This window comes from Salmo salar, chromosome ssa22 (assembly GCF_905237065.1).
Source record: "Salmo salar chromosome ssa22, Ssal_v3.1, whole genome shotgun sequence".
NCBI classification, from domain to species: Eukaryota; Metazoa; Chordata; class Actinopteri; order Salmoniformes; family Salmonidae; genus Salmo; species Salmo salar.
The window spans coordinates 52,855,395-52,996,741 of NC_059463.1; the positions used below are offsets into that span (position 1 = coordinate 52,855,395).

A 141,347-nucleotide genomic window follows, 5' to 3' on the forward strand; every position below is an offset into this window, starting at 1 on the left:
GAGCCTGCTCTCAGTCCCTGGACTGTATCCTGTCCCCAGTCAACAAGTCTCCTCTGGTGTTAAGGCCAAACCTTCAGAGGGAGAGGCGGAGGATACAGTCACATTACAGTATCAGTTTGCATCTCAAATGGCACCCTGTTCCCTATGTAGACCACAAAAGTAGTGCACTACATAAGGTCTAGGTGCCATTTGCCCTGGTCAAAAGTAGTGCACTACATAAGAAATAGCGTGCCATTTGCCCTGGTCAAAAGTAGTGCATTACATAAGGAATTAGGTGCCATTTGCCCTGGTCAAAAGTAGTCCACTACATAGGGAATAGGGTGGAATTTGGGACACATATTCAGTCATGTAAGGTGGTTTTCAGAGAAGCTGAACTACTAATGAACAGATGAAGGAAGTGAGCGTGAATTACTATTCCCACGTTACTATTAAAATGTGACTATTCCCAATCTAGTATTTCCAAATTAGTATTCCACCTTTACTATTAAAACTTGACTATTCCCAATCTACTATTCCCAATTTAATATTAACACTTTTTATTTATTTCATATTTTTCAGGGGGTAGATCAGCTTTAATAATGCAGATAGATTGTAGCTTCCATCAATGTAATTGTCTGCATCATTTTCAATCCCCCTTATTTATTTTTGTAATGATATATACATACGGTATATAAAACTAAGCTACAGTGCATTACACAGTGTAGTGGATAAGCTATCCCAATCACAAGCCCTGGCCTGCACTGCTCTTGCTGACGTAGACCCTTTTGTGCTGCCTAACCAAGGCTTCCTCTGAAAAAAAATATATTTGTTTAAAAAAAAAATACTATATCTGTGTGTGTGGACTACGGTAGACCTGCTGATGTCCTGTTCAGTTGGAGAGGGAGAACACAAAGGTGATTGTATGTGTCGAATGATGAGGAATATTTTTTTATTTAATCCATTTTAGAATAAGGTTGTAATGTAACAAAATGTGGAAAACGTGAAGGGGTCTGAATAAATTCCGAATGCACTGTGTATAGATATTTTCCTTTATTATTTTACCCTAACCTTCTCACCCCTCCCCTAATTTGAGTAAACTAATAGACAACAAGATTTAGGCTTCTACTTCCAGCTTATACATACTACATACATTTTACAGACACAGTGTATTTTACAAAAATTTACTTTTGTTTGTTTTTAATCCCATCGTGCAGCTACCCTCAACCCCTCCCATCTATATTTAAAGACCATTCAGTTTTTATTTCTATTTGCCATGCATTTGCTGTTTCACAAAAGTTCTGAACATATATGCATTTTACGGACACAGTATATTTTACATTAGTTGTCTTGTTGTTTTAAGTCCCACGCGTCAGCTCCACTCAACCCATCCCATCTATATCTGAACACCATCCAGTTTTTTCAACTGTGTTGTGATGTTTCACAAAAGTTCTGAAGCTTTCTATTCTCATACAGTAGTTTCTACAGATTGTAAATTAAGGATGAACATTTTTGCTAAAAGTATTATTATATTATTGATCGATTGACTACGACTTTTCAAATCACCCAGCAGTGCTAGTTGCAGAGTTAGCTCAAGGTAAATGTTGCAATTCTTCAGCCATTCCCGAACCTGCGACCAAAAACAAGCTTCATACAGCAAAACAAATTATCGAATGATTCTGTCTCTACGCAGGCAAAATCTACAGAGCTGGGTTGGTTGTATCCCCCATATATATAACATTCTATTGGTTGCAAGAATTTTGTATGAAAAAAATTTGAACTTTTGAATCCGCCTTCATTTTGTGTATCAGTTCATAAACCATGTGCCCTGGAACCGGTACATCGAAAATCTCTTCCTAACTATTTTGCAATCTATGTGGCAAAGCTTTACATTTTTGGGTCCTTAAAGGAAATTGTGATAAATAACAAAGTATACCAGTTACATTTAACCAATTTTGCAGGGCCGACAGACAAGTTCCTTAATTTCCCCCCCTTCCACTTTGCACTCCTCCATTTTTGCGATAATGCTGCAATTAGTTGGTTGTAATTTTGGGTAGAGCAGACATTTCCATATATTTGTGTCAGCTGCATGCATGACATAACTCCACCAATCCTTTTTATGAAATAATTTACAAAGATCACACCTTTTATTTTATTTTTATCAATTAGTATATTTGAGTTTAACCATAATATTTGTTGTATTATTTGTTCAGTCTTTTCTGGTGGATTAAACTGAAATTGCAACGTGGCTTGTTTTAAAAATAGGGATATTTTGGAGATGGTTTCATTTTCAAATAGCCGAAAGTGAGAGGTTGTAATCTGAATCAAGGGAAAAAGCCATTCTTGAACATGGTGTGAGACATTCTTACTAATCTGCTAGAGAACCAGTTCAGATTTAAGCATATCATTTGTATGACTGAAGCCTTTAATGAGAGGTCTAATGCTTTAATATTTAATCATATCTACCCTCAGAATTCATATTCATTATATAAATAGGCCCGTTTAATTTTGTCTGGCTTGCTGTTCCAAATAAATGGAATATTGTTTGCTCATATATATATATTTTTAAAGTCGCTAGGTGTTGGCAAGGCCATTAGCAAATAGGTAAACTGAGATATGACTAAAGAGTTAATAAGGGGGATTTTTCCACAAATAGACAGGTATTTTAGTTTCCATGTTAGCAAGATCTTATCAAGTTTTGCTAACTTTGTATTAAAATGTATTGAGATCATGTATTACTTTCGGGATATGAATACTGAGTATGTCCACATCCCTGTCAGACCATTTTATTGGTGAACTACAGAGTAATGTAAAAAAAAAAAAATAATTGGGGCTGATCCAATACGTAACATAGTACACTAATCATAACTTGGTTGTAATCCAGAGAGGTTAGAAAAATTATCTAGATCCTCTATGATGCTGTGGAGGGATACAAATTGTGGATTTAAAAGAAATCAGTGATGAACAATGACACTTTTGTTTTTATGCCCTGGATTTCTTATCCCTTGATACTACTGTTGGATCGGATATTAATAGCTAACAGTTTGATGGACATAATAAATAGATATGCCAATACTGGACAACCTTTTTTTATTGCTCTTGAAAGTTTTATACTTTCTGAGAAGTAGCCATTATTTGCTATTTTACACCTATGGTTACTTTACATACCTTTAACCCATTGTATAATTGAAATATTCCTGGCATTTATAAATAAATTCCAGTCGTACTTTATTAAAAGCCTTTTCAAAGTAATCTGTATGAAGACCAGGACTGGTATCCCAGATTTTTGCCAGTGTTCTATTGTTTCCAGTACTTACTTGTCCATTGTCCATGTAAAAAAAACCTGTCTGATTAGTATGAATAATATCCAACAATACCTTTTTAATTTTATGCGGTATGCAGTTTGTTAGAATTTTTGCATGACAACTATGAAGTGTAAAGAGCCTTCTTTAACCTCTTAAGAATTAGCTCCTTTTTAAAAAAAAAATGTTCGCCTAAAATGACATACCCAAATCTAAATGCCTGTAGCTCAGGCCCTGAAGCAAGGATGTGCATATTTTTGGTACCATTTGAAAGGAAACACTTTGAAGTTTATGGAAATGTGAATGGAATGTAGTAGAATATAACACAATAGATCTGGTAAAAGATAATACAAAGAAAAAACCAACCGTTCTTTTGTATTTTTTTGTACCATCATCTTTGAACTACAAGAGAAAGGCCATAATGTATTATTCCAGCCCAGGTGCAATTTAGATTTTGGCCACTAGATGACATCAGTGTATGTGCAAAGTTTTAGACTAATCCAATGAACCATTGATTTATGTTCAAGATTTTGTATCAAGACTGCCCAAATAAGCCTAATTTGTTTATTAAGGTCAGTCAATGTGGAAAATGTCAAGAATTTGAATGTTTCTTTCTTGTGCAGTCGCAAAAACCATCAAGGGCTCTGATGAAACTGGCTCTGATGAGGACTGCCGCAGGAAAGGAAGACCCAGAGTTACCTCTGCTGCAGAGGATAAGTCCATTAGAGTTAACTTCACCTCAGATTGCAGCCCAAATAAATGCTTCACAGAGTTCAAGTAACAAACACATCTCAACAACAACTGTTCAGAGGAGACTGCGTGAATCAGGCCTTCATAGACGAATTGCTGCAAACAAACCACTACTAAAGGACACCAATAATAAGAAGAGATTTGCTTGGCCCAAAAAACACTAGCAATGGACAATCGACCGGTGGAAATCTGTCCTTTGACAGAGTCCAAATTTGAGGTCTTTGGTTCCAACCGCCCTGTGTTTGTGAGACGCAGAGTAGGTGAACGAATGATCTCCGTATGTGTGGTTCCCACCATGAAGCGTGGAGGAGGAGGAGGAGGAGGAGATGTGATGGTGTGGGGGTGCTTTGCTATTGACTGTCTGTAATTTATTTAGAATTCAAGGCATACTTAACCAGCATGGCTACCACAGCATTCTGCAGCGATACGCCATCCCATCTGGTTTGGGCTTGGTGGGACAATTATTTGTTTTTCAACAGGACGATGACCCAACACACCTCCAGGCTGTGTAACGGCTATTTTACCAAGAAGGAGAGTGATGGAGTGCTGCATCAGATGACCTTGCCTCCACAATCACCCAACCTCAACCCAAATGAGATGATTTGGGATGGGTTGGACTGCAGAGTGAAGGAAAAGCAGTCACCAATTGCTCAGCATATGTGGGATCTCCTTCAAGACTGTTGGAAAAGCATTCCAGGTGAAGCTGGTTGAGACTTTTGAACGGTTGTGTATATTTACTGACTAGTTCAAGCATGCCCAGTTTATCATTTATTGACTTTAGCAAGTCAGTTTCTACACTTCACCATTTCCGGTGATGAAAAACATAAATCGTCTGTGTCCGTCGAGGAGTCTCATTTTCTTTTGTGGATTGGTTCTCCATGCTTACTCTCCGACATGTTTGGGTATTGATTGTATTGGTGATATTGGTCGATACATTTCTCTAACCTTACAATTTGTTTTGTGTTGTATTCCAGATTGAAGGTTATTGCCCATGAGTATGTGGAGTGAAGTTTCAATATTTAGTCAGATTTACAGATAATGAATATTATGTTTTTATTTTGAGGCATTCTGCACAGCTGTCTTCAGTCCGCCATTTCCTGTCTCCTACTATTAACATGTTATTCACACGTTATTATTCACACGTTACTATTCACATTTTACTATTCACATTTTACTATTCACACGTTACTATTCACATTTTACTATTCACACTTTATTATTCACACGTTACTATTCACATTTTACTATTCACACTTTATTATTCACACGTTATTATTCACACGTTACTATTCACATTTTACTATTCACATTTTACTATTCACATTTTACTATTCACACGTTACTATTCACATTTTACTATTCACACTTTATTATTCACACGTTACTATTCACATTTTACTATTCACACTTTATTATTCACACGTTATTATTCACACGTTACTATTCACATTTTACTATTCACACGTTACTATTCACATTTACTATTCACACTTTATTATTCACAATTACTATTCACATGTTACTATTCACACATTATTATTCACACGTTATTATTCACATTTTACTATTCACATTTTACTATTCACACGTTACTATTCACACGTTACTATTCACACGTTACTAGTCACATTTTACTATTCACACGTTACTATTCACACGTTACTATTCACACTTTACTATTCACACATTACTATTCACATTTTATTGTTCTATGTTACAAAGTCACACACTCACACACACTCCCCTCTGAGGCTGGTGGAGAACAGAAGGTTCCTGGTGTTTCTCTGAGATCCCCGGAGAAGAGAGTGAATCACGGCAGCCAGGAGACAGTTGTCCAGCTCGTTAACCCTTCCCACGTCCTCACCATCCTATCAAACATGCACAACAAGACTTAAAGATGGAATCCGCAGTAGGGGAAACAGCGCCACTGTCCGCCCGACACAGCCGTTGTTATTGTTTTGCTGACGAAGAGGAAGGTGAGGAGCGTTGCCCAACGTGGTTAAAAATGGCAGTACATATTCTGCTGTTCTATCACACGGGCAATGATGTCATAGAGGAAACTGTGTTTATTGTTTGCAGTAACTTCTTTGTTGCTGTAAAATCCCAAACAGCTGTGGCAGTTTCAACAGCATTCCAGCTTTAACCCCCACATGCTCAATCTCCTACCATTGGTGAGCAGGAGACCAGTGTTGGATTTCTGGAGGGCTATGGCTTTGTTTGTAACCCTTGCTTATTGGGCAGCACACTTATATTCTAATATATTTTCTCTATAAGATATTGTTTTAATTCAAACGATGAGCTTTACAAGATGCATTTCCTCAATTACAATAAAATAGTGATAAACATGAAATACATTTACCTCTAATTTACATCTACATCAAATGTACATCTACATGTAATTTACATCTACATCTAATTTACATCTACATCTAATTTACGTCTACATCTAATGTACATCTACATCTAATTTACATCTACATGTAATTTACATCTACATCTAATTTACATCTACATCTAATTTACATCTACATCTAATTTACATCTACATCTAATTTACATCTACATCTAATTTACGTCTACATCTAATTTACATCTACATCTAATTTACATCTACATCTAATTTACATCTACATCTAATTTACATCTACATCTAATTTACATCTACATCTAATTTAGATCTACATCTAATTTACATCTACATCAAATTTACATCTACATGTAATTAACATCTACATCTAGTTTAAATCTACATCTAATTGACATCTACATCTAATTTACGTCTACATCTAATTTACATCTACATCTAATTTACATCTACATCTAACTTACATCTACATTTACATTATCATTTACATCAACATTTACATACATCTGGCATTTGAGTAATTTAGCAGACGATCTTATCCAGAGCGACGTACAGTTAGTGCATTCATCTTCAGATAGCTAGGGTGAGACAACCACATATCACAGTCGTTGTAAGTACATTTGTATGAATATAATGTATTTAGATAAAAGGCACGTTCACTGAAAAGCATAGGCTTGCTGCACTCAAGCCCTACATTTTCAGAGCAACCCAGATTCCCTGCCTCAGCCTGAGGCTCTCAGCTAGGCTATAGCTAGTCTGTCACAATGAGCACTCAGAGTGGGACCTTGAAATATAGATTACTACAGAGCAGAGCCTTATTACACATACAGTATCTGAACCCACTACCACTCACATTACCATTGGTCCTTGATGTTAGCCCAGACCGAAGCACAGATCAGTGAGGTGACAGGCTCTTTGATTGGTTCTATCGTACACTTCTATTGACTATTATCTCTAGCAGTGGTTTAAAGTACTTAAGTAAAAAATACTTTGAAGAACTACTTAAAAGTAGTTTTTTGGAGTATTTGTACTTTACTTTACTATTTATATTTTGGGCAACTTTTACTTTTACTTCAGTACATTCCTAAAGAAAATAACGTACTTTTTACTCCCTACATTTTCTCTGACACCCAAAAGTTCTCGTTACATTTTGAATGATTAACAGGACTGGAATTCAATTCACACAAGAGAACATGCCTGGTCATCCCTACTGCCTCTGATCTGGTGGACTTACTAAACAGAGAACATCCCTGGTCATCCCTACTGCCTCTGATCTGGCAGACTTACTAAACAGAGAACATCCCTGGTCATCCCTACTGCCTCTGATCTGGTGGACTTACTAAACAGAGAACATCCCTGGTCATCCCTACTGCCTCTGATCTGTCAGACTTACTAAACAGAGAACATCCCTGGTCATCCCGTATACTGCCTCTGATCTGTCAGACTTACTAAACAGAGAACATCCCTGGTCATCCCTACTGAGTCTGATCTGGCAGACTTACTAAACACAAATGCATCTTTTGTAAATTATTAAATTAAGTGTTGGGGTGTGGCCCTGGCTATCCATACATTTTTAAAACAAAAAAGATATGTATAGGGGTAAGGTGACTAGGCATCAGGTTATAAGATAAACAGAGTAGCAGCAGCTTCTATGTGAGTGGGTGTTTAGAGTCACTATAAATGTATGTGAGTGGGTGTGTGTAGAGTCAGTATAAATGTATGTGAGTGGGTGTGTGTAGAGTCAGTATGAATGTATGTGAGTGGGTGTGTGTAGAGTCACTATAAATGTATGTGCATGTTATGTGTGAGTGAACAGATGATGGAGTGTGTGTGTTGGAGTGACAGTGTGTGTTTGTGTGTGTTGGAGTGACAGTGTGTGTTTGTGTGTGTTGGAGTGACAGTGTGTGTTTGTGTGTGTTGGAGTGACAGTGTGTGTTTGTGTGAGTTGGAGTGACAGTGTGTGTGAGTTGGAGTGACAGCGTGTGTTGAAATGACAGTGTGTGTGAGTGTGTTGGAGTGACAGTGTGTGTGTGTGTGTGTGTGTGTGTGTGTGTGTGTGTGTTTGTTGGAGTGACAGTGTGTGTGAGTGTGTGTGAGTGTGTAGGGCCCTGTGAGTGTGCACAGAGACAGTGCAAAAATACAAATGAAAGGTGAATAAAGATACAAGGTAAACTATGATAGTCTGTGTAGCTATTTATCAGTTGTATTGCTTTTTTTAATTTAACTAGGCAAGCCAGTTAAGAACAACTTCTTGTTTACAGTGACGGCCTACACCAGCCAAACCCAGACGACGCTGCCCTATGGGACTCCCAATCACAGCCAGATGTGATACAGCCTGGATTCAAACCAGGAACTGTAGTGACGCCTCTTGCACTGAGATGCACTGCTTAGACCGCTGCGCCACTCGGGAGCTTAGGATAGAAGCTGTTCAGGAGCCTGTTGGTGTCAGACTGGACGCACCGGTACCGCTTGTCGTTGGCTGGCTGGAGTCTTTAATGATTTCCCAGGCCTTCCTTCCACACCGCCTGGTATAGAGGTTTCTGGATGGCAGGGAGCTCAGCCCCAGTGACGTACTGGGCTGTCCGCACTACCATCTGTAGCGCCATGTGATCGAGGGCGGTGATATTGCCATACCAGGCAGTGATGTAGCCACAGGTTTGGGTTGCGACGGGAGGGACGGATGGATGGGATAATGGGCTGGCTGGCTCACTCGCTCACACTCATAGCAGGCAGGGGCAGAACTATGGCACGGCTCTTCTCCGACCTTGCTGGGGGGTCTATACTGTGCTGGAAAGATGGTGAGGCGGAATAGTCCGCGCGTGGGTGCTTGTTCTCCGGTACAATGGCAGCTTGCGACTTACCACTTTCCACTGTTTTATGCTACAGCTGAGGTGCATCATTCTCCCTGCCATCCATCCACACACACACACACACACACACACACACACACACACACACACACACACACACACACACACACACACACACACACACACACACACACACACACACACACACACACACACTGATGAGTGGTGTCAGGTGGACATAGCTGGCAACACGCAGGTTCAAAAAAAAATTGTTAAGAAGGTGGTGCTGCTGAGTACGGTGGAAGGGAGAGGCCGAAGTGACCCCCTTAGGACTCAGAGATTTTTGCATTTTTTAACACCTGTAACTGCCATTTCCTGCATTTCCGTATTGGGGTGTGGTGCCTGGTTTTAATTTGATTTAATAAAATAAATATATATATATATTATTATTACATAGTGCTGCAGCCAGTCCACAAGGTGCCGCAGCCAGTCCACAAGGTGGCGCAGCCAGTCCACAAGGTGGCGCAGCCAGTCCACAAGGGGGCGCAGCCAGTCCACAAGGTGGCGCAGCCAGTCCACAAGGTGCCGCAGCTAGTCCACAAGGTGGCGCAGCCAGTCCACAAGGTGGCGCAGCCAGTCCACAAGGTGCCGCATTGACACTCCTGCATTCTTTGGGGAGAACCCTGCTGGTATATTGTTATTTATAAGATTCATTTTAGGAAAACTGCCATTTTATCTAAACCTCTCTTCTAGCTTGAAATGAAAACATAAAATGTCAGAACTTGTTTTAAGGTAACAGTCCCGAACACTGGAGCTGTATTTTCAAGTACTTTCAGTACTCAGCCCCCTGGTGCTGGAGTTCCTTACAAGCCAACCTAAAAGTCCTGGACCTTGTGTCCCTGGAGGAGTTCAAAGGTCAAATAGATGAACAGATTGAGTCATGTAGCTGTTTCTAGCTGTCATCCGATGTCACTAGTCGGCGTTGCCTTATGTAAGGAAGCATTTTATGTTTTGATACTGTAATGGCCCTGTAATTTTACATACTGGACCTAATGTTTCCCGACTTGTGTCGTGTACATGTTCTTTACTGCATGTTATACTGACGTGTCTTCTGGTTGATGTAATGTTTCTGTTTGTCTGAAACTGATGTGTTGATGCTGCTGTCTTGGTCCAGGTCTCTCTTGAAAATGTGATTTTTATCTCAATGAGAATACACTGGTTAAATAAAAGTTAAATAAAAACATACTCCGAACATACCAGAACATACCAAAACATACTAGAACATATCAGAACATACTAGAAAAAATCAACATACAATGCCATTTTGTTATCTGTGCGTTGAACCATGCAGATCATTCTATTTAACTAAGATAACAGGAACAAAAGCCAACTGTCTCTCAGTACTATACAGTACATACTGTCTACAATTACAAAAAGCATATCCTTTCATCCTTTGAATGTACCATTTACTCTAAATAAGGATACCTCTGCATACATTCTCTAAAAAATGTTTTCTTCTATATCAACAGTTTTTACAAACATTTGAAGTATTCTTGGGATTTGTATAGTGTGTGTGTATATATATATATATATATATATCCCCTCTTTCCAAGCCAAGTCAAACCAGAGTGTGTTATCACCCTCTAGTGTCCACTAGACATTTAGCAGGTTCTGGCATTTTGACAGAAATACAAGGACCAAACCCAGTCCATTCTCAAACTAAATTCATTTAATTAGTCTTTCACTTTTGTTGCTATTTACAATGGTAAAACAAATAAATCAAATCATGATTTCCCCCCCCCCAAACATTTTTTTTTTTGTCTGAACAACACCAATATTCTTTAATGCATTTATTACAAGATTGTCCAGCAATTTCTAAATCACAAAGTAGACTCTACATGCTCATAGGCCCAGTAGACAACAAGGACGTATATTAATTGTGTGTACAGGGCCGTATTCTCATTGTGTGTACAGGGCCGTATTCTCATTGTGTGTACAGGGCCGTATTCTCATTGTGTGTACAGGGCAGTATATTCAGTGTGTGTACAGCACTGTATATTCCACCATAGTCTCACTGCTCAACTTCTCATATCCATTCACTTCAGGGGTGATAGGGCCAGGAGTTTATCCGGACCACGTAGCCTGACCAGAGAAAACTCCAGGCCATACTTATAGGTTTTAAACTGGGTCGTGAAACACTCTACAAATGATGTACCTTAACCGTCAGTAAAGCTTCAGTAAACCTTCGGTAAAGCTTCGGTAAAGCTTCAGTAGCTCCAAAGTTAATTATCATCCTCTTCCTACCAATTAATTCTCTCTCTTTTTGAATTAAGCCATAAGGCACTTTTATGTAAATACGAACTGTAATAAATTATTATTTACAATCATCTTTCCCATCAAGGTTTCAAATTATTGAGGACATCTAAGGGGCTGCAGGGGGATATGTGAAGTACCTGAACAATATGGTACTCAACCACAAATATAAACTTGGTTTGTTTGTATCTAATATCTCCTACCATGAGCTGAAGCTGTTGATATTGTCGTTTGAAGTTGTTTTCTTCAAGATCATTCAGGTGATGGATTGTTATTGTGAATTCCTCTAGAGGACACAGTCCTTGAATTAGTTATAACACAATCAATTCAACTGATTCCAATGTTATGGCCATAGCAGTGCGCAGTCAGAAGGTGCCGCAGCCAGTGTTCATTAGTTACCAAATGGAAGAAAACAGAAGGGACAATCTGAACTTTGTAAGAAACACTTGCTTTGGTTTTCCGTTACAAAACGTTTTACCATGGTGTGTCCTAATGAATAAGACCCTAAGGACTTCAAAAAGACAACAGACTAGCGTGTTCTGATCAATCGTTTCTAAATGGGAGCTGGTGTTGTCAGATCGTTTTCATTCTAACGCTGTACAGTGACTCAAATTAAAACGCTAAACAATAATATATAAACATAGCTTCTCTTTGCCCTTTTCGATCTTACAGTACAGTAGTTATGACAAGAAGCAGTCCGAGTCATAGGCATCGGCTTTGAAATAAGGGTGTGTGTGTGTGTGTGTGTGTGTGTGTGTGTGTGTGTTGATCTATTAACCTATCAGAAAAGATCAGTGAATATTGATGCCTGTCAGCAGTAAAAGTCCATTTGAGTGTTAGTGTTCAGTCTATCAATATGTATTGATCAATCTGATAGGTATTGACCTAGTCAGAAGTCTGTGTGCAGTATTACAGTCAGTAAAAACCACCAATGCAAGGCATGGTACATATAGATTCTCGTCGGTCGGTCGGTCGGTCAGTCGGCAGTAGCAGTCCAGAATATTGATCCAGTCATTCTAAAAGTAGAATACAGTAGAATACAGTAGAATAGCATTGGCTTAAGCGAGTTTTCACCATTGATAAATCCATGATGGGAAGTGTGCACACTTCAGAAGAAGGGTGAAGAATCGGGACATAGCCTCAATGTGCACAACAGTGTTGTGACAGTCAGTCTGCACACGTTTGTTCCACTGCAGAGTTAGTGAGTGCCATAGGGTTGAATGGGTGTTTGTTGTTATTCTAGTCCTTGTTTGTTGATGTTGTTCAGGAGCTTCCGTCGCTCCAGTGTGTGGCCCACTCCTTCTTCTGGAGGATCCCTGCCTTCTGCTGGCTCTGCTGGAACTGGGGCCGGTCTTGACGGGGGATCTTCACTGCATGGTACTGAGGCACTTTGTCTTCATACTGGACCCGACGGAAGAAACCACACTTTGGCAGAGAGAGAGAGAGAGAGAGAGAGAGACTAGGTTGATGTTGCTATGCAACCCAAGGAAGATTTTTGGTTGCTGATTATGAAACATTGTGCATGTGCCACAAAAGCCAAAAACATCCAGGTGATTTGCATAAAGTTTGAATAAAGCAGGTGACACACAACAAGCAAAGTAAACACACCACACAGCATAATACCCATATGCTGTCAACACACTCTTGCACCGCCATTTTGTGAGAAACAAGAAACAAGTTCTTTCTGGCATTCTAACCTAATCTAATCAGGAGACATATGACCAGATGAAATGAGATTATTCATGAATAGAACAGGAAGGACAATCTCATCAGGAAGAGAACATGTAAACAACCTCCTACAACGCCACGATGAACTTGTTTCAGGTATACAGAGGTTTACAGATCACAACTCAGGCAAAGTCACAGCACTGACAGGCCGGTGCAGAGCAGGCCAAGGTACAGAGCAGGCCAGGGTGCATGGCTTTACCACTTGGAGAGAGGAGAGGGCAGGAACCTATTGGTCTGACGCCTGCTTCTCAACCTCAGAGGGCTGAGCATGCATGTGGGCGTGGTAGTACTCTGTTTCGTACTGCGGGCGGCGCTCTGTACGCTTGAAGAACCCACACTGGGGAGGAGGAGGAGGAGGAGGAGGAGGAGGAGAGGGAGTTACAACAGAGATGTGGAGGGAGGAAGAGAGAGAACACAGTTTGAAAAAAGTAAAGAAGAGGAGAGGTGGACTAGAGAAGAGAGAGATGGACTAGAGAAGAGAGAGAAGGAGAGATGGACTAGAGAAGAGAGAGAAGGAGAGATGGACTAGAAAAGAGAGAGGACTACAGAAAAGAGGGGAAAGATGGACTAGAGAAGAGAGGGGAGGATAGATGAACTAGAGAAGAGAGAGGAGAACTAGAGAAGAGAAGAGAGGGGAGGAGAGATGGACTAGAGAAGAGAGAGGACTACAGAAAAGAGGGGAGAGATGGACTAGAGAAGAGAGGGGAGGATAGATGGACTAGAGAAGAGAGAGAAGAACTAGAGAAGAGAGGGGAGGGGAGGAGAGATGGACTAGAGAAGAGAGACAAGGACTAGAGAAGAGAAGAGAGGGGAGGAGAGATGGACTAGAGCAGAGAGGGGAGGAGAGATGGACTAGAGAAGAGAGAAGGGCTACAGAAGAGAGGGGAGGAGAGATGGGCTAGAGAAGAGAGGGGAGGAGAGATGGGCTAGAGAAGAGAGGGGAGGAGAGGAGAGATGGGCTAGAGAAGAGAGGGGAGGAGAGATGGACTAGAGAAGAGAGGGAAGGAGAGATGGACTAGAGAAGAGAGGGTAGGAGAGATAGACTAGAGAAGAGAGAGGAGGGCTACAGAAGAGAGGGGAGGAGAGATGGGCTAGAGAAGAGAGAGGAGGAGAGATGGGCTAGAGAAGAGAGGGGAGGAGAGGAGAGATGGGCTAGAGAAGAGAGGGGAGGAGAGATGGACTAGAGAAGAGAGGGTAGGAGAGATAGACTAGAGAAGAGAGGGGAGGAGAGATAGACTAGAGAAGAGAGGGGAGGAGAGATAGACTAGAGAAGAGAGAGGAGGGCTACAGAAGAGAGGGGAGGAGAGATGGGCTAGAGAAGAGAGGGGAGGAGAGGAGAGATGGGCTAGAGAAGAGAGGGGAGGAGAGATGGACTAGAGAAGAGAGAGAAGGAGAGATGGACTAGAGGAGAGTGCAGACTTGTCACAAAGAGATGGCATAGATGGCAATATCAAAGACATTGAATGATAAGATAATAATGGAAATAGATGTAAGTTGGCTGATGTACATTTTTTGTATGTGTAAAACAACACATTTCACCACACCTATCCGGTGGATGTGAGAATAAAAATAAAAAGTAACCCGTTTTCTTTCTTCCAGAGTATGCAGGCAAGCAGAGCCAGCAGCAGGATGCCAGCCAGGATAATAGAGATACACCACATGACCAACAGGATGTGGACACCTGCTCGTCAAACATCTCATTCCATAATCAGGGCTTTAATATGGATGTTGGTCTCCCAGTGTGGTCGCTCCAGTGTGTGTCTGCTATAACAGCCTCCACTCTTCTGGGAGTGATGTCAGGCAATGAGGACTGGTTCGCAGTCGGTGTTCCAGTTCATCCCAGAGGTGTTCATTGAGGTCAGGGCTCTATAGAGGCCAGTCAAGTTCTTCCACACCGATCTCGAAAATCCATTTCTGTATGGACATCACTTTGTGCATGGGGGCATTTTCATGCTGCAACAGGAAAGGGCCTTCCACAAACTGTTGCTGCAAAGTTCGGAGCACAGAATCGTCTAGAATGTTATTGTATAATGAAGCGTTAATATTTCCCTTCACTGGAACTAAGGGGCCAAGCATGAACCATGAAAAACAGCCCCAGACCATTACTCCTCCTCCACCAAACTTTACAGTTGGCACTATGCATTCGGGCAGGTGGCGTTCTCCTGCCATGCATCAAACCCAGATGCATCCGTCGGACTGCCAGATAGTAAAACGTGATTCATCACTCCAGAGAACATGTTTCCACTGCTTCAGAGTCCAATGGCGGCGAGCTTTACACCACTCCAGCCGACGCTTGGCATTGCACATGGTGATCTTGGGCTTGTGTGCGGCTGCTCGGCCATGGAAACTCATTTCATGAAGCCCCTGACGAACAGTTCTTGTTCTGACGTTGGTTCCAGAGGCAGTTTGGAACTCAGTAGTGAGTGTTGCAACCGAGGACAGACGATTTTTACTCGCTATGCGCTTCAGCACTCGATGGTCCTCTTCTGTGAGCTTGTGTGGCATACCACTTCGCGGCTGAGACGTTGTTGCTCCTAGACGGTTCCACTTCACAATAACAGCACTTACAGTTGACCGGAGCAGCTCTAGCAGGGCAGACATTGTATGAACTGACTTGTTGGAAAGGTGGCATCCTTTGACGGTGCCACGTTGACGCTGCTGATGTTTGTCTATGGAGATTGCATGGCTGTGTGCTCTATTCTTTTTTTTACATCTGAAATAGCTGAATCCATGAATTTGAAGGGGTGTCCACATACTGGTGTATTTGTATTGTATGTAGGTACATTAACTCATGTACCATAGGTACGGTAAGTCATGTGATGTGTGTTGTATCTTCTACGGAATGCAGACCAGCAGAGCCAGCACCAGGATAATAGAGATATGTAGGAACAGTAATAGAGGTGTTTATTCTGTGTTATACTAGGTGTTGGTACCTTCCAGAGGATGCAGACCAGGATAATAGAGATATGTAGGAACAGTAATAGAGGTGTTTATTCTGTGTTATACTAGGTGTTGGTACCTTCCAGAGGATGCAGACCAGCAGAGCCAGCACCAGGATACCAGCCAGGATGGCTATGAGAATCCACCACCAGGGGATCCAGTACTGGGCAGTCAGACCAACCTCTGGGTAAATCATCACTGGGACCTACAGGGAAAACACAGTAATATAAAGCAATGAGTGTTTTATTGTGAAGTGTCTTGTCTTTACTGTGTATGTGTCACTAGTAGTTAGAACACAGAGTCTTTTCCTGGTCAGGTCATGTGATCAGGAAAAACTCATGCTCTAGGTATTCATGTTAATAGTTAAGAGTGTGTGTGTCTGTCAGTGTGTGTGTGTCTCAGTGTGTCTCAGTGTGTGTCTCTCAGTGTGTGTGTGTGTGTGTGTGTGTCTCAGTGTGTGTGTGTCTCAGTGTGTGTGTGTCTCAGTGTGTGTGTGTGTGTGTGTCTCATGTGTGTGTGTGTGTGTGTGTGTGTGTGTGTCTCAGTGTGTGTGTGTGTGTGTGTCTCAGTGTGTGTGTCTCTCAGTGTGTGTGCGTCTCAGTGTGTGTTTGTTACCTGTGCAGCAGCATCCCTCAGCACCAGGTGTTTGATGCTGGATTTGACTGTGATGTTGGCTCTAACCAGGAGCTCCAGAACACTGACTGATTGGAACTCCTGCCAGAGAGAGAGATGAGAAGAGAGGGATGAAAAAGAGGAGAGGAAAGAAGAAAAAAAGAGGGGGAGAGAGATAGAGAGGGGGAGAGAGAGAGGGAGAGAGAGAGAAAAGAGGAGAGGAGAGAGAGAGAGAGAGAGAGAGAGAGAGAGAGAGAGAGAGAGAAAAAACAGAGGAGGAGAGAGAGAGGGAGAGAGGGAGAGAGAGAGAAAAGAGGAGAGGAGAGAGAGAGAGCGAAAAGAGGAGGAGAGAGAGAGAGAAAAGAGGAAGAGGAGAGAGAGAAAAGAGGAGGAGGAGAGAGAGAGGAGAGAAGAAAGGATAGAGAAGATTAACACTAGTCATTTACTAGGTGAAGGAGATTAGTGTGGCTCTGACCAGTAACTCCAGGTCTGAAAGAAACTCCTGACAGCAATAAATGATGTATTCAAAGGTTACAGAAATCCCTTTTAACATCAGTAGTTGTCTTGACACAACGTGCTTTATAGCAGGCCAGCCTGGACCCCAAAGAGCAGGCAGAAGCAGAGAAGACTTCATCAACACAGACATTTACTAAGGAGAGGAGACTACACTGGCCAAACATGATCAATGACATTATCAATTATATATTTATATGAGATGGTCAATAATAGGTTAGCCTGGCAAGAGACCGAGATCACTTTGTGCTTTAGCCAACTCCTATGAATCATTCCTCATTGTTTTATTTACAATGAATGACAAGGAGCACGGATAATGGCGGCTTTATATGCTGATTTATACATTGCCAAAATACAATGCAAAGTGTACCTTGTGTTGCCTTGTAGTTACAGTCTGTGATCGGCTCTCACGCCTTCATTATGCCCTTTCACAGTTACTGTTTCAGCAATACAAATGATACTATTTAACATACACTTTGCATTAAGTGGTACTTCAGGAAAACGTGCCAAGCAGAGACATGAAAGGTTGGAGCTGTGACAGAGTAATGGCCACAGTGTTGAGAGGTGTTGTTGTTGAGAGGTGTTGTTGAGGGGTGGTGTTGTTGAGGGGTAGTGTTGTTGAGGGGTAGTGTTGTTGAGGGGTGGTGTTGTTGAAGGGTAGTGTTGTTGAAGGGTAGTGTTGTTGAGGGGTAGTGTTGTTGAAGGGTAGTGTTGTTGAGGGGTAGTGTTGTTGGGGTGAGGGGTGGTGTTGTTGAAGGGTAGTGTTGTTGAGGGGTAGTGTTGTTGAGGGGTAGTGTTGTTGAGGGGTGGTGTTGTTGAGGGGTAGTGTTGTTGAAGGGTAGTGTTGTTGAGGGGTGGTGTTGTTGAAGGGTAGTGTTGTTGAGGGGTAGTGTTGTTGAGGGGTGGTGTTGTTGAGGGGTAGTGTGGGTAGTGTTGTTGAAGGGTAGTGTTGTTGAAGGGTAGTGTTGTTGAGGGGTGGTGTTGTTGAAGGGTAGTGTTGTTGAGGGGTGGTGTTGTTGAGGGGTAGTGTGGGTAGTGTTGTTGAAGGGTAGTGTTGTTGAAGGGTAGTGTTGTTGAGGGGTGGTGTTGTTGAAGGGTAGTGTTGTTGAAGGGTAGTGTTGTTGAGGGGTGGTGTTGTTGAAGGGTAGTGTTGTTGAGGGGTAGTGTTGTTGAGGGGTGGTGTTGTTGAGGGGTAGTGTGGGTAGTGTTGTTGAAGGGTAGTGTTGTTGAAGGGTAGTGTTGTTGAGGGGTAGTGTTGTTGAAGGGTAGTGTTGTTGAGGGGTAGTGTTGTTGAGGGGTAGTGTGGGTGGTGTTGTTGAAGGGTAGTGTTGTTGAAGGGTAGTGTTGTTGAGGGGTAGTGTTGTTGAAGGGTAGTGTTGTTGAAGGGTAGTGTTGTTGAAGGGTAGTGTGGTTGAGGGGTAGTGTTGTTGAAGGGTAGTGTTGTTGAGGGGTAGTGTTGTTGAGGGGTAGTGTTGTTGAGGGGTAGTGTTATGTTTGTTCTTTGATTAATGCCGAAACCAAGCTCAGCATTACTACTTTTAATAACCAGATGCTTCATCTAGCAAAGTGCATCACTTGTGTAGCCATACAAGGCCATACAATTCTATCAACCACCACAAGTTCTGCATAGTGCATTGCATTATGGGAACAGTAGTCTATGTTAAAAACACATAATACAATACGTGAGAACAGGTTTTATCTATCTATAAGCTAAAAGCTCAAAAAGCACTTGTTTTTTCCTACTAGCACTGACTTTGCTGAGGGAAAATGTTCTTGCTACGTCTGTGATATGTTGTTGTCTCACCAATTATTTTAAGATAAAAATGCTATCTGTAAGCTATTTGAAGAAGAAAAAAGGTATCTATAAGCTAAAAAAAGGCACTTGTTTTTTCCTACTAACACTGACTTTGATGATAAATACTTTTTGGAGGGAAAATGTACTTGCTATGATTGGGATATGTAGTCTCAGCTAGCTATGTTAAAATGAACACACTACTACTGTAAGTCACTCTGGATAACAGTGTCTGCTAAATTACTCAAATAGAAATGTAATGTGATGTGTTTGTTTTACCTTCAGGAAGGGGCCGTTACACCACATGTCGTGTAGGGTGAATTGCATCATGGGAACAGTAGTCTTTGATATTACCACATAACAGCATAATGTGATAGGTGATGTGGTGTTTTACCTCCAGAAAAGTGCTGTTCCAAAGGCGTCCCTGGATCTTGAGGACAGCAGAGTCAGAGAAGCTGTGGAGAGGACACTGGAACAGCACACAGCGCGCTGAACCCAGCAGACAGTCCTACACACAAACAGAGGGTTGGGAAGACCATCGATGAGAATAGCAGGGTTGGTATTCAATCAAACTCACAGTATGGATGCGCTGAGGTGCAGGGCTCTAGGGGCATGTTTGTAGCACGTGAGCTATGTGATGTTTTTTATAGTGCTGACCTGATTACAACCAGTGTTATGGAGCAGTGAACTACATGTAGTTCAACCAGTAATTTAACTACATTTTACAGTAGCTTGATGGTAGTTCAACTAAATTCAACTCTTGGTAGTGTTTCCGGTAGTTAATTACTTTTTTAGCCATGTAGTGGTGTAGCTAACTACTGGAACTACACACTACTCCCTCACTCTCACTTTCTGTCCCTCCTTCACTCTCACTTTCTGTCCCTCCCTCACTCTCTCTCTCTCACCAGTTTGAGTGACTTGCGTCTCTCTGAGGCAGCCACAGCAGGCGTAGTCCTACCCAGACTGCCCTTGGTCATCACATGGCCCTCTTCTTCTGGGTTGGAACGCCCCTTCCTCCTGGCCTGCTCACAGGGACATGAAGCAGAGGACAACACACATTACATCACGTATATCAAATATATATATATCTTTTTTTACATCTCATGAAACCACAACAATACTTCGTTTTAGGCAAACAATATAATTATGCTTTAGCTCATGGGTGTGAGGTGGTGTACCCCTTTTTGTCCAATGAGGTTATTTCTGGACAACATTCTTCTCCATTTATGGAAGCCCTTATGGCTCAAGACCACTAAAATCCTACCTTCAGGCCTGCAGCCTGTGGCTGGTCGTCAGAAGGAGAACTGTGGGAGAACTTGCGTGGGTTGAGGGAGGTGTGGGGGGTACAGGGTGTTTCTGGATGGCCATGGAAGTGGAGAGCAGTGGGGTACAGGAGCCACTTCCCATTGGACAGCTCGTGAGGCCACATGACGTTGAGGAAGGCGGAGCCTAGCGTCTGCAGGGACGGCCCGGTGTTGGTCACCTGATCAAAACATGAAGGGTTGAATAGTTAACTGAATGAAAAAAAAACACACCAAAAACACACCAAAATATTCATATATTGCGCTCTTCACAACACTGCATAGCTTTTCATCTTATATCTTCCAATGTCCACAGCCATAGAAATATATCCCTGTGGTACATTATCAATCAATCAATCAAATGTATTTATAAAGCCCTTTTTACATCAGCAGATGTCACAAAGTGCTATGGTCTTGTCATGCCCTGACCTTAGAGAGCCTTTTTTATTCTCTATTTGGTTAGGTCAGGGTGTGACTTGGGTGGGCATACCTATGTTTCTATTTCTTTGTTGGCCTCTGTTGGTTCCCAATCAGAGGCAGCTGTTTATCGTTGTCTCTGATTGGGGATCATAATTAGGCAGCCGGTTTCCCACCTGTGTTTGTGGGTAATTATTATTTTCTGTGAGTGTTTGTGTGTGCCACAGTTGCGTCACGTTTGATTTCTGTTTACCTGTTTTTTTTTGTGGAAGGTTTCACTTCCATTAAAGATGTGGAATTACATGCACGCTGCGCCTTGGCTCATTTATGACAGGGAGTTTGAAGACAGTGACTGTGACAGGTCTAAGGTCTACACCTATTGTATTCGGCGCATGTGACAAATAACATTTTATTTGATTAGATTTTTAGAAACATGGTGGCTAGGAAAAACTCCCTAGAAAGGCAGAAACCTAGGAAGAGACCTAGAGAGGAACCAGGCTCTGAGGGGTGGCCAATCCTCTTCTGGCTGTGCCGGGTGGAGATTATAACAGTACATGGCCAAGATGTTCAAATGTTCATAGATGACCAGCAGGGTCAAATAATAATAATCATAGTGGTTGTAGAGGGTGCAACAGGTCAGCACCTCAGGAGTAAATGTCAGTTGGCTTTTCATAGCCAAGCATTCAGATAGAGACAGAAGGTGCGGTAGAGAGAGAGTAGAAAACAGCAGGTCTGGGACAAGGTAGCACATCTGGTGAACAGGTCAGGGTTCCATAGCCTCAGGCAGAACAGTTGAAAGTGGAGCAGCAGCACGACCAGGTGGACTGGGGACAGCAAGGAGTCATCAGTCCAGGTAGTCCTGAGGCATGGTCCTAGGGCTCAGGTCCCCCGGGAGGGGAGGAGAGGGAGAGAATTAGAGGGAGCATACTTAAATTCACACAGGACACCGGATAAGACAGTAGAATTACACCAGATGTAACAGACTGACCCTAGCCCCCTACACATAAACTAGATACTGGAGGCTGAGACATGAGGAGACACTGTGGCATCGTCCGACGATATCCCCGAACAGGGCCAACAAGGCAGGATATAACCCCACCCACTTTGCCAAAGCACAGCCCCCACACCACTAGAGGGATATACGCAGACCAACAACTTACTACCCTGAGGGAAGGCTGAGTATAGCCCACGAAGATCTCCTCCACCACATAAACCCAAGGGGGGAGGGGGGTCACAAGCCCGGACAGGAAGATCACTTCAGTGATTCAACTCACTCACTTGACGTACCCCTTCTAGGGACGGCATGGAAGAGCACCAGTAAGCCAGTGACTCAGCCCCTGTAATAGGGTTAGAGGCAGAGAATCCCAGTGGAGAGAGGGGAATTGGCCAGGCAGAGACAGCAAGGGCAGTTTGTTGCTCCAGTGCCTTTCCGTTCACCTTCACACTCCTGGGCCAGACTACACTCAATAATAGGACCTACAGAAGAGATGAGTCTACAATAAAGACTTAAAGGTCAAGACCGAGTCTGCGTCTCTCACATGGATAGGCAAACCATTACATAAACATTTAGCTCTATTGGAGAAAAGCCCTGCCTCCGGCTGTTTATTTAGAACTTCTAGGGACAATGCTTGTATAATGAAATACCTTTTTAAGGCTGTATAGCTTCTTGCATTCCAAAAAGTTCATGCTTGTGTGTGTGTGTGCAACCACACAACCTCTGGGCAGACAGGCTAAAGGCGCTTGCTTGCCCAATTCATGGAACCGTTGATCTACTTCAGAAAAACTGTCTAGAGTGATTTACTGTTGTTTTGACACCTCACTAGAAGCGTAGAATAACTAGCTGTTGCTACAGAACGAGACGACCAATATACAGTTAGTCTGCACCTTTTACCCTAGTTTCATCTCGAATTCTCCACACATGTACACATACCAAGATCACGTGTTTTCTATATGCTTGCATAAGATAGTTAGACTATATAAGGCTTCTGTACTCTTTGTGTCATCGAGCTCTCAGCCTTACACCTCAGAGTGCATGACTGACCAGATTTTGCAGTGTTACAAAAATGGAAAAAAGCTGTCCTTGAAATATTCTTGATATGTTTGTCAAAAGAGAGATCAGAGTCCAGAGTAACGCCGAGGTCCTTCACAGTTTTATTTGAGACGACTGTACAACCATCAAGATTAACTGTCAGATCCAACAGAAGATCTCTTTTTTTCTTGGGACCTAGAACTAGCACCTCTGTATAGTCCGAGTTTAAATGTAAAACATTTGCTGCCATCCACTTACTTATGTCTGAAACACAGGCTTCCAGGGTGGGCAATTTTGGGGCTTCACCATGTTTCATCAAAATGTACAGCTGTGTATTGTCCGCATAGCAGTGAAAGTTAACATTATGATTCCGAATGACATCACCAAGAGGTAAAATATATAGTGAAGACAATAGTGGTCCTAAAACGGAACATTGAGGAACACTGAAACTTACAGAGACAAACTGATATCGTTCTGACAGATAAGATCTAAACCAGGCAAGAAGATGTCCGTGTAGACCAATTAGGGGTTCTAATCTCTCCAAAAGAATGTGGTGATCGATGGTGTTAATAGCAGCACTAAGGTCTAGGAGCACAAGGACAGATGCAGAGCTTCGGTCTGACGCCATTTGAAGGTAATTTACCACATTTACGAGTGCAGATTCAATGCTATGATGGGGTCTAAAACCACACTGAAGCGTTTCGTATACATTATTTGTCATCAGGAAGGCAGTGACTTTCTGCGCAACAGCTTTTTTTTATGGAGGAATGGGAGATTCGATATAGACTGATAGTTTTTTATATTTTCTGGGTCAAGGTTTGGCTTTTTCAAGAGAGGCTTTATTACTGCCACTTTTAGTGAGTTTGGTACACATCCGGTGGATAGGGAGATGTTTATTATGTTCAACATAGGAGGGCCAAGCACAGGAAGCAGCTCTTTCAGTAGTTTAGTTGGAATAGGGTCCAGGATGCAGCTTAAAGGTTTTGAGGCTATGACTATGTTCATGAATGTGTAAAGAGATATAGGATTAAAAAACTTGAGTGTCTCCATTGATCCTACTGTAGGTCCTGGCGGTGTTGTGCAGACTCAGAACAACCAAGCTTTGGAGAAATATGCACATTCAAAGAGGAGTCCGTAATTTGCTTTCTAATGATCATGACCTTTTCAGCGAAGAAGTTCATGAATTCATCACTGATGAAGTGAAAGCCATCCTCTTTTGGGGAATGCTGTTTTTTAGTTAGCTTTGCGACAGTATCAAAAATACATTTAGGATTGTTCTTATTCTCCTCAATTAGGTTGGGAAAATAGAATGATCGAGCAGCAGTGAGCGCCATTTCCATTCCAATTTTCTGGAAGCTTGCTTCAGGGTTCGGGTATTTTCTGTATACCAGGGAGCTAGTTTCTTATGACAAATGTTTTTTGTTTTTAGGGGTGCGACTGCATCTACAGTATTATGCAAGGTTACATTTAGTTCCTCAGTTAGGTGGTTAACCAATTTTTGTACACCGACATCCTTGGGTAGGTGGAGGGAGTCTGGAAGGGCATCTAGGAATCTTTGGGTTGTCTGAGATCCTTGGTTGGGGTATGAGCAGATTATTTATTGTGATTGCAAACGTAATAAAATGGTGGTCCAATAGTCCAGGATTATGAGGCCTGTAAACAGTAGCTATAAAAAGTGATTGAGTAGGCTGACTAGAAGCTCAAAAGACGAAAACGCTGTCTTTTTGTTTTTGTAAATATACATTTTCTATCGTAAATGTTAGCAACACCTCCACCTTTGCGGGATGCGTGGGGGATATGGTCACTAGTGTAACTAGGAGGAGAGGCCTCATTTAACACAGTAAATTCATCAGGCTTAACCCATGTTTCAATCAGGCCAATCACATCAAGATTATGATCAGTGATTAGTTAATTGACTATAACTGCCTTGGAAGTGAAGGATCTAACATTAAGTAGCCCTGTTTGGAGATGTGAGCTATCACAATCTCTTTCAATACTGACAGGAATGAAGGAGGTCTTTATTCCAGTGAGATTGTTAAAGTGAACACCGCCATTATCATACTACATCGACTTTTGATTCCTCTCCTCTTCTCTCACCGTAAACTCAAACTCCACAGCACTCCCCACGTCGTCCAGGGTCTCCATGGCACTCTCCCCCTTCACAGCCCCACTGAAGAACAGCTGGTGTGGTTTGGCCAGCCTGAAACAACACAGAGACAGACAGGCGGATAGGGTCAGTGGACAGCTGGACAGAGCCTGAGAGCCTTATGGTACTACAGTTTACTGTTTGTATGTACCTCAGAACTCCCCGAAAACAGTAGCAACTGTCACTATCCTGGGTTAAATATCAATGAATGTGTATTGACCTACTGACTCACTGTACCGAATGACGCCTCCGGGGGCAACATTTTTTGACACACCAATGACATGAGGGTGTGACTTACACACTGACAGCCAGAGGGAGCTCTATGATGATTTTAGCCACGGCTGTGACTGGGGCCAGGTCTCGCTGTTCACTGATACTGAGGAGACAACACACACACATCATATTGCAATCTGGAAAAACGATCTATCTTCATTTTTGACTATATCAATTTGAATACATATATTGAAAGTAGCAATTCCCTTCCATGTGCAATGACAGTTGTATTACTCTAGTACCAAGCAAAGTCATCCACCTTGTGATTTGCCATGATATGAAAATAAACAATGTTTTTTTTTAGAGTATGAGAAAACTAAGATATATTAAATAGACCAACTATGAAAATGAGTTGCCCAGCCAGGACTTACGTAGCCAACAGGAGGTTGACAGTGAGTTCCGTGGTCTCTATGGTGATAGCAGACGTGCTGAGGATGATGTAGAATTTCAGTATAGCATCTCTCTTCAGGGGGTTTCCCAGCTCGCACTCTGCCTGAGAGCCGTTCTGATTGGCCTGGCACACCACCTACACACAGGAAACAGGAAACACAGGATTATTATACTGCTGATGTAGCAAAGCAAAGTTGCCATAAGGATTTCCTGACCACATCACCAACATATTTTTTTCTGGTTCTAAGCATAACATGTCAGCCTTGTCCAGAATCGATTCCTAGACCCTACCTCCTAGACACTGGTGGAGATCTGAGAGGAATGGAAACGTTTAGTGTGAATACCTGTCGTCCCCTGAAGCCAGAGTAGGAAAGGATGTCCGGCAGGGTTAAGATCAGGGTTGGGGTTAAGTCCAATTTACTTTGAAATTCCAATTCAATTCTTGAATTCACTCATGAAGTGAATAATTTATGTTGAATTCAATTTGATTTTGTTTTTAATCATTTCAACCTGTATTCCTATATTTCCAGTACAGCTAGGCTGTCTGAACAGTGAAATGATTGGGATTTGTGGAATTGTTGAGGATAATATTGAACTGAGAATTGCATTCTTGGAATTTACCTAAAATTGGAATTCCAAGGAATTAAAATATCTCTGAATTCAAAGACTGAACTGGAATTTGAATACAAAATAAATGGATTTTACACAGAGAGAGAATGGAATTAAAATGGAAGTTGTGAAATTGACCGCAACCCTGGTTAGGATTAAGGCTAGAGTTAGGTGTGAATACCTGATGTCCCAGAAGCCAGAGTAGGACAGGTAGTGTGAAATGCTTTTCTTGCAAACTCCAAACCCAACAATGCAGTAATGAAAATCAATGTAGTACTAAAAATAACATAAAGCAAAATAAGAAATAAGAAGAACATGAGAAAGTAAGAAGCGATATACAGTGTTAGTGCCAATACCATATTTACAATGTGCAGGGATACTAGAGTGATAGAAGTAGATACACTACATGGCCAACAGTATGTGGACACCCCTTCAAATCAGTGGATTTGTCCATTTCAGCCACACCCGTTGCTGACAGGTATATACAGTCGTGCAATGTACAGGCCGAGCACACAGTCATGCAATCTCCTTAGACAAACATTGGCAGTAGAATGGCCTGTACTGAAGAGCTCAGTGACTTTCAACATGGCACCGTCATAGGATGCCACCTTTCCAACAAGTCAGTTTGTCAGATTTCTACCCTGCTAGAGCTGCTCCGGTCAACTGTAAGTGCTGTTATTGTGAAATGGAAACGTCTAGGAGCAACAACGAAGTGGTAGGCCACACAAGCTCACAGAATGGGACCACCAAGTGGTGAAGTGCAAAAAAATAGTCTGTCCTCAGTCTGTCCTATAGTCCTGTGAGTGTGATTAGGAATAAATACAAGGGTCAACCAGTCTGTGTAGCCATTCTGTTAGCTATTTAGCAGCCTTATGGCTTGGGGATAGAAGCTGTCCTGGAGCCTGTTGGTGTCAGACTTGATTCACCGGTACCGCTTGCCATGCGCAAGCAGAGACAACAGTCTATGGCTTGGGTGGCTGGAGTCTTTAACGATTTTACGGGCCTTCCTTTCACACCACCTGATATAGAGGTCCTGGGTGGCAGGGAGCTCATCCATGCAATTGAGGGCGGTGCTGTTGCCATACCAAGCAGTGATGCAGCCAGTCAAGATGCTCTCAATGGTGCAGCTGTAGAACTTTTTTCAGAATTTGAGGGCCCATGCCAAACCTTTTCAACCTCCTGAGGGGGAAGAGATGCTGTCAGGCCTTCTTCGCGATTGTGAGCATGTGAACCAAGTCCTTAGTGATGTGAACACCGAGGAACTTGAAGCTCTCGACGTGCTCCACTGCATCCCTGTCGATGTGGATGGGCTCGTTTCCTGTAGTCCACAATCAGCTCCTTGGTCTTGCTGATGTTGAGGGAGAGGTTGTTGTCCCGGCACCACACTGCCAGGTCTCTGACCTCCTCCTTGTAGGCTGTATCATTGTCACCAGTGATCAGACCTACCACCATCGTCTCGTCAGCAAACTTGGTGCCCAGCCACCCTCATATCATGATGGTGTTGGAGTCGTGCGTGGCCACTCAGTCATGGGTGAACAGGGAGTACAGGAGGGGACTAAGCACACACCCCTGGGGGACCCCTGTATTGAGTGTTAGCGTGGCGGAGGTGATGTTGCCTACCCTCGCCACCTGGGGGCTGACCTGTCAGGAAGTCCAGGATCCAGTCGCAGAGGGAGGTGTTCAGTCCCAGGGTCCTAAGCTTGGTGATGAGCTTGTAGGGGACAATGGTGTTGAATACTGAGCTGTAGTCAATGAAGAGCATTCCAACATATTCCTCTTATCTAGGTGGGTGAGGGCAGTGTGGAGCGCAATTGAGATTCCATTGTCTATGGATCTGTTCGGGCGGTATGCAAATTGGAGTGGGTTTGCGGGTGTATGGAATGATGGAGGTGATGTGTACCATAACCAGCCTCTCAAAGCACTTTGATTAAAGATATGAGTGCTGCAGGGTGGTAGTCATTGTGGCATGAAGCCTTAGAGTTCTTGTGAACAGGAATGATTGTAGTCACCTTTCCTGCAGTCGAATTATCAAATCACCCTCTGGTGGCCTCATGGGTGGAATGTTCTTAATATTTTTCATAATTAATCAACTTGTTTTTTAAATACCGCAGAAATTCTGGTGTTTCTATGTCAAATGGTTTTGTTATATTTCAGTCTTCTGTGATGTACAGTCAAGTGTAATATTGAGACACAAACTCAAAATGTAATACATTTCATCCCTATATCTGACAGGTCTTCTTTTCTTTAAGCCCATAACCATGTGTGTGAGGTGTATACGTTTGTTTCAAAGTAGATTTGTTTAAGACTACCCAGAAACACTCTGTGTGACTCTGATTTAGCCCATTGTAGTCAAATGTTTAAGATGTGGGGATACAGACTGGGTCAAGGGGAGGTAGAAAATGACTGTGAATATGTGTGTGTGTGTGTGTGTGTGTGTGTGTGTGTGTGTGTGTGTGTGTGTGTGTGTGTGTGTGTGTGTGTGTGTGTGTGTGTGTGTACCTGTTGTCCCCTGAAGCCAGAGTAGGACAGGGTGTCTGGCAGGGTCACCAGTAGCTGGGCAGCATGGGCATCATCTCCATCCTCCTCTGGGGACAGAGGGTCAGAGGGCATGTTGGTGACGGTCACCTCCAACACCACCGACCTCTGGTCAGACAGAGAAAACACTGCCACCTCTTCATCATCCCTGCAATGAAGGGATTCAAAAGGAAATAGAAAAGAGGAATAGAGAAATTGGTTAGACATAGGATCTCTGGTCAGACAGAGAGAACACCGCCAGCTCCTCGTCATCTCCGGGATGAGAGGGGCATGAGGCGGCAGGTAGCCTAGTGGTTAGAGCATTGGGCCAGTAACCAAAAGGTTGCTGGATCGAAACCCTGAGCTGACAAGGTAAAATATCTATTGTTCTGCCCCTGAACAAGGCAATTAACCCACTGTTCCCCAGTAGGCTGTCATTGTAAATAAGAATGTGTTCTTAAATGACCTGCCTAGTTAAATAAATGATAAATAAAAAATGAGGAAATAGAAAAGAAGTGGTTAGATATGAAGTGTGGCACACCAGGGGGTTTGATCTAAATGTTTACACAGATCAGACACAAGTGTGATACCTCAGTTTCAAGGGTGTTTATTTAAAGAAAAAGAACCAGGTCTCCTCCATGAGACGTCTTCTGGGCTCCGGGGAATGCTGTCTCCTCTGGGGTAGAACACAGAGCCCTTTGGTTCTACCGGACTGTAAGGGTGTCTATCCGGTAGCAACCTCTCCCATGTGCTGCCCTGCTGGTAGCTTTATGGGCCCTGTATGGCTGGTGAGCAATCAGCCCCTTGACTACTCACCAGCCACAATCAGCCCCAATTAGTCCTGGCCGGGGGACCCGTCAAGACCTGGAATGTTCAGTAGAGGAAGCCACCGCCCGTGATGTAGACTCCGTCTGTCACCAGGCCTCAACGAGTCTCCCCCTGGTGGCTTGTCCGCGGTACGCCACACATGCCCCCTTAGCCCTGTCGGGAGGGGGGGGGCGGTCGTCAATGCGATGTATGTCTCCCTTCTCGATAAGGCATTCCTGTTCCCATGCTTTGCTGCTGAGCTGTACACAACAGAAAAAGAGAAGTGAGACTATCATTTGATGATGGGACACTTGGCAGGGGAACTTCCCCTGCCATCCAGACCAGGGAAGTATTGTAAGTCGCTCTGGATAAGAGCGTCTGCTAAATGACTTAAATGTAAATGTAAAGTATGGTCTGTGACCAGGGTGAAGTGGGTGCCAAACAGGCACTTCACTGCTAGACACTCTTTCTCGACAATCGAGTACTTATTTTCTCTGGGTATCAGCTTCCAACTTATTTTCATGATGGGGTGTTCCTCCACATTGTGTACCTGGGACAGGACAGCCCCTAGTCCCATGTCGCAGGCATCCGTCTGCACCAGCATCGGTACCTGGAAATCGGGCATCATCAGAATCGGATGGGAGCACAGGGCTTTCTTCAGGTGCTTGAATGCCGCTTCGGCCTCATCCAACCACCACTGTTTTCGGGAGGCCGGCCCTGGTCAGATTGGTAATGGGGGAGACTATAGCCGCAAAGTTGGGGATAAACCGACTATAATATCCCGCCAGCCCCAGGAAGGACATGACCTGTGTCTATCCCACCAGTCACAAACCACCTGGACCTTCCTCTCCTGGGGCTTGACATTCCCCTGTCCAATCAGTTAACCCAGGTACTCCACCTCCTCAAACACCAACTTGCGTTTCTTGGGATTCGCTGTCATCCCGGCTTGCTTGAGCGCGTCCAGTACCCAATTTTGACTGTGGATGATGATATCATCCAAATAGGTCACTGTGTACTTTTGGTGGGGTCGGAAGACTCGGTCCATCATGCCCTGGAACGTGGGTGGGGCTCCATGGAGATCGAACGGGAGGACCCACTATTGGTATAAGCTGTCCGGCGTCGAGAATGCTGTCTTCTCCCGGGAGGAGGCTGCCAAGGGTACCTGCCAATATCCCTTGCTCAGGTCCAGGGTGCTGATGTGCCGGGCCTTTCCCAATCGGTCGATGAGCTCATCCACCCTCGACATGGGGTGGGCGCCAAACAACCTGATGTCGTTCACCCCCCTGAAGTCATTGCAGAAACGCAGACTACCGTCCGGTTTGGGCACCAGCACGATGGGGCTGCCCCACGTGCTGTGGGACTCCTTGATGACTCCCATCCTCAGCATAGCCTCCACCTCCTGCTTCACGGCATTCCTTCTGGCCTCGGGATCTGGTATGGCCTCTTTCGTACCATTTCTCCGGGCCAGGTGCAGACGTGGTGTTCAATGAGGGTCGTTCGGCCCGGTTTCTCAGAAAACACAGCGGTGTTCCGATCGATGAAATCCCGGAGGGTTTGTTTCTGGGCCGGTATAAGGTCCTTATTGCTCAGGACCACCACTAGTCAATGTCCCAGGTTTTGACCACAACATGGCCAAAGCTGTCCTCATGTGCCACCTGACGTGCCAGGTTCACGTGGTAAATCTGTTGGGGTTTCAGTCTCCCTGGCTGCTGTACACAGTAATTTACGGGTCCCAGCTTCTCTGTCACCTCGTATGGCCCGTGCCACGTTGCCAGGAACTTACTAACTGTGGTGGGGATTAAAACTAGCACCTTGTTACACACCTGGAACACTCGGGGCTGGATCTCCCAAGTGCGCTGGGCCTTCACCATATGTTTCCTTACCACTGGCCACATGGCTGCCATCCAGTCCCTCATCATCTCTACGTGTTCCACCACGTTGCGTAAGGGGTTCCGCTGGGCTTCCCACACATCCTTGGCAAGATCCAGTTGGCCGCAAGGTCGCAAGGAGTTCAAAAAGGGGAAAACCCAGGGGAACTTCTCGGATCGAGAACATTAGGTGGGGTAGTACAGTGATTAAAATGCAAATCAAAATGCAAATCAATTTATAACATTTTTGACATGCGTTTTTCTGGATTTTTTTGTTGTTATTCTGTCTCACACTGTTCAAATGAACCTACCATTAAAATTATAGACTGATCATTTCTTTGTCAGTGGGCAAATTTACAAAATCAGCAGGGGATCAAATACTTTTTTCCCTCACTGTAGGTGCTCCCAGTTCTTCCTGTCCCGCTAAATGACCATGCGCAGCATTTGTTTGAGTGTCTTATTGAAGCGTTTGACTAACCCATCCGTCTGCAGGTGAAAGACAGAGATCCAGATCTGCTTTATCTGTAGGAGAGCACACAATTCTTTCATTAGTTGGGACATGAACTCGATACCATCGTTAGTCAGGATCTCGTTTGTGATGCCCACCCAGCTGAAAAGGAGGAACAGCTCCCAGGCGATTCCCTTGGGGAATTCCGCCCATAGAGGAATAGCCTCGGAATATCGGGTGGCATAATCTACTATTACCAGGATGTACTGGTGTCCTCGGGATGTTTTTACCAGGGGACCCATTATGTCCATGGTGATGCGTTCAAACGGCACTCCGATGATCGGTAGGGGAACCAGCGGGTTCTGGAAGTGTGCTTTTGGGGCCGTGATTTGACACTCCGGGTAGCAATAGTCTTCCACGGCCTGCCTCATTCCGGGCCAGTGGAACAGGGCGGTGATCCGTTCCCGGGCTTTCTCCATTCACAGGTGTGCCCCCCAAAAATGGGTGTGGGCCAGCTGAAGAATGGATCCGACGTACCGGCGAGGCTGCAACAGCACCTCTCAAAGTTCCCCCTGTTCATGCGACACCTGATAAAAAAGGTTATTTGGAAATGGGGGTATTGCCAGTCACTCACCCCCAGAAGAAGCTGGCCATCCACTGCCCACTGGGAGGTCCCGAACTATCCCTTCAGGGGGCTCAGAACAGGTGTCGCGGCAGGTCCCTCAAAATCGAGGAGGGGGTGCGTTGGGCTCCTCCTCCGGTTGTTCACCAGGTGAGGTTGGTTCCGGCACCCCCTCGGACACCGGGTCCGTAGAAACGGGGTTGGCAACCGCTTGCCGCTCACTCTCATCAGTCGCCGGCTTGTACTCTTTTTCCCAGCTCGTGTCTCCACAGTGCAGTGAACAGGTGACCATCTCACCCCACGAGGAGGGGTACCGGCAACTCAGGTACAGCACCACCACAATCAGGAAGCTCCCTTGTGGCGGGTTGACTCTCCACCGTTTTTCTCTCCGCGGGCCTGCTGTCCTTTAGCCCGGCTGACTGTCGGATTGGGGAGTACGGTGGTGGGGTTGTTGTTCCGTCCCCTCTGACGGCTCCCCAGGCTCGGCCCTCATCCCCTTCAGTAGGGCCTCGGTATTCTGGTGCATCCGGACAGGAATGGGGCCAGCAGACTCGTCCACTTCGCCTTGGGCCATCCTTCCCGGAGTGCTGTCCATTCGAATGTGCAGAAGTAGGTCTCGATGTCATCATCCTCCATTAGCTTGATTAAAAACTGATTGGAATGTGATTCGGTCTGCGTTTCTCCTCACAGCTATAATATCCCGCCCCAGGAAGGCCTGTGTCTATGACCGGGGAACGGGCCAGTCACGAACCGCTTGGACCTTCCTCTCCTGGGGGTTCTCCTTGCAGCTTCCTGACTTCCTCAAGCAGGCTGACATTCTGTAGATCCTGTTCTTCCAGAGTTTGTTCCTGAATGTCCTGTTGCGCTTTTTGGGCCCGAGAGAACTGAGCTATCAACTCGTCCATGCTGATACTGCGTAAACGTCAACCCTGGTCTGACCACTTTGTCAGATTGCTCGCATTCTCCACCACTCTCCACCAATGTCTTCTCCCCTTCGGAAGGGGAGGAGACATTCGGCCCATCATTTGCAAAGAGAGAGGGTGAAGCTCCTCATTGCAGTTCCGTTCCTCGTTCTAGAATCTCTTCATCTCTTCTCTTAACATGCATGGACCCAGAACTATCGAGCAGCTGACCAATTATGCAAAACTTTAGTTCTGGGTTAACTGAGATTACTCTGACACTAATCTAGTAGACCTGATTCTTATAATAATTAGCTAGTGGATAAGCTGAATCGGGTTAGTTACAACTGGGGTTGGAGTGAAAAACCTACAGGAGGGTATTCAAATGAAAGTTTATTGGTTGCATACACAGATTTGCAGATGTTATTGCAGGTGCAGCTAAATACTTGTGTTTCTAGCTCCAACAGTGCAGTAATAATAGCAATACAAAACAATACACACATAATCCAAAAAGTTATAAGAAAGAAATAAAAAATATCAGAACGAGCAATGTCAGAGTCCGGAATAGACATACAGTACCAGTCAAAAGTTTGGACACAACTACTCATTCAAGGGTTTTTCTTTATTTTTACTATTTTCTACATTGTAGATGAATAGTGAAGACATTGAGATTCTTCAAAGTAGCCACCCTTTGATGACAGCTTGACACACGCTTGGCATTCTCTTAACCAGCTTCATCTGGAATACTTTTCCAACAGTCTTGAAGGAGTTCCCATTTATGCTGAGAACTTGTTGGCTGCTTTCCTTCACTCTGCGGTCCAACTCATCCCAAACCGTCTCAATTGGGTTGAGGTTGAGTGATTGTGGAGGCCAGGTCATCTGATGCAGCACTCCATCACTCTCTTCTTGGTCAAATAGCCCTTACACAGCCTGGAGGTGCGTTGGGTCATTGTCCTGTTGTAAAAACAAATGATAGTCCCACTAAGCGCAAAGCAGGTGGGATGGCGTATCGCTTCAGAATGCTGTGATAGCCATGCTTGTTAAGTGTGCCTTGAATTCTAAATAAATCACAGACAGTCAATAGCAAAGCACCCCCACACCATCACACCTCCTACTCCATGCTTCTAGGTGGGAACCACACATGCAGAGATTGTCCGTTCACCTACTCTGCATCTCACAAATTTGTACTCAAGGACAGATTTCCACCGGTCGAATGTCCATTCTGCGTGTTTCTTGGCCCAAGCAAGTCTCTTCTTCGTATTGGTGTCCTTTAGTATTGGTTTCTTTGCAGCAATTCGACCATGAAGGCCTGAGTCACGCAGTCTCCTCTAAACAGTTGATGTGTAGATGTGTCTGTTACTTGAACTGAGGCAGGTAACTCTAATGAACTTTTCCACTGCTGCAGAATTAACTCTGGGTCTTCCTTTCCTGTGGTGGTTCTCATGCGAGCCAGTTTCATCATAGCACTTGATGTTTTTTGCGACTGCACTTGAAGAAACTTTCGAAGTTCTTGAGATTTTCCATATTGACTGACCTTCATGTCGTTTCTCTTTGCTTATTTGAGCTGTTCTTGCCATAATATGGACTTGGTCTTTAATCAAATAGGGCTATTTTCTGTATACCAGTCCTATCTTGTCACAACATAACTGATTGGCTCAAACGCATTAAGAAGGAAAGAAATTCCACAAACACCTTTTAATTGAAATGCATTCCAGGTGACTACCTCAAGAAGATGGTTGAGAGAATGCCAAGAGTGTGCAAAGCTGTCTAGCTGTGAAGAATCTCAAATATAAAATATATGTTTTTAACATTTTTGTCATTACTACATGATTCCATATGTGTTATTTCATAGTTTTGATGTCTTCGCTATTATTCTACAATGTAGAAAATAGCAAAAATAAAGAAAAACCCTGGAATGAGTAGGTGTGTCCAAACCTTTGACTGGTACTGTATAATGGTGTGTATAGAAGTTATTTTCAGATGTAGGTAATAATACAAGAAACTTTCTGGGCAAATAATATATAATTTTTTATATACATTTTAAAGAATACCATACCATTAAAAAAAATTAAATACTGCAAAGTTGTCTAGTAGCTAGAAACAGGGCGACCGTGTCTGTGGGCGCCATCTTGTCATCAAAGCTCTCCAGGGACAGTGTTGGGCAGCTCTGATATAGAGGAATGGTCAAATACAATGTAGAATGTCACAGCTATTAGAATTGCTCAACTCCTGTTCTCTGGGAGATGAGGAAATACAAAGAAGAAGTCATACTAACCTTGGCAGAGGGGTGAAGAGGTCAGAGGTGGGCGGTCGGGTTCCAAACTGGTAGGTCAACTTCAGGTTGCTCTGACAGATCTTATCATCGCCACAGCCTTCCCTCAGGAAATTCACCTGCAACGGAGGAGACAGACATGTACACATTTCAAATCATAGAATTTACCTTAAATCTTTTTAAATGTCCAAATGATTTCACTTTTGGAAACTGGTTCCCCCCACTATGAAATAACAAAACCCTGTAGTATACCTGTATCACACAGGGATGTATTAATTAGGCATGTAACACGACCATCTCTCTTCAGGAAAATGCAGATCAGTATGTTCCCTGGTTCTGTTGTTATGGTACTGACCTCAGAGTGCAGGGTGTTGGAGGTGGAAACACTCAGTACAGGAGGTAAAGGTACTGACCTCAGAGTGCAGGGTGTTGGAGGTGGAAACACTCAGTACAGGAGGTAAAAGTACTGACCTCAGAGTGCAGGGTGTTGGAGGTGGAAACACTCAGTACAGGAGGTAAAGGTACCTACCTCAGAGTACAGGGTGTTGGAGGTGGAAACACTCAGTACAGGAGGTAAAGGTACTGACCTCAGAATGCAGGGTGTTGGAGGTGGAAACACTCAGTACAGGAGGTAAAGGTACTGACCTCAGAGTGCAGGGTGTTGGAGGTGGAAACACTCAGTACAGGAGGTAGCGTGTCTCGTTCCTCTGGGTTAGTGTCTGAGGAGAACATGGGGGGTCTGATGGTGTGGGTGATGGCCAGAGAGATGGGACGCAGCTTATCACGGATATTCTCCTGTATGGGAAAGAATTCAATGATTACTCAAAGGGATTATGATATTGGAGTTGGAAGGAAATAATATTTGTTTTCATTCAACTTTTAAGACAATAATTAAATTGTTCAATTATGCAAGTTTAGCTAAATAAAGCACAACTTAAATACTTTTTCAACCCAGAGTTGTAACACTATGCAACTGCATGTAGGGGGTGATAGAGAGCACTGACAGAACTGAACACTTCGCTTTGCCCTTGTTGATGTTGCGTAGTGGAAAGAAAAGGTCATTGATATGTTCTGTAGTTGTAATCTCTAACGCCTCTCGTTTGTATTCAGATGAAGTTATTGTGTCATATAGTACTGTACGTTTAGTTGGAAGGTGGCGCTCTGACAGGCGGGATGGCGTTGACCTTTCAGCTCCACCTCGTCAGTGTGTGTGTACTCCACCGCCTGTGCACTTCGACCCAGGAAGCTAACACGATGGGGCAGGCCGAGCTTTCTGCGCTCGGTGTCAGCCTCGATGAGTAGGACCAGGGCTAGTGGGAGGGAGGGAGGGAAGGAAGAGAGGGAGTGAGGGAGTGAGGAAGGGAAGGAAGAGAGGGAATGAGGGAGTGAGGAAGGAAGGAAGGAAGGAAGGAAGGAAGGAAGGAAGGAAGGAAGGAAGGAAGGAAGGAAGGAAGGAAGGAAGGAAGGAAGGAAGGAAGGAAGGAAGGAAGGAAGGAAGGAAGGAAGGAAGGAAGGAAGGAAGGAAGGAAGGAAGGAAGGAAGGAAGGAAGGAAGGAAGGAAGGAAGGAAGGAAGGAAGGAAGGAAGGAAGGAAGGAAGGGTCAGAGAAAAGCCAGCCCACTACAACACACCAGAGATAAGCTACTGCACATTTTACCACACTATTTTACACAGCTAACCATATAACCACACTTTTACACAGCTAGACATATTACCACACTATTTTACACAGCTGGATATATTACCACATTATTTTACACAGCTAGACATATTACCACACTATTTTACACAACTAGACATATTACCACATTATTTTACACAGCTAGACATATTACCACATTATTTTACACAGCTAGACATACTACCACATTATTTTACACAGCTAGACATACTACCACATTATTTTACACAGCTAGACATATTACCACATTATTTTGCATAGCTATACATATTACCACATTATTTTACACAGCTAGACATATTACCACATTATTTTACATAGCTATACATATTACCACATTATTTTACACAGCTAGACATATTACCACATTATTTTACACAGCTAGACATATTACCACACTATTTTACACAGCTATACATATTACCACATAATTTTACACAGCTAGACATATTACCACACTATTTCACACAGCTAGACATATTACCACAGTATTTTACACAGTTGGCCATATTACCACACTATTTTACACAGCTAGACATATTACCACACTATTTTACACAGCTGGACATTTTACCAGACAGAAAAACCAATTGGTTCTAAACAGAGAGGTGTTCAGTACAGTAACTCACTGATGTCTGGTGAGTAGGTCTCTGGATAAGCAGTATAGGTGAAGCAGGCTTTAACCTCCACACTGACAACAGAGAATAAAATTAGCGAACAACAATCTGTCAACAGCAGAAGCACACTACCAAACGTGGTAGTGAAGGTTGAAATTAATATTATTTGCGACCTACCAAACTCCATCTCTCCCCTTGCAGTTGTGTTGCTCCAAGTCAATATACTGCTGAGGTTCGATGGATACATCCCGGGTCACGTGAATGACCGGGCGAGACCTGTACAGAACCATCTTATCACTGAGAGAGCCTACTGCCAGGTCAGGGTACAGGTTCCCATCGATGTCCAGACCTCCTGAGATGGAGTAGCCGAACCTCTTCACCCCCTCGTCCACTCCATCCAGGATCTGTGAGGGGCAACATGAAGGTCACATGTGTTAACTTGTATAATCAAGTGCAACTTTAAACCTGTAATTATTATTCAGATAGTCCTACACACCTGCAATTAGGGTGTGATGTTATCAGTCAGTAAACTTCATTGAACTTGAACCACATCGTTGTTATTGAGACTTAACGATATGACCACTATGAAGTTTGCAACACCAGAGTCGAGGCTTTGATTCTGATATGATGAGACACCATTTACTACTAAAGTTTCCCATTTGTAGCCCTTTCCTACAGTCAAATGACTAAATCACCATCTATTGGCCTCATGGGTGGAATGTTATTCATATTTTCCAGAATTTCAGAATTAATAAAACGTTTTAAAAAAAAACATCTGGTGTTTCTATGTCAGTCTTCTGTGATGTATAGTCAAGTCTAATATTGGGATATAAACTCAAAATTTAGTACATTTCATCTCTATAAGCCCATAACCATGTGTCTGAGGTGTATACGTTTGTTTCAAAGAAGATTTGTTCAAGACTACCAAGAAACACTCTGTTACCCTGATTTATCCCAGTGTAGTAGAAGGGTAATAATATACACATGGCAATCATAAACACTGAAATATATGGATATTGCTATTATACAAATGGTCATTTCACAGTATCATAATAAATATAGTGTATCATATGTACAGTGGGGGGAAAAAGTATTTGATCCCCTGCTGATTTTGTACGTTTGCCCACTTACAAAGAAATGATCAGTCTATAATTTTAATAGTAGGTTTATTTGAACAGTGAGCGACAGAATAACAACAACAAAATCCAGAAAAACGCATGTCAAAAATGTTATAAAATGATTTGCATTTTAATGAGGGAAATAAGTATTTGACCCCTCTGCAAAACATGACTTAGTACTTGGTGGCAAAACCCTTGTTGGCAATCACAGAGGTCAGACGTTTCTTGTAGTTGGCCACCAGGTTTGCACACATCTCAGGAGGGATTTTGTCCCACTCCTCTTTGCAGATCTTCTCCAAGTCATTAAGGTGTCGAGGCTGACGTTTGGCAACTCGAACCTTCAGCTCCCTCCACAGATTTTCTATGGGATTAAGGTCTGGAGACTGGCTAGGCCACTCCAGGACCTTAATGTGCTTCTTCTTGAGCCACTCCTTTGTTGCCTTGGCCATGTATTTGGGTCATTGTCATGCTGGAATACCCATCCACGACCCATTTTCAATGTCCTGGCTGAGGGAAGGAGGTTTTCACTCAAGATTTGATGGTACATGGCCCTGTCCATCGTCCCTTTGATGCGGTGAATTTGTCCTGTCCCCTTAGCAGAAAAACACCCCCAAAGCATAATGTTTCCACCTCCATGTTTGACGGTGGAGATGGTGTTCTTGGGGTCATAGGCAGCATTCCTCCTCCTCCAAACACAGTGAGTTGAGTTGATGTCAAAGAGCTCCATTTTGGTCTCATCTGACCACAACACTTTCACCAGTTGTCCTCTCAGTCATTCAGATGTTCATTGGCAAACTTCAGATGGGCCTGTATATGTATTCTTGAGCAGGGGGACCTTGCGGGCGCTGCGGGATTTCATTCCTTCACGGTGTAGTGTGTTACCAATTGTTTTCTTGGTGACTATGGTCCCAGCTGCCTTGAGATCATTGACAAGATCCTCCCGTGTAGTTCTGGGCTGATTCCTCACCGTTCTCATGATCATTGCAACTCCACAAGATGAGATCTTGCATGGAGCCCCAGGTCGAGGGATATTGACAGTTCTTTTGTGTTTCTTCCATTTGCGAATAATCGCACCAAATGTTGTCACCTTCTCACCAAGCTGCATGACGATGGTCTTGTAGCCCATTCCAGCCTTGTGTAGGTCTACAATCTTGTCCCTGACATCCTTGGAGAGCTCTTTGGTCTTGGCCATGGTGGAGAGTTTGGAATCTGATTGATTGATTGCTTCTGTGGACAGGTGTCTTTTTTACAGGTAACAAGCTGCGGTTAGGAGCACTCCCTTTAAGAGTGTGCTCCTAATCTCAGCTCGTTACCTGTATAAAAGACACCTGGGATCCAGAAATCTTTCTGATTGAGAGGGGGTCAAATACTTATTTCCCTCATTAAAATGCTAATCAATTTATAACATTTCTGACATGCATTTTTCTACCATTTTCCTACCATTAAAATTATAGGCTGATCCTTTCTTTGTCAGTGGGCAAACGTACAAAATCAGCAGGGGATCAAATACTTTTTTCCCCCACGGTACACTGACTATAAAACACATTAACATTCCATGACATAGACTGAGCAGGTGAATCCAGGTGAAAGCTATGATCCCTTATTGATATCACTTGTTAAATCCACTTCAATCAGTTTAGATGAAGGGGAGGAGATAGGTCATATTAGGATTTCTAGTCCTTGAGACACTTGAGACATGGATTGTGTATGTGTGCCATTCTGAGGGTGAATGGGCAAGACAAAAGATATAAGTGCATTTTAACGGGGTATGGTAGTAGGTGCCAGGTGCCAGGATTGCGTCAAGAACTGCAATGCTGCTGGGTTTTTCACGCTCAACAGTTTCCCATGTGTATCAGGAATGGTCCACCACCCAAAAGGCATCCAGCCAACTTAACAAATTTGGGAAGCATTGGAGTCAACATGGGCCAGCATCCCTGTGGAAAGCTTTCAACACCTTGTAGGGTCCATTCCCCAACGAATTGAGGCTGTTCTGAGGGCAAAATCAGGGGAGGTGCAACTTAATACACTCAGTGATGAGCAACAAACTTTCTAAAAGCTCTTCTTACCTGTGCAGGCTTGGTGTCGATGCCTGAGGACAAGCCTCGGTAGATGAACACTTTTCCATCTCCATCGAACGGAGCCCCCACAGCAATGTCTGGATGGAGAGAGACAGAAACACATTGCATATAAACTCTACTAAGCCTCATTAAGGCATTGACTTTTGTAGGGTCAGGAGTAGGGAACTTTCAATAAATTCCAGAAATCCTGGATGGAGAATTCCAGATTCCCTGCTTATTCTCTCCTGATTACGGGAATTCGCGAAAACCAGGGAATTTATTGAAAGTTCCCGGAATTTTGTAACACTAGTCAAGAGGGTTTCTTGCTCAGGTGACCTGGACTTTTACTTCCTTTTTTATATTCACCTGCTGGAGCTCAACCTGGAGCAAGGCATCTTGGGATACCAGCTAATATCAGTGGTGTGTGTGTGTGTGTGTGTGTGTGTGTGTGTGTGTGTGTGTGTGTGTGTGTGTGTGTGTGTGTGTGTGTGTGTGTGTGTGTGTGTGTGTGTGTGTGTGTGTGTGTGTGTGTGTGTGTGTGTGTGTGTGTGTGTGTGTGTGTGTGTTTGTTGGAGTGACAGTGTGTGTGAGTGTGTAGGGCCCTGTGAGTGTGCACAGAGACAGTGCAAAAATACAAATGAAAGGTGAATAAAGATACAAGGTAAACTCTGATAGTCTGTGTAGCTATTTATCAGTTGTATTGCGTTCGTGTAAGTGTAACAAACAGTAGTACTGGTAACTGCAGTGTGTAGGATTTTGTTTTCTCTTTCATAAAATTATCAGGAAAACTCGTGACCCTAAGGACAATAGTGCTGCGTGCCAAATGGCACCCTATTCCCTATGTAGTGCACTGCTTTTGACAAGAGCGCTGGTAAAAGTAGTGCACTACATATGGAATAGGGTGCCATTTGGGACGCGACCCAGTGACTCAAGCCCTTCAAATCAGTGAATTGTAAAGTGAATGTTGTTTAAATAAACTTTTGATTTGATTTGATCCAGTCCTTCCTCACCGTCATATCCGTCCCTGTCCAAGTCTCCCACATTGTTGACGGTCAATCCAAACATGGAGTCATAGGTTCCATTGAGCCTGATTGGCTGAGCATACTCCCAGTTACCGAATGGGTTGAGGAAGATGTACACAGCACCTCCGATCTCTGCTTTTCGGTCAAAGTAGTTAGGAGCTCCCACTATCAGGTCTGTCCAGCTGGGGGGAGAGAACAGGGAAGGAGGGAGAAAAGGGAGGGAGGTTCAGAAAGAGCTCTACAGAATCTTGGATGGAAACAAGAAGATGATGGTTACAAATATAAACATATAATTATTTATAAATTATATAAATATAAACATATAATTATTTATATATTATATAAACATAAACATATAATTATGAATATATTATATAAATATAAACATATCATTATTTATATATTATATAAATATAAACATATAATTATTTATATAATATATAAATATAAACATATCATTATTTATATAATATATAAATATAAACATATCATTATTTATATATTATATAAATATAAACATATCATTATTTTTATATTATATAAATATAAAAATATAAACATATCATTATTTATATATTATATAAATATAAACATATCGTTATTTATATAATATATAAATATAAACATATCATTATTTATATATTATATAAATATAAACATATCATTATTTTTATATTATATAAATATAAAAATATAAACATATCATTATTTATATATTATATAAATATAAACATATCATTATTTATATATTATATAAATATAAACATCTGTAACTGAAATAAATGTTTTCCAAGGTTCTATAGAAATCCTGGTCAGAGTATTCCCAGTTATAGGATTTTCCATCCTTTCCTACCTAATTCCGGAAAACTTCCAACTGGGATTTCTGAAAACATGGGAACTGGGAATTTTCTGGAAATGTGGAACCTTACTCAGCCATCACTGTTGAGTCATGGCCACAGAGTACCTGTCTATACCTTCCCATAAACTACTATCAATAGTATCAGCAGCAGACAAATGCATTAGTTCTCACCCATCACTGTTGAGATCAGCCGTAGCCACAGAGTACCCAAAGGAAGAAGCCAGCTCCTCTCCCCACAGGATGTGCTGCGGCACCAGGCGGTACATGTTATCTTTACGCAACAGCACCACCGCTCCCGTGTGATTGGCTCTCGGAGCCCCTGCCACGAAGGTCAGCTCACCACGACTCATTATGCCTTTAGCAGAGTCCACTGAGAAGCCTGGAGCAAGGCATCATGGGATAACAGTTAGTAGCAGTAGTGTGTGTGTGTGTGTGTGTGTGTGTGTGTGTGTGTGTGTGTGTGTGTGTGTGTGTGTGTGTGTGTGTGTGTGTGTGTGTGTGTGTGTGTGTGTGTGTGTGTGTGTGTGTGTGTGTGTGTGTGTGTGTGTGTGTGTGGGGAGGTGGGCATGATTGTCTTCTACAGAGGTAAAGACTAGGTCTGTGTGTGTGGCAAGAAGTGAAACAGAAGATTCCTAGTGTTACTATAGTGCAGCAGCGGTTCCTGCTCAGGAAGCATGTAAACATGTAAACATGTAAGCATGTAAACATGTAAACAGAGCATTCATCTTACTTTAATGGGATTTACTCCCTCAGGATGTGGTGTGTGTAGGGATGTGAGGGGTGTGTCTGCAGTGGTATAGTGAAATAGTGAAAGAGGAGGGAATTGAACGTGCATGTGATGTGACATGAGCATGTTTCAGCGAGCAGTGTGGAAAAATATCAGATACAAATCAAATAATTTAATTCACAATGACAAAAAAAAATATGCTTTATTCCAACATGCGGGGTGTCAGAGGAGGGATTGGCAGGGAGCCTGGTTTTAGTCCAGGGTCAACATTCAGGCAGAAGCATCTCATTGACAAACACAGAGACAGACAAATACTATTTTCTTTCTTAAAGAGTGACAGACAAATACTATGCTAAAGCATCCTCTAGACAAACATCCAGAGAGACAAACAGAGACGGACACGGAGAAGTTCAGGGCGACAGGTGTGGAATGACCAAAAGGTTGGCAGAATACTGTAGGAGACTGGTTGTCAGACTTACACTGAATACATTAGTCTGGTCAAATAATTCACCAGCTTGAGAATCATAACTAGTTAATAAATTAACCTTGAGAGAACAGGTAGGTAGCCTAGTGGTTAAGAGTGTTAAGCCAGTAATTGAAAGGTTGCAGGTTCAAATCCCAAAGCTGATTAGGTGAAAAGTCTGTTGATGTGCTCTTGAGCAAGGCACTTACTAGTTGCTCTGGATAAGAGTGTCTGCTAAATGACTAAAATGTAGACTATGACCTCATTAGCTGTTTGGTAGCTTTTTCTGTTTTGATGCATTTTGTAGAAGCTCCAAGGCAACAGGTGTGGAATTCTGCTGTCTGACTCACTGTAGAACAAGTAACTAATAGAGCTGTGTCCCTTTAAGATGAATGCTACAGTTGGACATGTGACCCAGTAACACTGTAGGCCTTTAAGAGATTAAGAGAAAATGTCTGTAACTATAACAAACTAGGCCTTTAAGAGAGGTACCTAATTTGTCTTTTCACGAAAAAAGTCATCGCAACTCCAGTAAAATGTATTTGTGTCCCTTTAAGAGGAATGCTACAGTTAGAGTTGATATCTACCCAAAATAACGGAGGCCTTTACTATTACAAAGAAGTCTGATCCTCTCTGTCTTTTACATAAAGAAGTCTGATCCTCTCTTTCTTTTACATAAAGAAGTCTGATCCTCTCTTTCTTTTACATAAAGAAGTCTGATCCTCTCTTTCTTTTACATAAAGAAGTCTGATCCTCTTTCTTTTACATAAAGAAGTCAGATCCTCTCTGTCTTTTACACAAAGAAGTCAGATCCTCAGATCCTCTCTGTCTTTTACACAAAGAAGTCTGATCCTCTCTGTCTTTTACACAAAGAAGTCTGATCCTCTCTGTCTTTTACACAAAGAAGTCCGATCCGCTCCGTAAAGCCATAAAGGGAAGGGAGGCTTTATCCTGCAACCTTTTTTAAACCGAATGAGGCCCAGCAGGTTTTGGGAATGGGGCCCACCAGGTTTCGGGAATGGGGCCCACCAGGTTTCGGGAATGGGGCCCACCAGGTTTCGGGAACGGGGCCCCTGCAAACAGTTGTGTTGTGCAGCTGTCTACATTGCGGGCCCTCGTGGGTGTAAGACTTATGTGAGGTATAAATGGATCTAAATATATTGTAGCTACTTTACTGATCTCTGATCAGTAGTTCTCAGTGGGACTTTCTGTCAACGGAAAATCGTGTGAAGACAAATTGGAAAATTTAAACATTTCATTTTTTATTGGCAGTATTTATTTTGGCAGTTACTGTGGAAAAACTGGGCCTGACTCATCAGTGGACTACGCTGGGTTCTCTATCCAGCAGTAATCAGATTTAATGGATACGATCTCAGAAGAAACAGCATGTACAACTGCTGCTGCCTGGGTAGTGACTTGTTCACTCAGTCGAAAGACTGGATTTAATTATAAGCTATTTACATTATAATAAGCTATTTACATTTTAAGACATTAGGGACAAGTTTCCCGGACACATATCAAGCCTGGTCTTGGACTAAGAGATCATTTTATTGGAAAATCTCCATTAGACATAATACAATAATACAATGCATACAGGGCTGGTTTCCAGGAAGTCCTGGACTATAAAGGATCATACTGTTATTATACTATACAGTACATTGGACATCTTTATCAGTAAAGATGAGTAGAATCCCGTGTGAAGTCAGTCAGAGAGGAAGATGACAACAGACTGTGGTGAAATTCCTTAACATTTAATTCTGCATTTAATTTGGATTTAATTTAATTCTGCATTTTTATTTGGATTTAACTTAAATCTGCCATTTAACTAAACTAAAACATAACCAGTAATAGCACTATTGTCTGTCTGTGGCCTTTTAGTAAGCGTGCAAAACATATGGTATGTGTATTTAGTCATTATGTAATTTGGTTAGAGGGTCAATGGAGGCATGCAGCGAGTTATAAGTGAGGGGTCAAAGGTTATAATGGCCATTAAGGATGTGGAGGACGAGGGATAAGGCAGGATATTCCTCCCAAATGGAACCCTATTCTCTATATAGGGCACTACTTTTGACAAGTTTCTATAGGGCCCACAGTGCACTACTTTAGACCAGAGCCTAAAGGGCCCACAGTCCACAATACTGTATATAGGGAATAAGGAGCTCTTTGGGAGGCAATCAAGTTGTTGTATAGAGGAGGATGAGAATAGAGAGGTTTACAGATGTAGAATAGATCCACATGGTTGATGGAAACAATCAATCGGATGGACAAAACGTTATTGGTTATAGTCAATTAGCTGGATCTAAAATGGGAATGAGCAAGTATCTCTTATCAATAAGAGAGATGTCACTCAGCTCCAAGCAACGGACTGCTCTAAACACTCAGCTCCAAGCAACGGACTGCTCTAAACACTCAGCTCCAAGCAACGGACTGCTCTAAACACTCAGCTCCAAGCAACGGACTGCTCTAAACACTCAGCTCCAAGCAACGGACTGCTCTAAACACTCAGCTCCAAGGAAAAGACTGCTCTAAACACTCAGCTCCAAGCAACGGACTGCTCTAAACACTCAGCTCCAAGCAACGGACTGCTCTAAACACTCAGCTCCAAGCAACGGACTGCTCTAAACACTCAGCTCCAAGCAACGGACTGCTCTAAACACTCAGCTCCAAGCAACGGACTGCTCTAAACACTCAGCTCCAAGGAAAGGACTGCTCTAAACACTCAGCTCCAAGCAACGGACTGCTCTAAACACTCAACTCCAAGCAAAGGACTGCTCTAAACTGTGCACTAGAATGCAGATTCTAAACACTCTATTCCCCATGGAGCCTACGCTGTGGGAGCAGTATCATTCAACCTTCTGCAAATCCCTCTCTGAGATACAGTATACTGTACATGTTAGTATTGTCTTTCTACACAGGGCTCCATGGACGATTATCACGGTGATCTCAGAATATTTTGTTCACTGTGAGATTTGTTTATAAATTCTGCTTTACTTACTTATTTCACTTCAAACCCCTTTATTTTACTTAGCAAAGTTACCTGTATCTACAAAACATAGGTAAGTATGTAGATCTAGATGTACTGTATATAAAAACCACCACTAAGGTACCCTGGACAGCTCCAAACCACCACATCATAAACTACAGACTGACAGGCTGTACAGACTGTACAGACCACCCCACCATACAGACTGACAGGCTGTACAGACCACCCCACCATACAGACTGACAGACTGACAGACCACCCCACCATACAGACTGACAGACTGACAGGCTGTGCAGACCACCCCACCATACAGACTGACAGACTGACAGACCACCCCACCATACAGACTGACAGACTGACAGGCTGTGCAGACCACCCCACCATACAGACTGACAGACTGACAGACCACCCCACCATACAGACTGACAGACTGACAGGCTGTGCAGACCACCCCACCATACAGACTGACAGACTGACAGACCACCCCACCATACAGACTGACAGACTGACAGACCACCCCACCATACAGACTGACAGACTGACAGGCTGTGCAGACCACCCCACCATACAGACTGACAGACTGACAGGCTGTACAGACCACCCCACCATACAGACTGACAGACTGACAGGCTGTGCAGACCACCCCACCATACAGACTGACAGACTGACAGGCTGTGCAGACCACCCCACCATACAGACTGACAGACTGACAGGCTGTGCAGACCACCCCACCATACAGACTGACAGACTGACAGGCTGTGCAGACCACCCCACCATACAGACTGACAGACTGACAGGCTGTGCAGACCACCCCACCATACAGACTGACAGACTGACAGGCTGTGCAGACCACCCCACCATACAGACTGACAGACTGACAGGCTGTACAGACCACCCCACCATACAGACTGACAGACTGACAGGCTGTACAGACCACCCCACCATACAGACAGACAGACTGACAGGCTGTGCAGACCACCCCACCATACAGACTGACAGACTGACAGGCTGTGCAGACCACCCCACCATACAGACTGACAGACTGACAGGCTGTACAGACCACCCCACCATACAGACTGACAGACTGACAGGCTGTGCAGACCACCCCACCATACAGACTGACAGACTGACAGGCTGTGCAGACCACCCCACCATACAGACTGACAGACTGACAGGCTGTACAGACCACCCCACCATACAGACTGACAGACTGACAGGCTGTACAGACCACCCCACCATACAGACTGACAGACTGACAGGCTGTACAGACCACCCCACCATACAGACTGACAGACTGACAGGCTGTGCAGACCACCCCACCATACAGACTGACAGACTGACAGGCTGTGCAGACCACCCCACCATACAGACTGACAGACTGACAGGCTGTGCAGACCACCCCACCATACAGACTGACAGACTGACAGGCTGTGCAGACTGCCCCACCATACAGACTGACAGGCTGTACAGACCACTACACCAAACAGACTGACAGACAGACTGATACAACACAGAGAGACATGCAGACCAGACAGGAGTTCTATGTTGGAATCTACGTACATTCTAAACATGTTCTAGAGAAGAGCTAGCAACAAGCATACACCAACACACGGGGGTAAGGGCAGGTGGGAGGACAGAAGGGTTGGGGTTAATTCCATTCCAATTCTAATCAACTCAGGAAGTACACTGAAATTCCAATTCTCTTCAATGCTTTTCAATGTGGACAATTTGGAATTGGAATTTTGTTTACATTCTGAATTGACTGACATTGAAATTGAATTGACCACAACCCTGGAGACTTGATACAGGAAGTTGTATCAACATGAATCACCTCACTCCAAGCTACAAACCTAAGTAGCTATTCTGAGCTACGTCCTCAAACATGGGCCGGTTGGAGTGTGGCTCCAGAGTTTTGTACACCAGCGCATCTTCATCGGGACTAGCCATGAACAAGAGCCCTGCGGCCCGAGAGAGATGAAGAGAGAGAGGAAGGGGAGGGGTGGAGGGAGTGGAGGAGGGGAGGTGGTGAAGGGGAACAGGGTGACAAGGAGAGAGAGAGGGAGTGCAGGTGAGAAAGGACTGTGCTGTGATTGTGTGTTTTCTTCTTCCTGGTACCAGTGGTTTGTGGGTAAACCACTGGTACCTAACAGAAGGACGACAAGACTGACTCACGCTGTACCCAGAATGCACTGCCAGAACTGTCTGTGGGGGAAACACAAACCCACTGACTCCAAGAACAGACAGACTTAGCCTGGTCACAGATCAGTTTGTAATGTTTAGCCAAATTATCTATGTTGTTTTAGACAACTCCTTTGACTATGATATAAGCTGATCCCAGATCTGTTTGTGTCTTTAGACAACTCCTTTGACTATGATATTGGCTGGTCCCAGATATGCTTGTGTCTTTAGTCAACTCCTTCAGACAACTCCTTTGACTATGATATAAGCTGATCCCAGATCTGTTTGTGTCTTTAGACAACTCATTAGACTATGTTATATAGCCTTGTCCCAGATCTGTTTATGCTGTTTAGCCAACTGCTCTGACTATGAAATAGCCTGGTCCCAGATCTGTTTGAGCTTTTTAGCCAACCGCATGGCCTATGAAATAGACTGGCCCCAGATTTGTTTGAGATTTTTAGCCAACTGCATGGCCTATGAAATAGACTGGCCCCAGATTTGTTTGAGATTTTTAACCAACTGCATGGCCTATGAAATAGACTGGCCCCAGACCTCTTTGTATTTTTTTTGCCAGAAATTTGCTACTAAAGTACACGTTTTATATATATGGTATAGTATATTTTATTATACTGTAATTACATTATTACAGGCAGATACACCAACAGGCCATGTCGACTGTGAGATAATAATATTCCTCTTAAGTAGCCTATTATTATACTGTAATATTTCTGACCCCACCAGTTATGAAAGGTCTTTATCTGTTGGTATCCACAGGGCACAGAGTCTCTCTGCGTGTCATTTATATCATGATTGGTCCATTCCTACAGTAGCTACTTGATGATTGGTCCATTCCTACAGTAGCTACTTCATGATTGGTCCATTCCTACAGTAGCTACTTCATGATTGGTCCATTCCTACAGTAGCTACTTCATGATTGGTTCATTCCTACAGTAGCTACTTCATGATTGGTCCATCCCTACAGTAGCTACTTCATGATTGGTTCATTCCTACAGTAGCTACTTCATGATTGGTCCATTCCTACAGTAGCTACTTCATGACTGGTCCATTCCTACAGTAGCTACTTCATGATTGGTCCATTCCTACAGTAGCTACTTCATGATTGGTCCATTCCTACAGTAGCTACTTCATGATTGGTCCATTCCTACAGTAGCTACTTCATGATTGGTCCATTCCTACAGTAGCTACTTCATGTGGGAAAGTATTCAGAATATTGAGGTGGAGCTGTCTGGATTCAGCTCTGGGGAATCACACTCATACACAAAGCAGGGTCAGGGATGGCCCATACAGACAGGAGAGAAACAGAGAAACAGTACAAGGGTGTGTCTGAAATGCCACCTTTTCTCTATGTAGTCCACTACTGGTCTGTACCGCACTGGTCTGGGCCTGTCTGCCTTTCTAGAGCCATGTTGGTAGCTACTCTGAGTCCTCTAGGTCTGCGATAGGTATTTATTTTGGGTAGAGTGTGTCGTCAGTTGTCATCCTTCCCTTGCCTTCTCTCCTGTCCTGTCCTATGCTGTGCTCAGTGATCTCTGGTGAGACAGTGCAGCAGGCAGACAGCTGTGTGAGAGGAGCAGGAGAGGGCTGGGCAGGGACGGTCCTACCCAGGTAACTATGGTAGGGAACAGGGATCAGCTGAGCATTCATTTGTTTCTCATCCGCCACTTCATAGGGCCCGTCGTCATAGAAACCCAGATCCAGTAAAGTCTGGTTTAGTAGCTGGACACGCATCTCTCCTGGAAGGAACAGAGTTAGAGACCGACAGACAGACAGACAGACAGACAGACAGACAGACAGACAGACAGACAGACAGACAGACAGACAGACAGACAGACAGACAGACAGACAGACAGACAGACAGACAGACAGACAGACAGACAGACAGACAGAAGCTTTCTCTCACTCTCTCTCTCTTTCTCCCTTTCTCTCTTTCTCACACACACACACACACACACACACACACACACACACACACACACACACACACACACACACACACACACACACACACACACACACTAGCACACACTCTCTCTCTCTCTATTGCCAAACACACACACTTTCATTTTCAAACACATACAAAACAGATATGTACAGGATAAAGTAAACCATCTCTAGGGTTCCATAGTAAAAATGTCAAGTACAATATCATGTAAATCGTGACTCCACCTAAGGCCTGTTTAATATATGAAAAAATGATCCATAATTCCAGCCATGTTGATCCCTGACATTAAATAATGACAGTTCCATCCATCAGCCCATTAACTACCTGCTGGGAATCAATCACTTGGATCGATCAGTATGACTGCTGGGGCCAGTCAGTAGGCTTATCAGTAGGCAATGATTTGGCCACTGAAATACATGTAATTTTTTGAAAACAGAATTGATGGCTTTTGGGTAGTTTTTTTCAGTACGCTTCTGCATCTAAGACAACTGTAAGGGAAAAACTGACTAAAAAGCTCCAATAATATATTTTCAGTCTAACTCCATCATTTTAGAAAGTGCCAAAAACTAGTTTTACGATACAATAAGTAAAGTAAAGGCATACTGTATAGTAGCGGAATCAACACAATAAGACGTGTATGAAAACATCTGACAACAAGCTTTGACTTAACTACCATTTGAAACACCTCAGCTGTCAGTCATCACTATTTAAGCTGTATTTAAACAGGTGTGTCTCAATGAGATAAAAACATTTTTTTTAAAGTTATGTCACTGTACCTTTCCAGTTATACGTTCCAGGAGCTCCGAACATGATAAATTGGTTGTCAGGTGTGAAGGCGGCAGACAGACCCTGCTGACAGAAGCCAAACTGTTCGTGTCCCTGGGATCGCCCCTCACAGAACTTCCACTCCCCTCCATCTAGGTCATCCCTCTCGGTCAGGTCCTCACTGAGCACGTAGCAACGCCCGATGGGATCCCGCGTCTCCAATGGCAGGCCCACGCGCTGACGCAGCTCGTACAGATGGGCACACGTCTGAAAAAAAGGGGCAGGAGAGGTATAGAGTAGTAGGTTCATTGAAGAGGTCCTACAGGTTTGGACAGAGGCGGCAGAGAAGCTAAGTAACTGGAATAGATGGTCTACTACACTACAGACATGCTAAACACAACTCGTACAGGTGGGCACAAGTTTGCTTCATTGAAGAGGCTCAACAGGTCTGGTTCATTGATGAGGTCCCACAGGTCTGGTTCATTGATGAGGTCCCACAGGTCTGGTTCATTGAAGACCTCCCACAGGTCTGATTCATTGAAGACCTCCCACAGGTCTGATTCATTGAATTGGTCCCACAGGTCTGATTCATTGAAGAGGTCCCACAGGTCTGATTCATTGAAGAGGTCCCACAGGTCTGGTTCATTGAATTGGTCCCACAGGTCTGGTTCATTGAATTGGTCCCACAGGTGTGGTTCATTGATGAGGTCCCACAGGTCTGATTCATTGAAGAGGTCCCACAGGTCTGATTCATTGAATTGGTCCCACAGGTCTGATTCATTGAATTGGTCCCACAGGTCTGGTTCATTGATGAGGTCCCACAGGTCTGGTTCATTGAAGAGGTCCCACAGGTCTGATTCATTGAATTAGTCCCACAGGTCTGATTCATTGAATTGGTCCCACAGGTCTGGTTCATTGATGAGTTCCCACAGGTCTGGTTCATTGAAGAGGTCCCACAGGTCTGATTCATTGAATTGGTCCCACAGGTCTGATTCATTGAATTGGTCCCACAGGTGTGGTTCATTGATGAGGTCCCACAGGTGTGGTTCATTGATGAGGTCCCACAGGTCTGATTCATTGAATTGGTCCCACAGGTCTGATTCATTGATGAGGTCCCACAGGTGTGGTTCATTGATGAGGTCCCACAGGTGTGGTTCATTGATGAGGTCCCACAGGTCTGGTTCATTGAATTGGTCCCACAGGTCTGATTCATTGAATTGGTCCCACAGGTCTGGTTCATTGAATTGGTCCCACAGGTCTGATTCATTGATGAGGTCCCACAGGTGTGGTTCATTGATGAGGTCCCACAGGTCTGGTTCATTGATGAGGTCCCACAGGTCTGGTTCATTGAAGACCTCCTACAGGTCTGGTTCATTGAAGACCTCCCACAGGTCTGGATCACTGAAGAGGTCCAACAGGTCTGGATCATTTAAAATATATATATATATTTAACTAGGCAAGTCAGTTAAGAACCAATTCTTATTTACAATGACAGCCTAGGAACAGTGGGTTAACTGCCTTGTTCAGGGGCAGAATGACAGATTTTTACCTTGTCAGTTTGGGGATTCAATCTAGCAACCTTTCGGTTACTGGCCCAACGCCCTAACCACTAGGCTACCTGTCGCCTCTTCATTGAAGAGGTCCCACAGCTCTGGTTCATTGAAGAGGTCTCACAGCTCTGGTTCATTGAAGAGGTCTCACAGCTCTGGTTCATTGAAGAGGTCCCACAGGTCTGAACAGAGGCAGGAGCAGTAGTAGTACCATCTCAGCATAACTGAGACAACTACAATAGATGGCTGGCTATTGTACAAACATGAATTCTTCCTAACTCAGTGTTTCCCAAACTCGGTCTTGGCTACCCCAGGGGTTTTTGGTTTTTGCCCTGGCACTACACAGCTGATTCAAATAATCAAAGCTTGACGATGAGTTGATTATTTGAATCAGTTGTGTAATGCAAGAGCAAATAAAACATGCACCTCTTGGGGTCTCTAGGACCAAGTTTGGAAAACGCTGTCCTAACCACTCAAACTGACCAGGGAAACCTCTGGACCCGAGCTACAGGCTCTAACTAGGGCCTGGAGTTGGTCAGGGAAACCTCTGGACCTGAGCTTCAGGCTCTAACTAGGGCCTGAAGTTGGTCAGGGAAACCTCTGGACCCGAGCTACAGGCTCTAACTAGGGCCTGGAGTTGGTCAGGGAAACCTCTGGACCCGAGCTTCAGGCTCTAACTAGGGCCTGGAGTTGGTCAGGGAAACCTCTGGACCCGAGCTACAGGCTCTAACTAGGGCCTGAAGTTGGTCAGGGAAACCTCTGGACCCGAGCTACAGGCTCTAACTAGGGCCTGAAGTTGGTCAGGGAAACCTCTGGACCCGAGCTACAGGCTCTAACTAGGGCCTGGAGTTGGTCAGGGAAACCTCTGGACCCGAGCTTCAGGCTCTAACTAGGGCCTGGAGTTGGTCAACCTCTGTGTAGTTGTGTATTGTGTACTAACCACCACCTTTCCTCCAATCCCCTGGCTCTTGACTGTTACTCCAAGCCACTGGTTGTCCTTGCTTTCCCAGTCGAGGTTTACGTCTCCATCGATGTCCACGCGCTCGCAGTCATACTCCTCGCCTGTGATTGGACAGCGGTACAGAGCGCCAGGGCGCTTCCTCTGCATCATGCCCAGTCCTCTGGCACGCGGCGCCCCCACCAGGATCCTGTTAGCAAGACACACAAACACACATGAATTTCTATGAAAATGGACAATAAAAGTATTGTAGCGTAGAAAATTGAATTATATTGTTTCATACTGTATGTGATTGTTTCAGGGAGTACCCATTTAAAAGGGTAATCAGTAGCTGCTGCATCCATTTTTGGACTTATAAATTAATTAATTGTTACATTTTCAATGCTTAGCAGGACAGAAAATGGTCCAATTCACATTGTTATCAAGAGAACAACCCTGGTCATCTCTCTGCCTCTGATCTGGCAGACTCACTAAACACAAATACTTCATTTGTAAATTATGTCTGAGAGTTGGTGTGTACCCCTGGCTATCCGTGAATTAAAAAAACAAGAAAAATGTTGCCATCTGGTTTGCATTATGTAAGTATTTTAAAATTATTCATACTTTTACTTTTACTTTTGATACTTAAGGATATTTTTAAACCAAATACTTTTATAATTTTACTCAAGTACTATTTTACTTGTTGACTTTCACTTTTACTTTTGTTATTTTCTATTAAGTTATCTTTCCTTTTATTGAAATATGACAGTTGCTTACTTTTTCCACCACTGTCTTTTAGGCCAGGAAAGCTTCCCCTACACACGACTTTTACTAGGAGCATAGTCTCTCATGACAGACTGATCGAAACACAAATGATTAAGTAGCTGGCCAGCACACTCAAGATTTGGTTCTGGGTTCTGGTGATACTGGTAACATACCTACAAGCTCATTAGTCACCCCCTGACCAGTAAACACTGTGGGCACCATACTGTAGTTATGGACTTTTATTGGTTCCTGGAGTTGTTTCTGGTCAGGTCACATGGTCAGAAAACAGGAAACCCTTTTGACCCTAGTGTCTAATGTTTTGGTTTGAAAAATGCATCTGGACACGGTACCAGCTTTTTTATTTCACCTGGCTGCCAATTTGAGGAGCCGCCTGAAGAGTGAGAGGAATGGCAGCTAGAGGAATCCAGCAGCGCTGAGGCAGAGGGCTCGTAGTGAGGACGACTGGCTACTATTCTGAACTCTGTGTGATCTTTCTGGTGCCCAGAGCTGCTGAGGCATCAGCCAAATGGATGTTACACAGACTGGACGAGGAGAAGTCCAGAGGCTATAAGACTCAGGCTGGTTCCCAGACTTGACCTCTACAAGATCATCAACAGACTACATCACCATCATCTACCATCCTCTGTCCAGCTCTCTCCACTCAAGCCATGAACTGACCCTCTCCATCTTCAGAGGATACAGATTTCAAAGACTTGGTCTTTATTGGTTGACCTGTCATGATATATTGCTTGTTAGTTTTTGAAGGGCTTTGAGATTCTATGAAACGTGATATAGAAATGTAATAAATAATTATTATTGTTACGTATGACCTGCTCTCCTGACCTAGTTAGTTTAGATGTTGTATATTTGACATGTTGTCAACAACAACCTCAGTTACTTTCAGTGAGGTCTATTCTTTGACACACAAAGCATCAATTGGAAAGTTACTGGAAGGTTGTATCTATCACTGATACTACTATGTGTTATCATGATTCCCTCCCCCTCCTATCTTTTGTAACGGTTGCATTTTCAGTGGCTCTGGCTTCTGCCTTATACGGGCTGGCTGGTCCAGGGGGCTGGCTGGTCCAGGGGGCTATTTAAAAACGCACCGTTGAACAACATTCCAACCAACCAATTCTCCCCCCCCCCGCCATCAGCCATCGCATGGCACAGGCCCGGAAGCTAGACACAGAGAGAGAGTGGGGGGAGCGGGAGAGAGAGAACAAGAGAGAAAGAGAGGAAGAATGAGAATCAAGAGAGGGAATTAGAAAGAGTAAGAGCAAAAGAGGGACAGAAGGAGAAAGAGAGAATAGAGAGAGAGAGAAAGAGAAAGAGTGCATGAGAGAGAGAGAGAGCGAGAGAGAGAAAAGGGGCATGTTCAGAATGAGACAATTCTTTGAAATGGCTATAAATATGGTCTAGCTGAGGGAAATGCTACTTAAGTAGCTAGATGTACCCAGGCTTTTCCAAAATTAGCTAGCTTCACATTCCAGCTCAGGATTCATCCGTACTACGGAGGTGGATATTGCTCGTCCGCCTGCCGTTAACTCTAGCAGGCTTGTAACTGAGCGTGCATGTCACACGTGGCTGGTCGAACGCCGAACTCTTCATTCAGACAACGTAGAACCATTAACCCAATGGAGAGTCAGAGACAGATTTACATTTGTACCGAAAGCAACATAAATTAAAAGCTTTCTTGCACATTTAGCAGGCTATGGCTGTCACGACTTCCGACGAAGTCGGCTCCTCTCCTTGTTCGGGCGGCGTTCGGCGATTGACGTCACCGGGCTTTCTAGCCATCGCCGCTCCATTTCTCAAATGTCCATTTGTTTTGTCTTGTTCCATTACACACCTGGTTTTCATTCCATAATCACACTGCATGTATTTAGTCCTCTGTTCCCCTCCATGTCTTTGTGTGTAATTGTTTATTGTTATGTGGATATTGTCAGGTGCCATACTTTTGTTATGTTCCGTGTTTTTGGCCTGTTTACTACATTCTGATCTCATGCACCTGACTTCGCCTCCGTACACACCCCTAACAATGGTGTGAAAGAGGCTTTTTGAAGTCGTCTTTCTTGTATTACCTATTGTTAATGGCGTCTTTGATGTGATTATCAATGCACGCAGTACCTTTTCCCCCACTCCTATGATCAAATAATTGTATAAAGTCAAACAAAAGTTTCACTGTGCATGAACTTTCAAATGCATCCTCATTACTAAATGTGTTATGTGATAAGTATTTTAATATGAGTATATTTTTACACATAAAAAACCCAACATTTTATTAATAAACTATTTGGTAAATATTGAACTGGTCACCTTCCTCAAATGAAGGGGATGATGACGCAATCTTTGCGAGACGGAGGGAATCTGATTTGATTGGTCCTCAACTCGTGACTGAGATGTTTTCATTCAGGATACGAGTTGGACTCAGAGCTGTCCAAAGTTGCCTTGCTAACTCTTCAAACCTGATTGGTAGTATAGGGCTTAGACAGCGGCCTGAAGGGGTTGAGCATGGTGAATTAGTAGCCTGTCAGTCGTCACTACCACACTAAAGCTGACGGCAGGTGTAGTGCTGTTGGATTAAGATACTGTATTTACAAGTGTAGAAATCACACACTGTGTGAACGAATGGCTAAGACAGTCATTCCTAGCCTGGAGTGACTCCGAACCACTCCTGAACTCTGTCTGTGCTTGAGCCAACTTCTCCGGTGTTCATTGTTATGTCATGACAGCAAATGAGGGGTAGTTAGCTAATACAGTACTAACAGTTCATTCAACCTGGCGACCAGGCTACAGTCACTCCTTGCCCTGAGACATGGCTGTATAGACTCCTATGGTGTTTAGAGAAGTCTACAGTCATGTCTCAGAGCAAAGATACTTTATTAAAGCCATGTGTAAAGAGGGAACAGGCTAGAGGGCTCCAGGCAGGGTAACAGTTGGTGTATCTAACCTGACTACAGGGTAAGAGTTGGTGTATCTAAACTGACTACAGGGTAAGAGTTGGTGTATCTAACCTGACTACAGTGTAACAGTTGGTGTATCTAACCTGACTACAGGGTAACAGTTGGTGTATATAACCTGACTACAGCTACAGGGTAACAGTAGGTGTATCTAACCTGACTACAGGGTAACAGTTGGTGTATCTAACCTGACTACAGGGTAAGAGTTGGTGTATCTAACCTGACTACAGTGTAACAGTTGGTGTATCTAACCTGACTACAGCTACAGGGTAACAGTTGGTGTATCTAACCTGACTACAGGGTAACAGTTGGTGTATCTAACCTGACTGCAGCTACAGGGTAACAGTTGGTGTATCTAACCTGACTGCAGGGTAACAGTTGGTGTATCTAACATGACTCCAGCTACAGGGTAACAGTTGGTGTATCTAACCTGACTGCAGGGTAACAGTTGGTGTATCTAACCTGACTACAGCTACAGGGTAACAGTTGGTGTATCTAACCTGACTACAGCTACAGGGTAACAGTTGGTGTATCTAACCTGACTACAGGGTAACAGTTGGTGTATCTAACCTGACTACAGGGTAACAGTTGGTGTATCTAACCTGACTACACGGTAACAGTTGGTGTATCTAACCTGACTGCAGCTACAGGGTAACAGTTGTTGTATGTAACCTGACTGCAGGGTAACAGTTGGTGTATATAACCTGACTGCAGCTACAAGGTAACAGTTGGTGTATCTAACCTGACTACAGGGTAACAGTTGGTGTATCTAACCTGACTACAGCTACAGGGTAACAGTTGGTGTATCTAACCTGACTACAGCTACAGGGTAACAGTTGGTGTATCTAACCTGACTACAGGGTAACAGTTGGTGTATCTAACCTGACTGCAGGGTAACAGTTGGTGTATATAACCTGACTACAGGGTAACAGTTGGTGTATATAACCTGACTACAGCTACAGGGTAACAGTAGGTGTATCTAACCTGACTGCAGGGTAACAGTTGGTGTATCTAACCTGACTACAGGGTAACAGTTGGTGTATCTAACCTGACTGCAGGGTAACAGTTGGTGTATCTAACCTGACTACAGGGTAACAGTTGGTGTATCTAACCTGACTACAAGGTAACAGTTGGTGTATCTAACCTGACTACAGGGTAACAGTTGGTGTATCTAACCTGACTACAGCTACAGGGTAACAGTTGGTGTACCTAACCTGACTACAGGGTAACAGTTGGTGTATCTAACCTGGCTACAGGGTAACAGTTGGTGTATCTAACCTGACTACAGGGTAACAGTTGGTGTATCTAACCTGACTACAGGGTAACAGTTGGTGTATCTAACCTGACTACAGCTACAGAGAACAGTTGGTGTATCTAACCTGACTACAGGGTAACAGTTGGTGTATCTAACCTGACTGCAGGGTAACAGTTGGTGTATCTAACCTGACTGCAGCTACAGGGTAACAGTTGGTGTATCTAACCTGACTGCAGGGTAACAGTTCTTGTATATAACCTGACTGCAGCTACAGGGTAACAGTTGGTGTATCTAACCTGACTGCAGGGTAACAGTTGGTGTATCTAACCTGACTGCAGCTACAGGGTAACAGTTGGTGTATCTAACCTGACCGCAGGTTAACAGTTGGTGTATCTAACCTGACTACAGGGTAACAGTTGGTGTATCTAACCTGACTACAACTACAGGGTAACAGTTGGTGTATCTAACCTGACTGCAGCTACAGGGTAACAGTTGGTGTATCTAACCTGACTACAGGGTAACAGTTGGTGTATCTAACCTGACTACAGGGTAACAGTTGGTATATCTAACCTGACTACAGGGTAACAGTTGGTGTATCTAACCTGACTACAGCTACAGGGTAACAGTTGGTGTATCTAATCTTACTGCAGGGTAACAGTTGGTGTATCTAACCTGACTACAGGGTAACAGTTGGTGTATCTAACCTGACTACAGGGTAACAGTTGGTGTATCTAACCTGACTACAGGGTAACAGTTGGTGTATCTAACCTGACTACAGGGTAACAGTTGGTGTATCTAACCTGACTACAGGGTAACAGTTGGTGTATCTAACCTGACTACAGGGTAACAGTTGGTGTATCTAACCTGACTACAGGGTAACAGTTGGTGTATCTAACCTGACTACAGGGTAACAGTTGGTGTATCTAACCTGACTGCAGCTACAGGGTAACAGTTGGTGTATCTAACCTGACTGCAGGGTAACAGTTGGTGTATCTAACGTGACTGCAGGGTAACAGTTGGTGTATATAACCTGACTACAGGGTTACACTTGGTGTATCTAACCTGACTGCAGCTACAGGGTAACAGTTGGTGTATCTAACCTGACTACAGCTACAGGGTAACAGTTGGTGTATCTAACCTGACTACAGGGTAACAGTTGATGTGTCTAACCTGACTACAGCTACAGGGTAACAGTTGGTGTATCTAACCTGACTACAGGGTAACAGTTGGTGTATCTAACCTGACTACAGGGTAACAGTTGGTGTGTCTAACCTGACTACAGCTACAGGGGTAACAGTTGGTGTATCTAACCTGACTACAGCTACAGGGTAACAGTTGGTGTATCTAACCTGACTCCAGCTACAGGGTAACAGTTGGTGTATCTAACCTGACTGCAGGGTAACAGTTGGTGTATCTAACCTGACTACAGGGTAACAGTTGGTGTATCTAACCTGACAGCAGCTACAGGGTAACAGTTGGTGTATCTAACCTGACTACAGGGTAACAGTTGGTGTATCTAACCTGACTGCAGCTACAGGGTAACAGTTGGTGTATCTAACCTGACGCGCTACAGGGTAACAGTTGGTGTATCTAACCTGACTACAGGGTAACAGTTGGTGTATCTAACCTGACTGCAGGGTAACAGTTGGTGTATCTAACCTGCCAGCAGCTACAGGGTAACAGTTGGTGTATCTAACCTGACTACAGGGTAACAGTTGGTGTATCTAACCTGACTGCAGCTACAGGGTAACAGTTGGTGTATCTAACCTGACTACAGGGTAACAGTTGGTGTATCTAACCTGACTGCAGGGTAACAGTTGGTGTATATAACCTGACTACAGGGTTACAGTTGGTGTATCTAACCTGACTACCGGGTAACAGTTGGTGTAGATAACCTGACTACAGCTACAGGGTAACAGTTGGTGTATCTAACCTGACTACAGCTACAGGGTAACAGTTGGTGTATCTAACCTGACTACAGGGCAACAGTTGGTGTATCTAACCTGACTACAGGGTAACAGTTGGTGTATCTAACCTGACTGCAGCTACAGGGTAACAGTTGGTGTATCTAACCTGCCAGCAGCTACAGGGTAACAGTTGGTGTATCTAACCTGACTACAGGGTAACAGTTGGTGTATCTAACCTGACTGCAGCTACAGGGTAACAGTTGGTGTATCTAACCTGACTACAGGGTAACAGTTGGTGTATCTAACCTGACTACAGGGTAACAGTTGGTGTATCTAACCTGACTGCAGGGTAACAGTTGGTGTATCTAACCTGCCAGCAGCTACAGGGTAACAGTTGGTGTATCTAACCTGACTACAGGGTAACAGTTGGTGTATCTAACCTGACTGCAGCTACAGGGTAACAGTTGGTGTATCTAACCTGACTACAGGGTAACAGTTGGTGTATCTAACCTGACTGCAGGGTAACAGTTGGTGTATATAACCTGACTACAGGGTTACAGTTGGTGTATCTAACCTGACTACCGGGTAACAGTTGGTGTAGATAACCTGACTACAGCTACAGGGTAACAGTTGGTGTATCTAACCTGACTACAGCTACAGGGTAACAGTTGGTGTATCTAACCTGACTACAGGGCAACAGTTGGTGTATCTAACCTGACTACAGGGTAACAGTTGGTGTATCTAACCTGACTACAGGGTAACAGTTGGTGTATCTAACCTGACTGCAGCTACAGGGTAACAGTTGGTGTATCTAACCTGCCAGCAGCTACAGGGTAACAGTTGGTGTATCTAACCTGACTACAGGGTAACAGTTGGTGTATCTAACCTGACTGCAGCTACAGGGTAACAGTTGGTGTATCTAACCTGACTACAGGGTAAGAGTTGGTGTATTTAAACTGACTACAGGGTAAGAGTTGGTGTATCTAACCTGACTACAGTGTAACAGTTGGTGTATCTAACCTGACTACAGGGTAACAGTTGGTGTATATAACCTGACTACAGCTACAGGGTAACAGTAGGTGTATCTAACCTGACTACAGGGTAACAGTTGGTGTATCTAACCTGACTACAGGGTAAGAGTTGGTGTATCTAACCTGACTACAGTGTAACAGTTGGTGTATCTAACCTGACTACAGCTACAGGGTAACAGTTGGTGTATCTAACCTGACTACAGGGTAACAGTTGGTGTATCTAACCTGACTGCAGCTACAGGGTAACAGTTGGTGTATCTAACCTGACTGCAGGGTAACAGTTGGTGTATCTAACCTGACTACAGCTACAGGGTAACAGTTGGTGTATCTAACCTGACTGCAGGGTAACAGTTGGTGTATCTAACCTGACTACAGCTACAGGGTAACAGTTGGTGTATCTAACCTGACTACAGCTACAGGGTAACAGTTGGTGTATCTAACCTGACTACAGGGTAACAGTTGGTGTATCTAACCTGACTACAGGGTAACAGTTGGTGTATCTAACCTGACTACACGGTAACAGTTGGTGTATCTAACCTGACTGCAGCTACAGGGTAACAGTTGTTGTATGTAACCTGACTGCAGGGTAACAGTTGGTGTATATAACCTGACTGCAGCTACAAGGTAACAGTTGGTGTATCTAACCTGACTACAGGGTAACAGTTGGTGTATCTAACCTGACTACAGCTACAGGGTAACAGTTGGTGTATCTAACCTGACTACAGCTACAGGGTAACAGTTGGTGTATCTAACCTGACTACAGGGTAACAGTTGGTGTATCTAACCTGACTGCAGGGTAACAGTTGGTGTATATAACCTGACTACAGGGTAACAGTTGGTGTATATAACCTGACTACAGCTACAGGGTAACAGTAGGTGTATCTAACCTGACTGCAGGGTAACAGTTGGTGTATCTAACCTGACTACAGGGTAACAGTTGGTGTATCTAACCTGACTGCAGGGTAACAGTTGGTGTATCTAACCTGACTACAGGGTAACAGTTGGTGTATCTAACCTGACTACAAGGTAACAGTTGGTGTATCTAACCTGACTACAGGGTAACAGTTGGTGTATCTAACCTGACTACAGCTACAGGGTAACAGTTGGTGTACCTAACCTGACTACAGGGTAACAGTTGGTGTATCTAACCTGGCTACAGGGTAACAGTTGGTGTATCTAACCTGACTACAGGGTAACAGTTGGTGTATCTAACCTGACTACAGGGTAACAGTTGGTGTATCTAACCTGACTACAGCTACAGAGAACAGTTGGTGTATCTAACCTGACTACAGGGTAACAGTTGGTGTATCTAACCTGACTGCAGGGTAACAGTTGGTGTATATAACCTGACTGCAGCTACAGGGTAACAGTTGGTGTATATAACCTGACTGCAGGGTAACAGTTGGTGTATCTAACCTGACTGCAGCTACAGGGTAACAGTTGGTGTATCTAACCTGACTGCAGGGTAACAGTTCTTGTATATAACCTGACTGCAGCTACAGGGTAACAGTTGGTGTATCTAACCTGACTGCAGGGTAACAGTTGGTGTATCTAACCTGACTGCAGCTACAGGGTAACAGTTGGTGTATCTAACCTGACCGCAGGTTAACAGTTGGTGTATCTAACCTGACTACAGGGTAACAGTTGGTGTATCTAACCTGACTGCAGCTACAGGGTAACAGTTGGTGTATCTAACCTGACTGCAGGGTAACAGTTGGTGTATCTAACGTGACTGCAGGGTAACAGTTGGTGTATATAACCTGACTACAGGGTTACACTTGGTGTATCTAACCTGACTGCAGCTACAGGGTAACAGTTGGTGTATCTAACCTGACTACAGCTACAGGGTAACAGTTGGTGTATCTAACCTGACTACAGGGTAACAGTTGATGTGTCTAACCTGACTACAGCTACAGGGTAACAGTTGGTGTATCTAACCTGACTACAGGGTAACAGTTGGTGTATCTAACCTGACTACAGGGTAACAGTTGGTGTGTCTAACCTGACTACAGCTACAGGGTAACAGTTGGTGTATCTAACCTGACTACAGCTACAGGGTAACAGTTGGTGTATCTAACCTGACTCCAGCTACAGGGTAACAGTTGGTGTATCTAACCTGACTGCAGGGTAACAGTTGGTGTATCTAACCTGACTACAGGGTAACAGTTGGTGTATCTAACCTGCCAGCAGCTACAGGGTAACAGTTGGTGTATCTAACCTGACTACAGGGTAACAGTTGGTGTATCTAACCTGACTGCAGCTACAGGGTAACAGTTGGTGTATCTAACCTGACTACAGGGTAACAGTTGGTGTATCTAACCTGACTACAGGGTAACAGTTGGTGTATCTAACCTGACTGCAGGGTAACAGTTGGTGTATCTAACCTGCCAGCAGCTACAGGGTAACAGTTGGTGTATCTAACCTGACTACAGGGTAACAGTTGGTGTATCTAACCTGACTGCAGCTACAGGGTAACAGTTGGTGTATCTAACCTGACTACAGGGTAACAGTTGGTGTATCTAACCTGACTGCAGGGTAACAGTTGGTGTATATAACCTGACTACAGGGTTACAGTTGGTGTATCTAACCTGACTACCGGGTAACAGTTGGTGTAGATAACCTGACTACAGCTACAGGGTAACAGTTGGTGTATCTAACCTGACTACAGCTACAGGGTAACAGTTGGTGTATCTAACCTGACTACAGGGCAACAGTTGGTGTATCTAACCTGACTACAGGGTAACAGTTGGTGTATCTAACCTGACTGCAGCTACAGGGTAACAGTTGGTGTATCTAACCTGCCAGCAGCTACAGGGTAACAGTTGGTGTATCTAACCTGACTACAGGGTAACAGTTGGTGTATCTAACCTGACTGCAGCTACAGGGTAACAGTTGGTGTATCTAACCTGACTACAGGGTAACAGTTGATGTATCTAACCTGACTACAGGGTAACAGTTGGTGTATCTAACCTGACTGCAGGGTAACAGTTGGTGTATCTAACCTGCCAGCAGCTACAGGGTAACAGTTGGTGTATCTAACCTGACTACAGGGTAACAGTTGGTGTATCTAACCTGACTGCAGCTACAGGGTAACAGTTGGTGTATCTAACCTGACTACAGGGTAACAGTTGGTGTATCTAACCTGACTGCAGGGTAACAGTTGGTGTATATAACCTGACTACAGGGTTACAGTTGGTGTATCTAACCTGACTACCGGGTAACAGTTGGTGTAGATAACCTGACTACAGCTACAGGGTAACAGTTGGTGTATCTAACCTGACTACAGCTACAGGGTAACAGTTGGTGTATCTAACCTGACTACAGGGCAACAGTTGGTGTATCTAACCTGACTACAGGGTAACAGTTGGTGTATCTAACCTGACTACAGGGTAACAGTTGGTGTATCTAACCTGACTGCAGCTACAGGGTAACAGTTGGTGTATCTAACCTGCCAGCAGCTACAGGGTAACAGTTGGTGTATCTAACCTGACTACAGGGTAACAGTTGGTGTATCTAACCTGACTGCAGCTACAGGGTAACAGTTGGTGTATCTAACCTGACTACAGGGTAAGAGTTGGTGTATTTAAACTGACTACAGGGTAAGAGTTGGTGTATCTAACCTGACTACAGTGTAACAGTTGGTGTATCTAACCTGACTACAGGGTAACAGTTGGTGTATATAACCTGACTACAGCTACAGGGTAACAGTAGGTGTATCTAACCTGACTACAGGGTAACAGTTGGTGTATCTAACCTGACTACAGGGTAAGAGTTGATGTATCTAACCTGACTACAGTGTAACAGTTGGTGTATCTAACCTGACTACAGCTACAGGGTAACAGTTGGTGTATCTAACCTGACTACAGGGTAACAGTTGGTGTATCTAACCTGACTGCAGCTACAGGGTAACAGTTGGTGTATCTAACCTGACTGCAGGGTAACAGTTGGTGTATCTAACCTGACTACAGCTACAGGGGTAACAGTTGGTGTATCTAACCTGACTGCAGGGTAACAGTTGGTGTATCTAACCTGACTACAGCTACAGGGTAACAGTTGGTGTATCTAACCTGACTACAGCTACAGGGTAACAGTTGGTGTATCTAACCTGACTACAGGGTAACAGTTGGTGTATCTAACCTGACTACAGGGTAACAGTTGGTGTATCTAACCTGACTACACGGTAACAGTTGGTGTATCTAACCTGACTGCAGCTACAGGGTAACAGTTGTTGTATGTAACCTGACTGCAGGGTAACAGTTGGTGTATATAACCTGACTGCAGCTACAAGGTAACAGTTGGTGTATCTAACCTGACTACAGGGTAACAGTTGGTGTATCTAACCTGACTACAGCTACAGGGTAACAGTTGGTGTATCTAACCTGACTACAGCTACAGGGTAACAGTTGGTGTATCTAACCTGACTACAGGGTAACAGTTGGTGTATCTAACCTGACTGCAGGGTAACAGTTGGTGTATATAACCTGACTACAGGGTAACAGTTGGTGTATATAACCTGACTACAGCTACAGGGTAACAGTAGGTGTATCTAACCTGACTGCAGGGTAACAGTTGGTGTATCTAACCTGACTACAGGGTAACAGTTGGTGTATCTAACCTGACTGCAGGGTAACAGTTGGTGTATCTAACCTGACTACAGGGTAACAGTTGGTGTATCTAACCTGACTACAAGGTAACAGTTGGTGTATCTAACCTGACTACAGGGTAACAGTTGGTGTATCTAACCTGACTACAGCTACAGGGTAACAGTTGGTGTACCTAACCTGACTACAGGGTAACAGTTGGTGTATCTAACCTGGCTACAGGGTAACAGTTGGTGTATCTAACCTGACTACAGGGTAACAGTTGGTGTATCTAACCTGACTACAGGGTAACAGTTGGTGTATCTAACCTGACTACAGCTACAGAGAACAGTTGGTGTATCTAACCTGACTACAGGGTAACAGTTGGTGTATCTAACCTGACTGCAGGGTAACAGTTGGTGTATATAACCTGACTGCAGCTACAGGGTAACAGTTGGTGTATATAACCTGACTGCAGGGTAACAGTTGGTGTATCTAACCTGACTGCAGCTACAGGGTAACAGTTGGTGTATCTAACCTGACTGCAGGGTAACAGTTCTTGTATATAACCTGACTGCAGCTACAGGGTAACAGTTGGTGTATCTAACCTGACTGCAGGGTAACAGTTGGTGTATCTAACCTGACTGCAGCTACAGGGTAACAGTTGGTGTATCTAACCTGACCGCAGGTTAACAGTTGGTGTATCTAACCTGACTACAGGGTAACAGTTGGTGTATCTAACCTGACTACAACTACAGGGTAACAGTTGGTGTATCTAACCTGACTGCAGCTACAGGGTAACAGTTGGTGTATCTAACCTGACTACAGGGTAACAGTTGGTGTATCTAACCTGACTACAGGGTAACAGTTGGTATATCTAACCTGACTACAGGGTAACAGTTGGTGTATCTAACCTGACTACAGCTACAGGGTAACAGTTGGTGTATCTAATCTTACTGCAGGGTAACAGTTGGTGTATCTAACCTGACTACAGGGTAACAGTTGGTGTATCTAACCTGACTACAGGGTAACAGTTGGTGTATCTAACCTGACTACAGGGTAACAGTTGGTGTATCTAACCTGACTACAGGGTAACAGTTGGTGTATCTAACCTGACTACAGGGTAACAGTTGGTGTATCTAACCTGACTGCAGCTACAGGGTAACAGTTGGTGTATCTAACCTGACTGCAGGGTAACAGTTGGTGTATCTAACGTGACTGCAGGGTAACAGTTGGTGTATATAACCTGACTACAGGGTTACACTTGGTGTATCTAACCTGACTGCAGCTACAGGGTAACAGTTGGTGTATCTAACCTGACTACAGCTACAGGGTAACAGTTGGTGTATCTAACCTGACTACAGGGTAACAGTTGATGTGTCTAACCTGACTACAGCTACAGGGTAACAGTTGGTGTATCTAACCTGACTACAGGGTAACAGTTGGTGTATCTAACCTGACTACAGGGTAACAGTTGGTGTATCTAACCTGACTACAGCTACAGGGTAACAGTTGGTGTACCTAACCTGACTACAGGGTAACAGTTGGTGTATCTAACCTGGCTACAGGGTAACAGTTGGTGTATCTAACCTGACTACAGGGTAACAGTTGGTGTATCTAACCTGACTACAGGGTAACAGTTGGTGTATCTAACCTGACTACAGCTACAGAGAACAGTTGGTGTATCTAACCTGACTACAGGGTAACAGTTGGTGTATCTAACCTGACTGCAGGGTAACAGTTGGTGTATATAACCTGACTGCAGCTACAGGGTAACAGTTGGTGTATATAACCTGACTGCAGGGTAACAGTTGGTGTATCTAACCTGACTGCAGCTACAGGGTAACAGTTGGTGTATCTAACCTGACTGCAGGGTAACAGTTCTTGTATATAACCTGACTGCAGCTACAGGGTAACAGTTGGTGTATCTAACCTGACTGCAGGGTAACAGTTGGTGTATCTAACCTGACTGCAGCTACAGGGTAACAGTTGGTGTATCTAACCTGACCGCAGGTTAACAGTTGGTGTATCTAACCTGACTACAGGGTAACAGTTGGTGTATCTAACCTGACTACAACTACAGGGTAACAGTTGGTGTATCTAACCTGACTGCAGCTACAGGGTAACAGTTGGTGTATCTAACCTGACTACAGGGTAACAGTTGGTGTATCTAACCTGACTACAGGGTAACAGTTGGTATATCTAACCTGACTACAGGGTAACAGTTGGTGTATCTAACCTGACTACAGCTACAGGGTAACAGTTGGTGTATCTAATCTTACTGCAGGGTAACAGTTGGTGTATCTAACCTGACTACAGGGTAACAGTTGGTGTATCTAACCTGACTACAGGGTAACAGTTGGTGTATCTAACCTGACTACAGGGTAACAGTTGGTGTATCTAACCTGACTACAGGGTAACAGTTGGTGTATCTAACCTGACTACAGGGTAACAGTTGGTGTATCTAACCTGACTGCAGCTACAGGGTAACAGTTGGTGTATCTAACCTGACTGCAGGGTAACAGTTGGTGTATCTAACGTGACTGCAGGGTAACAGTTGGTGTATATAACCTGACTACAGGGTTACACTTGGTGTATCTAACCTGACTGCAGCTACAGGGTAACAGTTGGTGTATCTAACCTGACTACAGCTACAGGGTAACAGTTGGTGTATCTAACCTGACTACAGGGTAACAGTTGATGTGTCTAACCTGACTACAGCTACAGGGTAACAGTTGGTGTATCTAACCTGACTACAGGGTAACAGTTGGTGTATCTAACCTGACTACAGGGTAACAGTTGGTGTGTCTAACCTGACTACAGCTACAGGGTAACAGTTGGTGTATCTAACCTGACTACAGCTACAGGGTAACAGTTGGTGTATCTAACCTGACTCCAGCTACAGGGTAACAGTTGGTGTATCTAACCTGACTGCAGGGTAACAGTTGGTGTATCTAACCTGACTACAGGGTAACAGTTGGTGTATCTAACCTGCCAGCAGCTACAGGGTAACAGTTGGTGTATCTAACCTGACTACAGGGTAACAGTTGGTGTATCTAACCTGACTGCAGCTACAGGGTAACAGTTGGTGTATCTAACCTGACTACAGGGTAACAGTTGGTGTATCTAACCTGACTACAGGGTAACAGTTGGTGTATCTAACCTGACTGCAGGGTAACAGTTGGTGTATCTAACCTGCCAGCAGCTACAGGGTAACAGTTGGTGTATCTAACCTGACTACAGGGTAACAGTTGGTGTATCTAACCTGACTGCAGCTACAGGGTAACAGTTGGTGTATCTAACCTGACTACAGGGTAACAGTTGGTGTATCTAACCTGACTGCAGGGTAACAGTTGGTGTATATAACCTGACTACAGGGTTACAGTTGGTGTATCTAACCTGACTACCGGGTAACAGTTGGTGTAGATAACCTGACTACAGCTACAGGGTAACAGTTGGTGTATCTAACCTGACTACAGCTACAGGGTAACAGTTGGTGTATCTAACCTGACTACAGGGCAACAGTTGGTGTATCTAACCTGACTACAGGGTAACAGTTGGTGTATCTAACCTGACTACAGGGTAACAGTTGGTGTATCTAACCTGACTGCAGCTACAGGGTAACAGTTGGTGTATCTAACCTGCCAGCAGCTACAGGGTAACAGTTGGTGTATCTAACCTGACTACAGGGTAACAGTTGGTGTATCTAACCTGACTGCAGCTACAGGGTAACAGTTGGTGTATCTAACCTGACTGCAGGGTAACAGTTGGTGTATCTAACCTGACTACAGGGTAACAGTTGGTGTATCTAACCTGCCAGCAGCTACAGGGTAACAGTTGGTGTATCTAACCTGACTACAGGGTAACAGTTGGTGTATCTAACCTGACTGCAGCTACAGGGTAACAGTTGGTGTATCTAACCTGACTACAGGGTAACAGTTGGTGTATCTAACCTGACTACAGGGTAACAGTTGGTGTATCTAACCTGACTGCAGGGTAACAGTTGGTGTATCTAACCTGCCAGCAGCTACAGGGTAACAGTTGGTGTATCTAACCTGACTACAGGGTAACAGTTGGTGTATCTAACCTGACTGCAGCTACAGGGTAACAGTTGGTGTATCTAACCTGACTACAGGGTAACAGTTGGTGTATCTAACCTGACTGCAGGGTAACAGTTGGTGTATATAACCTGACTACAGGGTTACAGTTGGTGTATCTAACCTGACTACCGGGTAACAGTTGGTGTAGATAACCTGACTACAGCTACAGGGTAACAGTTGGTGTATCTAACCTGACTACAGCTACAGGGTAACAGTTGGTGTATCTAACCTGACTACAGGGCAACAGTTGGTGTATCTAACCTGACTACAGGGTAACAGTTGGTGTATCTAACCTGACTGCAGCTACAGGGTAACAGTTGGTGTATCTAACCTGCCAGCAGCTACAGGGTAACAGTTGGTGTATCTAACCTGACTACAGGGTAACAGTTGGTGTATCTAACCTGACTGCAGCTACAGGGTAACAGTTGGTGTATCTAACCTGACTACAGGGTAACAGTTGATGTATCTAACCTGACTACAGGGTAACAGTTGGTGTATCTAACCTGACTGCAGGGTAACAGTTGGTGTATCTAACCTGCCAGCAGCTACAGGGTAACAGTTGGTGTATCTAACCTGACTACAGGGTAACAGTTGGTGTATCTAACCTGACTGCAGCTACAGGGTAACAGTTGGTGTATCTAACCTGACTACAGGGTAACAGTTGGTGTATCTAACCTGACTGCAGGGTAACAGTTGGTGTATATAACCTGACTACAGGGTTACAGTTGGTGTATCTAACCTGACTACCGGGTAACAGTTGGTGTAGATAACCTGACTACAGCTACAGGGTAACAGTTGGTGTATCTAACCTGACTACAGCTACAGGGTAACAGTTGGTGTATCTAACCTGACTACAGGGCAACAGTTGGTGTATCTAACCTGACTACAGGGTAACAGTTGGTGTATCTAACCTGACTACAGGGTAACAGTTGGTGTATCTAACCTGACTGCAGCTACAGGGTAACAGTTGGTGTATCTAACCTGCCAGCAGCTACAGGGTAACAGTTGGTGTATCTAACCTGACTACAGGGTAACAGTTGGTGTATCTAACCTGACTGCAGCTACAGGGTAACAGTTGGTGTATCTAACCTGACTACAGGGTAAGAGTTGGTGTATCTAAACTGACTACAGGGTAAGAGTTGGTGTATCTAACCTGACTACAGTGTAACAGTTGGTGTATCTAACCTGACTACAGGGTAACAGTTGGTGTATATAACCTGACTACAGCTACAGGGTAACAGTAGGTGTATCTAACCTGACTACAGGGTAACAGTTGGTGTATCTAACCTGACTACAGGGTAAGAGTTGGTGTATCTAACCTGACTACAGTGTAACAGTTGGTGTATCTAACCTGACTACAGCTACAGGGTAACAGTTGGTGTATCTAACCTGACTACAGGGTAACAGTTGGTGTATCTAACCTGACTGCAGCTACAGGGTAACAGTTGGTGTATCTAACCTGACTGCAGGGTAACAGTTGGTGTATCTAACCTGACTACAGCTACAGGGTAACAGTTGGTGTATCTAACCTGACTGCAGGGTAACAGTTGGTGTATCTAACCTGACTACAGCTACAGGGTAACAGTTGGTGTATCTAACCTGACTACAGCTACAGGGTAACAGTTGGTGTATCTAACCTGACTACAGGGTAACAGTTGGTGTATCTAACCTGACTACAGGGTAACAGTTGGTGTATCTAACCTGACTACACGGTAACAGTTGGTGTATCTAACCTGACTGCAGCTACAGGGTAACAGTTGTTGTATGTAACCTGACTGCAGGGTAACAGTTGGTGTATATAACCTGACTGCAGCTACAAGGTAACAGTTGGTGTATCTAACCTGACTACAGGGTAACAGTTGGTGTATCTAACCTGACTACAGCTACAGGGTAACAGTTGGTGTATCTAACCTGACTACAGCTACAGGGTAACAGTTGGTGTATCTAACCTGACTACAGGGTAACAGTTGGTGTATCTAACCTGACTGCAGGGTAACAGTTGGTGTATATAACCTGACTACAGGGTAACAGTTGGTGTATATAACCTGACTACAGCTACAGGGTAACAGTAGGTGTATCTAACCTGACTGCAGGGTAACAGTTGGTGTATCTAACCTGACTACAGGGTAACAGTTGGTGTATCTAACCTGACTGCAGGGTAACAGTTGGTGTATCTAACCTGACTACAGGGTAACAGTTGGTGTATCTAACCTGACTACAAGGTAACAGTTGGTGTATCTAACCTGACTACAGGGTAACAGTTGGTGTATCTAACCTGACTACAGCTACAGGGTAACAGTTGGTGTACCTAACCTGACTACAGGGTAACAGTTGGTGTATCTAACCTGGCTACAGGGTAACAGTTGGTGTATCTAACCTGACTACAGGGTAACAGTTGGTGTATCTAACCTGACTACAGGGTAAAAGTTGGTGTATCTAACCTGACTACAGCTACAGAGAACAGTTGGTGTATCTAACCTGACTACAGGGTAACAGTTGGTGTATCTAACCTGACTGCAGGGTAACAGTTGGTGTATATAACCTGACTGCAGCTACAGGGTAACAGTTGGTGTATATAACCTGACTGCAGGGTAACAGTTGGTGTATCTAACCTGACTGCAGCTACAGGGTAACAGTTGGTGTATCTAACCTGACTGCAGGGTAACAGTTCTTGTATATAACCTGACTGCAGCTACAGGGTAACAGTTGGTGTATCTAACCTGACTGCAGGGTAACAGTTGGTGTATCTAACCTGACTGCAGCTACAGGGTAACAGTTGGTGTATCTAACCTGACCGCAGGTTAACAGTTGGTGTATCTAACCTGACTACAGGGTAACAGTTGGTGTATCTAACCTGACTACAACTACAGGGTAACAGTTGGTGTATCTAACCTGACTGCAGCTACAGGGTAACAGTTGGTGTATCTAACCTGACTACAGGGTAACAGTTGGTGTATCTAACCTGACTACAGGGTAACAGTTGGTATATCTAACCTGACTACAGGGTAACAGTTGGTGTATCTAACCTGACTACAGCTACAGGGTAACAGTTGGTGTATCTAATCTTACTGCAGGGTAACAGTTGGTGTATCTAACCTGACTACAGGGTAACAGTTGGTGTATCTAACCTGACTACAGGGTAACAGTTGGTGTATCTAACCTGACTACAGGGTAACAGTTGGTGTATCTAACCTGACTACAGGGTAACAGTTGGTGTATCTAACCTGACTACAGGGTAACAGTTGGTGTATCTAACCTGACTACAGGGTAACAGTTGGTGTATCTAACCTGACTACAGGGTAACAGTTGGTGTATCTAACCTGACTACAGGGTAACAGTTGGTGTATCTAACCTGACTGCAGCTACAGGGTAACAGTTGGTGTATCTAACCTGACTACAGGGTAACAGTTGGTGTATATAACCTGACTACAGGGTTACACTTGGTGTATCTAACCTGACTGCAGCTACAGGGTAACAGTTGGTGTATCTAACCTGACTACAGCTACAGGGTAACAGTTGGTGTATCTAACCTGACTCCAGCTACAGGGTAACAGTTGGTGTATCTAACCTGACTGCAGGGTAACAGTTGGTGTATCTAACCTGACTACAGGGTAACAGTTGGTGTATCTAACCTGCCAGCAGCTACAGGGTAACAGTTGGTGTATCTAACCTGACTACAGGGTAACAGTTGGTGTATCTAACCTGACTGCAGCTACAGGGTAACAGTTGGTGTATCTAACCTGACTACAGGGTAACAGTTGGTGTATCTAACCTGACTACAGGGTAACAGTTGGTGTATCTAACCTGACTGCAGGGTAACAGTTGGTGTATCTAACCTGCCAGCAGCTACAGGGTAACAGTTGGTGTATCTAACCTGACTACAGGGTAACAGTTGGTGTATCTAACCTGACTGCAGCTACAGGGTAACAGTTGGTGTATCTAACCTGACTACAGGGTAACAGTTGGTGTATCTAACCTGACTGCAGGGTAACAGTTGGTGTATATAACCTGACTACAGGGTTACAGTTGGTGTATCTAACCTGACTACCGGGTAACAGTTGGTGTAGATAACCTGACTACAGCTACAGGGTAACAGTTGGTGTATCTAACCTGACTACAGCTACAGGGTAACAGTTGGTGTATCTAACCTGACTACAGGGCAACAGTTGGTGTATCTAACCTGACTACAGGGTAACAGTTGGTGTATCTAACCTGACTACAGGGTAACAGTTGGTGTATCTAACCTGACTGCAGCTACAGGGTAACAGTTGGTGTATCTAACCTGCCAGCAGCTACAGGGTAACAGTTGGTGTATCTAACCTGACTACAGGGTAACAGTTGGTGTATCTAACCTGACTGCAGCTACAGGGTAACAGTTGGTGTATCTAACCTGACTACAGGGTAACAGTTGGTGTATCTAACCTGACTACAGGGTAAGAGTTGGTGTATCTAACCTGACTGCAGGGTAACAGTTGGTGTATCTAACCTGCCAGCAGCTACAGGGTAACAGTTGGTGTATCTAACCTGACTACAGGGTAACAGTTGGTGTATCTAACCTGACTGCAGCTACAGGGTAACAGTTGGTGTATCTAACCTGACTACAGGGTAACAGTTGGTGTATCTAACCTGACTGCAGGGTAACAGTTGGTGTATATAACCTGACTACAGGGTTACAGTTGGTGTATCTAACCTGACTACCGGGTAACAGTTGGTGTAGATAACCTGACTACAGCTACAGGGTAACAGTTGGTGTATCTAACCTGACTACAGCTACAGGGTAACAGTTGGTGTATCTAACCTGACTACAGGGCAACAGTTGGTGTATCTAACCTGACTACAGGGTAACAGTTGGTGTATCTAACCTGACTACAGGGTAACAGTTGGTGTATCTAACCTGACTGCAGCTACAGGGTAACAGTTGGTGTATCTAACCTGCCAGCAGCTACAGGGTAACAGTTGGTGTATCTAACCTGACTACAGGGTAACAGTTGGTGTATCTAACCTGACTGCAGCTACAGGGTAACAGTTGGTGTATCTAACCTGACTACAGGGTAACAGTTGGTGTATCTAACCTGACTACAGGGTAACAGTTGGTGTATCTAACCTGACTGCAGGGTAACAGTTGGTGTATCTAACCTGCCAGCAGCTACAGGGTAACAGTTGGTGTATCTAACCTGACTACAGGGTAACAGTTGGTGTATCTAACCTGACTGCAGCTACAGGGTAACAGTTGGTGTATCTAACCTGACTACAGGGTAACAGTTGGTGTATCTAACCTGACTGCAGGGTAACAGTTGGTGTATATAACCTGACTACAGGGTTACAGTTGGTGTATCTAACCTGACTACCGGGTAACAGTTGGTGTAGATAACCTGACTACAGCTACAGGGTAACAGTTGGTGTATCTAACCTGACTACAGCTACAGGGTAACAGTTGGTGTATCTAACCTGACTACAGGGCAACAGTTGGTGTATCTAACCTGACTACAGGGTAACAGTTGGTGTATCTAACCTGACTACAGGGTAACAGTTGGTGTATCTAACCTGACTGCAGCTACAGGGTAACAGTTGGTGTATCTAACCTGCCAGCAGCTACAGGGTAACAGTTGGTGTATCTAACCTGACTACAGGGTAACAGTTGGTGTATCTAACCTGACTGCAGCTACAGGGTAACAGTTGGTGTATCTAACCTGACTACAGGGTAACAGTTGGTGTATCTAACCTGACTACAGGGTAACAGTTGGTGTATCTAACCTGACTGCAGGGTAACAGTTGGTGTATCTAACCTGCCAGCAGCTACAGGGTAACAGTTGGTGTATCTAACCTGACTACAGGGTAACAGTTGGTGTATCTAACCTGACTGCAGCTACAGGGTAACAGTTGGTGTATCTAACCTGACTACAGGGTAACAGTTGGTGTATCTAACCTGACTGCAGGGTAACAGTTGGTGTATATAACCTGACTACAGGGTTACAGTTGGTGTATCTAACCTGACTACCGGGTAACAGTTGGTGTAGATAACCTGACTACAGCTACAGGGTAACAGTTGGTGTATCTAACCTGACTACAGCTACAGGGTAACAGTTGGTGTATCTAACCTGACTACAGGGCAACAGTTGGTGTATCTAACCTGACTACAGGGTAACAGTTGGTGTATCTAACCTGACTACAGGGTAACAGTTGGTGTATCTAACCTGACTGCAGCTACAGGGTAACAGTTGGTGTATCTAACCTGCCAGCAGCTACAGGGTAACAGTTGGTGTATCTAACCTGACTACAGGGTAACAGTTGGTGTATCTAACCTGACTGCAGCTACAGGGTAACAGTTGGTGTATCTAACCTGGTGTTACTCTGGACCCTGATCTCTCTTTTGATGAACGTATCAAGACTGTTTCAAGGACAGCTCTTCTCCATCTACGTAACATTGCAAAAATCAGAAACCTACTGTCCAAAAATGATGCAGAAAAATTAATCCGTGCTTTTGTCACTTCTAGGTTACTCTACTGCAATGCTCTACTTTCCGGCTACCCGGATAAGAACTAAATAATCTTCAGTTAGTGCTAAACACGGCTGCTACAATCTTGACTAGAACCCCCCAAAAATATAATATTACTCCTGTGCTAGCCTCTCTACACTGGCTTCCTGTTAAGGCAAGGGCTGATTTCAAGGTTTTTCTGCTAACCTACAAAGTATTACATGGGCTTGCTCCTACCTATCTTTCCGATTTGGTCCTGCCGTACATACCTACACGTATGCTATGGTCACAAGACGCAGGCCTCCTAACTGTCCCTAGAATTTCTAAGCAAACAGCTGGAGGCAGGGCTTTCTCCTACAGAGCTCCATTTTTATGGAATGGTCTGCCTACCCATGTGAGAGACGCAGACTCAGTCTCAACCTTTAAGTCTTTATTGAAGACTCATCTCTTCTGTAGGTCCTATGATTGAGTGTTGTCTGGCCCAGGAGTGTGAAGGTAAACGGAAAGGCATACGAGCAACAAACTGCCCTTGCTGTCTCTGCCTGGCCAATTCCCCTCTCTCCACTGGGATCCTCTGCCTCTAACCCTATTACAGGGGCTGAGTCACTGGCTTACTGATGCTCTTCCATGCCGTCCCTAGGAGGGGTGCGTCACTTGAGTGGGTTGAGTCACTGACGTGATCTTCCTGTCTGGGTTGGCGCTCCCCCTTGGGCTGTGCCATGGCGGAGATCTTTGTGGGCTATACTCGGCCTTGTCTCAGGATGGTAAGTTGGTGGTTGAATGTATCCCTCTAGTGGTGTGGGGGCTGTGATTTGGCAAAGGGGGTGGGGTTATTTGGCCCTGTCCGGGGGTATCGTCGGATGGGGCCACAGTGTCTCCCGACCCGTCTTGTCTCAGCCTCCAGTATTTATGCTGCAGTAGTTTATGTGTCGGGGGGATAGGGTCAGTCTGTTATATCTTGAGTATTTCTCCTGTCTTATCCAGTGTCCTGTGTGAATTTAAGTATGCTCTCTCTAATTCTCTCTATTTCTCTCTCTCTTTCTTTCTTTCTTTCTTTCTTTCTTTCTTTCTTTCTCGGAGGACCTGGTCTGATGACTCCTTGCTGTCCCCAGTCCACCTGACCGTGCTGCTGCTCCAGTTTCAACTGTTCTGCCTGCGGCTATGGAACCCTGACGTGTTCACCGGACGTGCTACCTGTCCCAGACCTGCTGTTTTCAACTCTCTAGAGACAGCAGGAGCGGTAGAGATACTCTGAATGATCGGCTATGAAAAGCCAACTGACATTTACTCCTGAGGTCCTGACCTGTTGCACCCTCGACAACCACTTTGATTATTATTATTTGACCCTGCTGGTCATCTATGAACATTTGAACATCTTGGCCATGTTCTGTTATAATCTCCACCCAGCACAGCCAGAAGAGGACTGGCCACCCCTCATAGACTGGTTCCTCTCTAGGTTTCTTCCTAGGTTCTGGCCTTTCTAGGGAGTTTTTCCTAGCCACTGTGCTTCTACACCTGCATTGCTTGCTGTTTGGGGTTTTAGGCCGGGTTTCTGTACAGCACTTTGAGATATCAGCTGATGTAAGAAGGGCTTTATAAATCCATTTGATTTGATTTTGATTTGACTACAGCTACAGGGTAACAGTTGGTGTATCCAGGATGGGATGGGGGTAGATCTACATCCCTCTCCCCCTTCTCTCCCCCTTCTCTCCCCCTTATCTCCCCCCTTGTCACACCCTCTGTCATGACACTGTTTCGTCTACAGCCCCCTACCACTTTCGCATGTATAGCGGACATGAGTCGGTTATGGTCACGTGATGAGGTAGCCCCATCTGCGCACTTCAAAACCAATGTCTGCCCTCAGCCCAAGAGGGATTTTCTTCTTGGCCTAAGACGTTGGTTGCTCCTGTGGGAGACCCGGGATCATGTCCCTCGTGTTACACAGATACGCACCGACACATACACACACACACACGCACAAAAGCCACCCAGCCAAACCTCTAGTCTGACAGCCAGCCACCTAGCCAGCCAGCCCTCTATTTTGACTGCCAGCCCTCTAGTCTGACAGCCAGGCACCCACGCAGCCAGCCAGCCACCCAGCCAAACTTCTAGTCTGACAGCCAGCCACCTAGCCAGCCAGCCACCCAGCCAGCCAGCCCTCTAATCTGACATCCAGCCACCCACGCAGCCAGCCAGCCACCCAGCCAACCCTCTAGTCTGACAGCCAGCCACCTAGCCAGCCAGCCACCCAGCCAGCCAGCCCTCTAATCTGACATCCAGCCACCCACGCAGCCAGCCAGCCACCCAGCCAACCCTCTTGTCTGACCGTCAGCCCTCTAGTCTGACAGCCAGCCACCCAGCCAGCCACCTAGCCAGCCCTCTAATCTGACAGCCAGCCACCCACGCAGCCAGCCACCCAGCCAGCCCTCTAGTCTGACAGCCAGCCACCCAGCCAGCCAGCCACCCAGCCAGCCCTCTAATCTGACAGCCAGCCACCCACGCAGCCAGCCAGCCAGCCTTCTTGTCTGACAGTCAGCCCTCTAATCTGACAGCCAGCCACCCACGCTGCCAGCCAGACACCTAGCCAGCCCTCTAGTCTGACAGCCAGCCCTCTAGTCTGACAGCCAGCCACCTAGCCAGCCCTCTAGTCTGACAGCCAGCCACCCAGCCAGCCAACTAGCCAGCCCTCTAGAATGACAGCCAGCCACCCAGCCCTCTAGTCTGACAGCCAGCCACCCGGCCAGCCCTCTAGTCTGACAGCCAGCCACCCAGCCAGCCACCCGGCCAGCCCTCTAGTCTGACAGCCAGCCACCCAGCCAGCCACCCGGCCAGCCCTCTAGTCTGACAGCCAGCCACCCACACAGCCAGCCAGCCACCTAGCCAGCCCTCTAGTCTGACAGCCAGCCAGCCAGCCACCCACGCAGCCAGCCAGCCACCCACCCAGCCCTCTTATCTGACAGCCAGCCACCCAGCCAGCCCTCTAGTCTGACAGCCAGCCAGCCACCCAGCCAGCCACCCAGCCACCCAGCCAGCCCTCTAGTCTGACAGCCAGCCACCCAGCCAGCCACCTAGCCAGCCCTCTAGTCTGACAGCCAGCAAACCCAGCCAGCCACCTAGCCAGCCCTCTAGTCTGACAGCCAGCAAACCCAGCCAGCCACCTAGCCAGCCCTCTAGTCTGACAGCCAGCCACCCAGCCAGCCACCTAGCCAGCCCTCTAGTCTGACAGCCAGCAAACCCAGCCAGCCACCTAGCCAGCCCTCTAGTCTGACAGCCAGCAAACCCAGCCAGCCACCCAACCAGCCCTCTAGTCTGACAGTACATCTATTGCTTTTCAACATCTCCTTCACCAGTCGTACTAATGTGTTCCAAATGGCACCCTATTCCCACATAGTGCACCTTAACAGCTCCCTACAACATAGGCTTACTGTTTCCCTAATAGCCCAACACACTTCCATAGAGGTGCAGTCATGCATGCCACAGAGTGATCTTCTCACTCAATGAGTCAAAACGTACACGGCAGTGTCCCAAAATGGCACCCTATTCCCAATATAGTGCACTACTTTTGACCTTAGGGCCCTGGTCAAAAGTAGAGCACTATGTAGGGAATAGGTTGCTATTTGGGACACAGTTAATGAGAAACAGCATCTGATGTTATCAGACCTGGGTTCTAATACTATTCAAAAACATTTTAAATACTTTATCTGTGCTTGATTGAACTCGCCTGGCACAGTGGAATCAATAGAATAGTCACAACAGTTCCAAACCCTACACATCGGGCACACCAGGAAGGCTAAAGGAAAGATATTGAATACTATTTGAACCCAAGTCTGATGTATTAGCAGCCACTGTCCATAACCTAGTGAATCTGTGCTAAGCTAAGCTAAATAAAGGGGACCTGGGTAAGGGAAACAGGTTATCACTAAAAGCATGATAAAAAGATTAACCCTGTAAACAGCAGCATTCATCTAGACCTCTGGTTTTTAAGATAATACTTCAACTCTCCCACGTATTGCATGTCCTGTAGACACACGTTACACAGGCAGGTATTTGGGTCCACTGGGGCATTATAACATCTTCCATGCAGGAAAGTGGAGCTAGGTCTCTGCTGAGAGGAATATAGTGGTGCGTTGGCTTCCAACCTGTATTTGCAGCAATAGGAGCTTATACTAATTTAAAGATCCAGTACATATGAAGTAAAACATCTCATACGCTATCTATAAATCTTTACTCACAAAGACACACATCAATTCTGAAATTCACGGAGGGATTCATAGCACTTTCAACACGCAGTTACTGTAGACATATAGGTTCTGGCTATACAATGTTCACTGACAAGGTTATTTACCTTGAAGGAGATGAACTGTTGTTTCCAAGGCTTCTTCTGTTATATGCATATTGTATGTTAATCTGCATTTAACAGAAGAGGCCCTGAAAACAGCAGTGCATCTCCTTCAAGGTGAATTGACTTGATGAAGCCGACTGCAAAATGCATTGTTCGTTCCATTTGTAATGAAATGCAATCAATAAAAAAAGTATAAATCAAAATTACATCAATAAAAATTAAATCGATCAAAATTCAATCACACTTTGATCAATCAAAATTACATCAATCAAGGTTGGTCATTGTTTTTGTATTGCAGTCCACAATATACCATTATTCCAGGTAAATGTAACATCTCCTCTCGCAGTTATCTCATCTTTCCATAATCCACGGAGGGCAGATATCCACACCCATAGAGATCCTATCAAAGTTCCAGAACGGGTAAAAAAATGGCAGCCATATTGGTCAGGGAGAATTCAAAAACCAGTCTAATTAGAATGAATGGCAGTGGAAGCATAATCCTGATTTTACTGAAGGAGGAAAATAAAAGTAAGGCATGTGATATATCAGAAATTGTGTAATAGAATTACTGTCAATCTAAAATATTGACATATAATTAACTATATGGGTTTTATACACATTTTCTGTATAAATAGCCTCTAAACCACAGAAGGCTTCTGAGGGGAGAACGGCTCATAATAATGGTCGGAATGGAGCAAGTGGAATGGCATCAAAGACCTGGAGACCATGTGTTTAATGTATTTGATACCATTCCACTGATAGCGCTCCAGTTATTACCACGAGCCTGTCCTCCCAATTAAGGTGCCACCAACCTCCTGAGCTCTAAACTACATGTAACATTTTGTTTTCTTGGAAAGCTGTAATTGTTAATATATGATCCAATATCAGTACTTGTTGCATTTACAACTTGTCTAAGTCCTATCATCAACTGATTTGAGCCAGTGTATGGCTGTCGATTGACTGCATTGTTTGAATGGAATGTTGGCATATACTCCGAGTCGAGGAATTCCCCTCGACCACAAATTTGGAAAAACAAACATTCTTTCCATTGACCCCCATTGTGAAGAGCCAACTTCGTCATCGATTGTTTGTTAAACAGAAATAACAAAACATGCTGAAGAGCTGCTGTGTTGTTCAATGTATATGTAACCATGTCAAAAATCCCAAGCCACAGTGTTCCCACTTAGGGAAATAGAGCCTGTGAGAAGAGCCCTGTGGCTTCAGCGTGGGAGAGTGGAAAATGTGGGGTCCCGGTGTCCAAGTAGGCTATACATAGCTATGTTGTGGAAAACATTTCATCACAGGCAAGACATTTAACTTGTTTAGTATAGTCCGTTTGTATCTCAAATCACTACTGAGTGTACAAAACATTTGGAACACCTTACTAAAATTGAGCTGCACCGCCTCCTTTTGCTCTCAGAACACAAGGTGTCTCCACAAGGTGTTTAAAGTGTTCCACAGGGTTTCTGGCCCATGTTGACTCCAAAGCTTCCTACACTTGTGTCAAGTTGGCTGGATGTCCTTTGGGTGGTGGGCGATTCTTGATACACACCAGGAACTGTTGAGCATTAAAAACTTAGCAGCATTGCATTTCTTGACACAATCAAACTGGTGCGCCTGGAACCTATTACCGTACCCTGTTCAAAGGCACTAAAATCTTTTGTCTTGCCCATTCACCCTCTCAATGGCACACATAACAAAGCATGTCTCGATTGTCTCAAGGTTTAAAAATCCTTCTTTAACCTGTTTCCTCCTCTTCATCTGAACTGATTCGAGTGGATTTAACAAGTGACATCAATAAGGGATCGTAGCTTTCACCTGGATTCACCTGGTCAGTCTGTCCTGGAAAGAGCAGGTGTTCCTAATGTTTAGTTCACTCAGTCTAGTCTGTTTGTTTGTTTTGTTGGTCGTGGCTAGCTTAATGTTCCGGTCAGTAGCTAGCTAGCACTCACTCACGTGGCTGCTAGCGGCGTCAGGGATGCCCTACAATAATATCAAGTTTTTCTAAGTAGTGAGAACGCTCAGGAGCAGGCATTGTTGAAAAGTAATTTTTAGACATGTTGTACTTTTCTTAAATGCAGTTTTGTAATTGACTAAAACAACCAAACAACAAGAAAATGTTGTTAGCAAAAGGTAAAGTTTTTGCTGTGAACCAATGGGGTAACCCCATGTGTTGTTTTCCCCTAAGGTGGGACTTTCTATCTAAAATCAACTGGGAGTATTGACAGTAAATTTGAAAAATGTATGGAATCATTCCTCTTAAACTGGCTGGCTATCTAGCTAAAAAAAACATACAGTGCAGATAAATTCTTCAAATTTATTGTTTTACACAAAGTCTTATCACAGCACTGGCAAACCATGGTTGACCATCTCCCTGACCAACATGGCTGACCTTTATCCCATCACATGACCATTCTAGTATTCCTAAGTCCTAAGTCCTAATGTTATGTCCACACACCTCACCTCCCTCTCCCCCTGGCTTGATGGGGTATCTGGGTGTTGAGTGTGAACCTGACAGAGTCTGTTGGAATGCCCTCATGTAGCCACCAGTACCACAGACTCCTAAACACACACACACACACACACACACACACACACACACACACACACACACACACACACACACACACACACACACACACACACACACACACACACACACACACACACACACACACACACACACAGACACAGAATTCCTGGCCTGCCAACACGAGCCACAGTGTGGACCTGTATTAAACACTACTACGTGACAGAAAGAACTTCTCTCATGATCCATTCACAGTTCCATTCAGAAAGCTGCACATTTTCCCACAATGTGAATGTCCTCCTGAAGACTCGTGTTAGCTCTCTCCCTGAGATATTGCCTAGGCTTAGCTCAGTAGGCTAACATGGTCTTCAGTCACACAGACAATACCCACCAAAAAAGGGATAGATGTAAACTCGTTGAAAATGTGTAATGGTTCTGGGATTCTTCTTGAAGATAAAAGAAAGATAGCCTATTGTCTACAGAGAGACAGACAACCAACAAAGGCCCGTATTCGAAAAGCCCCAGCACAAGGTGCACCTGTGTAATGATCATGCTGTTAATCAGCTTCTTGATATGCCACACCTGTCAGGTGGATGTATTATCTTGGCAGATGAGAAATGCTCTCTAACAGGGATGTTAACAAATTTGTGCACAGAATTTGAGAGAAATAAGATTTTTGTGCATATGGAACATTTCTGAGATCTTTAATTTCAGATCATAGAACATGGGACCAACACTTTACATGTTGCATTTATATTTTAGTTCAGTTAAGATTCAGTGGTTGTAAAGATGGGGAAAGTTCTGTCCATAATAAACAGAGATGCTCTGTTTTTTTGAAAGCACACTCCAAAAAGCAAGTCCTGCAGGCTGTCAAATCTTGATTATTGTCCAGTCATGTGGTCCAGTGCTGCAAAGAAGGACCTAGTTCAGCTGCAGCTGGCCCAGAATTGAACAGCATGTCTTGCTCTTCATTGTAATCAGAGGGCTAATATTAATATTATGCATGGCAGTCTCTCTTGGCTAAGAGTTGAGGAGAGACTGATTTCATCATTTCTTCTTCGTATAAGGAAACATTAATGTGTTAAAAATTCCTAATTGTTTGTATAGTTAACTTAAACACAGCTCTGACACACACACACTTACCCCACCAGACATGCCACCAGGGGTCTTTTCACAGTTCCCAGGTCCAGAACAAACTGAAGGAAACATACAGTATTATACAGAGCCATTATTGTATGGACCTCTCTTCCATCTCATACTGCTCAAATGAACAGCAAACCTGGTTTCAAAAAACAGATAAAGCTCCTCTCTCCTATTTGACTTAGATAGTTTGTGTGTGTTGATATGTAGGCTGGGTGCCATTTTTAAATTGATGTAGTTCTGTCCTTGATCTGTTCTGGTCTATTAGTGTTCTGTATTATGTCATGTTTCATGTTTTGTGTGGACCCCAGGAAGAGTAGCTGCTGCTTTCGCAACAGCTAATGTGGATCACAATAAAATACCAAATACACGTCTCCTTTTATTGACTGATAGAACTATTAAAGATACATCTATTATTGACTGATAGGACTATTAAAGACAGTTCTATTATTGACTGATAGGACTATTAAAGAACATCTATTATTGACTGATAGGACTATTAAAGACAGTTCTATTATTGACTGATAGGACTATTAAAGATACATCTATTATTGACTGATAGGACTATTAAAGACATCTATTATTGACTGATAGGACTATTAAAGACTGTTCTATTATTGACTGATAGGACTATTAAAGACAGTTCTATTATTGACTGATAGGACTATTAAAGACTGATCTATTATTGACTGATAGGACTATTAAAGACTGTTCTATTATTGACTGATAGGACTATTAAAGACATCTATTATTGACTGATAGGACTATTAAAGATACATCTCCCTATTATTGAGACAAAACAACCCCCTTCTTGTCACTCCATTCACCCTCATATCCTAATTGTCCCCATCACACACACACACACACACACACACACACACACAGATTCACACACTCACGCACGCGCACGCACACACACACACACAGATAAAGCATCACGGCACAACTCCACGCCCCTATTCGACCTAGATATTTTGTGTATTGTATTGTATTTATATGGAGGCTATATGTGCAATTTTTAAATGTATGTAGTTCTGTCCTTGAGCTGTTCTTGTCTACTAATGTTCTGTATTATGTCATGTTTCACTCACAAACACACACACACACACTCACACACACCCCAATCACCCTGGTTCCCATGTGGTTACTGAGGAGGATGCTCACTGACCCCTACACACAGGATCCTGTCCCCCACCCCCCACCTAGACCCCTAGTTGTCCTCCATTCTCCACCTCCACCCCCAGTGATCCCATCCCTCCCTACCCATCCTGCCATGTTCACATCCCTCACCCATCCTCCCATCCCTTAGTCACCCCTCCCTCACCCATCCTCCCAACCCCCAGTCACCCCATCTCTCCCTCACCCTTCCCCAGTCACCCCTCCCTCACCCATCCTCCCATCCCCCAGTCACCCCTCCCTCACCCATCCTCCCATCCCCCAAACCCATGACACTCTCCCTCTCAATGACCTCAGCTCCTCTCTCAGTTAGTGACTGAGTAGCCATTCCTTGTGTGACTCAGACAGCTTGAAGGCTCCCCATATCATTATTTCATTATCACAGCTTCCTCCGCTGTGACTCACATCTGATCTCACACAGAAGCTGTTTTTAACAAGCTTATCCTTCCACTTTATGTGACACATACAACCATGATGACACATACTTCTAGCCTGGTCCTAGATCTGTTTGTACTGCCTTGCCAACTCCTATGGTCACGGTTACACTAAACAATGACCATAGGAGTTTTCAAGACAGCACAAACAGATCTGGGACCAGGCCATATTTCCACCAAAAGGGAGATGGAATGCCAACTGGAGCGAGAGAGACACACATCTTCTGTTGACTTTGACAGGCTATTGTTTAGACAAGCAAGTGGGGCACAGGCTGCAGACACTGTGTAATCAAATCATGAAGGAAATCAGCTTATCCACAAAGAAACTCTCGTGAGAAAAAGTTGTGCCTATATTCTGATTAATGGTAATGCATTACTTTATTTGAAGATAATCACATAAGAGATAGGTTTCTAAAGGTGACTTGAAGTGCAGATAAATCATTCATTAATTCCATGTGGGAGTTAGTTGTTACTCCTCTGCAGTCAGTGTCTCCCACAAACTCAGAATGAGACCCTGGATGCTGATACCCTGGAGGCTGATACCCTGGAGGATGGTACCCTGGAGGCTGATACCCTGGATGGTACCCTGGAGGCTGATACCCTGATACCCTGGACTAAGGATGGTACCCTGGAGGCTGATGCCGATACCCTGGATGCTGATACCCTGGAGGCTGATACCCTGGTACCCTGGAGGCTGATACCCTGGAGGCTGATACCCTGGATGATGGTACCCTGGAGGCTGATACCCTGGAGGCTGATACCCTGATCCCTGGATGCTGATACCCTGGAGGCTGGTACCCTGGAGGATGGTACCCTGGAGGATGGTACCCTGGAGGATGGTACCCTGGATGCTGATACCCTGGAGGCTGGTACCCTGGAGGATGGTACCCTGGAGGATGGTACCCTGGAGGCTGATACCCTGATACCCTGGAGGATGGTACCCTGATCCCTGGATGCTGATACCCTGGAGGCTGGTACCCTGGATGATGGTACCCTGGAGGCTGATACCCTGGAGGCTGGTACCCTGGAGGATGGTACCCTGGAGGCTGGTACCCTGGAGGATGGTACCCTGGAGGATGGTACCCTGGAGGATGGTACCCTGGAGGCTGGTACCCTGGAGGATGGTACCCTGGAGGATGGTACCCTGGAGGCTGATACCCTGGAGGCTGGTACCCTGGAGGATGGTACCCTGGAGGCTGGTACCCTGGAGGATGATACCCTGGAGGCTGGTACCCTGGAGGATGGTACCCTGGAGGATGGTACCCTGGAGGATGGTACCCTGGAGGCTGGTACCCTGGAGGTTGGTACCCTGGAGGATGGTACCCTGGAGGATGGTACCCTGGATGCTGATACCCTGGAGGCTGGTACCCTGGAGGATGGTACCCTGGAGGCTGATACCCTGGAGGCTCTGTCCATGACGAGAGGCTCTGCCCAAGCCATATACTATGACCTAAACACTCACCCTGTGTGGAAGTTGGCCTTAGCAACAGATCTGGGATTAGGTAACCCATCCTAAACTCAACCAGCGGCGTGTCCAGGGGGTGGCTCAGGGTGGCCATGGCCTTCCTGAAATCTGATTGTCTACCCCAGTGGCCCTGCAGAAATTGTGAGATCTGAAAGGTCGTCTCTGAAAATATTGATCATTTTGAGCAATACCCGTACCGACAGCAAGACTCATCAATCTCACCGGGGAAATTATCATAGCTGTAACACCCTGGCCATAGAGAGGGTTTTTTGTTCTCTATTTTTGGTTAGGCCAGGGTGTGACATGGGTGGGCGTTCTAGGTTTCTTTTTCTATGTTGGTGGTTTTCTTTGTTTCGGCCGTGTATGGCTCTCAATCAGGAACAGGTGTAGATCGTTGTTGCTGATTGAGAGTCATACATAGGCAGCCTGTTTTTCCTTTGGGGTTTGTGGGTGAATGTTTTCTGTTTAGTTTGTATCCTGACAGAACTGTGGCTGGTCGTTTTTTGGTTTTGTTTTGTATAGTGTTCATTCGGTCATTAAACCTTACAAGATGAACACATCCTCCGCTGCACCTTGGTCTCATTTCAACGACGGCCGTTACAATAGCAAGCAAAATAGTGCCCTTCTGTCTTAGTATGTGTAGCCCAAGTATCTGGTGCTGTCTGGCATGTATTATTTTTGGCCAGACAGCATCAGATAAATGGGCAACAGATACTAAGACAGAGGGGAACACTTTGCCTCGCTCAGATGCTTTCTCTGGTGAAACAGATTCAGCCTTTTTTGAATTGAAGGACAATTATGAAAAAACGGATAGACACGAATGACAAATCATTTTATATGTTTGTTTCTCTTTTTTATTGTAATTTTTTGGGGGGGAAAGACTAAAATAGAGACACCCCAAATGTCACGGTATAATTCACACTGGATGGCACTTTCAAGGGAATTTACTGCTGTATGAGAATACCCTTATATACAATCCTGACCTTGACCGCAAACACCGTAACAAGACTTCTGGAATTGATTCATGATTTATTTGAACAGGAAAATAAACCAAACCTAAGGTAAAGAATTTAATGTGGTAAAAAAAATGTTATGGCCCCCCTAAACTCGGTCTGTGCCCCATCTTGGCCATGCCATTGACCTAAACCATTAGGGCGAGGGACTATAAAACGGACCTTAGTTCAGTGTGTAGGGGAAACTGAACTCAACACACTGAACTGAAACAGAGGGCTACAACAACTGTGTAAACTGGGGACAGGAGGGTCATTCTGATTGGCTTTACAGCTATATGACTTCATAATGGTCTACAGAGCAGTCCAGTCCAGACCAGCAGGGAGTCCAAGAGATTCTTTGACAGATTTCAGAAAAGGGTGTTTTCCCAGCTGATTGTTTTTCTGTTTTCCTGATACGAGAACAACAGCTGAGACGACTGTGGTCTGACTCATCAAACCTTTAAGTACATGTCTAATGCCCACCCTGGAGAGTACTGGACCGGACAGGTCAGGGGGGGAGAGAGAGAGAGAGAGAGAGAGAGAGAGAGAGAGAGAGAGAGAGAGAGAGAGAGAGAGGGGGGGGAGAGAGAGAGAGAGAGAGAGAGAGGGGGGGACAGAGAGAGAAATAGGGGAGGAGAGAGAGAGAGAGAGAGAGAGGGGGGAGACAGAGAGAGAAATAGGGGAGGGAGAGAGAGAGAGAGAGAGAGAGAGAGAGATGGGGGCAGAGAAAGACAGTGGCAGCTGCATTACAATACCAGTTGAATAACTATCCAGTGAGTGCATGATCCATGGATTTGAGTCATAATGGAAGTTTTCATGCTTGAGATTATTCACATATAGACTCAATGTATCTCGGGTTTCACTGATCATGTCCATTAGTATCCCATCATTGCACTGTCTGCAGCCCTGGACTATGTAAACTCAGGAACACTGTATATGTTCACAATATGTAGCCACAAACAATGGACCTGCTAAAGGTTGAAATTAACAAACGTATGAGAAAACAAACATATGATCCATATGAACATATGATCCTTATGGCAGAACAGAATAGAATAGAATCTCATAGAACAGAATTGAATAGAATCTAGTAGAATCTCATAGAACAGAATAGAATCTAATAAAACGGAACGGAATATAACAAAATAGAATCTAATAGAATAGAATCAAATAGAACAGAATAGAACAGAATAGAATGTAATAGTATAGACTAGAATAGAACATTATCGAATATAATAGAACAATATAGAATCTAATAAAATAGAATAGAACAAAATAGAACAGAATAGAATGTAATAGTATAGACTAGAATAGAACATTATCGAATATAATAGAACAATATAGAATATAATAAAATAGAATAGAATCTAATAGAACAGAATTGAACAGAACATAATCTAATATAATAGAACACAACATAATATAATAGAATCTAATAGAATAGAATAGATACAAATCTAATAGAAATGACTAGAATAGAACAGAATCTCATAGAACAGAATATAATCTAATAGAACAGAACAGAACAGAATATAAAACAAAATAATCTAATAGAATAGAATAGAATCTAATAGAATATAATATAATCTAATAGAACAGAATATAATCTAATAGAATAGACCAAAATAGAACAGAATCTAATAGAATAGAAGACTATAAAATGTAATAGAATATAATAGAATCTAATAGAACAGAATATAATCTAATAGAATAGACCAAAATAGAACAGAATCTAATAGAATAGAAGACTATAAAATGTAATAGAATATAATAGAATATAATAGAACAGAATATAATATAATAGTATAGACCAAAATAGAACAGAATCTAATAGAATAGAAGACTATAAAATGTAATAGAATATAATAGAATCTAATAGAACAGAATATAATCTAATAGAATAGACCAAAATAGAACAGATAGAATAGAATTCTTATTTATTTTATTTATTTCACCTTTATTTAACCAGGTAGGCAAGTTGAGAACAAGTTCTCATTTACAATTGCGACCTGGCCAAGATAAAGCAAAGCAGTTTGACACATACAACAACACAGAGTTACACATGGAGTAAAACAAACATACACTCAATAATACAGTAGAAAAATAAGTCTATATACAATGTGAGCAAATGAGCTGAGATAAGTGAGGTAAAGGCAATATATAGGCCATGGTGACGAAGTAAATACAATATAGCAATTAAATCACTGGAATGGTAGATTTGTAGTGGAAGAAAGTGCAAAGTAGAAATAGAAATAATGGGGTGCAAAGGAGCAAAATAAATAAATAAATAAATACAGTAGGGGAAGAGGTAGTTGTTTGGGCTAAAATTATAGATGGGCTATGTACAGGTGCAGTGATCTGGGAGCTGCTCTGACAGCTGGTGCTTAAAGCTAGTGAGGGAGATAAGTGTTTCCAGTTTCAGAGATTTTTGTAGTTCGTTCAAGTCATTGGCAGCAGAGAACTGAAGGAGAGACGGCCAAAGGAGGAATTGGCTTTGGGGGTGACCAGAGAGATATACCTGCTGGAGCGCGTGCTACAGGTGGGTGCTGCTATGATGACCAGTGAGCGGAGATAAGGGGGGACTTTACCTATCATGGTCTTGTAGATGACCTGGAGCCAGTGGGTTTGGCGACGAGTGTGAAGCGAGGGCCAGCCAACGAGATCGTACAGGTCGCAGTGGTGGGTAGTATATGGGGCTTTGGTGACAAAACAGATGGCATTGTGATAGACTGCATCCAGTTTATTGAGTAGGGTATTGGAGGCTATTTTGTAAATGACATTGCCGAAGTCGAGGATCGGTAGGATGGTCAGTTTTACAAGGGTATGTTTGGCAGCATGAGTGAAGGATGCTTTGTTGCGAAATAGGAAGCCAATTCTAGATTTAACTTTGGATTGGAGATATTTGATGTGAGTCTGGAAGGAGAGTTTACAGTCTAACCAGACACATAGGTATTTGTAGTTGTCCACATATTTTAAGTCAGAACCGTCCAGAGTAGTGATGCTGGACGGGCGGGCAGGTGCAGGCAGCGATCGGTTGAAGAGCATGCATTTAGTTTTACTTGTATTTAAGAGCAGTTGGAGGCCATGGAAGGAGAGTTGTATGGCATTGAAGCTCATCTGGAGGGTTGTTAACACAGTGTCCAAAGAAGGGCCAGAAGTATACAGAATGGTGTCTTCTGCGTAGAGGTGGATCAGAGACTCACCAGCAGCAAGAGCGACATCATTGATGTATACAGAGAAAATAGTTGGCCCAAGAATTGAACCCTGTGGCACCCCCATAGAGACTACAAGAGGCCCGGACAACAGGCCATCCGATTTGACACATTGAACTCTATCAGAGAAGTAGTTGGTGAACCAGGCGAGGCAATCATTTGAGAAACCAAGGCTATTGAATAGAATATACTATAAAATGTAATAGAATATAAAAGAACCTAATAGAACAGAATATAATCTAATATAATAGAATATACTATAATAGAATAGAAGAGAGCTGAGGTGGATACTCCTGCAGAACTATGCTTTCCTTAATGTGTTGTTGACCCCTTGTAAATGTCCTAGAGGACAATAGTACCTCCTCCAGATCAACTAAGAGAACATGAATAAGACCACTGAAATGGAACAAACCAGCAGGCAGTCATCCATGCACACATCTGGCCATTGGGAATGCTTAATTGCTTCATCTGCACCCAGTCCACACAGTATATTCTCCCCCAATTAATTCCTGAATAAATATTGAGCCAAACCATTGACTGGTCCTTTATCATTCTGATCACACTGCCTGGTCCCCCTGGCTGCCGGTTCAGTTCTGCTTCAGTAAGCATTCCACTCAGACCAATCTGCTGTCTAGCCTCGAGCCACAGCAGTAGGTCATCTGTTTACATTATCTGCCCCCTGCTATCTTACCTCAGGTGTAACCAGGCCTTTATGGATTTTTCTAAACTGATTGGGAGTGCTGGGCTGCTGCCTATAGTATGCTCCCATTCAACATTCATCAAATTATACATTCCACTTTATATAATAATAATTACAATATGCATACCATTTTGCAGAAACTAATTAGAATTATGTATGCACATATTTACATGTGGGTGGCTCCAGCAGGAAATGAACCCACAATTCCTGGCAGTGTAAACACAGTACCAACACTGATCCAACTGAGCCACACAGGATTTCCTGAGATCTGAGATTATGTACTGTGTGTGTATATTTATACACTAAGTGGACAAAACACTTGGAACACCTACTCGTTCCATGACATAGACTGACCAGGTGAATCCAGGTGAAAGCTATGATCCCTTATTGATGACTCTTGATATATTCACTTCAGTCAGTGTAGCTGAAGGGGAGGAGACAGGTTAAATTAGGATTTCTAAGCCTTGAGATAATTGAGACATTGATTGGGCAAGACAAAAGACTTAAGTGCCTTTGAACGGGGTATGGTAGTAGGTGCCAGGCGCACTGGATTGAGTATGTCAAAAACTGCAACGCTGCTGGGTTTTTCATGCTCAGCAGTTTCCCGTGTGGATCAAGAATGGTCCACCACCCAAAGGACATCCAGCCATCCAAGGGAGGGAATGGAAGGGAGGGGGAGAGGAGGATGGAGGGGAGGGGAGAGGAGGATGGAGGTCAGGGGGGATGAGGAAGGGGAGGAATAGAGGGAGGAAAGGATAGAGAGAGGAGCTTCCTACGCCTTCCATGTCACAGTCGGGTGCTTGAGTCAACTAGAACTAATTCATGACCAGCTGAGCTGTTCATCATTGAAACAACAGAGACAAAACAACTCTCTTGTCCGGAGTTGAATCATACATCAATGATTAGTCCTATCCAAGCCAATAGTCCTATCCAAAGAGAGAGAGAGAGAGAGAGAGAGAGAGAGAGAGAGAGAGAGAGAGAGAGAGAGAGACTGGATCATTCTCTTGCTGTTAGAAGAAAGTCATTCTGATCCTGTAATCAGTAACACTGAAGTGTGTTCGAACTGCTAAGGAGTCACAGTGTGTGTGCTGCTCACTGCCGAATGAGCAAGCAGTTAAATTCTGTTACACACACACACACACACACACACACACACACACACACACACACACACACACACACACACACACACACACACACGTGCACACACACTCAAAGACAGAACAACGAAGCAGAATGTTTGCGCATCCATCAGATCTTAGAAGTGTTTCTCCCTGATTCTGCAGATTGTCTTTCCCTGTCTGTCTGTTCTGTCTGTAGCTCTAGCTCCCTGTCTGTCTGTTCTGTCTGTAGCCCTAGCTGCCTGTCTGTCTGTTCTGTCTGTAGCCCTAGCTGCCTGTCTGCCTGTTCTGTCTGTAGCCCTAGCTGCCTGTCTGTCTGTTCTGTCTGTAGCCCTAGCTGCCTGTCTGCCTGTTCTGTCTGTAGCCCTAGCTGCCTGTCTGCCTGTTCTGTCTGCAGCCCTAGCTGCCTGTCTGTCTGTTCTGTCTGCAGCCCTAGCTGCCTGTCTGCCTGTTCTGTTTGTAGCCCTAGCTGTCTGTCTGCCTGCACAGTAATATTGCCAAAAGCTCTCACGCCGCTCCCCACTGAGTCTTTATTCACTGGCTCCACCGTGGGAGAATGTTAAAAAGACAGAGAGGGAATGGTGTGGGAGGAAGAAACCCCAGCAACGTGCTGTGTGTGTGTGTGTGTGTGTGTGTGTGTGTGTGTGTGTGTGTGTGTGTGTGTGTGTGTGTGTGTGTGTGTGTGTGTGTGTGTGTGTGTGTGTGTGTGTGTGTGTGTGTGTGTGTGCGCAACTTTGTAATACTGTAGTACACAACACCCCTTTCTCCCCCTCGCTGATCCATCACAAACAGGTAAACACCAGTCCGTACAATAGCAATGCTCCGACATTTACGAGTCCTGCATTTGAATGGCCCCTGGGAGATTCAGCAACCAGAATTACTATTTGAGAAAGTTGAAAAAAAGGAGAAGAGGATAGACCTTGAAAAAAAAATTATGAATTGAATTAGGGAGGAAAAGGGGGCAGGTTCATTGGTAACCCTTAAGCTGCTTTTCTAAAGGAGGGGTTTATTTGTCCATTTTAATGCAAATTAGCTCTCAGAAATGGCTCAATGTGTTTGGAATGTGTGAAGGAGTTTTGTACGGTGCCCTTTCTACTAGCACGTTCATAAATGTGTGATGCAGACACAGAGAGTGACTTCTGTAGCTCCTACTGTAAGACCAGGGACTGTTCATCTGCCCCCCCCAAAAAATGTTTTTACAAAAAAATAAAAAAAATAAAGGGGTTTTAGAAAGCTGAAAACATGTTAAATGTTAAACACAACTTTATTCGGCAAAGTGAAACATGATCTATTTTTGTGTGTCTTTTCGTGCAGTTTCCTTGTATAAAAATTTACATCAGCAGCACTGGATAAAGTTAATCATGCCTTCAATCCCATGTAGGATTTGTTGAGTTTCAGAGCACATTGCTTTTGAATAATATTCAGAAAAAGAGCAATTCAACTGCATGGCAGCATGATGATGTACAGTTTTATGTAACTAGTCAAGTCCTCGGCTCCAGATAAACTGGGATAGGGTCTAAAATAGGCAGCCTTCACACTAAGAATGGAAGTGGCCTCTCAACACGAAGCTCAGTGCAACCTGACCCGCTGTAGTCCCTGTGGTGGAAACCAAGGACGCTTCAGTTCTACTGACATCAACAGTCACCCAGTCTACCAGTAGGGAAGACACCTTAAAAACCATCAGGGACACATACAGTCACCCAGTCTACCAGTAGGGAAGACACCTTAAAAACCATCAGGGACACATACAGTCAACCAGTCTACCAGTAGGGAAGACACTTTAAAAACCATCAGGGACACATACAGTCACCCAGTCTACCAGTAGGGAAGACACCTTAAAAACCATCAGGGACACATACAGTCACCCAGTCTACCAGTAGGGAAGACACCTTAAAAACCATCAGGGACACATACAGTCAACCAGTCTACCAGTAGGGAAGACACTTTAAAAACCATCAGGGACACATACAGTCACCCAGTCTACCAGTAGGGAAGACACCTTAAAAACCATCAGGGACACATACAGTCAACCAGTCTACCAGTAGGGAAGACACTTTAAAAACCATCAGGGACACATACAGTCAACCAGTCTACCAGTAGGGAAGACACCTTAAAAACCATCAGGGACACATACAGTCAACCAGTCTACCAGTAGGGAAGACACCTTAAAAACCATCAGGGACACATACAGTCACCCAGTCTACCAGTAGGGAAGACACCTTAAAAACGACCAGTGACACATTCACATACAGAAGCTTCCAAGGTAGTGAGAGATTTACTGTAGGGCTGTTTTCCTGGAAACAGATTAAGCCTAATTCTGAACTACAAAGCACGGTCAATAGATTGAATTGGTCCAGGACTAGGTGTAATTTGTGTCTGGGAAACCATCCCTAAATGTTTACAGATTAAAATGGAAATAGGCTAACAAAAATACTCAGTTGACTCAAAACCTACTGTATGTCTTGGCTTCCAGTTGACCAGGAGAAGACAATACAGGGATAATAGACATCTTCCAGGGGACTGATATAGAACTTATAGCATGATGTGTGACCTGCATTACAGAGGTCAGTGACTCTTCTCCCCCCCCCAATCACACAGACAGCAGAGGAGAAAGCCCTCATGTAAAACCATGAGACCAACATAGCGGGCGGCAGGTAGCCTAGTCGTTAGAGCGTTGGTCGAGTAACCAAAAGGTTGCTATATTGAATCCCCGAGCTGACAAGGTAAAAATCTGTCGTTCTGCCCCATAACAAGGCAGTTAACCCACTGTTCCCTGGTAGGCCGTCATTGTAAATAAGAATTGGTTCTTAACTGACTAGCAAGTTAAATATTGATGAAGTAAAAAATATATAGAAAAGTATTATAAGCTACTGGATAACATCCTTCTAAAGACAATGGTACCTGAAGTAAATAAACAATATTACTAAAACCTCACCACACAATTAATACCAAAGCATCTGTCTTATGCAGTGCCTACCTACTTCTTAGGACATCATTTTCACATTTACGTATACACAAAAAGCAAGATGGCCGATCAGACCTACTGAGGCAAATTGGCCAATGGAGAGGTCTTTTCCATCAAGCAAAGAGCTATTACAGGATCCCCCTCTCATACCAGTATAAACAGACACATAACACCAGCAGCAGCCCCTACACAGATGCCTAGACCAATGGCTGCTGAGGGCAGAAGGGCTCATAATAATGGCTGGAACGGAGCGAATGGAATGGCATCAGGCACATGGGAACCATGTACTTGATACCATTCCACCGATTCCGCTCCAGCCATAACCCCGAGCCCATCCTCCCCAATTAAGGTGCTACCATTCTCCTGTGGCCTAGACCATCTATATGTACACAAGCATGTACACACACACGCCAGACCATCTCATCCACTTGACTAGCAGAACAAGGTGTGTGTGTGTGTGTGTGTGTGTGTGTGTGTGTGTGTGTGTGTGTGTGTGTGTGTGTGTGTGTGTGTGTGTGTGTGTGTGTGTGTGTGTGAGTGTGTAGACCACGTGCAGTATAGACCTAGATTAATATTTTATATTCTAGTAGGCATGCCAATGACATCAGAAAATGAAAAGGTTACGAGTCACTGGATCTATAATAGAATATAAAAAAATGTACAGTGTTGACAATGACTCAGAATGAAGAGTGACAAAGCAACTATATCCAGTTTAGGACTGTTGAGTATCAAGAGACTCAACTGGCTCAGGACAGAATCAACTGGAGCCTGGCTGAGAACACAATGCAATATACCCACTGAAACCCAAACCTGTCTGTAACACAAAAACTCAATGAGTCAATAGCATCTAATTACTAAGCTTCAAGCTTGAGGCTAATCATGTTTGGCACCTCTTCTGATGAAAGGTTCCATACAACAGACACTTCTTTCAACTCAAATGCCAGTTCTGGTTGTAGTCAAAGTTCTGTACAGCATTGGTTCTCAACTGGTTTTGCCTCGGGACACAAATTGAACCAGGTTGTCTCAGTCCCGATCCAATATTTTGCATCGCGAAAAAAATAATAGTCAAAATACAATCTGGAAAACTCTATTTGTAGCAATTATATGACAAGAGAACATTTACATTTTTACATTTACATTTACGTCATTTAGCAGACGCTCTTAACCAGAGCGACTTACAAATTGGTGCATTCACCTTATGATATCCAACATTCCCATGTCTTTCATTGACAATAATACAATTTTGCCCGTATGAAGAATGTTAATAAACTCACTGTCTTGAGACTAGAGAACAACTAAAGTATTACTACGAACAGCTCTATATTGAAAATACTGGGATTGAAAAAAACATTTTCAGATATAATTCTTATTATTTATTTTTTAAATGTCAAGTATTATCATGTCTACACACTTTCTACTTGTTTTAAAGTAATTTGAGTTCAGACTGGAGTATTTCTGCATACATTATTATTATTATTTTTACTCAGACAACCATGACTCACTCAAAACCTCCCGCGACCAAAATTTGGGTCGTGACCCATCAGTTGAGAATCGCTGCTGTAAAGGATCTTATGCCTTGGTAACATGGTAACATGGTGACATGGTGACTTGGTAACATGGTAACTTGGTAACTTGGTAACTTGGTAACATGGTAACATGGTAACATAGTAACTTGGTAACTCGGTAACTCGGTAACATGGTAACTTGGTAACTTGGTAACATGGTAACTTAGTAACATGGTAACTTGGTAACATGGTAACATGTGCACCTACTTTCAAATAAGGTTTACAAAAAAGTATGATTCCAATGCTTAATCAAATACCTCAAAATGATACTGTTCAGTGAGTGAAAACAAGAACGTGGTGAGCACATGGTGATCTAGGGGTGAGCACATGGTGATCTAGGGGAGAGCACATGGTGATCTAGGGGTGAGCACATGGTGATCTAGGGGTGAGCACATGGTGATCTAGGGGTGAGCACATGGTGATCTAGGGGAGAGCACATGGTGATCTAGGGGAGAGCACATGGTGATCTAGGGGAGAGCACATGGTGATCTAGGGGAGAGCACATGGTGATCTAGGGGTGAGCACATGGTGATCTAGGGGAGAGCACATGGTGATCTAGGGGAGAGCACATGGTGATCTAGGGGAGAGCACATGGTGATCTAGGGGAGAGCACATGGTGATCTAGGGGAGAGCACATGGTGATCTAGGGGTGAGCACATGGTGATCTAGGGGAGAGCACATGGTGATCTAGGGGAGAGCACATGGTGATCTAGGGGAGAGCACATGGTGATCTAGGGGAGAGCACATGGTGATCTAGGGGAGAGCACATGGTGATCTAGGGGAGAGCACATGGTGATCTAGGGGAGAGCACATGGTGATCTAGGGGAGAGCACATGGTGATCTAGGGGAGAGCACATGGTGATCTAGGGGAGAGCACATCGTGATCTAGGGGAGAGCACATCGTGATGGCACAGTTACTGGCATCAACAGGGTTGCTTCCTAATCTTAGCTACTGGCACCAGGGTTGCTAGCTCAACATTCAAGGAAGATTCACAGCATATCAACTCTCCATAAAATAATGGTTAAAATAAGGTCCAGGAAAGAGACGCTATTGGCCAATACGTGGCGGGGTCGACCAGTGGGGACGACACTCGATGACCGAAGCCTGCCGGCATCCTGGCTTCCCGCCACTGTCTGTGAATGCTGACGTTTGGCTGACGTTATCCCTCTAACGGTCCTCATGGCGTGCTGGCCGACAGGTCGACTCCACTAAGAGTAAAATAAGCGTCCGGCTGCTAAACACGGACCTCCTAAACAGGACCTGTAGTAAATTAACACTGACTTCAACACGTACAAGAGTACCAAGCCTCTTGTTCAGAGTCAGCTCTACTGATAGAAGAGCAACACCTACAAATGGACTTCTTGTCTGTATATTTTAATGTGGACAGGTTCTAGTAAATGAACAGTGACTACAAACACAAGACTGTTTAGATCTACTGAGAGAACAGAAAACACTGGGGGAAAAGGCCACTCAAACAGCTTGCAAGATATAATAATAACAACCAGCAAGGAATTGGAATGAATGATCAGCTCTTGCAAATATAACGGGAAGAATACTGGAGGTATAACATGAGTAACTATACTGAACACCAATTGCAAGTAATTCATGTAATGAATGACTCATTCTAAAGACTGCTTCATTCTATATCTGTGCTACTGCAGAACAGAGAAATAAGACTACTTCCTTCCTTTGCAGAAAGACACTGTGAGACACGTAAACATTTAAGGCAGAGCTGACTCAGAGCTGACTCAGAGCTGGCTCAGAGCTGACTCAGAGCTGGCTCAGAGCTGACTCAGAGCTGACTCAGAGCTGACTCAGAGCTGACTCAGAGCTGGCTCAGAGCTGGCTCAGAGCTGTCTTATAGTGTTCCAGGGACACCAATAACAACCAGCAGCAGTTGCCACACACACAATCCGCTACTCCTCCTGCCACACACACAATCCACTACTCCTCCTGCCACACACACGTAATCCGCTACTCCTCCTGCAATACACACACAATCCGCTACTCCTCCTGCCACACACACACAATCCGCTACTCCTCCTGCCACACACACAATCCACTCCTCCTCCTGCCACACATACAATCCGCTACTCCTCCTGCCACGCACACAATCCACTACTCCTCCTGCCACACACACACAATCCACTACTCCTCCTGCCACACACACAATCCACTACTCCTCCTGCCACACACACACAATCCACTACTCCTCCTGCCACACACACAATCCACTACTCCTCCTGCCACACACACAATCCACTACTCCTCCTGCCACACACACAATCCACTACTCCTCCTGCCACACACACAATCCACTACTCCTCCTGCCACACACACAATCCACTACTCCTCCCGCCACACACACCATCATAAACTGCTGCAGCATGTCTGTCCACTGCTAAACTGCATTAGTAAAACCACTCTCTCTCGACTCCAGATCTACGTTCTGCACACATACACATGTGCATGCAGATCTACATGCACACACATACATACGTGCATGCACCCACACACGAACACAAACACACACACACACCACCCCTACACTACCGCTGCATATCTGTCCTGAACTGCAATAGTAAAATGTGAGTAAACCCATCCACCCTCTCTCTCTCTCTCTTTCTCTCTCCCTCTCTCTTTCCTTCTCTTTCCCTCTCTCCCTATCTCTCTCTCCCTCTCCCTCTCTCTCTCCCTCCCTCTTTCCCTCTCTTTCCCTCTCTCCCTCTCCTCCCTATCTCTCTCTCCCCCTCTCTCTCCCTCTCTCCCTCTCCTCCCTCTCTCTAACTGTCTCCCGCCTCTCTCCCTCTGTCCCTCTCCCTCTCCCTCTCCTCCTGATCTATCTGCTGATTCAGCTATACAGTCAGTCCCACCCTGCACCCCATCCCACTCACTGTAAATCACATGGCAGTGGGACCATTAAATTAGCTACAGGGTGCCCTCTCTGCACGCACGCACGCACGCACACACACACACACACACACACACACACACACACACACACACACACACACACACACACACACACACGCGCGCACACACACACACACAGACACACACACACACACACACACATTTGGCTTAGAGTACCCATAAAGTCACACACAGATAGAGACACATGCTATGCAGCCAGCTAGCCACTGACTTACCAACTGTGTGGTTCTGGTGTGAGTTGCTGGTGAAGTGCTAAAGAGAATCCAAAAAAGCTGCCGGTCTCCCCCTCCTTGATCAGAGTCATGCTAGTATCCAGGTTGAATCCTGCAACAGTCAGGAAATAGACGGAGAGAAGGAGAGAATGGAGAAGAAGACACCAGCGCTGTGAAAGAGAGACCGAGAATCCATGTCTCAGATGTGGTGCCATAGTCCTCGAGAATTAGCAGGTCCCTCAGCAGAGCAGGTCCCTCAGCAGAGCAGAGCAGGTTCCTCAGCAGAGCAGGTCCCTCTCAGCAGAACAGAGCAGAGCAGGTCCCTCTCAGCAGAACAGAGCAGAGCAGCCCCTGTTCAGTTACAGATTAACAAAGAGTTCTATATTCCCTGTGTTTTAATTTAATGCTGAGTGGAGAAAGAAAAAGGATAAGTGCTGCTTGACTCTCCTCTTCTGACTTGGTTGATATTTCCCTTGTTTCCTTTTCTCACTCCCTTTCTGTTCTCTCCTCCTACGTCTCCTGCTGTCAGTCTGCGGAGCAGCCTGAGAAAATGTGGCTGTGTGAGCCAGCTTGTGTGTGAGAGAGTGTGTGTGAGAGAGTGTGTGTGAGAGAGTGTGTATACCTCCCCCTCCTCTGCTGTGTGACTGAGAGAGACAGAGGACAAGTGCCTTGAATAGCCCGCTCACTCCTCCCCCCCTTCCCTACTCTTTCAATCTCTCTCTCTCTTTCTGCCTCTCTCTCTCTCTCTCTCTCTCTCTCTCTCAGCTGACATCAACACTCAAGGGACTGCTGCCAAAATACCAGGCAAGGTTGTCAAGATACTTGGACCCAATTGAATAAGAAAATAATGAAAAGAAAGCAGCCATTTTTGTTTTATCTGTTAAACTCACAGTAACCAAAAGGCATCCATCCCCTTCAGTAAATGGAACAGGTGCTTGGATATCTGAAAAGAAGACAAGAGGAACAGGTCCGATAGTTCTGGCAGGAGAACACGGTTGATCAACAACATGGTGAACTTAAACGCTTCTTTTTTTCTTCTTCTTTGAACAAAAAAAAAAGAAAACATGAAATGTAGACCTGGAATCCTTTAATTAAACTTCCAGTAATCCAGAATTTAAAAAAAAACAAGGAAAAAATGACATTTCTAAAATATTGAAATTGAAGATAGCTATTAGCTGCTAGAGTAACAGGGTGATCAATAATGCTCTAAATATTATTTTTCTTTCAGAGAACCTGCATGGAATCTGGGCTGGAGTCCAATAACTTGCAGTGATCTGGAATGAACCTCCCAGACAATGGAGCACGGTAATGTGCACAGTGACCCAGGAAACCTAAGGACAAACCTGTGAGGGGATCAAACGGAGAGTGACAGAAGTATATGTGCTGTGGCAGGAAAATGTGACCAGAGTTCGGAGTAACATAATTGAGAAAATTGAAGACATTGAGTAGAGTACATCAAAGCAAAAATATCTAATCTGAGTAGTGTAGAGTAAATTACCATAGGCTTGTCTTTTTCTTTAAATCTAAATTACTGTTGAACACCAGACTAATAAACTCCCTTGACATAAAACGTATTTGTCATATTTTAACAGACAACAACACTAGACTGTGAAGCAATGTGACTTCCTATAGCCTGGCTAAAAGCTACCGTCTTAGATTACACTGTGCCCACACATGCTCTGCCACACCAAAGGCCCATGTCTAGTCAGTCATGCCCTCACAGCATTGTCCACATTGTGGGAACTTTGTACCAGCCCGGTCACAGCTGTTCTGGACCAGCTGATTCCTGTCCTCCTGTCAGTGTGTTTCTATACATCTGAGTCCCAAATTACACCCTATTTTCTACATAGTGCAGTACATTTGGTCAAAATTAGTGCACTATGTAGGGAATAGGGTGCAATTTGGGATGGAGCCTACAGCTGTCTTGAGGTTACGTATACTCCCTCTGAGGCTAGTTAGTCACCTTCTTCTGATACCTTCTCACACCTTCTTATACAAACACCCACATGAAATACTGTGTTTAAGAATTGTTCATATTTATCGCAAAAACTGTATTGGATATCGACAACAATCGGCTAAGTGAGAAAGCGAACCCATGTCAAAACGAACCCATAGAAAAAAGGGGGGAATCTTCATAAAAAATATAAAAAATTAAATCAAGATCTATATTTTCCTCAGCTGAATATGAACTGCATTTATGTGTCATAGAGTACAGTGGTAAATGTAATACTCACTGATGATTCACTGGGTGATCTGGATCAGTCATAGATGTTTACCCTCACTCAGCTCTCAGCCCTGAGATCATCGTTCTCATGTGAACTGCTTGGCATCACAGAGGAACTCCCACATAGCAGAATAAAGCAAGCCAAGCATGGGGGTCCTAGCCTGCACTAAACTAGCGGCTGGCTGGCTATGGTGGCTACATGGCTTGGCTGCTGCTCTTGTTGCCCTCTTCTGCCCTGAGGTGGTGTAGGAGGGAAGTAAACAGACCTGTATGAGAGCATATCAAGGCTATGTCTGTAGTTAAAGTAGGTCTTCCTGTAATGCAGGTAGAAGGTAAAATGTTATTTCTTTATACATTTACACAGTTTAACAGTAGCTTTAGACTTATCGTAGCTGTATGTCTCTTCAATCCATACAGTATATCACACCATGATCTTATGTGCATTTAGATAAAACATTTTATATACAGTTGAAGTTGGAAGTTTACATACACTTAGGTTGGAGTCATTAAAACTAGTTTTTCAACCACTCCACAAATTTCTTGTTAACAAACTATAGTTTTGGCAAGTCGGTTAGGATGTCTACTGTGTGCATGACACAAGTAATTTTTCCAACAATTGTTTACAGACAGATTATTTCACTTATAATTCACTGTATCACAATTCCAGTGGGTCAGAAGTTTACATACACTAAGTTGACTGTGCCTTTAAACAGCTTGGAAAATTCCATACAATTATGTCATGGCTTTAGAAGCTTCTGATAGGCTAATTGACATAATTGAGTCAATTGGAGGTGTACCTGTGGATGTATTTCAAGGCCTACCTTCAAACTCAGTGCCTCTTTGCTTGACATCATGGGAAAATCAAAAGAAATCAGCCAAGACCTCAGAAAACAATTGTAGACCTCCACAAGTTTGGTTCATCCTTGGGAGCAATTTCCAAACGTCTGAAGGTACAACATTCATCTGTACAAACAATAGTACGCAAGTATAAACACCATAGGACCACGCAGCCATCATACCGCTCAGGAAGGAGACGCGTTCTGTCTCCTACAGATGAACATACTTTGGTGCGAAAAGTGCAAATCAATCCCAGAACAACAGCAAAGGACCTTGTGAAGATGCTGGAGGAAACCGGTACAAAAGTATCTATATCCACAGTAAAATTAGTCTGATATCGACATAACCTGAAAGGCCGCTCAGCAAGGAAGAAGCCACTGCACCAAAACCACCATAAAAAAGCCAGACGATGGTTTGCAACTCCACATGGGGACAAAGATCGTACTTTTTTGGAGAAATGTCCCCTGGTCTGAGGAAACAAAAATATAACTGTTTGGCCATAATGACCATCGTTATGTTTGGAGGAATAGGGGGAGGCTTGCAAGCCGAAGAACACCATCCCAACCGTGAAGTACGGGGGTGGCAGCATCATGTTGTGGGGGATGCTTTGCTGCAGGAGGGACTGGTGCACTTCAAAAAATAGATGGCATCACGAGGAAGGAAAATTATGTGGATATATTGAAGCAGCATCTCAAGACATCAGTCAGGAAGTTAAAGCTTGGTTGCAAATGGGTCTTACAAATGGACAATGCATATTATTGATACCCAAACATGCTTCCAGTTGTGGCAAAATGGCTTAAGGACAACAAAGTCAAGGTATTGGAGTGGCCATCACAAAGCCCTGACCTCAAATTTGAGGGCAGAACTGAAAAAGCGTATGCGAGCAAGGAGGTCTACAAACCTGACTCAGTTACACCAGCTCTGTCAGGGGAAATGGGCCAAAATTCACCCGACTTATTGTGGGAAGCTTGTGGAAGGCTACCCGAAACGTTTGACCCAAGTTAAACATTTTAAAGGCAATGCTACCAAATACTAATTGAGTGTATGTAAACTTCTGACCCACTGGGAATGTGATGAAAGAAATAAAAGCTGAAATAAATCATTCTCGCTACTATTATTCTGACATTTCACATTCTTAAAATAAAGTGGTGATCCTAACTGATCTAAAACAGGGAATTTTTACTTGGATTAAATGTCAAGAATTGTGAAAAACTGAGTTTAAATGTATTTGGCTAAGGCTCCACACCCCTATCACTCCTACATATCATGGAAATAACTGTGCTGTAGATCATGTAGGGAGTGTATTGTCTCTGAGGAAAAGAGGGTTCCAAACCAAAACAGAGGCCCCATCTACAATCACATTCCTGCACCCACATAGTGCTTCTCTGGACCACTGCTCTGAGACAGATGTAGCCATAATACCTCCATCTAGTTATTTTGCCAAGTTATAGGCCTGAGCTCCAAAATGCAGCAGTGACACGCCTTAGGAATTATAAACGCAATTCACAACAACAACAACAAAAATCTGACTCTCCTCTCTGCTCTTTGCAGTGCAGGGCAACTGTTTTGCTGAAATTGGCTAATAAGAAAGTGTTCCGTTTTTCTATATACACATTAGTTACACAATACATGAAAAGGTAACGCAAAACACGAAAGCAAAACACAACCATTTGAAACAAACACATTCTTCAGTACAAAGGTCCTCTAACATCCGCCTGACTTTCCCCAGAGGCACCAAATCCACTAACTTAAAGGGAAAGTTTTCCGCTAGACCCTATTTGGGGTGGCAGGTAGGCTAGTGGTTAGAGCGTTGGGCCAGTGACCGAAAGGTTGCTAGATCGTTATTAACTGACTTGCCTAGCTAAATAAAACGTTAAATAAAAATGTGGGGTGTTTTTCCAGTCCCCCAACATAATTATGAGTGATGAGAGGGTGTTTCAGACATAATTATGAGTGATGAGAGGGTTTTTCAGACATAATTATGAGTATTGAGAGGGTGTTTCAGACATAATTATGAGTGATGAGAGGGTGTTTCAGACATAATCATGAGTGATGAGAGGGTGTTTCAGATATAATTATGACTGATGAGAGGGTGTTTCAGACATAATTATGAGTGATGAGAGGGTATTTCAGACATAATCATGAGTATTGAGAGGGTGTTTCAGACATAAGCATGAGTATTGAGAGGGTGTTTCAGACATAATTATGAGTGATGAGAGGGTGTTTCAAAACATAATTATGAGTGATGAGAGGGTGTTTCAGATATAATTATGACTGATGAGAGGGTGTTTCAAAACATAATTATGTACTATACTGAGGCTGTATTTATTTATTTTTCGCAATGGGAGAGTTCAACCAATGACGTCATTGGTTGATTAAGCCTGTTGTCTGATCTAAAAATGAATGGAATCATGTTTCTGTAGCAATTATTGTGGCCTTTGTGTTTCACCGACTGCACAATCATGCTAACAGCGACACTCGACATATATGGTTGTTCTTGTTCAACAGCACATTTGGTCTCAACGATGTTCCTATCTGCTAGGGCATTGCAGGATATTAAGTTTCCCTGGCTTTGAAAAGACGACAGCCCAACGGGAGTCCTAAATCCTTGTTCCCACTTTTCAAAATGGGGGCGGTGCTAGTTTACAGGTTCACAGAAGCTATGTTACTGTGCACTGTCTATCCGAGACTGCTAAATAATTAGCAATGGCTGTTTCTAATGATTCCTCTTTTCAAGAAGAGCTGGATGACGAAACAGGACTCTGGAGGGTAAATTACAAACAAGTTGTTTTGCTGTCGGTAGCTAGCTAGCAATATAAACCCTCTTTTAACCGAGGCAGTGTTGTTCAGTACAGTACAATTTAGTGATTGATTCGGCCTAACGGGGCTTGCTCGTACCACTACAAGCCAAGATAGCCAAGTTTAGCTAGCTAGCTGTGTTGTTTGCTATACCTAAAATGTACTGTAATCTAACTTTATAACTAACTAGCCTAGCTAGCATCAGTGCCTCTCATTAGGAGCAAAACTGGGTAAATATATTGATGACGATGACGGAGAGTAAAGGAATGATGTTGGCTTTATGACTCATAATCTTGAAGTAACTATACCTTTGTGTTGTTGCTAGCTAGCTAACGTGTCTATGAGATGTCTCATATTAGTCTTGAAGTAACTATACCGTTGTGTTGTAGCTAGCTAGCTAACGTGTCTGTGAGATGTCTCATTCTAGAAGACCATGCTGCTACAGTAGGAATACAGACAGTACACAACTATTGCCCATGAATGTATAATAGCATTTTTGTCTTTCTCTCACAGACAATACCGCTTGGATACAAAGAAGTTGATGACTCTCAAGAGAAGTTGTGAAAGGTCCCATAACAACAAACACCCTTTGTATCAAAGTGACTCTGAACACCTCACTGTACCACCCAAGCACACCATATGCAAGTATTCCCTTTATCAGGTTTCAGGTAAGACCAAGTGCAGACTGTGTTTAAGTGCCAATGTTTATTGCATCAACAGGGGCAGGCAAACGACAGGTCAAGGCAGGCAGGGGTCGATAATCCAGAGCAGTGGGGCCAAGGTACAGGACGGCAGGCAGGCCTAGGGTCAGGTCAGGCAGAGGTCAGTAATCCAGAGCAGAGTGCGAAAGATACAGAACGGCAGGCAGGCTTAGGGTCATTGCAGGCAGAATGGTCAAAACCAGGAAAACTAGAAAATAGGAACTAGAGAAAAACAGGAGCACGGGAAAAACGCTGGTAGGCTTTTATAGCTATAGCTTTTATAACAAAACGAACTGGCAACAGACAAACAGAGAACACAGGTATAAATACATTGGGGATAACGGGGAAGATGGGCAACACCTGGAGGGAGGTGGAGACAAGCACAAAGACAGGTGAAACAGATCAGGGTGTGACAAGTACATGTCTTGAATATCCCAATGAATTGATCAAGATGTCAACACTTTATTTGTTTCTGATGCAGCTGGAATCATTTAGTCACTTGTGATATAAAACATCATTATATACATACTCTATTTACAACAGCTAGCAAAATCTATACCACAATTCAGTTGTGAGCATACTAGGCATTCTATATTATACTACAACATCAGTCTAATTGAATATGGACGTTGTGTTGGTTGAATGTTCCAGGCAGGATCCATAATGTTCTTCAGCTGGTGAACCTCTTGTGTTGGGTAATGGCAGCTGGTTTAGGCGCTGTGGGGATGTTGGCAGGGATATTGGGTTTAGGGAGCTGTGATTCTGGCTCCTTGCAGACAAGCGGCTGGTCCTTTCTGCACTCCACAGCCAGGTGAACAAGCTTCTCGTACACTTTCTTCAAATTTCATTTTCACATGCGCCGAATACAACAGCTGTACACCTTACCGTGAAATACTTACCTACAAGTCCTTAACCAACAATCAGTTCAAGAAATAGAGTTAAGAGTTAAAGTGACTATGGATAGATAATAAACAGTGAGTAGCAGTAGTGTATAAACAAAGGGTGGGGTGTCCATGTAAATAGTCCGGGTGGCCATTTGATTAATTGTTCAGCAGTCTTATGGCTTGGGGGTAGAAGCTGTTAAGGAGCCTTTTGGATCTAAACTTGGTGCTCCGGTACTGCTTGCAGTGCGGTTGCAGAGAGAACAGTCTATGACTTGGGTGACTGGAGACTCCAACAATTTTTGGGGGCTTCCTCTGACACAGCCTAGTATATAGGTCCTGGAAATCAGGAAGCTTGTCCCAGTCATGTGCTGGGCCGTACGCACTACCCTCTGTAGAGCCTTACGGTTGGATGCCAAGCAGTTAACATCACAGCCAGTGATGCAACTGGTCAGGATGCTCTCAATGTTAATCATTGTGAATGTTGACTTGTTTAAAGGTCTTGCTCAAATCGGCTACGGGGAGCGTGATCACACAGTCCTCCGGAATAGCTGGTGCTCTCATACATGCTTCAGTGTTGCTTGCCTCGGAGTGAGTATAACACTTATTTAGCTTGTCTGGTAGGCTCACGTCACTGGGAAGCGCGTGGTTGTGTTTCCCTTGTAGTCCGTAATAGTTTGCAAGCCCTGCCACATCTGACGAGCATCAGAGCTGGTGTAGTAGGATTCAATCTTAGTCCTGTATTGACGCTTTGCCTGTTTGATGGTTTGTCTGAGGACATTGTGGGATTTCTTATAAGCGTCCGGATTAGTGTCCTGCTCCTTGAAAGAGGCAGCTCTAGCCTTTAGCTTGGTGCAGATGTTGCCTGTAATCCATGGTTTCTGGTTGGGATATGTACGTCCAGTCACTGTGGGGACTACGTCATCGAGGCAATAATTGATGAAGCCGGTGACTGAGTGGGTATACTCAATGCCATTGGATGAATCGCGAAACATATTCCAGTCTATGCTAACAAAACAGTCCTGTAGCGTAGCATCAGCGTCATCTGACCATTTCTGTATTGAACGAGTCACTGGTACTTCCTGCTTTAGTTTTTGCTTGTAAGCAGGAATCAGAAGGATAGAATTATGGTCAGATTTGCCAAATGGAGAGCAAGTGAGAGCTTGTATAGGTCTGTGGAGAAACGTGGTCTAGAGTTTTTTCCCCTCTGGTTGCACATGTAACATGCTGGTAGAAATGAGGTAAAATGGATTTAAGTTTGCCTGAAGTAAAGTCTCCGGCCACTAGGAGCGCCTCTTCTGGAAGCATTTTCTTGTTTGCTTATGGCCTTATACAGCTCGTTGAGTGTGGTCTTAGTGCCAGCATCGGTTTGTGGTGGTAAATAGACGGCTACAAATAATATAGACTATCCCTTGGTAGATAGTGTGGTCTACAGCTTATTATGAGGTACTCTACTTCGGCCGAGCAATACCTCAAGACTTCTTTAATATTAGACATTGCACCCCAGCTGTTATTGACAAATAGACACCACGCCCCTCGTCTTACCAGACATAGCTTCTCTTTCCTGCCGATGCACGGAAAACCCAGCCAGCTCTATATTATCCATGTCATTGTTCAGCCACGACATGAAACATAAGATATTACAGTTTTTAATGTCCAGTTGGTAGGATAATCTTGATCATAGATCATCCAGTTTATTCTCCAGTGATTGCACGTTGGCCAATAGGACGGATGGTAGTGGCAGTTCACCCACTCACCGACAAATTCTCACCACACCCTGACCTCCGCCCGTGTATCTCTTTTCTTCAAGCGAATGACAAGGATTTAGGCCTGGTCTCGAGAAAGCAGTATATCCTTTGCGTCAGACTAATTCAAGTAAAAAATTTTGTCCAGTTCGAATTGAGTAATCGATGTTTTGATGTCATGAAGCTCTTTTCGGTCATAAGAGACGGTAACAGCAACAATATGTACAAAATAAGTTAAAAACAAAGTGAAAAAACTAACAAAATAGCAGTTGGTTAGGAGCCCGTAAAATGGCAGCCATCCCCTCCAGGGCCATTTTCACCACCCACTGCTTCGACCTCGTGCAGAAGATTTGTTTGTACTGCAAGTCCCCTCGGAAAGACACAAAGACTAATCACAAGGATGTGTAAAACATGAAGACTGATCTTGAGGATATGTAACAATGCAATAAACCATGGTCATTTATAAACAAAAAGGGTACAGTAGACTGGTATGTGTTTTATTACACTCAGAGTCAATAAGGGGGCATTGAGATGGGCTATTAGCAAAGAGGTGAAAAGTTGGGGCAGCTTGACTTGTAGACAGTCTAGTTTTGTATTGTTGTGTATGAGCTACAGTTGTGCTGTTGAGTAGACAAGCACGGCCAACAATAGAGTGAATAGGTTTAAGAGCCCCTGACTGCAAGGGTGTGAAAAGTTTGAGGGGCACTTGTCTGGTAGACAGTGTAGTGTATTGGTGATTTTGTTTTCTCAAAAGTGTATTGTGCTTTCATAAATACCTTTCACTCTCCTGGCTATTTTCAAAGTCAGATGATGTTGAGCTTCAACTTATTCCAGGCTGAAAGCTTTCATCCAATGGGTGTACAGGCTCTGTACTACTAAAGCTGGGCATCGACAGAAGGATTAGTCTGTAGGGCACACAGTAGTCAGTGATAAGACAACATTTTACTACTTTGTCCCCATCAATACACACTCAAACAAGGTACTATATCCACCCAGCCCCTCATGTCATTAGATCATGCATACTAACCTTCACACACAATACCCACTGCCAACAGACATCAGTCTGTCACCGACGCCATCTGCCCTTCCTTTACTAATACCTCCTTTTCTCCAATTTAGACTAAAAGCCTTGCATGAACAATCAACTAAGCCTCTACAATACAGAGAAAACTCCAGCAGAAGTTGTAGCCCACTTGTAAACACACCAACCATGACAACAAGACAGACAATGTTTATGCCAAACTCCAGTATATTTATTTACTCATCAAAGAGTCATGGAAAGATTGTTTATTTTAGTAATTTAGGTGACTTACACTAGTTCCTGGTGCTGAGCTTGATGTTGATGCCTTTGCAGATGTTGATGGGATCGGACTCTAAATAGAACACATAGCCACTTTAGCATCAACTGTAGTTATTTAGCTAGCTAGCTAACGGTTAGTTAACGTAACCTAACGAAGCTAATGTTAACTTGCAAAGTTACAAATCACATCGCCAGATAGCAGCTGGCTAATTACATTGATATGATTTCGAATGTCTAGCCAGTGTATTATGAAACCCTAGATAAACAACGTAGCTCAGTAGCTAGGTAACGCTAGCTACGTTACCTCAGCTTGACTTCTTTTCTGCTGCTCTGATGTTGGCTGATCGGCTACCTTCCTCTTTTAAGTTGTCACGTTCTTGAAAATGATCGGACCAAGGCGCAGCATGAGTATAGTTCCACATACAGTGGGGAGAACAAGTATTTGATACACTGCCGATTTTGCAGGTTTTCCTACTTACAAAGCATGTAGAGGTCTGTAATTTTTATCATAGGTACACTTCAACTGTGAGAGACGGAATCTAAAACAAAAATCTAGAAAATCACATTCTATGATTTTTAAGTAATTAATTTGCATTTTATTGCATGACAAGTATTTGATACATCAGAAAAGTAGAACTTAATATTTGGTACAGAAACCTTTGTTTGCAATTACAGAGATCATACGTTTCCTGTAGTTCTTGACCAGGTTTGCACACACTGCAGCAGGGATTTTGGCCCACTCCTCCATACAGACCAGATCCTTCAGGTTTCGGGGCTGTCGCTGGGCAATACGGGCTTTCAGCTCCCTCCAAAGATTTTCTATTGGGTTCAGGTCTGGAGACTGGCTAGGCCACTCCAGGACCTTGAGATGCTTCTTACGAAGCCACTCCTTAGTTGCCCTGGCTGTGTGTTTCGGGTTGTTGTCATGCTGGAAGACCCAGCCACGACCCATCTTCAATGCTCTTACTGAGGGAAGGAGGTTGTTGGCCAAGATCTCGCGATACATGGCCCCATCCATCCTCTCCTCAATATGGTGCAGTCGTCCTGTCCCCTTTGCAGAAAAAGCATCCCCAAAGAATGATGTTTCCACCTCCATGCTTCACGGTTGGGATGGTGTTCTTGGGGTTGTACTCATCCTTCTTCTTCCTCCAAACACGGCGAGTGGAATTTAGACCAAAAAGCTCTATTTTTGTCTCATCAGACCACATGACCTTCTCCCATTCCTCCTCTGGATCATCCAGATGGTCATTGGCAAACTTCAGACAGGCCTGGACATGCGCTGGTTGAGCAGGGGGACCTTGCGTGCGCTGCAGGATTTTAATCCATGACGGCGTAGTGTGTTACTAATGGTTTTCTTTGAGACTGTGGTCCCAGCAATCTTCAGGTCATTGACCAGGTCCTGCCGTGTAGTTCTGGGCTGATCCCTCACCTTCCTCATGATCATTGATGCCCCACGAGGTGAGATCTTGCATGGAGCCCCAGACCGAGGGTGATTGACCGTCATTTTGAACTTCTTCCATTTTCTAATAATTGCGCCAACAGTTGTTGCCTTCTCACCTAGCTGCTTTCCCATTGTCCTGTAGCCCATCCCAGCCTGGTGCAGGTCTACAATTTTATCCCTGATGTCCTTACACAGCTCTCTGGTCTTGGCCATTGTGGAGAGGTTGGAGTCTGTTTGATTGAGTGTATGGACAGGTGTCTTTTATACAGGTAACAAGTTCAAACAGGTGCAGTTAATACAGGTAATGAGTGGAGAACAGGAGTGCTTCTTAAAGAAAAAGGTCTGTGACAGGTCTGTGAGAGACGGAATTCTTACTGGTTGGTAGGTGATCAAATACTTATGTCATGCAATAAAATGCAAATTAATTACTTAAAAGTCATACAATGTGATTTTCTGGATTTTTCCGTCTCTCACAGTTGAAGTGTACCTATGATAAAAATGACAGACCTCTACATGCTTTGTAAGTAGGAAAACCTGCAAAATCGGCAGTGTATCAAATACTTTTGTTCTCCCCACTGTATTTATTTAAGTGAAACTAACAAAACAAAATAACACCACTTACAAAGACCATGATGACGTAGTGCCCCAACACACTAACAAACAATCAATATCCCACAAAACACAGGTGGGGAAATAGCTACCTAAATATGATCCCCAATCAGAGGCAACGATAAACAGCTGCCTCTAACTGGAACCATATTAGCATCCAACATAGAAATAGACATACTAGATCATCCCCTAGTCATGCCCTGACCTACTACACCATAGAGAACCAAGGGCTCACTAAGGTCAGGGCGTGACATAAGTGAAGGGGAAAATCGAATAGCATCACTTTTCAACGTTCGACGACATGGCAACCCCATCAGTTCATACTTCAGTTCCGTTTCGAAATCTTCTGGCTGAAAGTGCTGGCTACAAACACAGACATTTTGATATCTCTCACATCAACTGGATACACCTCCATGGGACAGTACTACGTTCTGAAATTACTATGAATTGTGGATATTGTGATTTGATTACAACCAGGAAATGTAGCTGGCCGTTTCTACTGGTGAGATGCAGAAACACTCGTATTTGCTCTAAATTGTTATGACATATATGATATTTTAATAACATATTAATGGACATGTATAGTGAAACAGAAGATATCTCCAGGGTTATAGATGATATCACCATAATCAATAACTGTAATGAATGTTGAGTGAATGATTTGTTTTCTGCTATTTAATTAATCTGTTCCTATAGAAGAAGTGTATTTGAATTATACATTTTTTAACAAACATGCTTTTTTTTAAAGATAGATTTTTCGTCAATCCAGATGCCCAGATATTTGTAAGCGGGGACCATCCCAATGTGAGTATGCATAAATCATCAAATACACCTTTACATGATCTGGAAAATAACATATACTTGGTTTTACCTGCATTAAGTACCAATTTCAGTTGAACAAAGGCTTTCTGGAGGGCAATAAAGGCAGATTGAAGCTCTGACACAGCCTGGTCAGCTGAGGGGAACTAAAATACACCCCTGTCATCTGCATACAGGTGACAGTATATATTTTTATTTTACAGATAAACCAATATTGTTAATGTAAATACTGAAAAGAACCAGAAAACCTGATTTAACAGCATCAGTAAATAGAAACTCCGTTCTGTCCTTAAATGCAGCTTGGTCCAGGTAAATTGATGAATGCCTCTGAATAAGTAATGAGTGATCCACAGTGTCGAAGGCTTTAGACAAGTCAATAAAAAGGCCCGCACAGTCTCTTAGTTTCTTCTTCTTAGTTTCTTCTTATACAAACAATTAAGGACAACATTTTAAACCAAAGAAGTAGCAGAGATGGTGCTATGACCTGGTCTGAAACCTGACTGGTGGACATTTAGAATACATTTTGTGTTCTCTTAAGGATCCGCCCCTTTTTTTCATTTTCGCCTAAAATGACATACCCAAATCTGACTGCCTGTAGCTCAGGACCTGAAGCAAGGATATGCATATTCTTGATATCATTTGAAAGGAAACACTTTGAAGTTTGTGGAAATGTGAAATGAATGTAGGAGAATATAACACATTAGATCTGGTAAAAGATAATACAAAGAAAAACCATGCATTCTTTTTTGTACCATCATCTTTGAAATGCAAGAGAAAGGCCATAATGTGTTATTCCAGCCCAGGCGCAATTTCGATTTTGGCCACTAGATGGCAGCAGTACATGTGCTAGCTATGAAGCTAGCTAGCTAACGAAGAACAACAAAGAATATCTAGTTAACAGAAGAAAAGAAAGAGAAAATCAGGACAGAAGAAAAAGGATATCAAAGTGAAACAGTTCTCTAAAGACACAAGAGACAATAATACAAGAAACAACACTTCTGTAGCTTGTCAACTATGTGTCTGTCTATCCCTGTTCTCTCCCCTCTGCACAGGCCATACAAATGCTTCACACCGCGTGGCCGCTGCCACTCTAACCTGGTGGTCCCAGCGCGCACGACCCACGTGGAGTTCCAGGTCTCCGGCAGCCTCTGGAACTGCCGGTCTGCAGCCAACAAGGCTGAGTTCATCTCAGCCTATGCTACCCTCCAGTCCCTAGACTTCCTGGCGCTGACGGAAACATGGATTACCACAGATAACACTGCGACTCCTACTGCTCTCTCTTCGTCTGCCCACGTGTTCTCGCATACCCCTAGAGCATCGAGCCAGCGGGGTGGTGGCACTGGAATCCTCATCTCTCCCAAGTGGACATTCTCTTTTTCTCCCCTGACCCATCTGTCTATCTCCTCATTTGAATTCCATGCTGTCACAGTTACCAGCCCTTTCAAGCTTAACATCCTTATCATTTATCGCCCTCCAGGTTCCCTTGGAGAGTTCATCAATGAGCTTGACGCCTTGATAAGTTCCTTTCCTGAGGATGGCTCACCTCTCACAGTTCTGGGTGACTTTAACCTCCCCACGTCTACCTTTGACTCATTCCTCTCTGCCTCCTTCTTTCCACTCCTCTCCTCTTTTGACCTCACCCTCTCACCTTCCCCCCCTACTCACAAGGCAGGCAATACGCTTGACCTCATCTTTACTAGGTGCTGTTCTTCCACTAATCTCATTGCAACTCCCCTCCAAATCTCCGACCACTACCTTGTATCCTTTTCCCTCTTGCTCTCATCCAACATTTTTCACTCTGCCCCTACTCGGATGGTATTGCGCCGTCCCAACCTTCGCGCTCTCTCTCCCGCTACTCTCTCCTCTTCCATCCTATCATCTCTTCCCTCTGCTCAAACCTTCTCCAACCTATCTCCTGATTCTGCCTCCTCAACCCTCCTCTCCTCCCTTTCTGCATCCTTTGATTTTCTCTGTCCCCTATCCTCCAGGCCGGCTCGGTCCTCCCCTCCTGCTCCGTGGCTCGACGACTCACTACGAGCTCACAAAACAGGGCTCCGGGCAGCCGATCGGAAATGGAGGAAAACTCGCCTCCCTGCGGACCTGGCATCCTTTCACTCCCTCCTCTCTACATTCTCCTCTTCTGTCTCTGCTGCTAAAGCCACTTTCTACCACTCTAAATTCCAAGCATCTGCCTCTAACCCTAGGAAGCTCTTTGCTACCTTCTCCTCCCTCCTGAATCCTCCTCCCCTCCCCCCTCCTCCCTCTCTGCGGATGACTTCGTCAACCATTTTGAAAAGAAGGTTGACGATATCCGATCCTCGTTTGCTAAGTCAAACGACACCGCTGGTCCTGCTCACACTGCCCTACCCTGTGCTTTGACCTCTTTCTCCCCTCTCTCTCCAGATGAAATCTCGCGTCTTGTGACGGCCGGCCGCCCAACAACCTGCCCCCTTGACCCTATCCCCTCCTCACTTCTCCAGACCATTTCCGGAGACCTTCTCCCCTTCCTCACCTCGCTCATCAACTCATCCTTGACCGCTGGCTACGTCCCTTCCGTCTTCAAGAGAGCGAGAGTTGCACCCCTTCTGAAGAAACCTACACTCGATCCCTCCGATGTCAACAACTACAGACCAGTATCCCTTCTTTCTTTTCTCTCCAAAACTCTTGAACGTGCCGTCCTTGGCCAGCTCTCCTGCTATCTCTCTCAGAATGACCTTCTTGATCCTAATCAGTCAGGTTTCAAGACTGGGCATTCAACTGAGACTGCTCTTCTCTGTGTCACGGAGGATCTCCGCACTGCTAAAGCTAACTCTCTCTCCTCTGCTCTCATCCTTCTAGACCTATCTGCTGCCTTTGATACTGTGAACCATCAGATCCTCCTCTCCACCCTCTCCGAGTTGGGCATCTCCGGCGCGGCCCACGCTTGGATTGCGTCCTACCTGACAGGTCGCTCCTACCAGGTGGCGTGGCGAGAATCTGTCTCCGCACCATGCGCTCTCACCACTGGTGTCCCCCAGGGCTCTGTTCTAGGCCCTCTCCTATTCTCGCTATACACCAAGTCACTTGGCTCTGTCATATCCTCACATGGTCTCTCCTATCATTGCTATGCAGACGACACACAATTAATCTTCTCCTTTCCCCCTTCTGATAACCAGGCGGCGAATCGCATCTCTGCATGTCTGTCAGACATATCAGTGTGGATGACGGATCACCACCTCAAGCTGAACCTCGGCAAGACGGAGCTGCTCTTCCTCCCGGGGAAGGACTGCCCGTTCCATGATCTCGCCATCACGGTTGACAACTCCTTTGTGTCCTCCTCCCAGAGTGCTAAGAACCTTGGCGTGATCCTGGACAACACCCTGTCGTTCTCCACTAACATCAAGGCGGTGACCCGATCCTGTAGGTTCATGCTCTACAACATTCGCAGAGTACGACCCTGCCTCACACAGGAAGCGGCGCAGGTCCTAATCCAGGCACTTGTCATCTCCCGTCTGGATTACTGCAACTCGCTGTTGGCTGGGCTCCCTGCCTGTGACATTAAACCCCTACAACTCATCCAGAACGCCGCAGCCCGTCTGGTGTTCAACCTTCCCAAATTCTCTCACATCACCCCGCTCCTCCGCTCTCTCCAATGGCTTCCAGTTGAAGCTCGCATCCGCTACAAGACCATGGTGATTGCCTACAGAGCTGTGAAGGGAACGGCACCTCCATACCTTCAGGCTCTGATCAGGCCCTACACCCAAACAAGGGCACTGCGTTCATCCACCTCTGGACTGCTGGCCCCCCTACCTCTGAGGAAGCACAGTTCCCGCTCAGCCCAGTCAAAACTGTTCGCTGCTCTGGCACCCCAATGGTGGAACAAGCTCCCTCACGACGCCAGGACAGCGGAGTCAATCACCACCTTCCGGAGACACCTGAAACCCCACCTCTTTAAGGAATACCTAGGATAGGATAAAGTAATCCTTCTAACCCCCCCCTTAAAAGATTTAGATGCACTATTGTAAAGTGGTTGTTCCACTGGATATCATAAGGTGAATGCACCAATTTGTAAGTCGCTCTGGATAAGAGCGTCTGCTAAATGACTTAAATGTAATGTAAATGTAATGTGCAACGTTTTAGACTGATCCAGTGAACCATTGTGTTTCTGTTCAAACATTTGTATCAAGACTGCCCAAATGTGCCTAATTGGTTTATTTATAACTTTTCAAGTTACTGTGTAACTGTGCTCACTGTAATAGCTACTATGAATTGGACAGTGCAGTTAGATTAACAAGAATTTAAGCTTTCTGACAATATCAGAAATGTCTATGTCCTGGGAAATTTTCTTGTTACGTACAACCTCAGGCTAATCGCATTAGCCTACATTAGCTCAACCATCCCGCGGGGGACCCACTGATCCTGTTGAGGACAAAAACACCACTCAAACTTTAGAACAGCAGACCGGTCTGGAATAGTGCGCTTGTCAAAGGTTTTTTGATACATTTTATATTTCTGGAACTATAACCATTTTAAATGTTCATAAAATCTCCATAGGCTTGAATGGGAAGTATTTGCATTTGCCACTGCTCTTACACCATTTATGCAATCAACACCTAACCATCATTGACAGACTGACTCAATGTAGATTGCTTGTCAAAAGATTGTTGATGTTGTTGGTACTTTTTGAATTATAACTGTTTTATATTTGCATAAAAGCTATTTAGACTTCAACGGCAAAATGTGTATTCAGCACTGTTCTTGATCCGTTTCAGCTACAAACACCAACCCAATGTTGACATGTGCAGACTGACTCAACTTAGATGACTTCAACACAGCCTTTTGCTACCATTCCTACTTCATAAACTAGACAGCTTGTTGTATCCCCATTCATTTCAATGACAGAATGCAGGCTTCACATTCCAAACCAAAACCACTGCCACAAAACGTTCAAACTAAAATGTATTGAAAGCTTAAAAACACATTCTATGGCTTATTATGATGATATAGTACTCACTCTAGCCTACTATACATACCCACCATAATATCTCCACACCTACAGTATAAACCACCCCAAAATAGGTAACTTTAACAAACAAAGCCTATGAAAACCCTATTACTACCATTATTATTACTACCATTACTATACTGCCATCACTACTACTAGTACTATTTCACAACCATAAATACTGTACTTCAAGACTAACAAGCACACCATATTTCTTTCAATAAATGTTATATTCTAGTTATTATTAATGATTTATCTGTTATTACAGAAAACATGAAGGAACCAATCTGGGAGTCCTGGCATCAAGACATTGGCCTGGTGTTTCCTTTCAGCTGTCAAACAGCTGTAATGGTGTAAATAAACCACATGTAGTGTCAATGCCTTTAAATAAAATATACAGTATTCCAATATTCCATTATCCCTGTTTGGGGCATATATCGATTTACATAGCTCATATTGTATATAAAAACAATAATGGACAAAAACTCCATCCTTTAAAAAAGTCCTGAACAGTCATTGTGATTCCCATGCAAAATAGCCTTTTGAGTGACTAAAATATCTGCCATAATACTTTGGGGATAGAAATACTATAAATTCTCTGAAGGCTAACTACCAGGAAGTTTGAAAAGACAGGTGGGCAGGGAGCTTACATTCATGAGCTCGCCTTGACTGACAGCTCTTGAAAAGCCTATGTCAAGCAACTTGGATGCAGTGAGCAGTGTTGCAGTAAAATAATCAAAAGCAAATTTGGTGATGCAACTCAAACAACATTAAAATTGCATCAATAATGTCATTTTTTTAATATATTTTTTTTATGCATCTTCGTTTTGGAATGTCTCTTTTAATGCGGTTCACAGCAGCGGACGGATGTGTTGACAACTGCATCAGAGTTTTGAACGACACTTTCCCTCCTTTTGTTCAATGCTGGCTGAAAATCTAGCTAGCCATTAACTAGCTAATACCAGACTAAGATGAAAGGGGAAACATATAAATATCTTTGCCATAGATGAATAGTGTAAACTTTGAGTCATATATGCTGACACCCTACAGTCAAAGTTTGGCACCAGTAGAGTAGCTATCTAGCTATATCAACCCTGCCCCTTTGCAAACATACCTTGTCCGATGTTGGTTACAAGGCGGTACTTATTTAAATTAGGTAAGAGAATATCATGTTACCATTGTTGTATCCCCTTAATAATCCCGCCTCCTGAATCCAAGTGTTTGACATGGGGGAGGGGCCTAGTAACTTTATGATCAAACTTTATCAATGTAGAAGCAACAATATCATTCAATTTGATGAAAAACATGATTTTGACTGTTCATGACTTAAAAAAAAAAATGGTAACCTTTCTTAAACTCCAAAAGACGCTGAAAGAGATGGAAGGAATTGCAAGTCAGTAGGCTTGAGAACATTTAGAAAATATCTTGGCAGCTTAGGCTCAGAGCCCAGAATGTGTGAACAAAGCACAGTAGGGGTGGTAGAGGATGAACAATAGTTGATGGCTGGCCGAGGTGTACACAGACTATAGACTATAGAGCTATCAGTCAGATATGCAGGGACATCCTCTGTGTGTGTGTGTGTGTGTGTGTGTGTGTGTGTGTGTGTGTGTGTGTGTGTGTGTGTGTGTGTGTGTGAGAGAGAGAGAGAGAGAGAGAGAGAGAGACACTGTCACCCAACAACACAAGAACTCATTAGCAGTCTAGGCCACACTCACTTCAAGGAGAAAGCTTATTTTAGATGGTAGACAGTACTTAAAGCCAGGGTCATTTTTTTCCGGTTCCCCTCTTTATCCCCACCACTGCTGCTGCAGTCAGCAATATCACTGTATTGATTAATACTAATGGTTGAGACAGGAGAGAGAAGGGGGAGGAGGTGGTTCTTGTATATCAGGGATACTTGCAATCCCCAACTGTTCAAATCCCTCTTGTTGGCAGAGAGAACATTTTGACGTTTTAAAGCACATTTCCTGCAATTCTACACATTTTGGCACATATTATGTGCGTTCTTATGCCGTTCTGCCAGTTGCATCAAGAATGAAGGTAAGACCCAAGTACAGACTGTGTGAAGTAACACTGTTTATTGTAACAACAGGGGCAGGCAAACGACACATCAAGGCAGGCAGGGGTAGGAGCAAAGGTACAGGACTGCAGGCAGGCTCAGGGTCCAGCAGAGTGGTCAGGCAGGTGGGCTCAGAGTCAGGACAGACAATGGTCAAAACCAGGAGGGCGAGAAAAAAGAAACTCAAAAAGGTAGGCGCTGAGACACAAAAACCACTGGTAGGCTTGAACAAGACAGACAGAAAACACATGTATAAATACCCAGGGGATAAGTGGGGAAGATGGGCGACACCTGGAGGGGGGTGGAGACAAGCACAAAGACAGGTGAAACAGATCAGGGCGTGACAAGTTGAGTATGGGGGCTGTATGTGAATAGGATTACAGATAAGCACATTGTGGTATTGTGACTGGGTGGTGTCCCAGTCATGGTGACCCTTGAATGAAACATGTGATTTCTTTACAATCAAGTTGGTTCTTGCAATAAATTGAATCTTTACAACACTATTGGAGGTTTTTGAAAATGAATGGTAGGCAAGTCGCTATCATAATGAGGTAGAAGTGTTTTGAACACAGCCTCTGACAGTCTCAGTGGTTGGCAATTCTAATCAAGGGCGTTGGCAGAGTTACCTGTATAAAAATATCTCATTACCATGAGTAAGTAGGCTGGCGTGAGCAGAGGACGGCAGTGTATTATTAGTCCAAATAAGAGCAAGGTTTGAAGGCTACAGTGGGTCTGGATGAACTTGGAGACAACAGTAGTTTTGTCCCTGCCATGTTTCTTTCCTTTCTCTCTGCAGATTTACAGGTCGTCACTAGTTTAGTTACCACAGCCACAAAGTCATAAACCCTGACTATTTCTACAATTTATCTTCTTAAAATCTGATTTGAAACCTAACGTTAACCTTAACCACACTGTTAACCTTATGCCTAACCTTAAATTAAGACCAAAAAGCTAATTTTAGTTTTCAGAAATTTTTACCACATAACCACTTTTGACTTGTGTCTGTGGTAACGAGTGGAAACCCCCATTTTATAGGTGGAGGTGCATTCTCCATCATACCTGCTACCAGTCAGAGCACACAAACAATTAATTCAAAAGGTTTTGGGCTAAATCATAAAGAATGATAGAGACCTCTAGCGGCCAAAACGGCTGTATTAGCATGGGCAGCGCCATTGAGGGCTTCCACACAGACGTTCCATTATATTGCCAATGAACAATGAAAAGAAATGTGGTGCAGTGTTCTAAGGCACTGCATCGCAGTGCTTGAGGCGTCACTACAGACCCGGGTTCGATCCCATGCTGTGCTACAACCGGCTGTGACTGGGAGACCAATGAGATGGTGCACAATTGGCCCAGGGTCGTCCGGGTTAGGGGAGGGTTTATGCCGGCCGGGATGTCCTTGTCCCATTGCGCTCTAATGACTCCTAGGGTGGGCCGGGATGATGCTCCAACTTCAGTCGCCAGTTGTACGGTGATTCCTCGGACACATTGGTGCGGCTGGATTCCGGGTTAAGCGAGCAGTGTGTCAAGAAGCAGTGCGGCTTGGCAGGGTCATGTTTCGGAGGACGCATGGTTCTCGACCTTTGGCTCTCCTGAATCTGTACGGGAGTTTCAGCTATGGGACAAGACTATAACTACCAATTGGGGAGAAATAGTGGTAAAAAGTAAATAAATAAATTAATTAATTGAAGGCAGTCGGGAGAAGAAAAGATCAGGTGGGGCCATTCTGCCAATGAGTGCAGATACGAATGTGAACAACCACAACAGTCCTTGCTATCCGGTATCCTTGGGACATCCCTAGCCCGTTGAAATGTAAAATGGTCAAGGTTATAGGCAGGGTAGGGACGGGATGTCCCAAGGATGCTGGAGAGCACTAACAGGCACAACTCTGATATAAAGTATTTTTTCTCCTTATATCAGTAGGCCTACGCTCGTAACAACCTAAACATTACAACATTTCTATTCAATCAAGTAAACCTCACGTAGCAAATAAGCCGTTAAATTGAGTTTGTTGACCAAATTTGACCTCCGTACAAAAACTCCTTGTTTGGTAAGCAAAAAAATTGAAAACACCACCTGCTGGAGTAGACAGCTTTTGGGCTGAGTTATCCCTCTCGCTTCGCCTCTTCCTCTCTGGCTGCCATCATTTTAATATAGAAAACTGGGTGGGACTTCCAACATAATGTCTCTTTGTTTTCCAGTCCAACAGCAGTGCATCCCTCAGGCCATCTGGGGCATGAACATCCTGCGCCAGTGTGATCCGAGAGCAAATGTCCAGTTGTGGAGACTGAAGCACATCGATATTTCAACATCACAGATACGATTTCCCACTGTGCCCATGATAAAGTTAACAACGTTACTTTAGTTGGCTTCTTTGAGCATAACTTGTATGTAATATAACCTATTCTGGGAGCCTAGCGTGTGTGCGTGTGTGTGTATGATCTATGTGGAATATTCTTGGACCATTGTCTTCCCTGAAAACAGATACTCACACGAGGAGCAATATGAGTCTACACAATGAAGCAGCAACTGTCCCTTCCAGTGATGTGGAGCTGACCTTGGACCTGGTTCCAGTAAAGATGGTCTTCATGGAGGCGTTAAGAAATAGAAATACTTTGAATTCAACATAGGGACACTTGACCTCCACCACTCCAGATCCCGTGACCCAAAGCCTTGACTCCTGAACATCCATCCCTGTAGCCATTTGAAATGCCTTGATGCCCTCTTCGTTATCTGTCCCCCACTTTACAGACAACAACTGATCTGAGGACCCTATTTAGCAGCGACGGAGTAACACACCCTAACCACTGCTCCATAATTACTGGTCGTCAACCTCCCTCTCATAGTGTGCCAGTTGGGTTTGATGCGCTGTCCAACTTGCCTGCCGTATAGCCTCCTGCTGCTCCACCGACAGCGCTATGCCAGCCACGATGCCTGCATGCCCCAGGTGCGCTTGTTTTTAACAACAGGGATGACAGGGAGGGTAGTGGTTGTTCTGGCTCAGGTTCAAGGAGACATGCCATTCCACTGAACCTGCCTCGGAGATAGAGGGTTGTAGTCTTCAGCCAAATACAGGTCCTCCATTGACTGCACCTGGTTGGGCCACGGCTGGCTTCCTCCAATCACATTCCACATCCGTACGGACGATATTGTGAACTGCCAAAATAGGCTGCATGGCTACACTGATGAGCTCCATGGAGGCATTTGCATATGGCAGAGAGAATCCCTTGGTCACCTATAGAGACCTGCCAAGAGGAAGGATGTTAAGTGACACATGCCTTTCAATGCCTGACTTTGAAGACCTTGAAATGCATTTGTTGTAAAAAATGTGCTATATAAATAAAGTTTGATTTGATTGATGACATTACAGCTGTAGAATATTAATAAACTGTCATTTTCATGAGGACAAGTGCAGTTTTTCCATAAACTTTTAATTGATAACTTGGGATTTTATCACTTGACATATCATATAGTGGAAAGGATCCTATAAATCAAGACTGAATGTACCACTCCAAATAAATACTGTGCCTTTGTCTCTGGTCATGCAACTACAATACAGTCTGGATGCCTAAACAAAGTCTTATCTGAATGTCAATAGATTTTTTGATTCATTCTCATCAATGACAACATTCTAGAACTGAGTTATCACTCATCTATGTCTGGTATCCTGGGTAATCTAGTTAATGTTTATATAATTGATTAATTAAGTAGCTCTTTCCTTGTAGAATGTTGACAGCTGTATAGAACACATTGTTTTGCTAAGATGCTCAAACTTAACCTAATAGCTACACTCACCGACACAGGATAAACGTTATCCCTCATGCTGGCCTTGGCCAAACTGGTAAGTTGCCCCTCACTATAGCTGCACTTCTCAACATGGCCAGACTGAGAGTGGTCTCCCCCCCTTTTAATGCTCTTATGCTCATCCTTGAAAAATGCCATAAGGTCTGAAATAGACACCAAAGTCGACATACTGTACAAACAATTGAAAGATAAGTAATACAAAATGATTTTTTGATCTACTGCTCTGCGAACTAGCTAGCTAAAGTGTAGTAAGTGGCTACTGTAGCTAAAACTGAGAAAGGGGACTGAAGAGGTTCAACACTTTATTCCCATTCATGTCAATACAGCACATGGATTCATCATGGATTGGGGACAGGTCTCTGATCGCGCTGGTGAATGGTAGATGACATTGTCAGTTAGAAATGAGGTGCTGCAGCTTCCTGCTGAATTTGTAGTCTTGCTGCAGTCTTTTCTGTTGTTAATTATTTCAAATGTTTTAGTAAATTGAGGCAAATACATTGATAAAACTGACCTTGTCCGAGAGATAATTACATGGATATCAAAATGTCACACCAAGGTAAGCCTAAACCAAACACATACTTAATTTGAAGTGTTTGTAAATTTCACTATAGCTGTGTTCAAATACCCATACTAACAAACTGTATACTACATACTTAATGAGTATATACTACCTACTATATACTATTAGTTCATTTTAGTATACTGTGAACGAACGGTATCCTTTCAGTTGAGTGTACTAGCGCTTCGCCTGCCGGAAGTTGTTGCTGTTGCTATTCAACCTCTTGCTAGCTTGTTAGCATAACAAATGACTAGCTAGACATTTTACGATTTCGGGTGTGTTTGTAAATTCAATCTGGAGTGTCAAAGAGCGCTCTGTAAATCCAGAGCGTTGTCAGATTGTCCGTTAGTAAATTCAGAGCGTTTCTTCTCTCGGAGTGCACCACTGGACCCTCTGGCAGAAGAGTAGTGTTGATCCGAGGACCTAACAACGGCCTTCAAGCACCCAAGCTAATTTAAATCTCACTCCCCCCATCTGAGATACTGTATCTACTGCAGCCCTCATCCTCCACATACAACACTTGTTCTGCCAGTCACATTCTGTTAAAGGTCCCCAAAACACACACATCCCTGGGTCCCTCATCTTGTCAGTTCGCTGCAGCTAGAGACTGTAACGAGCTGCAACAAACACTCAAACTGGACAGTTTTATCTCAATCTCTTCATTCAAAGACTCAATCACGGACACTCTTACTGACAGTTGGGGCTGCTTTGCATGATGTATTGTTGTCTCTACCTTCTTGCCCTTTGTGCTGTTGTCTGTGCCCAATAATGTTTGTACCCTGTTTTGTGCTGCTGCCATGTTGTGTTGCTGCCATGTTGTTGTCATGTTGTGTTGCTACCATGCTGTGTTGTCATGTGTTGCTGCCTTGCTATGTTGTTGTCTTAGGTCTCTCTTTATGTAGTGTTGTGTTGTCTCCCTTGTCGTGATGTGTGTTTTGTCCTATATTTTTATTATTTATTTTTAATCCCAGCTCAAATCCACGCAGGAGGCATTTTGCCTTTTGGTAGGCCATCATTGTAAATAAGCATTTGTTCTTAGTTAAATAAAGGCTACATTTTTTAAAAGTTTTAAAAAAGAGGACGAAGAAGATCACGTGGTACAAGTCTCTTCCGCATTTGGCAGTCTCGTGACAACAGCTATGAGTTCTGATAGCTTGCTAAATTAAAATATCTCTGATTAAAACATTCACCTGAACGAACAACAAAGTAAAAATGCTTTCTCGTTTATTAAAGGAGCACCAATCGAAGCAGAACGAACGAAAAGAACTTCAAGGTGAGAGGACAGAAGGTATCGTGCGAAACTGAAGTTGTCTGATTAGCTAGCGATAGTTATGCTAAAACAATACTACTAAATATAGCTAACTGTTAGCTAGCTAATTTGTGAACAGCAACGTTAAGCTTGTTCTAGTTAAGTTAACGTTACTTGTTATCCTGAACCTAGACTGGCACAAAGGCAGACAACTGTTGGAAATGCATGAGATGGGACAAGTAAATTGTGAATTTCGTGACTAACTGCATGTAGTTTATTTTAACTAGTAAAGGGCCATTCACACCAAGGTCGATAACTAACTATATCGATATATTATACATAACTATATTATACATAACTATAAAACGTTGGCAAGCATCCACACTAGAGGAGAGTGTATTGTTATACAGGAGCCTACACCTGCTCGCTGTAGGCCTATGAATACGGTGGTAACGCAGACCATTCAGTGCTTCCGGGTGTGTTAGTTGTCATAGTGACTTCTTCTTCCTTCCAAATTCAATGTTATTGGTTACATATACATATTTAGATGTTATTGCAGTTGTAACGAAATGATTGTGTTCCTAGCTCCAACAGTGCAGTAGTATCTAACAATTCACAACAATACACACACATCTTTGGGTTTTAACTGCAGTTGGGTATCCAATATGCTGCATTATAATATACATCCATTATACTCGGGGGTATGTATGCCCTAAATAGGAATAGGTTAGCTGTAGTTGAGAGGCCAGGTGCATAGTTGCTCAAAGAGAAGCCTGCTGTAACCAAAGTTAGAAACATATGTGCAACCCATCATTCATTAGCTAAATATTAGTCACAATACTGCAGTGAATAGGCTATAAGCCTACCCAGTGAATTTCCACAGTGAAAGATTAAAAAAAAAGCGCATTATGAGATGACAGGCAGCCTAGGATAGGCTACACTGTGTGGGCTCCCCAGGCTGCGCTCTCAGTTCCTGTGGGGATGCAGCTCAAATCTCCCCAATTTATTAAGCTTTTTAAGGACACGAAAATGATCATACCTAGGCTACAACAAATCAATGTAATAATGCATTTTTTGTTGTTGCAGTGAATGTAATTTCAATAACCCTGTGTTCTGAATGCATGTTTCATTCCTAAATAATACAAATCTGATCGGCAACCATTTGGGTCAGTAATTAGTATTTTCTAGACAGTTTACAAGGTCCAGAAAGGCACATTAGCAACCAGTCAGTGTGTATTTGTCAGGATGTTATCAGCGTTAACCAATACTATTGGAAAATATGTGCTGTTTGTTGTGGATTATAATTCTCCCAAAATGTCCTAGAATTTATGTTGCCAACAATATGCTCACATGTCTAGTTACCCAGGCAAGTTTACTGTGCGCTCCTCTCTCCTCTCCAAGCAGCCTCACACACCTAGAACTAAGAACACTTTAATCAAACACGTTTTTGATTTAATTGGAGGGACAGGGGGGGAAAAAATCACTCTGAAAGTGATCCAAAACGATGGCTCCCGTTCTCCACTCTTTTTGTAGTTATCATTGTAGTATGAATGCACCTGTTAACTTGAATTACATTATAACAATAAAACAGTTATCATCCTTGGTGTGGACGGCCCTTAACTATGGTCCCATCATGCAACGACAACAACAAATTGTATCAAGTTCTGTGTTAGTAGAGGAACTCACACTGATGCCCAGAGCTAGCTAGCGTATAACTAAGTAGCCTCAGAAATCAGATAGCTAGCTTCTTCTTGACCTGATGGCTAACAAGCTAGCTGCTCATGCTGCCATCTCCAGCGTAGGCCAATTCCATTCACCCATGACATGACAGCTGTTTTCTTTTTCCCTGCACAGAGGGACGTAGACGAGAGGCAATTACTGCTGCCACCTGTCTAACAGAAGCCTTGGTGGACCACCTCAATGTGGGGTATGTATGCCCTGTTTGTAACTTACCTGTTTTATGTGACCCATTCTATGTCCTATTGGTTCAAGTCATTCTGCTGTTCAACTCAGCCAATTCAGCTCAAATGGCTTGACACGTGACATATTAGACATTTGTTGTAACCTGCATTGAAAATGTTTAGCTACCGTCTTCTGTTTGAGTAGCCTTGACTTATTATAGCATGTTATAATTGAATAATGCCTGCAAATTTAACCCTGTGGGGCACTGTCCCAGACACAGATTAAAATTCATCCTGGACTAAAAAGCATTTTTAATGGAGATTCTCAAGTGAGTTGGGTTTTTCAGTCCAGGCCTAGGCATAATCTGTGTTGGAGAAACTACCCCCTGTTTGTGTGCTTAGCCTTCAATCACTGTGTTAATCAATGATGGCATGTGACTCCACAGCACAATGTACACTGGTAATATAGAATCGTTATGACAGCTACATAAGGGCCAAACCCAAGAAAAGCATCTTAGTGAGGAACAGTTAGACGTGACCACCATTGTTGTGCTGCTACATTCTATTGCAGTTAACAAAAAGAGGATAAAGTCAAGTGTAGCAACATTTCTCTCTCTTTGACATTTAACATTAAGGAGTTCATAAGGACATAATTTTACACTTTTTCAGGAACTGTCAGTCTACTTTCCCTTCAGTTTCCAATATCAAATAGAATGCCTTTGCCCATAAGATGTTATCAGATCAACCTTCTTTTGAATAATGGAACTTAGTTAGCTTCCATTCTTGTGCCAAACTTTGCATTCGTTTTCTGATCATCTCCGAACTCTTGTGGCTGATACCGTTGTTATACACATCTATATTGTGTTATAACGTCTTATTGTAAGTAACATTGTTTTAACATGTGCTATACATGTTATAGCCCTACTCATCTTCCACTTGCTGTGTGTTTAATTCCAGAGTGGCCAAGGCGTATGTGAACCAGAGGAAGCTGGACCATGAGGTGAAGACGTTACAGGTGCAGGCCGGCCAGTTCTCCAAGCAGACTGGCCAGTGGATTAGTATGGTGGAAGGCTTCAACCAGGCCCTGAAGGTACACACACACACACACACACACACACAGTCAACCATATATGGTCTTAGATTAGGAACCAGCATCTCTAAATATTTTGGTGAGTGGTGGCAGACCACATGTTTTTTGAGTGTTTTAAAAGATGTCAGGAGAAGTGGTATGGGGTATTTTCCTTCTACGACCAAAACAAAGTATCTTTACTATCCCTAGAGACAGAAGTTAGATTGAACAGTTCCACTCCTTTTTTGATGTATCATAAGCTCTGTCAAAAGCATTTTAGCCAAGTGTGTGTGTGTGTGTGTGTGTGTGTGTGTGTGTGTGTGTGTGTGTGTGTGTGTGTGTACAGTCGTGGCCAAAAGTTTTGAGAATGACACAAATATTAATTTCCACAAAGTTTGCTGCTTCAGTGTCTTTAGATATTTTTGTCAGATGTTACTATGGAATACTGAAGTATAATTACAAGCATTTCATACATGTCAAAGGCTTTTATTGACAATTACATGAAGTTGATGCAAAGAGTCAGTATTTGCAGTGTTGACCCTTCTTTTTCAAGACCTCTGCAATCCACCCTGGCATGCTGTCAATTAACTTCTGGGCCACATCCTGACTGATGGCAGCCCATTCTTGCATAATCAATGCTTGGAGTTTGTCAGAATTTGTGGGTTTTTGTTTGTCCACCCGCCTCTTGAGGATTGACCACAAGTTCTCAATGGGATTAAGGTCTGGGGAGTTTCCTGGCCGTGGACCCAAAATATCGATGATTTGTTCCCCGAGCCACTTAGTTATCACTTTTGCCTTATGGCAAGGTGCTCCAACATGCTGGAAAAGGCATTGTTCGTCACCAAACTGTTCCTGGATGGTTGGGAGAAGTTGCACTCGGAGGATGTGTTGGTACCGTTCTTTATTCATGGCTGTGTTCTTAGGCAAAATTGTGAGTGAGCCCGCTCCCTTGGCTGAGAAGCAACCCCACACATGAATGGTCTCAGGATGCTTTACTGTTGGCATGACACAGGACTGATGGTAGCGCTCACCTTGTCTTCTCTGGACAAGCTTTTTTCCGGATGCCCCAAGCAATCGGAAAGGGGATTCATCAGAGAAAATGACTTTACCCCAGTCCTCAGCAGTCCAATCCCTGTAACTTTTGCAGGATATCAGTCTGTCCCTGATGTATTTCCTGGAGAGAAGTGGCTTCTTTGCTGCCCTTCTTGACACCAGGCCATCCTCCAAAAGTCTTTGCCTCACTGTGCGTGCAGATGCACTCACACCTGCCTGCTGCCATTCCTGAGCAAGCTCTGTACTGGTGGTGCCCCGATCCCGCAGCTGAATCAACTTGAGGAGAAAGTCCTGGCACTTGCTGGACTTTCTTGGGTGCCCTGAAGCCTTCTTCACAACAATTGAATCACTCTCCTTGAAGTTCTTGATGATCCGATAAATGGTTGCTTTAGGTGCAATATTACTGGCAGCAATATCCTTGCCTGTGAAGCCCTTTTTGAGCGAAGCAATGATGACGGTACGTGTTTCCTTGCAGGTAACCATGTTTGACAGAGGAAGAACAATGATTCCAAGCACCACCCTCCTTTTGAAGCTTCCAGTCTGTTATTCGAACTCAGTCAGCATGACAGAGTGATCTCCAGCCTTGTCCTCGTCAACACTCACACCTGTGTTAACTTGTTATGGATAAGGGGCAGTATTTTCACGGCCGGATAAAAAAACGTACCCGATTTAATCTGATTATTACTCCTGCCCAGAAACTAGAATATGCATATAATTAGTAGCTTTGGATAGAAAACACGCCAAAGTTTCTAAAACTGTTTGAATGGTTTCTGTGAGAATAACAGAACTCATTTGGCAGGCCAAAACCTGAGAAGATTCCAAACAGGAAGCGCCCTCTCTGACCATTTCTTGGCCTTCTTGATCATCTCTATCCAAAACAGGGGATCTCTGCTGTAACGTGACATTTTCTAACGCTCCCATAGGCTCTCAGAAGGCGCCAGAACGTTGAATGATGACTTTGCAGGCCATGGCTGAAAAACAGTAGCGCATTTGGTAAGTGGTCGATCTGAGAACAATGAGACTGGTGCGCGCGTGCACGAGACGACTCCATGTTTTCATTTTCAACGACTCCCGGTCGGAATATTTTCGCTTTTTTACAAGAAAAATCGCATATAAATTGATTTTAAACAGCATTTGACATGCTTCGAAGTACGGTAATGGAATATTTTGAAATTTTTTGTCACGAAACGCGCCGGGCGCGTCACCCTTCGTTACCCTTCGGATAGTGTCTTGAACGCACAACAAAACGCCGCTATTTGGATATAACTATGGATTATTTGGAACCAAACCAACATTTGTTATTGAAGTAGAAGTCCTGGGAGTGCATTCTGATGAAGAACAGCAAAGGTAATCCAATTTTTCTTATAGTGAATCTGAGTTTGGTGAGTACCAAACTTGGTGGGTGTCAAAATAGCTAGCCTGTGATGGCCGGGCTATCTACTCAGAATATTGCAAAATGTGCTTTCACCGAAAAGCTATTTTAAAATCGGACACCGCGATTGCATAAAGGAGTTCTGTATCTATAATTCTTTAAATAATTGTTGTGTTTTTTGTGAACGTTTATCGTGAGTAATTTAGTAAATTCACCGGAAGTGTTCGGTGGGAATGCTAGTTCTGAACGTCACATGCTAATGTAAAAAGCTGGTTTTTGATATAAATATGAACTTGATTGAACAAAACATGCATGTATTGTATAACATAATGTCCTAGGAGTATCATCTGATGAAGATCATCAAAGGTTAGTGCTGCATTTAGCTGTGGTTTTGTTTTTTGTGACATTATATGCTAGCTTGAAAAATGGGTGTCTGATTATTTCTGGCTGGGTACTCTGCTGACATAATGTAATGTTTTGCTTTCGCTGTAAAGCCTTTTTGAAATCGGACAGTGTGGTTAGATAAAGGAGAGTCTTGTCTTTAAAATAGTGTAAAATAGTCATATGTTTGAAAAATGGACGTTTTCGGATTTTTGAGGAGTTTGTATTTCGCGCCACGCCTATCATTGGATATTGGAGCAGGTGTTCCGCTAGCGGAACGTCTAGATGTAAGAGGTTAATGAGAGAATCACTGACATGATGTCAGCTGGTCCTTTTGTGGCAGGGCTGAAATGCAGTGGGAATGTTTTTTTGTGATTCAGTTCATTTGCATGGCAAAGAGGGACATTGCAATTAATTGCAATTCATCTGATCACTTTTCATAACATTCTGGAGTATATTCAAATTGCCATCATACAAACTGAGGCAGCAGACTTTGTGAAAATTAATATTTGTGTCATTCTTAAAACTTCTGGCCATGACTATATAGATATGTATGTATGTGTGTGTGTGTGTGTGTGTGTGTGTGTGTGTGTGTGTGTATATATGTGTGTATGTATATGTGTGTGTCGTGGCCTAAAGTTTTATATATTATATTTTATTCCTATCCACTGTCACAACAGAGGCCTTTTACCAGGCTGTCATTGGAAATAATAATTTGATCTTAAATTTACTTGCCTGTTTTAAAAAGAAGTTAAATAAAAAAATATATACAATTACAGTAGGCCTCAAGCACATCAATATATATCTGTGACTCAGATAGCTACTGTTCTACCAAGACCACTCTTTCTCAGCTGTAAGACAATCTCTGTGCTGTGTCTTTGTTAGCATAGTGGAGGTAACAGGTATGAAGGATATCCAAACCCTTGTTGTTGAACATCAAACACAACATTCCTTCTCTCTGGCCTTCTACAATGTCCTGAGAAGCTGGTGCATTATCCTTGTCATATACTGCAAACTGAGAAAATAAGGTGTCACTAGCCTAAGGGACCTTGGCTTGGTCAGGGAGAGGGGGAGCGATGCTTTATTCCCGTCAAAATATCTCTGAGTCATCTCAGTCATAGCTCATTTTCTGCTTTGTCAAGAGGATGACTTTCAGGACATTCTGACAATGAGATGAACCTCCATGTCTGGTGCTCATTCATAAAGTTGACAGTACCACCCCCTCGTGGCAGGAAGATGTTATTACCATAGACACAGTGCATTCAGGGAATTATTCAGACCCCTTCCCCTTTTCCACATTTTGTTACATTACAGCCTTATTCTAAAATGTATTAAATAAAAAAAAATCCTCAATCTACACACAATACCCTATAATGACAAAGTGCAAACAGGTTTTTAGAAATAATACATTTGCAACCTGGTTTTGATTTGTTATTATTGTGGTATTGTGTGTAGATTGAGGAAAAATAAATGAATTTAATGCATTTTAGAATAAGGCTGTAACGTAACAAAACCAATACTTTCCGAATGCACTGTATACTGTATTTAGATATACAGTGCCTTCAGAAAGTATTTACCCCCGTTGACTTTTTCCACATTTTGTTGTTACAGCCTGAATTTAAAATGGATAAAATCACTGCCCTACACAATACCCCAGAATGTCAAAGTGGAATGATGTTTTTAAAAGTTTTTACAAATGTAATAAAAAATGCTGAAATGTCTTTAGTCAATAAGTATTCAAACCCTTTTGTTCTGGCAAGCCTAAAAAATGTGTTTAACCAGTCACATAATAAGTTGCATGGACTCTGTGTGCAATAATAGTGTTTAGCATCATTTTTGAATGACTACCTAATCTCTGTACCCCACACATACAATTATCTGTAAGGTCCCTCAGTGAATTTCAAACACAGATTCAACCACATCTCTACATGAAAATGGCGCCGGAGGGGATGGCTGCCGTTTTACGAGCTCTTGACCAATTGCGCTATTTAGGTATTTTTATTTTTTTTGCATTGTTTGTAACTTATTTTGTCTCTTATGACCGAAAAGAGCTTTTGGTTATCAGAACAGCGGTTACTCACCTCAAACTGGTGTGTGTCTATTTGTCAATAACAGCTGGTGCGCAATGTCTAATATTGAGGAAGTCTCAAGGTATTGCTTGCCTGAGGTAGCGTACCTCATGATAAGCTGTAGATCACACTATCTACCAAGAAAGTTTTAATCTATATTTTTAGTAGCTGTTTATTTACCACAACAAACTGATGCTGGCACTAAGACCACACTCAACAAGCTGTATACGGCCATAAGCAAACTTGAAAATGCTTTTCCAGAAGCGCCTCTCCTAGTAGCCGGCGACTTTCATGCAGGGAAACTTAAATCCGTTTTACCTCATTTCTACCAGTATGTCACATGCAACCAGAGGGGGAAAAAACTCTAGACCACCTTTACTCCACACACAGAGATGCATACAAAGCTCTCCCTCACCCTCTATTTGGCAAATCTCACCATAATTCTATCCTCCTGATTCCTGCTTACAAGCAAAAACTAAAGCAGGGAGTACCAGTGACTCGCTCAATACGGAAGTGGTCAGATGACGCAGATGCTGCGCTACAGTACTGTTTTGCTAGCACAGACTGGAATATGTTCCGGGATTCAGGAGTATACCACCTCAGTCACCGACTTCATCAATAAGTGCATTGACCATGTCGTCCCCACGTACATATCCCAACCAGAAGCCATGGATGACAGGCAACATCTGCACAGCGCTAAAGGCTAGACCTGCTGCTTTCAGGGAACTGGACGCTTATAAGAAATCACGCTATGCCCTCAGATGGGCTATATGCCTTTCATGCTTGCTTCAATGTAAACAACACTGTTCTGGATGACTGTATGATCACTCTCTCCGTAGCCGATATGAGCAAGACCTTTTAAACAGGTCAACATTCACAAGGATTACCAGGACATGTAGTTAGAGCACGCGAGGATCAACTAGCAAGTGTCTTCACTGACATTTTCAACCTCTCCCTGACAGAGTCTGTAATACCTACATGTTTTAAGCAGACCACCATAGTCCCTGTGCCCAAGAAAGCGAAGGTAACCTGCCTAAATGACTACTGCCCTGTAGCACTCACGTCGGTAGCCATGAAGTGCTTTGAAAGGCTGGTCATGGCTCACGTCAACACCATCATCCCGGAAACCCTAGACCCACTCCAATTCACACACCGCTCCAACAGATCCACAGATGACGCAATCTCTATTGCACTCCACAATGCCCTTTCCCACCTGGACAAAAGGAACACCTATGTGAGAGTGCTGTTCATTGACCAAAGCTCAGTGTTCAACACCATAGTGCCCACAAAGCTCATCACTAATCTAAGGACCCAGGGACTAAACACCTCCCTCTGCAACTGGATCCTGGACTTCCTGACGGGCTGCCTCCAGGTGCTAAGGGTATGCAACAACACCTCTCCTTAGTCCCTTCCTGTACTCCCTGTTCACCCACGACTGCGTGGCCAAGCACCACTCCAACACCATCATTAAGTTTGCTGACGACACAACAGTGGTAGGCCTGATCACCGACAACGATAAGATAGCCTATATGGAGGTCAGAGACCTGGCAGTGTGGTGCCAGGACAACAACCTCTCCCTCAACAATAATTAAAGACAAAGGAGCTGATTGTGGACTACAGGAAAAGGAGGGCCGAACGCCCCCATTCACATCGACGGGGCTGTAGTGGAGCCGGTCGTGAGTTTCAAGTTCCTTGTCCACATCACCAACAAACCATCTCGGTCCAAACAAGACAAAACAAGACAGTCGTGAAGAGGGCACGACAACACCTTTTCCCCCTCAGGAGACTGAAAAGATTTGGCATGGGTCCCCAGATCCTCAAAAGTTCTACAGCTGCACCATCGAGAGCATCCTGACCGGTTGCATCACCGCCTGGTATGGCAACTGCTCGGCATCCGACCGTAAGATGCTACAGAGGGTAGTGCGTACAGCCCAGTACATCACTGGGGCCAAGCATCCTGCCATCCAGGACCTCTATACCAGTGGTGGAAAAAGTACTCAAAATGTAAAGATACTTGGGGGGATAAAAATAAACGGAATGGAGCTAAGCACTGGAAAATCCCTAGAGAAAAATTGGTTGTCTGCTTTCCAACAGACACTGGGAGACACATTCACCTTTCAGCAGGACAATTACCTAAAACACAAGGCCAAATCTACACTGGAGTTGCTTACCAAGAAGACATTGAATGTTCCCGAGTGGCCTAGTTACAGTTTGACTTAAATTGGCTTGAAAATCTATGGTAAGACTTGAAAATGGCTGTCTAGCTATGATCAACAACCAACTTGACAGAACTTCAAGAACTTTAGAAAGAATAATGTGCAAATATTGTTCAATCCATGTGGGGGACTCTGGGATTTGAGTGTTTTTGTAACTGCTGTTTCCTGCTATCTAGAGCCTTAAATGACAACACCTGTTGTTTACGAAGCAAGTGATGAATAAAATTAGATTCTAGTTGATCTTATGGTTCTAAGATTAACTAGCCTTAAGATACATTTGAGAAACCGGACCCTGGTCATTACCAGAATAACTAAAACAGTTATGCATTTGTAATCTATCTTTGCAGGCTACTTATTCATGTTTAGTTCTAACCCTTCCCATTGTATCTTTAGTATTGGCCCTTATCCTTTTATCTTTTTCTTGACCAGGAAATCGGTGATGTGGAGAACTGGGCTCGCAGTATTGAGATGGATATGAGAACCATCGCCACAGCTCTAGAGTACGTACACAAGGGACAACTCGCATCAGCCTCTTCATAGACACTCTGAACCTAAACCCAGAACTGATGGACTGCTGCTAGCATTAGTAGCTGAACACTCTCACTGTGAAAGAGGGGGTGGATTCACAGCGGATACCACGATTCTGGACCCCAAATCCCGATAAGCCAAATATCTCCAAGGACAATACGTGGGTTCAGACATGACTACGGCTTTAAGGCTTGTCCAGTGTTCATGAGTGACACATTGTGTTACAGTAAGTATGTCTATGGACAAATAAACCTTATTGATAAGAGCATCTAAGTCCCATCGGCAATGTTGTTTTGTTAACAACACTTGAATTGTTTAAGGTCTATACCACATATAATAACCTTGTGGTGGAAATATCTAACTGTCCTCCTACTATGTGTAGTAATGGGCCACAACCTCACATATGGTCCATGTGAATTTAGCAACACTCCTAATAATAATGATTTAGCCATTCACACAAACATTATTTCCCCAATGAGTCAATCAGTGTCGGAGAACAAGACAAAGCATATCTAACGAATCAATTTTTTACGATCTGCTCCTGCGAAGATGAATAGTTAAGATTGGGGTGCTAGTCTCTCTAAAGTTATTCCATTTCCCTATTCCCATGGAGGATGAACAGGACAGCTAGCTAAGCGTGGAACAAAAGAGGCCCGTTTGTGTAAAAGTAGCGTGGGTAAATTGGATTTATTGGCTTGTAATTACAAGAGCCAGTCTCCTGTTTAGAAAGAGACTGACTAGTAACTGCTTCTCTCTGTCTGACTAAAACTACCTACCCTGGTTGCTGCAGAATTCCTGAATGAATATTCATCTTTGAGTAAGTTTACATGCACACTAATAACCCAATATTAAATGGATTGTGGCAGTATGCAGATTATGCAGTAGTCATTTACTCTGCTTATCTTAATCTGCATACGGTCATAATCGTAGTAAGCATATGACGATTTTAAACATCTGGTTTTCTGCGCACCATTTCAAATGATTAAGACATGTAAGAATCTTAATCAGTGTTCCAGCTGTTTGAGCTGCGCATGTGCCAGAACCAGCAGCACAAATTTCCTTCGAATATACGTGAGTAAAGTTTGTAAAAAACTGAAAGTATGCATCTTAGAAATAGTTTTCAGATACAAACTTTATATATCCGAACTCCGACTCAAATAGGCTCCCCAAAAATAACATGGTGGCTGTGGGAGAACGTTTCTTTTGATTGGCGATTTTCTGCATTTATCAAAGTCCCATCAGGTAGCCTGATTTCAGATGTGTCCATGGAAACAGGATTTTCTGAGGGAAATCGTTCTTCTTGTAAAGCGTGTAAACATTTGAAATCATTATTATTATTATTATATTAATTGGACAATGTTCACATAACTGTACTCATTGATGTCAGCCTGGGTTAGCAAGGCTAGCTACCTCTACCTGTGTAATAAATGCGACGGTAACATCAACAGTCTCTTGCTCCTTGAAAAGCTTTTGGATCATGTATGTCCCTCTTCAGTTAATAATTCTCATCTACTGTATGTCTTGTAGCCTGAGTTTGTCTGTTTACGCTATTATGCCAACTCATTGTCATGTCTAAACACATTGACGGCAATGGAGTTGGTAAACCCACAAACCGATCTGGGGGACTAGGCTATATGTCTTGTCCACAAGAGGAAAAATACTTGTCTCTTAACTTTTATGTTTTGTTGTGATGCTTCTCTTTGCTTGAATAAAGACATCAAGTAATGACGGACAAACTCGGGCATTTGTATTATGTTGGGTGGTGGAATCCAGTTAATCCAGCTACAGAACAAAGTAAATCAACGATGGAAGCGATACCAGTTAATCCAGCTACAGAACAGAGTAAAGCAACGATAGAAAGATACCAGTTAATCCAGCTACAGAACAGAGTAAAGCAACGATAGAAAGATACCAGTTAATCCAGCTACAGAACAGAGTAAAGCAACGATAGAAAGATACCAGTTAATCCAGCTACAGAACAAAGTAAACCAACGTAATGTTGCGTCACAAGGCATTGGAGCTCAATCACATTCTTGTTTGGTAATCATTCTCTTTCCTAAATTCTGACAACATGACGTTTGTGTTGTTGCAATGCAGAAATTAATCTAACATACAACAAGAATCTCAACCTTAGATGATGAGCCCAACCAACTTTTTCCAGAGTTTTGTCACACCACACAACGCCACAGATGTTTTGAGGGAACGTGCAATTGGCATGCTGACTGCAGGAATGTCCACCAGAGCTGTTGCCAGAGAATTGAATGTTC

At 43.7% G+C, this 141,347-nt stretch overlaps 2 protein-coding genes across 4 annotated transcripts; one reads left to right on the forward strand and one right to left on the reverse strand.

The window, feature by feature from the left end:
* Positions 1 to 10,910: 10,910 nt before the first annotated feature.
* Positions 10,911 to 103,110, reverse strand: LOC106583707 (integrin alpha-7). 3 transcript variants are annotated; one of them, XM_045705069.1, is made up of 23 exons: positions 102,484 to 103,110; positions 54,619 to 54,826; positions 52,140 to 52,395; positions 51,023 to 51,154; positions 43,221 to 43,428; positions 42,179 to 42,372; positions 41,178 to 41,266; positions 38,171 to 38,397; positions 38,006 to 38,067; positions 36,837 to 37,006; positions 36,342 to 36,491; positions 35,700 to 35,815; positions 28,766 to 28,949; positions 25,639 to 25,793; positions 25,293 to 25,370; positions 24,946 to 25,048; positions 20,366 to 20,584; positions 20,007 to 20,123; positions 19,496 to 19,609; positions 16,800 to 16,898; positions 16,264 to 16,389; positions 13,444 to 13,581; positions 10,911 to 12,941 (listed from the first exon to the last, which is right to left on the reverse strand). In XM_045705069.1, the coding sequence occupies exons 1-22, from the start codon at positions 102,693 to 102,695 to the stop codon at positions 13,471 to 13,473; spliced, it is 3,330 nt and encodes a 1,109-aa protein (XP_045561025.1). In that variant the 5' UTR covers positions 102,696 to 103,110; the 3' UTR covers positions 10,911 to 12,941; positions 13,444 to 13,470. The 3 variants fall into 3 exon arrangements, with proteins under 3 accessions (XP_045561025.1, XP_045561024.1, XP_045561023.1); XM_045705068.1 differs by lacking the exons at positions 13,444 to 13,581; positions 51,023 to 51,154 and adding an exon at positions 49,073 to 49,180; XM_045705067.1 differs by lacking the exon at positions 13,444 to 13,581.
* Positions 103,111 to 128,366: 25,256 nt separating this feature from the next.
* bloc1s1 (lysosome-related organelle complex-1 subunit 1) lies at positions 128,367 to 140,523 on the forward strand. Its single transcript, NM_001139613.1, is given in 4 exon segments — positions 128,367 to 128,515; positions 130,346 to 130,418; positions 131,350 to 131,482; positions 138,982 to 140,523. Coding segments are annotated over 4 exon segments (378 nt in total). The 5' UTR covers positions 128,367 to 128,454; the 3' UTR covers positions 139,093 to 140,523.
* The last annotated feature ends 824 nt before the right edge of the window (positions 140,524 to 141,347 follow it).

What these genes read in the sequence shown, in the direction of transcription:
- LOC106583707 (XM_045705067.1), bottom strand. Translation starts at nt 102,695, where the DNA reads ATGGCACCACATCTGAGACATGGATTCTCGGTCTCTCTTTCACAGCGC. An exon ending in TCCCTACCATAGTTACCTGG is followed by an intron (nt 43,429 to 51,022) that starts GTAGGACCGTCC and finishes GCCTTGCTCCAG; the next exon opens with GCTTCTCAGTGGACTCTGCT. An exon ending in CCAACACCCTGCACTCTGAG is followed by an intron (nt 35,816 to 36,341) that starts GTCAGTACCTTT and finishes CCTCCGTTGCAG; the next exon opens with GTGAATTTCCTGAGGGAAGG.